The sequence below is a fragment of the Uranotaenia lowii genome, chromosome 3, assembly GCF_029784155.1.
Source record: "Uranotaenia lowii strain MFRU-FL chromosome 3, ASM2978415v1, whole genome shotgun sequence".
Lineage (NCBI taxonomy): Eukaryota > Metazoa > Arthropoda > Insecta > Diptera > Culicidae > Uranotaenia > Uranotaenia lowii.
In genome coordinates, this window is record NC_073693.1 from 79,230,106 (window position 1) to 79,338,984 (window position 108,879).

General features: G+C 35.2%; 4 protein-coding genes and 1 long non-coding RNA gene across 17 annotated transcripts; 4 read left to right on the forward strand and 1 right to left on the reverse strand.

The window, feature by feature from the left end:
* The first annotated feature begins 2,342 nt into the window (after positions 1 to 2,342).
* On the forward strand, positions 2,343 to 36,352 carry LOC129754661 (solute carrier organic anion transporter family member 74D). 5 transcript variants are annotated; one of them, XM_055750842.1, is made up of 8 exons: positions 2,343 to 2,404; positions 17,577 to 17,933; positions 27,579 to 28,144; positions 28,210 to 28,882; positions 28,942 to 29,083; positions 29,233 to 29,352; positions 35,661 to 35,980; positions 36,056 to 36,352. In XM_055750842.1, exons 2-8 carry the CDS (start codon positions 17,650 to 17,652, stop codon positions 36,222 to 36,224), a joined length of 2,274 nt encoding a protein of 757 aa, XP_055606817.1. In that variant the 5' UTR covers positions 2,343 to 2,404; positions 17,577 to 17,649; the 3' UTR covers positions 36,225 to 36,352. The 5 variants fall into 5 exon arrangements, with proteins under 5 accessions (XP_055606817.1, XP_055606814.1, XP_055606815.1 ...); XM_055750839.1 differs by having other exon boundaries at positions 2,344 to 2,404; positions 17,326 to 17,933; XM_055750840.1 differs by having other exon boundaries at positions 2,345 to 2,404; positions 17,556 to 17,933.
* A 7,396-nt stretch (positions 36,353 to 43,748) lies between these two features.
* On the forward strand, positions 43,749 to 53,238 carry LOC129756523 (solute carrier organic anion transporter family member 74D-like). The gene is made up of 5 exons (XM_055753438.1): positions 43,749 to 44,992; positions 52,031 to 52,228; positions 52,305 to 52,446; positions 52,503 to 52,583; positions 52,648 to 53,238. Exons 1-5 carry the CDS (start codon positions 43,854 to 43,856, stop codon positions 53,206 to 53,208), a joined length of 2,121 nt encoding a protein of 706 aa, XP_055609413.1. The 5' UTR covers positions 43,749 to 43,853; the 3' UTR covers positions 53,209 to 53,238.
* A 3,310-nt stretch (positions 53,239 to 56,548) lies between these two features.
* Positions 56,549 to 57,112, forward strand: LOC129751342 (uncharacterized). The gene is made up of 3 exons (XR_008738681.1): positions 56,549 to 56,692; positions 56,755 to 56,854; positions 57,038 to 57,112. It is a non-coding gene; the product is annotated as an uncharacterized LOC129751342 (long non-coding RNA).
* Positions 57,113 to 64,219: 7,107 nt separating this feature from the next.
* On the forward strand, positions 64,220 to 90,334 carry LOC129756168 (protein G12-like). Of its 9 annotated transcripts, none has more exons than XM_055752957.1 (5): positions 64,220 to 64,454; positions 77,343 to 77,953; positions 89,331 to 89,503; positions 89,568 to 89,650; positions 89,996 to 90,334. In XM_055752957.1, exons 2-5 carry the CDS (start codon positions 77,452 to 77,454, stop codon positions 90,171 to 90,173), a joined length of 936 nt encoding a protein of 311 aa, XP_055608932.1. In that variant the 5' UTR covers positions 64,220 to 64,454; positions 77,343 to 77,451; the 3' UTR covers positions 90,174 to 90,334. The 9 variants fall into 9 exon arrangements, with proteins under 9 accessions (XP_055608932.1, XP_055608931.1, XP_055608929.1 ...); XM_055752956.1 differs by having other exon boundaries at positions 64,220 to 64,380; XM_055752954.1 differs by having other exon boundaries at positions 64,221 to 64,472; positions 89,996 to 90,333.
* A 32-nt stretch (positions 90,335 to 90,366) lies between these two features.
* LOC129756170 (protein G12-like) lies at positions 90,367 to 91,132 on the reverse strand. The gene is made up of 2 exons (XM_055752964.1): positions 90,574 to 91,132; positions 90,367 to 90,502 (listed from the first exon to the last, which is right to left on the reverse strand). The coding sequence occupies exons 1-2, from the start codon at positions 91,114 to 91,116 to the stop codon at positions 90,398 to 90,400; spliced, it is 648 nt and encodes a 215-aa protein (XP_055608939.1). The 5' UTR covers positions 91,117 to 91,132; the 3' UTR covers positions 90,367 to 90,397.
* Between the last annotated feature and the right edge of the window lie 17,747 nt (positions 91,133 to 108,879).

A 108,879-nucleotide genomic window follows, 5' to 3' on the forward strand; every position in this document is an offset into this window, starting at 1 on the left:
ATTTTCATCACTGGGGACACAATGAATGGAAATGTTTACAAAGAAGAATGTCTCCAGAAGAGGGTTTTGCCATTCATTCGGTCCCACAAAGGTCCGGTGAAGTTCTGGCCATCATACAAAATGACATTTTTACTTTTGTTGTGCGTTATTACTTTGCGGAGAAATGGTATATTTTATCCGACCAGATTCTATGTGAAACAGACTTAATAGCCATAAAAGTAGTTGCGATATTACTACAAGGACAAGATTCCAACGATTCGATTTCTCCACAAAAAGAGAAATACCTATACGTTGTTACGTAATTCAAATAAAACAAAAAAAATCCTTGTCCGAGATTTGAACTCCAGTCCTTCGAATTCCCTGTCTGATATCTTACCACGATGCCTACTCATCAGTTGATATGATCCACAATATTTATAGCTCTATAGCTCAGATTTTCTTATTACGAATCGGTCAAAAGAAGAAAGGGAGAGACCGGATAGAGTGTCAATTGAAGGACTGCCCATTTATCGTAAATCAGTTCACTTTTAGATAGCTCAAATAGTTTATGTCTAATTAGCATATTCTATACTTTTTGTAGACATATTTACAAATTGACTAAACTGCTAAAGGGTGTCCACGATGGAATTACCACACCATGAAATAGCTCTAACTTTTTAACCGTTGCATTGGGTAGAATTTAATGAAAATTTGGGTGGATTTAGTTCGTAGTGCATTGTTTACATCCTGCAAGTTTTAAAGTCATGTGATAAAAACTCGCGGAAATGGAGTCGAAAGAACAGCTCGTGCGTGATAAAATCTTGCGCATTCATCACGAGAACAAGGATCACTCGTATCGTTCCATCGCTAAAATGTTGGGAATCGCGAATTCCACGGTGTCGCGAGTTATTAAGCGGTTCAAGAAACAATTGACCATCGCATCGGTCGAAAGCCCAGAAGTGAAGCCGCGTAGTTGGGGCCTTCAACCGAAACCTGAACGTCTACGTTCGGGATATGGCTAAGAAGCTGCACCTAAGCCGAAGTTTTGTACAGAAGGCCAAAACTAAGGCTGAGCTTCGAACGTTCAAGGTACGTTCCTGAAGGCCCACAACGTCCCAACAATCTTTAAAGACATACACCGTCTTAGCCGATTTAGGCTCTACAGACTGAATAAATGACGTGGACAACTTAAGATTAACATTTAACACCCAGTACCGAGATGGGAATCGAACCCATGCCATCAGTGGACCAGCGCTTACCGTGTAACCACGCTAACCACTCGACCACCGAGACGTAATCTTCTGGCCGGATTTGGCCTCATGCCACTACTACAAGGACGTGCTGAAGTGGTATGTGGACAATAAGGTCAATTCCGTGCTGAAAATGTTCAACACTCCGGAGTTCCGCCCAATCAAGAAGTACTGGGCGATTATGAAGCAGCACCTTCTAAAACGACCTAAGGTAGTGAAGACAGTCGAGGAACTGAAGAAAGTATAGGTTTACATGCAAAAAACGGTTGATTCACAGGTTGTGCAGAATCTTATGGCCAGGGTTAAGGCCAAGGTGCGGGCATTTGCGTATGGATTGTAAATGAAATTCGAGTAAAATGGTAAAATGAAGTTTAATAGTTAGTTGTAAATCCCTGAAAATTTTATGGCAATCGGATGAAAACTCGAATTTTGCGAATCAATTTTGTGTGTGGCAAATTCATCGTGGACACCCTATACCCGATTCAACTTCTTTCGGGCAAAGCTTGTCGTAAATGAATGATAGAAAACCACTCAGTATCAACGTGTTTACGATGGTTATTGAAATGTCTTAATAGTCAATTTGGATCATCATATCTACTACGATATCATGTAAGCTGGGTTGTTTGTAGCTTTTCAATCCCGCGAAAACTGCGATTTTCTGTTCATAGTAAAGGTAATCCTTTTTAATGACATCTTATACTTAACCTTTGAAATATCCATTCCTCAAATTTGAAAATAAAGAGATCATTCAAGACTTTCATTTCATTGATCCTTATCCTCTGGGACTCGATTCCGATTGAATTCCAGACCTCACCAAATAAATTTATTATTTTGTTTTGCAAATAAACGACTAAATTTAGAAACTACGCAAATCAAAAGCCGGGTGTACTATAACTTTCAGTACAATAAACAAAAATTCTCCAGAACCTACGAACCGGGCAATGCCAATCCTAAATTGAGGCTGATTGAATTAGGCAGATATATAGAGCGAGAGTAGTTTTGCAGGTTACACGATAAAGCGCTGATGATGACAACGATGACGAAGATGTCTCAGAATGAACAAGAAAGACGTTATCCGTATTCTTAGGTCTGGGATTATCTCAGATCATTTTCATCCCGGATCGCGTACGCATCACAGCAGGTTGCAATTGAACCGTTTCGTGGCGGCCTTGGAAGTCGGTATTTCTTGAATCAATTCCTACTTGTAATCAATCAAGTGAATAGTTCCCAACAGTGCTTCAGCGAAATAGTGAATCAATTGAGTGCTATTTGAATAGGCCCCAGCAAACTTAATGTTTTGCTAATATTTCCGAGAAAAACTTTAACAAATTACTTAAACGGCAAGTGAACAGGGAAAGGGAAACTGCAAGTTGTGCCCAGGTCTTAGCGCAGGATTTGTCTAGTCATGAAATCCTCACTCGACGTTTCTCCATTTGCTGTTTATCAAAAGCCACAAAGCTGCAGCAAATCATTCCTGGTGAAATTTATGATCCTGTGTGATAACGTCTTTGCGAACCGTGACAAACGCAAATAACAAATGCGGAGGGCTGGACGCTCTTCCAAAAGTTTCATACCTATGTTAATATGAAGAGAGATTGGAAAAAATAATACAAGTGTGACTGGTGGCCAAACGAAGAGAGAGGCGTCTGGGATGTGAAGATGCTGGCTGGATGGCTGGCTTGTGAATGTGGCGTTGTGATTTATGCAAATTCCTACCCAAAGAAAAGTACATCTCATAAGAAGATCTGTCGGATGAGAATGAATGTTTTTCTTCTTTCTGATAACGGGCGAATCAACAAAAGTTGCTAAAATTAAGGATCATTTCATGCACAGTTTGCTTGAAAAATAAAATTATCTTTGAACTTGATTGCGATGCTAATGTAAATGAACTAAAATCTCATGAATCCAACATTTTAATATTTTCATAATCTGGGGTGAATTTTCGAATTATTTTTTTTTTGTAGTTTCACAAAATTTCACTTTTTGTCAACCACTGTCGTAAAACATTATACAAAATAATTTTATTCCAACCTACAGAAGCTGTATCAACCAAAAGATTTGCTGGATAGCATTTATCTGCATATATTTTTTTTTATTTTGAGATAGAATGAATTCATGGTTGAGTATCTTGATAATCTGCTTAGGTAATAGTTATAAGCATCTCACATATCAACCGTGTCGCAAACTTGATTCAGCATAATTCCTGATTGTACAATATGAAATATTCAATTATTCAATAACCAACTAGTGATAAATAAAATCATCAAAATTGAGAAACCATTAAAAAATCACGGTACGATTTTTACAGCTCATCGCAAAAGTTCCTTTGGGCTCTTGCTATCGTAGCATTTATTTATAATGTTTAAATCAAACCAAAATTCAGGGTTGTTTTAAATATATATTTACTTCAAAAATCAAAAGAAAAGTTAATCGATGGAGCCATGAATGTAAAACTGAACGCATTTTCGCTTGATTTCCTCCATAAAAGTCTTCACAGTGTCATCCGGTACAAGTTTTTGTGTAGTTAAAATTTTATAAGTAATGATAAAAAATTTGACCTTTTAATTTATGCAGCATCATTGTCCATTTTTCGTTGATTGGCCTTAACACACGAACTGCCTTAGTTTATCAATTACTTGTATTTGTAAGTATTATGAAGGTGATTTGTACCCTTTATGATCTTATTTAATTTTTGGCATTTCGGCGAGTTGTGAAAATTCAAGGTAGAATATTTACCCTTTATGATCAGAAAAACTAGTTAAAACCGTCAAAACAGAGATTGAAACCCCAAAGCATCAAATTCTAAACAAGGACGAAATCGATTTTTAAATCAAATTTAAAGTAATCTTATAAATTTCTGCAACCATGTTTTACGTTTTTAGGAGTTCAGTACTGGTTTTATAAATATAAAACATGCCACATTCCCCTTAACAGAAAAAATAATCAAGAAATATTGAAAAAAAAGTGATCAATCTTACCCCGTTTAACGGTAAATTCTTTTGCTGTTTTTATATACGTTCCTTTTACATTATAAATTGATCGTATGAAAGTTGAAAAAACAGCATTTACCTACCAAGTAGAAGGCAAATATAAACCTGAATTCCGATTCTTTCAACAGCAATTTTCCCTGTTGGGGAGAGAGTCAACTGCGACCATTAAGTTAAGCTATTGTGGCATTACATATCTCGGTAGAACCTCCAAGTGCAATCTATGTTCCCTTGAAAAGATCTATCTACATGCATGTGCTGCATCATTGAGGCGTAAAATTCCAAGGTTTACACGGCTAGCATTTCACTAATTCTAAAACCGCCAACCTTCATCATACTATGTGTGCCAGGTTATGTCACGACCGGGATTCGGTCTCATGAACGTTGGCTTAGAAGACAAGGATGCTATCCTCTAGACCACGATCTGTTGACTGAAAAGCGATGAAAACTACACCAATTGGGCACAATCTGACACCTTATTCGTTCCTATAGAAAAGTTTGGGCTTAAACAGTTCCAAGAAATCATCAGTTTCTACTGACTTTTCAGCAACAATCAATCAGGTTTTAGAGCAAATCATAGAACTGAAACTATCATGATGAAAGTTCACAATGACATTGCCATCCCCTTTTAATAAAAAAGAATAAACCTTCCTGCTACTCATAGATTTAAAAAATGCTTTCGATAGGGTGTGCCATTAGAAGCTGATTGAAAAAATTATTTACAAATTTACTTTTCTGGTTATGCAGCTAAAATGATTATTCATACCTTCAAGGACGGGTCCAATAAGTATTAATAGATGGTTGTTTTTCGATATTCACTTTTATTGAGTCTGGCATACCTCAAGGATCGATTTTAGGACCAGTGCTGCTTTATCTTTTCATAAATGTTCTGCCATCTATTTCAAAACACTTTAGCGTTAAGATGTTTGCTGATGATGTAAAATTATATTTCTGTTCAGACAATGCACAGTGGTCCAGAAATGAAATTTAGCGGGAAACAATTATTTGCGCTCTTTCCTTAGGTTTAAGATATTTGGTGTGCAAGACAAAGTTGTACAACGTTACAAGGCGCTACTTTTGAATGAAACTTTTTCAGGGTGGTTCATAAAACTCCTTAGATACGAAAATTATTTTTTTACTGTAATGAGATAGTGCTATATTATGTTCAGCAATTATGTAGAACAACATAATTGATGAAAATTTGTACAAGACTTTGAATGTCTATCGATTAACGTTTAGGTTTTATGATGATTTTTCGTGTACAAGTTAGGGTGGTCCTACAGAAACAAGTTTTTTTTTATTATAACTTTGTTGAGTATCAACTTATCAAAATCATGTGTTCGGCAAGTAATTAGCAAATCATGATGCGCATCTTTTGTAGAAAACAAATTTCTAATATCTGCGTTTGATTCGCAGTTATCATGAATTTTGTGTTCAAAAATGGCCGTTTTGTATGAGCCGTAACTTCAAATGAAGCAAACCGAAAAATTCAAACTTTAATTTCGTTTGAAAGAACATGTTAAAATCTACATTATATCGAAAAACTGGAGAGGTGTTTTTTGTTTAAAGCTTTTTATTTTCATTTGAACTTGACCAAAATTGCCATTTTTCATATAACAAAATATATCACTTTTGCTCTGCGACATGGAAAATCAAATCAACACGTCATTAAGGCTTGTCATACTGCTGTGTTGCTGTGTGGTGGCGGCTTATAGAATACTACCACTGGGATACTGGTCCACGTCGTAAAAGTCGACTTATCCAGTACTTCCCATATGCGTTAGTCATTCTTCAAATGCGACTATCACATTGGGAGGGGGGAACCTTGGCTTGGTTACAAGCCAAGTTTCTTCAGGGAGGATTCACCAATTGTGCTTATTGCTATTAATGTGCATGCACGAGTTGTATTCTCCTAAATTTTGTAAACACCCGCTTCAAGGTGGTTCTGTGCCTGCGGGCCCCAAAGTGGGGGTAGGAGGGTGTATAATAATCCTATCTTAAGCAGAACGTTGTTAAGGTCTGCACTATAGCCAGGCACTGGTGCAAAGGGCCGTATTTTTCCTGGCAACTCGCGGGATTCAGATTATACACACGATTTTAAAATTTTCATCCTGTATGGGATACCCCGCTTCATGCTTCGATATGAAGGTGCAGGGGTTCTTGTGTGTGATGGGAATATGTGTGGAATTCTTTGATAGAAATGCTTTCTATTAAGGTTGCACAGATAAATCTGCAGCACAAAAGAACCGCTACACTGAACTTATGTCGTTTAATCCTTAATGGAACTGCATCAATCGCCTTGGTCCAAGAACCCTATTTCCGAAATGGAACATTTTACTTAGGGAATTTGCTCAAACCAAACTTTACTGTGTTCAGTGTAATTGGAATGACTAATGCTCGAATAATGCCTCGTGCATGTATATTGATAAACAATTCTTTAAATGCAACACTTATACCCAATCTAACAACAAGAGATACTTGCGTCGTTCAGGTTTCGCTGCCTGATAGAAAATACGTCTACTGTTCAGCATACTCACCATATGAACAATCATCCCCTACGGATGATTTAAAAAATGTCATTTCATTCTGTGAATCACAAAATATACCTCTTGTAATTGGCTGTGATGCCAATGCCCATCATTTTGTATGGGGTAGCTCAGATATCAATCTGAGAGGCTTAAATTTAATGGAATATTTAAGCAGCACTGATTTAGAAATTCTAAATGTAGGAAATAAACCAACTTTTGTTAGGTGTGACAGAGAAGAGGTGATTGACATCACACTTTGTTCTAGAACAATTTCTCAGGAAATTTCAAATTGGCATGTGCCTAACGAAGAATCGATTTCTGACCACAGGTTTATCTATTTTGAACACTCAGGTGAGTTTTTAGAAACAATTACATTCAGAAACCCAAGAACAACTAATTGGGATCTATATTTGGAGCATCTTGCTACTAAATTTCATGGATATACACCTGAAATTACTACTCCTCTTGAGTTGGATGAAGTGGTTGCAAAAACCACCGAAATTATTTTGAATTCTTATGAAGAAGCGTGTCCCTTACGAACGTTGAAATTCAACAAAAACAGTACACCATGGTGGAACTCAAATCTCAGTAAATTACGAAAAAACTGCAGACGCTCTTGGAACCGAAGGCGCACGGAAGGTTTTGATGCTTTCAAGTTGGCTCGCAGAGCTTACCGGAAAGCAACAAGAGCTGCCGAACGCTCAAGTTGGCAGAGCTACTGCACAAACATTTCAAGCTTGCACGAAGCAAGTAGGTTAAATAAAGTCTTAGCCAAATCAAAAGATTATCAGGTTTCATACCTTAAAACCCCTAGTGGTGATTATACATCAAACGACGAAGAAACATTAAGTTGTCTATTCAATACTCACTTTCCAGGATGTGTTGATCAAGATTCATCGATAGAGCCTGAGTTCTTTTCTGGAAGTCTAGATTCCTTGCATTTTGCTCGGAAAATAGTTACTACAGAATCGATCAAATGGGCAATCGATGGTTTTGCTCAATACAAATCTCCTGGAAGTGACGGTTTATTTCCAGTTTTGCTTCAAAAAGGTTTCGATCATTTCAAACACATATTAAGAAAAATAATGATAAGCAGTTTTGCTCATGGATATATTCCTAAACTTTGGCGGCAGATAGCCGTGAAATTCATCCCTAAAGGGGGACGATCATCATACGACGAAGCCAAAAGCTTTCGTCCTATAAGTCTAAGTTCATTTCTATTAAAAGCACTTGAACGTTTAATTGATCATCATATCAGGCAAGAATGCCTTGTCCAACATCCGCTTAATGCGACACAACATGCATACCAAACAGGAAAATCAACATTAACTCTTCTGCACAACGTAGTACATAATATTGAAAATAGTTTTTCACAGAAAGAATCATGTCTAGGAGCATTTCTAGACATAGAAGGAGCATTTGATAATGTCTCGTTTACATCAATAATGGATGCGGCACTACTTCATGGAGTGCCTAGTGTTATAAGTAACTGGATTAGCGCAATGCTAAGTAACAGGAATCTTCATTCGTCTTTAAGACAGGCTTCAATTACAAAAGTTAGCACATGTGGTTGCCCACAGGGAGGTGTACTATCACCTCTTTTGTGGAACCTAGTTGCAGACGGCTTGTTGAGAAAACTCAATGACCGTGGAATACCAACCTATGGATTCGCAGATGATTATCTTCTGCTGGTAAGAGGTTTGTGCATAAGCACATTATTTGATTTAATGCAACAAGCTCTGCGCTCTGTTGATCGATGGTGTTCTCATGTACAACTTTCAGTTAATCCTCTAAAAACTAATATTGTTTTATTTACTAAAAAACGTATCACCCGCGGGGTGCGCCCTCTGCTGTTTTATGGTTCCGAAATCACCGTGTCTAATCAAGTTAAATATTTGGGTGTCATTCTTGACTCCAAATTAAACTGGTCTGATCACATCGAATTCAGAATCAAAAAAGCATGCATGGCCTTCGGACAATGCCGACGTGCAATCGGAAAAAACTGGGGACTCAAACCCAAACATATTCACTGGATTTTCTCCACAATAGTAAGACCAATTCTGGCCTATGGGTGTCCAGTGTGGTGGCAGAAAGGAGAAGTTGCAACCGTTCGGACTAAACTAAATCACCTTCAAAGAATGTGTCTTTTGGGGATGTCCGGATCGTTCACTACAACTCCTACTGCAGCACTAGAGGCTCTGTTTTCTATCAAACCTCTACACTTGTTCCTAAAACAGGAAGCCTTCTCGTGTGCTTTTCGTCTACAGGCAGTTGGTCTCTGGCTGTCAGGAAATATCGAAAGATCATCGAGTCATACAAATGTGTGGCCTGAATTAGTTAGATTAAACAAGTTTAATCTAGCGCCAAACGATTTAACACTCTCGAGTAGTTTTCCCTACATGGGGTTTAAAGTCAAATTTCCTTCTCCTCAAGAATGGTTATCAGGTTTCGTAGAGGACCAAATGTCCTCTCATATTGTATTCTATACTGACGGTTCATTATCAAACGGCCGTGCAGGTGCAGGAATTTACTGTCACGAGTTGAACATAGAACATGCTCAACCTCTAGGAAAATATTGTACAGTCTTTCAGGCTGAGCTATATGCTATTATGTATGGAGTGCAAATTGCACTTCAAAAGAAGATTATGTTCAGAACAATTTATTTCTGTTCAGATAGCCAAGCAGCTATCAAATCACTCAGTGCTTCCAGTTCTAGATCAAAACTGGTAATCACATGCCGGAAAGCAATCGAAGAACTTGCTGAAGGCAATGGATTAAACCTTCTATGGGTACCCGGACATAAGGGAATTTTTGGAAACGAATGCGCCGACGAACTCGCTAGAGCTGGGTCGGAAAAGGAATTTTACGGACCAGAGCCGGCTGTCCCAATATCACCATGTTGGTTCAGAAACCAAATTCAAACTTGGTCCTCTAACCAGCATGAACGATACTGGGAAGAGTTGGACACTTGTCGTCAAACTAAATTATTTTTAGAAAAACCATCTCCAATCATATCGAGTTACTTATTAACTTTAAATAAATCTCATTGCAGCATCTTGATCAGAGCACTCTCCGGTCATTGTAAACTCAACTATCACATGCACAACATTCAGCGTGCTGAATCTCCAGTATGTGGTAGTTGTGAATCAGATGTGGAAGATCCCTTCCATCTTATATGTAACTGTCCCTCATTTGCCAGACTACGTTTTCGTACTCTGGGATCTTATGCTTTAAGCGAATCTGAGTTTAAGAAATTAAACTTAAAAAACATTCTATCATTCCTTACCGAATGTAGAAAAGAGCTTTAATGCTAATAATCCCTAGTGGAAAGGCTTTATGCCATCTTAAATAGATTGAATTTATTTCTTCCTTTTATAGGTTTTTCAGGTTTCTCAGGTAAATGATGAAATCTTGGATAAAAAAAAAGGCTAGGCACAATTTTCCCGTATGTTTGGATAACGTGCCGCTATTAAGCCTACCCCCATTCTGATACCTGATACCTGATAGTGCTATATTATGTTCAGCAATTATGTAGAACAACATAATTGATGAAAATTTGTACAAGACTTTGAATGTCTATCGATTAACGTTTAGGTTTTATGATGATTTTTCGTGTACAAGTTAGGGTGGTCCTACAGAAACAAGTTTTTTTTTATTATAACTTTGTTGAGTATCAACTTATCAAAATCATGTGTTCGGCAAGTAATTAGCAAATCATTATGCGCATCTTTTGTAGAAAACAGATTTCTAATATCTGCTTTTGATTCGCAGTTATCATGAATTTTGTGTTCAAAAATGGCCGTTTTGTATGAGCCGTAACTTCAAATGAAGCAAACCGAAAAATTCAAACTTTAATTTCGTTTGAAAGAACATGTTTAAATCTACATTATATCGAAAAACTGGAGAGGTGTTTTTTGTTTAAAGCTTTTTATTTTCATTTGAACTTGACCAAAATTGCCATTTTTCATATAACAAAATATATCACTTTTGCTCTGCGACATGGAAAATCAAATCAACACGTCATTAAGGCTTGTCATACGAGTATCCACGTATTGAGCTTAACTCAAATTGTTTCTACAGATGTAACCAATACCTTTTTCTTCAGACATTGGTGTAACATTTGATCTCCTGCGCTCGGTAGGTTAAGAAAACCATTAACTGGATTGCCGGAAATAGTTTCTACAGCTTGTCCTGCTAGGCGATGTCCTTCAGCCCTCATACATGATGCCGTAAGAAATCCCAGCTCTTCCGTCGTAAGGTTTGATTGCAACTCTCTAACTTTTTTCAGTTTAGTTTTTCGGCAGCTTTCGGAGAAGTTTTGCGATGTTCTTCCTTGTTTTGTAGCTAACGGAAAGTGTATCTGAGCAAGAAGCCAGTCCGCATTCAGCTTTTCAAATCGACTTCGGTTACGATTACTTTTCTCCCAGAGTTTCGAAAATTTCAACTTCTCAATACTTAATTTCTTTTTCAACGTTAATTTCGAAAGCTTCGGATCCATTTTTAACAGAACTTCAACCACATCTTTTTCACTAGACCCCTTCAGCCAGTGAACAACAATAACTTTCCTTTGAACGTTCATCGCGAATAATCGAAACTTTTGAAATGAAAACTGTGTGGTTTCCTTGGTTTTGATCAAAATGATCACCGGAGAAACCAAAACTGGCTTTCATAGTCAAAAGGACATAAGTGAATAATAACTTCTCCTTCTAAGTAAAATACAATTCAAGACTTCCTTGTTGGTTAGTTAGTAATTAATTTTTTTTTACAGTTTATGGTTTTATACATTAATAATTATTATAATCAATCCTGATTTTTTTTTCATTTGTGCCCCTCTGGCTATGTTAGTCTTTCCAATTTTTTACAAAAGGTTATGAATAGGAAACTCTGCTTTTGTAGTGCTAAAAAATTTAGAATTGTTGACTAAGGGTGCGAACGCAAAGAAGAATTCCATGTCGCAGAGCAAAAGTGATATATTTTGTTATATGAAAAATGGCAATTTTGGTCAAGTTCAAATGTAAATAAAAAGCTTTAAACAAAAAACACCTCTCCAGTTTTTCGATATAATGTAGATTTTAACATGTTCTTTCAAACGAAATTAAAGTTTGAATTTTTCGGTTGACTCCATTTGAAGTTACGGCTCATACAAAACGGCCACTTTTGAACACAAAATTCATGATAACTGCGAATCAAAAGCAGATACTAGAAATCTGTTTTCTACAAAAGATGCGCATAATGATTTGCTGAATACTTGCCAAACACATGATTTTGATAAGTTGATACCCAACAAAGTTATAACAAAAAAACTTGTTTTTGTAGGACCACCCAAACTTGTACACGAAAAATCATCATAAAACCTAAACGTTAATCGATAAACATTCAAAGTCTTGTACAAAGTTTCATCAATTATGTTGTTCTACATAATTGCTGAACATAATATAGCACTATCTCATTACAGTAAAAAAATAATTTTCGTATCTAAGGAGTTTTATGAACCACCCTGAAAAAGTTTCATTCAAAAGTAGCGCCTTGTAACGTTGTACAACTTTGTCTTGCACACCAAATGTCTTAAACCTAAGGCAAGAGCGCAAATAATTGTTTCCCGCTAAATTTCATTTCTGGACCACTGTGCAATGAAAGCTGTTGGCGACTTAGGAAAAACCAATCAATGGTCTGTTCAGAATTTTCTACCTGTTAACCTAGCTTAAACCAAGGCTCTATGTTTCAGTAGATCCAACAGAAAAATTTATATCCCTACGTTTTCTCTGGCAAATTCTGGGATATTTTTCGCCGATTACGCTGAAAATCTTGGCATCATTTTCGTCCGGGAATTATTATGGAACAGGCTAGTCAATAAACAGTGTGTAAAAATTTATGGATCTTTGAAACAGTTAAATCTCTCCTCGAGGAACTTGATGTTTAGACTATTTTAAAATTGTTCAAATGCTATGTTTATCCGCTACTCGTTGACCTGGGAAAAACTTCTATAATAAGATTTGCATCGATAAGACTGTAGCTAACGGAATGGCTGGCAACCCTTCCTCAGTCGAGCAGAAAGCGCCACAAGGGACAACCATCAGCGAATAAGATGGAAGATGAAAAAGCAACGTCACTCTTTCACTTCTTTCCTTAATCTGAGCGGATCACCACGTTTGTTTTTCAGTAAATTTGTTAACATTTCTAAAATCTGGAAGTATACGGTTATAATTTGTTAATATTTTATAAAGCCTTATATCTACCATATAATTCCAACGATTTCCTAAGTGAATTGGTTAGGACAGAATCGATATCGGTGAGATTTATTTGAAAATTGTTAAACCTACCTACACAGTAAACGAAAATTACCGAGTTCGGTAATTTTTTTACCGATATCCTAACATGTGTAAATCGATAAACTGTTCGGGAATATTTTCGGTTAAAAAATAAACTAACATCGGTAAATGAAGAATCTATTTACCGATGTTCGTTTATTTTTTACCGAAAAAATGACCTAACAGTTTAACGATTTACACACCCAAAATTCAGCCTCTGTGCCAATGGCGTGTAGTCAATTACATAGCATCATCGGTACAAGAAGATAACGCGACCGGTGCTGATTCGATTTGCTCCCACCGGCATTAACCTCCCAAGTTAACCGAATTGCGTATGTCTGAAAGAAACAAAATAAAAACGAATTCACGTCCCTCCCTATCGCATCACAAGACGAAGAAGGATAGAAATAAATACAGGCCAACACCAGGCAGCCAGCGAACCGAGCACTGTGCGTGTGTAGCAAAAGCAACAACAAACATATTCCTTCAATTTAATCTGCCGGCAAACGCGTGTGTAGCAAAAGCAACAACAAAAATATTCCTTCAATTCAATCCGCCGGCAAACAACCACGGCCAAGCTGTGCGTGTGTATGTAGCAAAAGCAACAACAAAAACATTCCTTCAATTCACCGGCAAACAATTACCGGCCAAGCTGCCCGGCTTTAGCAGCTGTGTATATGTAGCGTGTGTATGTAATAGCAGACAGTAAGCGAAGCACAGTTCTCATTCAATGGGTTTCCCGTTTCCCGTTCCCCTTCCCGTTTCCATCCAAAACAAAGGAATACCTTGAAAGGAGGCCAAACGCCGGGAAGCCTCCGTCGTGCGTTATTTTTTTGTGATTGATCGGTGGCAGAAAGCCTATGACAAATAGCCCTCATCTTGCATGAAGTTCAAATAGTACACTGGTTAAGATGTCGGACTGGCAAGACGATGTAAATCACGATATGAGTTCGAATCTCCCAACGGCGCTGTGGTTGTTATTTTTATTTTCTTGTTTCTGGGATGGATTATCCAATAGGAACGAAATCCCATTAAATGTTTTTCTTGTTTCGCTTGAATGTAGTGGTCATGAATAATTTTGGTTGGAAGCCGAGTCCTTATGCCAGTTACGGTTTTTCAAACATACCGTCTTCGGCACAGTGCACATTTCAGAGCATTATCGGCACAGAGATTTGCTAAAAAGGCATTGGATTTCTGCAACATCTTCTATGGGTGCACATGTAAGGATTTCGGTAAAAAAATAACCGAACTTGGTAATTTTCGTTTACTGTGTAAGTTCATTAGTTTGCTAAAATAATTGTCATTCTAATTCTCAATTATCTACAAATTGTTATCTTCCAATTCGTTACTCTACGATTGGATAACCCACAATCTAAACCGAAATTTGTTAGTAAACCGTTCCCAACTTCCAAAGAGAAGCCGGAACAACTCCTAACTCTTCCAGAGCCGGAATCAACAAAGATAGTCAACAGTTATTTTTATAGTAAGGTATAAAAGTTTGCCAGAAACGAAATATTTTTCAGTGTTTAAAATAACAAGAAAATAAACCCAATTTTAACAAATCAGAAAAAATGTACTCATCTTATGTTACATGAAGAAAACGAATAATCTTTATTTTTATTATTATTATCGGAAGAATGCTAGAGAGCGCAGAATTTTGCTTTAATTGCCTTCAAATCGTTGCAGTGCCAATATTTCCAGTTCTCACACTTGGTTACTATAACTCAGTTCCCATCTGATTTTAAGCCATCTGGATGCAGTGAAAAAATGACGGTGTTTTCCTCACTTGAACCCGCGCTGGAGCAAAATCATTTGAAAATTTACAAACATGGCGGACTTTCTATCATATCCGATTAAAATTGACTTCAGACGACATTTAATACGATCCAGAGTGACAGAGTGAGAGCCAGAGTGATAAAGGAATAAATTTATATTCGAAATCATTTAAAGTTTTTGTATTGGATTTTTTCAGCTGAAAAAAGTATATATTTGAAATAAATTTTTATAACTGATTTTCATCAAGAAATTACCAAAGGTAGATTTAGTGCAAGCTTAGCGATAAATTTAGACCAAAACTACTCGATATTTCATTCTAGTCACGCTAGTATTCCACATTGAGTTGAAAATCTTTAATCGCAATGACACAAAACTTTGACCAATTGAACGATTCAGACTACTTCATCGATGAACCAACAGATAACAAATTGAGGATATATCAACAGCTACTGCTGGCTTTTTTTCTAATCTAAGTAGAGAACAGTTTTTTAATAGTTATTCCAAACTTAGGTAGGTACGCCTTTTTCAATTTTTTTTATAAGAGCAGTGTTCTCTACCGCCCCCAAGTGGGCGTTGAGAGATCACAAGGAGAAGGTGGAAGGGCGCCGATCTACCAATTTTCGCTGTTTTTTCCGAAGAAATTTGATCCACGTTTGCAACTATTCATAAATTATCAAACAAACTGGATGGATCCGGAACAGAACCTACACTATTCTTCAATCGAAATTGCAACTTCTTCTTCAACGAACCGATAGATCGATAGTCTATAGGTACCTACTGGAAGACGAAAGACAACGATTATTGGGTCCTCCAGGGCAGATTAGTGAGCCTCTTCACTAACGGGGGTGTCTCTTATCAGTCATTGGACAACTTTCACAACGCCGGCCGTTTCGTCGCCGTATGATGGTTGTGGAATTTCAAAAGAATCTTCCACGTCTGGGCGCGAGTGACCATTATTTATAATCAGTAGATAGTGGGTAGTGCAGCAGAAAAGTTTGAGATGATAATAATGCCTACTATATGTAGATTCTGGCTCTTCATGGTGGGGCAATCTCTTCCTTGCTGAGATAATTTTGCTGCGGGCCAGTGACGCCGGGAGTTAAATTAAAATAAAGAAATATCTAAATTACCTCAGATCAATAATAAATAATCATTTATTAGTTTTGTACAAATTTATAAGTTCTAGGAAATTTTCCGTTGAACAACTTTGTCGAAGACTGTTATTTATTATCTGATTAGACAAAACAGTTATTTGCTATTGAATAGGGGTAGATATGTCTTTTGGCATTAAAAACAATTAATTCAACTGGCATCACTGCTGAGGCCTAACAAGGTTTTGAATAACGACTTTTCAAGCAACACTTCTATAGCCTCCAGCAGTGATGTCAGGAAAATTGATCGATTTTCAATGCCAAAAGACATATCAAAACCTATTCAACAGCTAATAACTTGTTTACATAATAAGATACGAAGTAACGGTCTTCGAAAAAGTTTTTTAGTGGAAAAGGTCTATTGGAGAATTCTATAAATCGGCACAAAAACCATTAGCAGACTCGATTCTACAGAAGATAAAAAAATGTTTGTCGATTGCTCAGAGCAATATATTCTCTTTTCCCGTACAAACATAAAAGTTCAAATTTACTCGTGAAAACGATTTTAAATAATCATGGATGAGTTATGAACCAAAAAAAGCTTTTAAGTACCCAAGGTTTGAGAAATTGAAAAATGACCCCAAATCGACTTAGTGTAACCACTCTTGGTACCTTATGAGTTTGTTTTAAGGTTCATTTTTTTTTTGAAAATCAGTATACGGTTGCTTACTGAACATACGAATTTTCATTTCATTTCAACCTTTTTTTTAAAACTAGTAAAAATGTTGGATCAGATTTTTTCTCATAGCCTCTAAGGTCATTAAACGTCCCCCAAAATCCAGAACGGCGCTCAATGCCCCTCTGGAAGCCTATTTTATGGTCCCTGAAGGCAATCTGGATCACTTTAAAAACCATAATAACTGGATAACAACTAGATTCTCTTGTGGTAGTTTCAAATATGGCATTTGACGTTAAAACATTGATAGAAAGTGTGAGATCATTTCCCACCAAGGTTCGATGATCTTTTTTACATGCTTAAACAATTTCATTATCTTTTCGAAAAATAAAAAAAAAACTACTGTAACGAAATCAGATTTTCAGATGGTGCCCCTCCCATAAGTGAGTCGCCCAAGCTTGGCAAGACGCTTCAAGATTTTCCAGATCCTCTACATAAGCCGTTAAAACAGCAGCTTGCATTCCCACCCATTCCCACCTCACTAATACTCGCGCCATCGCTCCTCACGGTTAATCAGTAATTAAATTATAAAAGAGACTACAAGCGTGAAAATTGCTGTCACATATGTCGGTGCTCGGGCCGCGATCATCACCAATCTTTTCCACTTGACGGAGTCCGTTTGGAATCAAGGAGCAAGAATAACACCCCATCCTTCTTACCGAATCGTCAGGGAAGGATTACGCTTTTTTCAGAAACTGAAGACAACGTCGACGTCGTGTGCCGAAATTGACATTTGCGGTGCGGTTTGCAAATGAACTGATGTGTGTCAAACATACTCCAGGGATGTTTTTAGCTAGAACGGTGGGGGAAACGGTTCAAATATGATGGTAGGCCCACGGTGAATGGCTGAGTGTGATTGTTGGCGCTTTTCGAAATTAAGCTTTTTTTTATTTTAATGAGTAAAAAAGTGTCTTAACACAGCGGGATAACAATTGTTGAAGATTTAACCCCTACATGTGTTTTGAAACGCTGCCTCGAAAGTGAACGCCAAAAAATGGGGTCGGAAAAAGAGTGTCCCGAGATGGGAAATCAGGAGAAAACGACAAACGGTTGTGGTGCAAATGTGCTGGAGAAAAATCTTCTGAATCAACAATACACAGAATGTCACGAAGAACGGAAGTATGATATTGTGTACACAAAAAGTGATGAGAAAGGCAAATATGAGCCCGAGTTTCAGAAAATGCTACCGGATGATATCGAGGAAATGTTCAAGGATATGCCGCTGACCAAGGACACCACCTGCGGATTTTGGATATTTCGAGGATCATTTTTTCAGAGGTAAGGTCAATAATCTATTAAACTTTAAAAAAAATCTTGTGAGAGTTCTTAAAAAGATTTTACCAATTAAAATTGTTCATTTATTCATAATCATAAAATGAACTTTGATTGTACTTCTTAGTTTTTATTCTAATATTACAGATCTCAAAATATTGCAGTTATTTTGATCAATTTAGGTGATGTGTTTCTTGAACAATTTCACTGATCTCTAATTAAGATAACAATGATCAGCTCAATATGAGATTTATAATTTATTACATATTAAGAAGTACTAAAAAATAGAAAACTTTATTTATGGCAAGCTAAGGGCTTTATGCTCCACTCCACTGCAAGCATATAAATGACATTTCTAAAGGGACATCTTATGAAGTAATAAGTAAAAAAGGTTTGGTTAAAATATCATACAGAAAAAAAAATCAGATTCGGACAAAAATGATCCAAAAAATAAAGCCAGGCACAATTTTAAATCAGATTTATCGGTTCAAAATCGATTTTTTTTTTCACATTCAAGATATCTCTCTTGAGATATCTCAAGATCTAAGCACTTAAAAATGCTTTCATTAAACTACCCATAATTGAATTGATTCAAAATTTTCAAAAGTTTCTAGTAACATACTGCTGTTATTGTTTTCTTTTTCAAACCATACAGAAAAGTTGAACCTTAACGCAATTTTCAGGATAAAAGCAACCCTCTGCTAAACTGAGCTTGTCAGATTGCCCAATTTGATCCGGATTTACCCGCATAATTGAAAAAAAATTTGGGAAAAGCCTGGCCCGGACCGGTCGCCCGAATTTTAATTAAAAATTGAATTAACATGAATTAACATCAGTCTTTGTAATCAATTTCGAATTTGTTAAAGAAAAAACCAAAAAACCTTGATTACGATGTTTTGCATACAAACATCCGTCCAAGAAAGAATGACATCGCCTGTTGGACAATAATGAACCTCATTTTCAAACCGGCACAATTTTTGATCACGTTGATCGATTTTGACGAAACTGAGCCAGACACTAGATCAAACATTTTTACATTTTTGGACCAAATTTCAAAAGTTTTCAATACAAATCACCAAAGATACAGCGAATTTAATGAAGCAATTCCAAATTTCCTTTATTTTTACGGCAACAGCTGTATCTGTGTTTTCAGTCATTGTTTAGACTTCAAATTTAGAAAAAGCGTAAGTTGCATTATTATTTGTCAAATCAAACAAAAAAACAGTAATTTTTTTATTTATGCATATAAAGCGAAATTTCTCGAACAAGTTTTATAAAAATAAACATGAATGCTTTTTGCAAGCCTATTATACTATTTCGAATCAAATTTGATGAAAAAAAATGTTTAAAGTTTTTTATTTCTCGATTTTTGTTGAGTAATTCCTGGGTTTGGGCCCGAATTTTGCCAACTTTTTAGATTTAATAGCCCAGATACATGCTTAAAAATTCTGGTAACCTTATGCTAAACACAAGTAAAAAAGTTTGTGAAAATAAAAGCAAAAAAGATTTAATCATTTGAAAACTTGCCGAAAAAAGTCGATTAATTAATTCACAAAAAATTAAGAACAAAATCTTTGAGAACCAGAAGAAGAAAAATTAAATATTTGTTTATAAACAGAGAACATGATCAAGCTCGAAAAAATTTATTATATTAGTGAAAGGATTAAATACGCATTTGTGAATTGCTTTTTATCATTACCAAACAAACAAATGAACAAACATACGGAAAAAAATATGTCATGGCTAGCAGAAATTTTAATTGACTTCAAGACAACTGAAAAATTTAAATCATATCTTTGGAAACCATTCTTTGAAGAAATGAAAATGACAAATGGTATAGTCGATAAGAAAATTTAGCCTTATATAAAAATAGTTGTTAGTCAGCATGTTAAAGCTGATTTCTTCAATTTCTGTATTTTTGAAAAAAAAACACACAAAATTAAAGCCTCCGACTCTAAATTAAATAAAACATGGTTAACTTAAAACACACATGAGGGTTCGAAGGCAGGAAAATAAATGTACTACACTTTATTGAAAAATAAAATTCTGACTCCGATTCTTATGTAAAATGAGTTAAGATTTGAACTACACAAATCAACAAAATTTTCATTTTTCCGAGGTGCAAAGAAACTTAGTTTTAGGCACTGATTCCAAATATTCATTAAGTTTTTTTTCTATCAGCTTTGGTTTCCAAAATTACTTTTGAAAAATTAACAAAACATGTTTGTGTTCTTTTTTGGCAAAGCTATGAACAACAATATTTTGAAAACAAAGATTTTAACTTAATGAGTGATTTTTACGTCTAGGAAAAAACTTGATTAAGACGTAGTTTTCCACATTGTGAAGGAGTTTTTAAAAGTTTTTGATTCTCATAAAAAAAATAAAAAATCGAGCAAAATGTAAATTTTTTTACATTTTTTGCTTCCGTAAAAAACTTTACCCAGTATGACGGATTGGCTTGATGATATCACCTACAATCTTTGTATTGCTTTCATTATCCTGAACCAACACTGTTGGTGTGAAATTATTTTTCCGATAATCACCCATTATTTTTTAAATAAATATTTTTAAAATTCAGTTACCTGTCTAGGGCAAAATGCAAAGCAGAACTAAACCTCATAAATCTCGTTGCCATATGCTGGGATATGATTTTTTTTCATTACGTGATTGTTAACATTAAAATTTCATGCATCCTAAGATTTATTTTCATGATTTCAGGTAATAGAATATTTTAAAGTATTTTTTACCCCTAAAGGTATGCAGCAAATTCACATTTTGTCCTTAAAAACAGTTATGACAGAAAAAATGTAAAATTGAATTTGAACAATACCAAATATTACTGCAAATGGTGCTTTATGCGTTGTTACATCACAAATATATCAAAAACTATAAAATTTTCAAAAATTTTCATTAGATTTTTCGTTAATAACAGATTTGTTGCAACTTACTCCTTTTACTTAGTAGGGTGAAATTAGCATGATTTTGAAAATTCAAAAATAACTGGTAAAACTAATAATTTCACTGACTACGCCAATTTGATGTCATATCAACCTTAAAACTTTTGATATTCAAGAGGTATGGATATCTGTGGGCATTGATATTTTAGAAGCCATTGAAGTTGAAAAGTGTTGCATGTTGCCCCAGTTGGCGGTATTGAAAAATAGGTATTAAAAATTATGCTACCCTGAGTTATTTAAACACATTTAAACATTGAAATCAAATCGGCTTTAAGTGCATTTCATTTCCAAAACCAAATTTGAAATCTGTAAATGATTATTAGGAATTTTCCAGCTAATCTTATTCCTATTTCTATTGATTTGGAGAATAAGGAAATTTCCATTTGCAGATTAAGAAAAGACATACACCGTCTTAGCCGATTTAGGCTTTACAGACTGAATAAATGACGTGGACAACTTAAGATTAACATTTAAAACCCAGTACCGAGATGGGAATCGAACCCATGCCATCAGCGGACCAGCGATTACCGTCTTACCACGCTAACAACTCGACCACCGAGACGTACAGTAGAAATTTTGCATCTTGATTAGAATTTCTGATTGTTGTATGGTAAATAAAATATCACACTGACTTTCATTTCAGTTAAACATTTGTTTCCTTTTAACACATCCAAAAATAAATAGGAAATCCAATTTCTAAAAAATTTAACTATGTATGTTGAAGCGAAAATTTTAAGAACATCCCTAAACCAATCTGCCGAAGTTATAATTTTAAAGTTTTCCTTATGTTTCTGAACTTCGATGGGATTCAAGGCCGGATTAAAGGGGGGACAAAAGGGGCAATTGCCCCGGGCCCCCCGGCTCAGGGGGGCCCCCCGAGGGAAAAAAAAGTTTTTACATTACTTTAATCATACTTCTACAAATCCATGAAAAGAAATCAAAACTAGAAAATCTGGATGAAAACTTGAAATATAAAAACTAAAGAGCCGCCGTGAAATAATATCTAGATCTTAAAAAGGTTAAGGAGGCCCTCTAGAGTAAGTAGTGAAGGAGCTCTCCCACATTTTACGAGTTGAGAATATCAAAATCTTCTGGACAAAACCGAATTCGAAAAAAAAATTAAGAAAAATATCCGGCAAAACACCTCCAATTTTCATTTTTAATCGAAACATATCAGTTACGATATTCTGGTAAAATAAAGAAAAATCATCTCCTCATTTTCATTACATTCAAATGTCTTGCACAACAATAATGCAGCTTATTTCGCTTTCTGAACAACATTTCAGAATTTTACCCGGGCAGTATCCGGGTTAATACCGCGTATTATAATAATTTTTCACCTTTCAATCATTATTATTGAAATTTTCATTTGTTTATAAATTCTAAACCCTTTTCCCTTTTCTTTTTCTTTTTTTCTCTCCCTATTTTTGAAAGTAAAATGTAAAAAAAACGGTAGTTGCTTAAATTGGACCAATCGGCAGTACAGGGGTTTTTTTTATTGAGTTTCCATCCCAGTTTCTGTTTTAGACTTTAAATTTGTATTGGAATATTTTCAAAAGATTAAACCAAAATGTTATCATCTATTGAAGCGAATATCCTGAGTTAAGTATATCACCTGCCAAATGATCATTCTCAAATTATCATAAACACGATCTGATAGTTGAGTTGATATTATCATTGAGTGATTTTCTTAATATGAATATTTCTATGATCTTAATCTTATCTTTTTCCAGATTCAATTTATAGGAACTTTCAAGTCTTGTGTTGTTTCTTCAGTTACTGAAGTTCAGTTTCATTAGTTTTCTGGATTTTGAAAATTCAGGATCTTTGTTTAAGATACTTAACTCATTTGGATTCATTATCTGATATTTTTTTCCATTGATAACTGATTCTGTGTTTTAAACATTTAATCTTGATTCTCAATTTTTTTCAACCGCTCATTTTTGCACTAATACCCTTTTGGCTTTGAGGGCATCAAATGAAACTTTCGTCACATTTAGAATAACAATTAAATTTAAAAAAAAATTATCTGATGAGAATCAAATTCAAAAACATCTCAGGAAAGGATTTTTTTTTGTGCTTCAAAGAAATAGAAAACATTTGGTGCAATTTCTGCTTTTGCTCTGATTGTGACTTTGTAACTTTTTTTTCCAATTTAATTCAAATTTTGTTTCTCAATATTTGATTTGAAATTATGATTTAGATTTGAAACACTGAATTTTGGTTCTGAGTAAAGCGTGATTTAAAGTTTTGAATTCTTAAACTCTTATATCTGTATCTCTATGGAATGTGGATTTAATATTTTTTTTTTTTAATTTTGTTTTCTATGTTTAAAATCTTCATGATACTTCCGAGGAGGAGTCCGGGCAACACTGCTAGAAGGCGGTCGGTTTTAATTGTGCTGCGTTAAAAGTGATAGTTTTTATGGGTTGAACAGTGGTTTAAGAATAAATTATGATGGATCATTACCGGAACGTAATTGTGATGGTGAAAAAATAGAGAAAAATCGGAATTTATCGACTGAAAGGAAGAAAAGAGGACTTTGAAAATCGGTTTAATATTTTCAACAATATGGCTGCCTAAGTGTGGTGTAAAGTGAAATGAGTGATACGCCGGTACAGGGAGAAAGCGGAAAATGAATTCTGGTCCCAAAATGAGGCAGACGGGAAGCAGCTATCAAAATTTTGGTGAGATCAATCTGATTTATACTTATAATAATCTTAAAAAGAACGGTCTCGTATGGTTCACATGTTTGCTTCATTTAATAGTGGTTGGTGTTTGATTTATAATAGCAGTTAAATGACTTAGTAGATGCCGGAAAGTGATTTTTTTTTGGTAGCGCCGATTTGATTTTTTCTCCCCAAATTAACGGGAGCTTCAGGTACTAGTTTCTTATATGGTGTGCGTGTGTTGATGAATGAAACCAGGAACGAGGTAAGATTATTGCAGCAAAAGTACAACCAAAGGAGCTTCTTTTTATTGCATCTTCAAGTTGAGTCGATTACGGGGGTGGCGAAATGAGGTGGGGTGATGTTTCCGATATTCGGGAGAGTACCAGCTAGTGAAAGAGAAAGTAGAACAGGAACGGAGAGTATTGGAACATATGGATTGTGGAACGTGTAAAACTGGGCCGAAATTTCAGCAATAAGTTGTTTTTGGAATTATGGTGTGTGAGTGAGTGATGCGTGGATGGGTGTTTTTTTATTCTGTCAGCATAGGTCAAAGCGAGAGAGAGTAGATAGTTCAAAACGCGCATACCCATGAAGTTTGTTTAGATTCGGGAGGGATAGGGTGTGCAAATTTTTCTCATCATTTAAATCTGATTCGAAAAGTGCGCTTATAGTTGATTTTAATTAAATAACTTTTGAGATAGAGCCTTAAGGTTATGGTAGAAATTTAGTTTTTTTTTTCATTCTGGTGGAAATTTAACCCGTTGTGTTGGGTTGAGGGGTTTGGCGATCGTTGATCTGAACCATTTTATTTTACTAAAAAAGAGAGAGGATGCGTTAAGAAAAAAAATACAGCATGTTGTACTTATAGATAGGTGATATAAACTTCTAATACTACGTTCAACTAAAACAAACGCCCCCATTCCTTTTCCTCTTTTTCGAAAATGTATGCTGAAATATGATGATTCTAAATCTGTTATCTATTATAAACATATGTAATTTATTGTGAACATGACTTAATCTTAAAATTGATTTCGATCTGTATATCACCAAATAGGTAATCATAAATAGTAATTTGACCAAATGAATTTTGACTATACTTTTGAGTTCACATTCGTGTGAAACAGCTCATAACTTTTCTTTATGGTATTCTTTTAACAGGGAGTTTAAGAAAGTACTTGAAGTTTTTGTAGTCCATTGCTATACCATTCGAAATCTGAAATTTTAAATTAAAGTAAATTTAATAGCCTGTTTAGTAATTTAATGGGAAAAATTGATACAAAAAATTTCAATAACAAGTAAAATTCGCAGGTTTACAATTAGACTGATTATAACTATTTGTCAAAGCTTTTAGACTTTACTACTCATCCTGAAGTCAATAATGTTTTATGACAATAGTTTAAATTTACCAATGTCAATTTCCCTCTTTTGTCCCCCGTTCTGTTTTTCATTTCCGGCTCGGACTAGGCCCATAAACAAAACAAAGTCTTGTAACATATGTTAAAAATAAATATTAATCCGCTACTTGAAAGCGAATATCTCACTTGTACATAAACTATGAATAACCAACTTTCTTGGTTGATTCGTTTTGTCCATGCAATCGCGAAATCAATATGAGGCAAAGAGTTGCATTGCACTGATGAGTTTCCAGAAACGACCTTATTCAGTTTTCACAAGCAATATGTATAACAAATAAACATTGAAAGGATCAAAAAGGAGAACCTTCACCCATTAACGAAACTTAAATATTTTAAATATCTCCTTATAAATATTCTTAGAAGTTTTATAGTAATTTGGTTACACTAAAGGTCGTTTTTGAAAATTCATTAGTGTATCAGGAAAAAGAATTAGGAAAACAAGTTAGTTTGAAGAAAATTTAAACACATATTGTCCTTACTACTAAAAACTTCTTATCCTTGCCTCAAAGATAGAAATAGGAGTTTCCTTAGGAAAAAACTAGGAGCATAGGAGGTGTAGGACTCGATCGCACCATTCACCAAGATGGCTCCTGATCTATAACCTTTCCCCTACTAACACAAACCTTTCCTTGGATATTTGAATATAGATTCGCAGACGTACAGACGGTTTCTATAGTTGGTGATATTGACTTACCTTTGTTCCTGAAATTTTCAAAATTAGTCTTTGGGATATATAGGGGCAAAAGGTTGTTGATTGATCCTAGAAAGTATCCTACTAACAATCCTTCCTTCATTCCTCATTGACTACTAGGACGTGGCCGGCGCCGTTATTGATCATTTTCAAAGGGAGAGCATGAGTTTTGTGCATTGTGAATGAACTGCTCATCCCAAGCATCATTCTTTTGGCCCTTGCACAAAACTGATGGCCTCGATCAATCACGGAGTAGCAACCATTGGCGAGGTAGAACTTGTTCTGCTTAGCCACGCCAGCGATCATGGAATTTGAAGTGCGTAAGTTGAGCGAAGCCTTATCAAATATGTTATCTAAAATTTTAAATGAATCATCATATACAAACACTTCAAGTTCAATGATTTAAGGTGGATATGAGTAGTCAACCAAGCTAAGCTAAGCTAAGCTTAAAATCTTCATGATACTTCCTAATTGTCACTAGGTAAATATTTCTCGAATAAGCACAAACCAAACGATCAATGATGATATGAAAATCATTTTGCATTTTGCAGCTTAAATCAGAGTTTTCATTTCTAAGAAATTTCTAAACTCTTCTCCAATGTTTGCACGTGATTGATTTCAAATTTTGATTTGAAGATACCAGAAACTATGTTCTACGCAGACAACATGGCTATTTGAAGATAGTATACTGCACTCATCTCTATTTTTTTCACGTTTGAAAGGTTTTGTATTTTCTGGATAGCATTTGAAAAAAAAAAACGAATTATAGGGGTCCCCCTAGAAAATTGCCCCGGGCCCCCCGATGGGTTTATCCGGCCCTGGTGGGATTGGTAAAAACTGGAAGCATTCAGTACTCACGAGGATGAGCAAATGACCGGTCCTCTTGCTAAACTCGAGCTTCTTAATGAAGATATAAGGGAGATAAGGGAAATGGCCACCTTAAGGAGGACGCTTATTTAACCATAGAAAACAGCTATAATATGTAAGTTACATTATTGTTTCAGATACTAGAAAAGTCACTTTCTCAACTGGCTGAAACTTGAAAAAGTTGATGAAAGCTTTTAAAAATGGATTTTGATTTTTTTGCTGAAAGCTGAAATCTGTCATTAAAGGGGCATAATGAGATCCCCACAGGTACAGTATAAGCACTGACTGGACCCTCGATTTCGTTTGTTGGATAATTTTTCCAACAGTACGCAATATCGATTCCAGAGTGCGCATCGATCGATTTGAAGAAATGCTATCCCAGTTAGAAAGTGCCACTCAACTTTCGAAAAAGACAGGCAATTCAGACGATAAAATCGGGCTAAACAGGTACATTTTTCCTATAGGGCATTTGTATAGGAAAAAGTGGTAGGTTCGCCACCTACCGTCGGTTTTGCGAACCTGCTAAATTTGACGAAAAAAATTTGCCAGAAAATGATCTAACTTTTGTTCTGAGTGTCCTGTCAGTATGATCAGTGGTATAAGCACCATTAGAAATCGGGGCACGATGAGCTTTTTCTGCCGTTGAATCTAGCAGCGAATTCAACTTGATGAAGTCAACTGAATTATAGAGCTACAGCTTCACTAATTTCATTTGACTATTAGGCCTATTGGTAAGATGTGGAAGAGATAATCAATGGACTTAAGTCCGATTCCTGGTCGTGGAAATTTCTTTTGTTCATTTACCATTCTTGATCGATTATTTTGATTGTTGCATTAAACGGATAGTAGCATCATCCGCCAAACAAAGTAGCAACAACATTATTTATTTACCTCTTCGAGTTGAATTCACTGCTAGATTCTACGGCAGGAAATGCTAATCGTGCCCCGATTAATGGTGCTTTTACTGCCCCAGTGGGGGTTCTCATTATGCCCGACCTGAATATGTTTTTATTTTATTTTAATTTTTTTTTATATCAAATTTCTTCCAGGTTCGCCAACAAAAAATCCTACGTCTTCATATACGGCGTCGTGGGTTGCATCTTTTCGGCCACCTACGCATACTTCAACGGTACAATCACTACGCTAGAGAAGCGATACAAAATCCCAAGTAAAAATACCGGCATAATTTCGGTGGGAAACGACATCAGTTCACTGTTCCTGTCGGCGATTCTCAGCTATTACGCCGGAAAGGGTAATCGTCCCCGGTGGATATCCTTCGGTCTGTTTACCATTGTGACGTTTTGCTGGTTGACGGCACTTCCGCATCTCCTGTATGGTCCAGGGGAAGCTGCGCTGTTTTTGACCACCGAATTTGGAGCAACCTACGATGAAAATCAAACCAAAGAAGTTTTCGAAGCACAGAAGGCCAAAACTCTCTGTCGTGCTAATGGAACGCGAGGAGCAGAATGTGAAACCGAGGAAGGAAATTTGGCCCCACAAGCTATTCTGTTTGTAGCGCAATTCATTTCCGGAATCGGAAGTTCTTTGTATTATACCTTGGGAGTTTCCTACATGGATGATAACATCAAAAAATCGAAAACGCCTGCCCTGGTTAGTGAGTATCTCGCATTTTGATGCGGTGTGATTTGTTGTAATGCAAACTTTCTACTCATTTTTTAGGTGTTTCGTATTTCCTGAGAATGTTGGGTCCAGCGATGGGTTATGCGCTGGCTTCCTACTGCTTGAAGCTGTACATTTCTCCTTCGATGACTCCAACCATCACGAACAAAGATCCTCGCTGGTTGGGAGCCTGGTGGATTGGATGGTTGATTTTGGGAGCCGTTCTTGCATTCGCTGCCATCTTTATGGCCATGTTCCCCAAACAGCTTCCTCGAGCTGCCATCAGAAAACGGATAGCAGCCGAGAAGCAAAAACTTGGAATGAAACTTAGCGAAGCTAAGAAGGAAGACGAACTACCGGCATCCTTCAAGGACATGATCAAAACCTTCAAACGACTTGTCAAAAACAAGATTCTTATGTTGAACAACATTGCATCGGTGTTCTACTTTTTCGGATTCATGCCATATTGGATCTTTACCCCGAAATACATCGAAACTCAGTACAAACAATCGGCGTCAACGTCCAGTTTAGTGACCGGAACGGTGGCGTTAGTATTTTCTGCCATTGGAGTGCTGCTTTCCGGGATTATAATCTCGAGATATAAACCACGAGCCCGGTACATGGCCGCCTGGAACGTTCTAGTGGGAGCACTTTCTGTGATAGGAATGGTAGTGTATGCATTTCTGGGCTGTGCCGCAAGCGAAAACTCAGTGATAGTAAATCATCCGTCCACGTGAGTTATGTCACCGTACTTCAAACGCTTAAAGAGCTAAAAATTTTTCCTACTTCCAGAACTGACCTAACGCCGACTTGTAACTCAGCCTGTCAGTGCGATTATGTCAAATACTCTCCAATTTGTGGCGAAGATGGAAATACATACATCTCGGCTTGTCATGCCGGGTGTAAACAGCAGTATCAGCATGGTGATCTTAAGGTTTGTACTCGGTTGGGATGTTTAACAAAAAAAAATATCGCAGCAGGTACCAGTCACATGACTAGTTTTTATCTTATCGAGATAAGGCCTTCAGATTTACAATCATCATTTTTCCCAACTTATTTACCTAATTTAAATTGTAATTTCAGCTGTACGATGAATGCTCCTGTATATCTCCGCAAAATTTTACCAACAGCCAAAACTTTGAACGCATGAGGGATCTCAACGAAACCATGGCTAGCCATTTCGATATGTCGTTTGATGATTCGGTAAGTGGTTTGTTTTTTTTATGATTATCTGATTCGGGGTTTTTATGTATGTATATAAAAATGAATTTCTGTCTGTCTGTCTGTCTCTCTACTGAACCAATTTGCGTGAAACTTGGCATATGAAGGTATTGGAGGCCGGGGAAGGTTTCTATTATAGTTTGGGACCCCTACCTCTTCCTGGAAGAGGGGAGCGGTCTTTCATATAAATTTAATTAGTCTTCATAGCTCGAGAACTGATCAAGTAAATCAAACCAAAATTGGCACGGCTGGGTATTCGGGTACGAGGAATGTTCCGAAAAATATTTGGTACTTCACCCTCCTTCCAGTGGGGAGATAGGAAGAAGAGAGGGGGCCTACCCTACAATTTTTTTCTTAACTGGAGTACTAATCAAGCTAATGGATCCAAATTTGGCATGGCAGGGTTGTGGAATACGAGTAATGGTTCTATGATTGTTTTAAACCCCTCCTCCTTCCATAGGAGGTACATGAAGGAAGGAGGGGGGCTTTCATACTCTTTTTTGCATAACTTGAAAACTATTCGTTCAAATGAATCCAAATTTGGCTTGGAAGGGTATTCGGGTACAATAAATTGTTCTATGAATATTTAGTACCTCTCCCTCCTTCCAATGAGGAGATAGAAAATGAGGAGTGTGCTCCTTTACAATTTTCAGCATTATTGGAAAACTTATCAAGCAAATGGATCCAAATTTGGTGTAGGAAGGTATTTGATTATGAGAAATGTTTCTATGACATTTTAGAACCATCCGTTCTTCCAATCGGATAATCTTAAGGAAAAAGGGGCTTCCATACAATTTTTTGCATCATTCGGAATCTTATCCAGCGAATTTAGCTTGGGAGGGAATTTGAGCATAAGGAATGTTCCTGTGAATATGTGGTACTACTGCCATCTTCCAGTGGGGTGATAGGAAGGAGAGAGGAGGGCTCCTGTACAATTTTTCACATAACTAGAGAACTAATCGAGCAAATGGAAACCACTTTGGCATGAGAAAGAATTTGGATACGTAAAATGGTTATTCGCTTATTTGAGACTTCTTGCTCCTTCATTTGGGAATACAGTTAGGGAAGACGGCAGCTCCCAAACAAATGTTTTGCATAAACCAAGAACTTTTCTTACAAATGGAACCAAAAATGACATAGAAACAATCATACAATCGAGCAAATAGAATAGAATTTGGCATGGGAGAGTATTTGAATACACGGAATGTTTGATCTTGATCCCCTCCTTCCAGGTAAGGGATACGTAGGAAGAGGGGCTTTGATACAAATTTTATAGCATAACTCGACAACTAATAAAGCAAACGAAACCAAATTTGGCATGAGAGGGTATTCGAACACTAGAACTGTTTTTCCGGTGGTTTAGCACCCCTACTCCATTCAGTGAAACGATAAAAAGGGGGTCACTCATACAATTTGATTCGATAACTAATCGAGAAAATTTAACCAATTTTACATGGGGGTATATTTGTGTACGATCAATATTTCTTCGATGGTTCAAACCGCCTTTTCTTTCCAAAGTGAAGATATAAAGTGGGGAGAGGGTCACCCATTTTTTGAATAACTCCAGAACTTATCAAGAATTGAGCCATATACGACATGAGATCGTATGTGTATACAAGAAGTGTTTTTCTTATGTAATGAGACCCCCCTTCCTTTTATTAGGGATATGTGAATGGGGGAGGGGGTCATTCTCACAATTTGATAATAATTCGAAAACGAAGAAGTAAAATAAGTGTCCCGTGACATTATTTTGTTCCTAAAAATGTTTCTGTGATAATTTGAGACTCTCTCCCCAATGAACAGCAAAGATTTTATGTATGTATGTATGTATGGTTCCCCCATCGGTAGCAAGGTCCTGCCTATGTCTGTGTGGCTTGGCCTTCGAATTTCTTCTAGGGCTTCCACGGTCCGATGGTTCGTCGAAGGAAGGCATCCAACCCTCAGAAACCTACAATGGCCGGCTACCCGTGCCGCTTGCAATGGCTTCTTATCCCCAAATGCATTCCTTCTAAAAATATATAATTCACATATAGTTTGATCTATTTTGCAAGGAATTTTGTGAAAATGTAAAATATGAGCATATAATGTGTTGTTACATGAAAGATGATAACAATTGTTATGATTTTTTTTTTAAAAGGATACAATTATGATTGATACAATAATGTTTTACGCAAGTAGCCCAGCAGAGTTAACTTGAACCATCAAAGAAGGATCAGCAGATATTTATAAAATAGTTGGAGAATACATTATTCGGCAACCCTAGCTGAAATGAACAGTTAAACTCAAAATAGTGCTTTTGATTCTCGCCACTGTAGATTTATAGTCGCTACTTGCAATTTTTTCAAGGAGTACAGAGAGAGAGAGAGAGAGAGAGCGAGAGAGAAGTGTAATGGAACGAACTCACCAAATTCCTTTCCAATATAGTACTGGATGGCCACAATCCATAACCTGCTTGGATCTCATTAAACTTGGGTTTTTTTGGATTCTGGAACAAACCGATCTCGCCAAAGATCATCTTCAGCCACAAAACTCGAGCACAAAAGAAATCACTTCATGTAAAAATCTCATTTTTTCCAATCACAAGCCCCCCCGACACAATGTTTTTTTCTTTCTTCGGAACACCTCTATAACGATCCTCTAAATCCTCTGATTTCACTTTTGCACAAACCATACATGCACATTTAAGCCAATCAACCAAGATTTAACGCAAAACAACACAAAATCTCTTCTACTTCTCGCTGACCGTTTCACGCATCCTGATCCAAGCAAGCGACGAAATTCGACCAACGCACGCCACTCCGCCATTTTCGCGATTTTCCCTCAAGCAGATCCGCCACTCAATTCGTATTCATTTTCGCACTAGAACGCAATGCACATCGGCACCTTGATCAAACTGTAAAGCCCCATAAATCGTTCAAAAACAACAGACTCTGCTAATTCCAGGCAAAGAACACTTTTAAGAAGCCATTTTTCTTTTTTTAAATGATTTCTATCGCAACTGTGAGAGAAGCAGCAGCAGTATGTAAGGCACGTGTGCTCAGGACGAGAGCGCGTGACGAACTCCCCAATGAACAGCAAAGATTTTATACATAAAAAATATTTTGGCTTGAGTTACAAAAACGGACTAAAAAATTTGGATTTCCAAATAAAAAAAGTAGTAATTTTATATTGAAGAAACATTTTAATAATTTGTTAATTTAATTTAAAATTTTCTGCAAACAAATGAAAAGTTACAGAACTAAGAACCACTAATTTTAATAATTTTTGGAAGGTGTAGCAAAGCACACCGGGTAAGCTACTGCCAGATAAATCTTTGACATTTTGTAATTAGGAAAAAAAATGCAAATAAAAAGGTGAGAATTTTCGATGAATTTTAAACTCATTTAACTGTAACTTTTTCCTCCACAGATCTAAAAAAAACTAAATAGAATCAATTTTAACGTCTTCTTCTTGTGTTTCAAACATTTTTGGAAAAAAATATTTACCACTACTAAGCGGTAAATTAAGTTTCAAAACCTAGTGTTTTTCTTGCCATAGAAAACACATCAAAGTTTTTTTATGGTTTTTGAATTCAAAAATTGATATTTTCACAAACACATACATTTAAAATTAACATTAAAGATTTTTGTAAGCTAAATTTTTTAATGTTCTGTTTTGAAAAGCCTTCTAACGAGGAAAAAACAATGGTTGATTTTTTTTTCCTGTTTTCTATTATCTAGTGTATCAAGTTAAAGATTTATCCCAGTGTCGTATTCCATTTATGAAAAATGCGCTTCTGAAAAGTCTGCTCTTATGTGAGAGCTGTTAGCACATTTTTCGTGAATTTTTGTAATAAATCAAATGTATCCACGTAAAACGAGAGAGCTCTCCTTTGAAGGTTTAATCTAATGTGTTATTTTGTATTGAAAACGAACAAACTTTGGATTTTTTTTATGTAGTGTTTGGCACAAAAGGGCTAATCCGCTAATCGCTAATTAGTCCGCTAACTATATACTAACGGTTTAATTTTGCCGCAGATTTTTTATTGAGCTAGTGAATTGAAAATTTGCCCTTTTTTTGGTTCCGCTAATTGAAGATCGCTAGCTCCCATATATTTGTATCAATCTCATGAATTATTACTTGAAGAAGTATACTTTTTGTCTAATATTATATTTACAAATATAGTAAACAAATATACCTCACTGTTAGCCTTCTCCTTACACCTCACCAAGGACACGTTAGCAGCACCACCTACTGGCGAAAGTTCCTACTAAAGTCTCGGTAATACAAAGGAATGCAACCTTATACAATCCGTGTGAAGAACATCTCTCAGATTTTAGCTTTTTGATTTTAGCGATTTTGATCAGATTTAAGCTCTATCTATCAAGGCAAAAAAGCTTAAAAAATTTGGATTCCCTTCAGCCGATTTCTTATGAATACGGTTTTCTGAAAGTCTGAATTATGACAAATATATCATCCGAACACTGTATTTCGATTATAGTCAAGTTAAAGAAGTTATATAGCTTAAAAAATGGGCTAACTTTTTCAAGGGTAGTATTCATCACTGTTAATAAGGTGTCAATATGTTCGACCACCCCGACTCATAAACATTGAAGAATACCGTTAACAATCAGCAGAAGCTGCCTGAAAATCTGCGCTTCCAAATCCATTCCGTCTTTTCCACCGGGAAGCCAAACGAAAACAAACAAACAGCAGCACCTGTCTTTAAAATCTGCGCTTCTTAAGTCATTCCGTCTTTTTTTCGCCGGAAAGCAAAATCATAACAAACAATCAGCAGCACCAGTCTTTAAAATCTGCGCTTCCAAAGCCATTCCGTCTTTTTCCGCCGGAAAGCAAAATCATAACAAACAATCAGTAGCAGCAGCCTTAGAAATCTGCTCTTCTTTAGCCTTTCCGTCATTTTCCACCGGAAAGCCAAACCAAACCAAACAATTAGCCACAGAAGCCTTAAAAATCTGCGCTTCCAAAGCAATTCCGTCTTTTTTTTCCAGCGGCCAAATCAGAAACAATTTTGTTCGTAGCTGCAGCTTTTAAAATATGTGCTCCCTGTGCCAATCCGTCTTTTTACCGGAGGCCGAATTAGAAGTTTATTTTTCGAAGGCAGCAGGCAGCAGAAGGCATTTAGAGATTCACTCAGACACATCTTTCACTCACAAGAATAGATCAATGACTTACTTTGTTTTGCTTGTTTTGCCTAGTGTTGTCAAAATAACAAACATGGCCATAGCCATTTATCTTTCTCTATTTATCTTCAGTGTTGCTGAATACAACTATTATTTTATTTTATTTTTAAATAAATTTAATTCATTTTCTGCTTATCTTTCATCTCATCCATTTTCGATTTTAATTTTCGGGCCACATGTGCGCCATGTGTAATGCATACGATTTCAACTAGTCTTTTTTAAATTAAGGCAATTTTTGATTACGTTTCCTTAAATTTTGCCTTTAAAAAAACTCAAAATATTGAATATAGTCGAAGTTATAAAAAATTTAGCCGCTTGTCCTCCTTCGGCACAAAAACATCATAACATAACATAACATAACCACCGTTTTTGCGTATTGTCACGATTACAATTGAAGTGGGACCAATTGAAGTGCTTTTCAGCGAAAACAGTCGCATTCGGGGGCATTCTTCTTTGTATTTTTAGCCATTCATCGTTATGAAAGACTGTGTAATTTGCAGTTTCCACAGATCGTTAGCCTCCTCAAGTACTAGACATTTTTTTTTCTCCTTGTTTATCTCCAAAAAATACAGACAAGGCTTGTTCACGAAAATTTTTTGGTTGAACTGTCCATTACGAAATTTTTCAAAATATCTTTCCTTAAGCCATGCAAATATTTTGCGCACGATTCGACCACCGTATGCTGTTTATTTTAACGATGGGTAGCTTTTCTTCTTTGTAGAAATGTAGGCAAGCCTTTTTGTAAGTCAGCTAGATGAACCAATCTGAAAAATTTGATTTTTTTTATCATTTTCTCTATTTATATTTTCGGATTGAGCTTCAAATAACCTCTTACATTCCTCGAACTTTATGCAATCAATCACCTTCACTTTTATTTAAATTTTAGTTCACTATTGGATCCGCCAGGACGTCTTAAATGATTTGCCATGTGAATTTTGGTCAAATGGTTGATTTCCAGGTATTTCTAGGTCTCCCACTGAAATTTTCCTGGATTTTTCTCGATCCTGCCTAAAAACATTTTCCAATGATTATCAGTATCGGACGCCATCTCAATTTTTATTTCCAAAATCTTATGTTACTATCCAAATCACTTTCCATACCTTCCAGCCCCATCCCGGAGGACGAGCGCTTGGAGGACCCTGCCCGCTGGACTGCAAACGCGAGTTCATAACCTTCCTGGTGGTTATGTGTTTCCTGAAGTTTTCCGGCGCAACCGGACGGGCCAGCAACTTCCTGGTGTCGGTGCGCTGCGTCGACGAGAAGGACAAAACCGTTTCGATGGGTTTCGGGATGATGATGCTGAGTCTGATGTCCTTCATCCCGAGTCCGATCTTCTTCGGACTGGTGCTGGACAAGACCTGTTTGGTTTGGGGCAAGACATGTTCCGGCAAGGGCAACTGCTGGCTGTATGATGGCGAATCGTTGAGGTAATTGATTGCCGGTTCGGAAATTGGCTCAAAATTTGCTGATGGTAATATTTGCTTATTTTTTTCGGTTTCCAGGTATCTCTTGAATTTCACTGCGGCGGCATTTGTCCTTGTGGGGACGCTCGTGGATTGTGGAGTTTGGTATTATGTCAAAGATCTGAAAATATTCGACGATGAAGTTAAGGATAAGGAAATCACAATTGCTGACAAGGAGGAAGAAGTAACGAAGGATAGGCCTACGTAGCACATTTTTGGGGCTAATGCCATTATTGCTTTCACGAGTGCTCTGAGTCGTTTTACAAAAGCTTAGATAATATTGTTGAAAAAAAGTTGTACCTTAATTTAGAGAAATATATTATAGACTAAACACAATCAGTTTCATGATTTATGTATTCTGAACTACCGAAAATTCTAGGCATTGGATAAGGAAAAAATTTTTTTCTTTGGAGTCTTTTTCGAATTGAAAGTTTAAAATGCCCACTTTTGAGTAAAGAAACATCAGCCAAACGAGGAGCAACAATTTAAGAACCATCATACCCCGCAGTTTGGCCACGAATCTTAATAACTTTTTCAAGTAATCTTATATTTCTCTATAGCCATATAAATTTGTTTTGTTAAACCCTACTATGCTTAAACCTCTCGTAAGCTTGAGATGCTCGTCATGCCCTTATTTTCCCTTCTGTCTTTTTCATTTAAAATTATAAATATAAAACGGGAATTTATCAACATTTATTGGAAGCAGTAACAATTGTCTGTGATATTGTTTTAGCATTCTGTGTATTTTTGATAAATTGTTATTTGTATTTTAAAAGTTTTGGTAAAAATTTGACTATCAGAAATAAAGCGCAATTTTGCAAATTAAGCTAGGTTTTTAATAAATTCGTTTTCCCCTTCACCGAATCTACACTCACGTTCTAAATTCTTTCAGTACTAATCGAGATATCCTTGAAAAAATATTTTAGATTTAGAACAGGGCTTTTCTTGTAAGCAGTCTTGCATACAAGCTTAGCAACATATGTGCTGCCACCTAGTTTCGAGTAATAATATTAGAACGTCGTTTTTCCGGTTTTCCTTGTCCCTTGGCCACTGGGAAATGAAATAAAAAGTTTGATACCGCCAAAAATGATTTTAAAGAAAAAGTATGAGGGTGCTGAAATCATTTAGAGATAAAAATTACCACAAAAAAATTCTTGTAGCTAAAATCATAAAAATTAATGTTTGGGTGGAAGAAATTTTTAAATTAACAAACGGTTGATGCAAGACAATCATATTCCATCATATGGAATCGAAATTTAAAAGGTGAATCTATGATTTGCAAATTGATTCATTTGAGCCCAGATTAGAAACTAAATTATAAAAATAAGTATTTGAAAAAAATTAGAGTAGAAGCCCGAAAAATATTTTTAAACCAACGGTAAAACGGTTGGTAATGGATATTAAAAGTAATGTAAAGATTGTCCTTACGTAGCCAATTCGTCATACTGGGTAATTTTTTTACGGCATTGAAAAATGTAAAAAATTGTACATCTATTGCTCGATTTATTAAATTTTCTATGAGAACCAAAAACTTTGGAAACTATCTCACGATGTGAGAAATTATGTCATGAATTTAAACGAGGAAATTAATTCGCTAACCGAAAGTTATCAGTGGATCATATGGATAATTATGGAAATATTATAAAAATGACATACAGATGTCACTAAATTTGATAGCTTGTGTGCAATATGGTTTGGGCGTATTGCACGCAACTAGCTACGAAGTATTGCTAGCCACATGTGTCTTGAGAAATGGCGCTAGCATACATAGCTTTGTGGCGGTACCTAGCGGGCGTTAGAAGAAGCATTCGGAATACAGGATTTCGCAAAACAGATACCTACCAGATATTAAGAAATATTTATAATGATTTTCTAGATCGTATCAACTTGTTTAAACATCATTAAAAGGTAACAAATTTTGCTTCTGAATTCAGTTGAACCTGAATGATGGTAGGTATTTTATTTTTTATCATCATTATGATGAATGTTTGAAGAAGTTATTACAAAACTGAGAAGACTGTTCAACACTAGCGTGTAGAAGCTGTGGAACCCCGAACGGCCTATTTACATTAAGAACTGTTGAAAATTAAAATAAAGAAGAAAGTTTAGCTCTTATTGAGTAGAAAAGAACATTAAAGTTATCACATTGCGCACCAAGTACGAGATATCTCATTTTTTCACTCGCCGCAATTTTTGTTGCACAATGCCCCTTTTCGTCCCCTTAAATTTCACTTAACATAATCAGATGTATTTCGATAAATATGAAATAAGAGAAAAATAATGAAAACGTTTAACAATTTTTTTCAATATTCATAGAACAACCAGCGAATCTATTATATTTGCTGCGAAAAAATGTTGATAAATAGAAAATTGTCGTAATTTGTATATCTGGTAGATTAGAATTGTCACTCTTAAAACTTTTTTTAGAATTTCTCGTTATAAATGTCATTTGTCACACGTTGTTGAGAGGTGAAAATGTAAAATAAAATTCTTAAAGTCATCTAAATTTTTTACCTGAATTTCTCAATATCAGTGCTAAACTCAACAAATATTTTTTTATGTTTTTAATTTTGCAACTAGACGTTTGAAATAGAATGCTTTTGAACCAAATATAAGATAATTATTGCTATCAATTTCAAACTGATTGACGGCGATTGATTTCTTCACTGGAGTATTTTACTGAATCGTGATTTGGAAATTTTGTATGATTATTTTCAATTTTGGCACACGATTCTATTTCTAAATTCTGGTTTTGTTTATCGAAATTCTCAATATAAAAAATCATCACTCTAATATTAATTTAGTTGAGATTTAGATTTTCAAAATCAGTTTCAGAAGTATAAAGCTTCTGGAGCCTAATTTCAATTGATTTGCTTTTAAATTTCAAGTAATCATACAAAATTTTCAATTTTAATTGTACTGAAACTAATGAAATAGTTATAAATTAGCAAGAAATAAATTATAGAGAAAGTGAAAAATCGTTTTTCCTTTTCTTCATGTAGGCCCGTACACAGAATTCCAAATTTTTGAAATGATTTTGAATCACAATAAAAAAAATTAGATGATGGGTTCATTCTGATAGTTAATACTATTCTTAAAGTGATAATAAGTTTCAATCGCCGATAAGTTTATTATTTTAATTATGTTCATTTACACGTGCGGCGAGAAGAAATGAGAAATGAGATGAAAGTAGTGAAGAGTCTTCATCCATTGCAATTTAAATTGTCAAACTTTCAGATGCAGAGTATCAAACTTTAAACTTGATTTTAATATTATTGTGTGGATGAGCTGGGTGAACTTTCGGCGATATATTTGCTGTAGATCTTGAAATCCAGCAGTGTAATTCAAAAATCACTAAAAAATCTTTCAAATGTTTAGCTTTGTAACCGAAAAATCAGTCGACTGATAGCGCGATAGATTTAGTTCTTAAGAAATAATATAAATCAGAGGCAATCTGATTCAGTTAAATTTTTGCGTCCTAAACTCGATTTTTTTGTCAAATTTTATCTGTCACTTCTATTTTTATGGTGTTTAGTAATTCTAAAACTAATCAGTTAAATCAATCAATGAAAACTGATGAAGTAACTAACCTACATGAACAACAAAAAAATATTTTGAATCTATCCATTATCCATTTCACATTCAACAATACAGATTTTAGGTAAGAATGCCACAAAATGGCAAATTCTCGGGGAAAAAACGATACATATTTTTTAAAGATAATTTTGTTCCGAAGAGTCAACGATTTAAAAATTATTCACACATTTTTTTCTGAAAATTGAATTTACAACACTATAACTATTGCTAAAATCACTAAAGGAAGATTTTTAATGTTAGAATTTGATATTGAAAATTTAGTACTATTTTACAACTTTGTTGGAGGCTGAAAAGCATTTTGACTTGTGCATTAAAAATATCAAAAATTGACTTTGGTTCAAAATATTTTCAAAATTCATGTATTCTACAAAACGAGGAAACATACTTTCTTCTAAAATTTTGTCGCCCAGAAGAAGTCACGAAAAATTAAGCACAATATTCAGGAAAATCGATCATTAATTAAAAAGTTGTTTTTTCAGCTTTTTGGTATTTTTTTACTTTTGCTAAAAAGTGCAATAATTTTTTCAATGAATTGTTACCATGTAGTATTTTCAAAAAATATAACGGAAGCGAGAGCTGAGAGTTGAAAGACAAATTCGCAATCAGTGCCCATAAGTAAGTTAAAATCAGTTCTCGAAGTCTTCACACCTCGGAAAATGTGAGTTTTTTTTAATTGTAAATGCAATTAAGTTGGCTGTTAAACTACTTTAATTACTTTTTATTTTAAATTTTTCTAGTTCATATTTAAATGATGGGAAATTGTAAGTGAAATAAATTCGTGCAAGAGAATCTATACTGTGATTCAGAACCTAATTTTTTTTTAAAATAATTATGAATTCCTTGTAAACACAAATGAAAATAGTACCGTATTAGACTTTGGAATGAGTTGAACTTTAAACATCTGATATAACATTAAAATGTTTAAAAATTCTCGATGAACAAACAAAAGAAATCTTACAGAACTTGAAATTAACATTTTATTCTAATTTTTTTACTTCGCTTCTGGATTCGGACCAGTTTGTTTAATTTTGGTAAAAAGCGTCTCAAACACTAAACTCACAAAAATTAGTACTTCTACAGCAATTTTTCCGGAAAAATGTACCTCTTTTAAGCATTGTCCGTTCTATCCGACCATTTCTGAAAATTGTAATCTACAAGCGTGTTTTAGATTGCTATAGAAACAGTCTTAATGGAGGAAATTGACTGATTCCAATAGTTAATGCGATAGCAAACAACCTTAACTGCCCATCTGCACGAAAACTGGGATGAGATAAGCAATATCTTATTTTCTATTGCGATTGTACCTTAGGGTGTCCGTCTTACCCGACTTTCTCCTAACTATGTTGAAAAGAATAATTAGAAAGTAAGACTGACTACAGTTTTACTGTCTTACTATAAAGACAATTTAACACTTGAAGTCCAAAGATCTTTTTTCACTTCTTAGAACGACCAAGATCTGTAAATCAATTAAACAGAAATTTCTGAAAATTATAGAAAACTGCAAATCATTGGATTCCGTACATTTATAGTTTAAGGATTTATTTTATCCTAGCAAATACAAATAAACCGCATGTTGAAGGCAATAAAAATATGACGTCTTCAGAAAAAAACTTCAAGTGTTTCAGTGTTACAACCATTTTCAAATTTGTCACTCTATTGAGTTTCAGAACCAAATGAAAAATTTAGAAGCTCAGAATTTGAAGCAACTGCAAAATTTATTACCATTTTACCATGTAAATCTAGGCATATTTAGGAAATTAGTGACAATTGAAATAAAGTTGTCCCTATATTTCATTACCTAGCTCAAATGTATAGTAGATAAATGGTTAGCAAATTCAAAGTCAACAATCTGAGTAACTTAACAAAAGTTATTTGATGTAACCCAGATAACCATTAATCGTAAAGTTGTGTTCATTGTAGATTGTATCAGCATCCAGTTTAGATTGGAATTATATAAACATCATGTTGTAGCTAAACCAAGTTATATTTTATCGTTTATGGTTTGTATAGTTCATTATATACGATAACATTTCGTTAATCGTATAGAAAGATCAATAAAGTTGTTTTGAATCGCAGTAGAATTGTATTAAGCTCAATATTTAATGCCACTGTACAACTAAGCAATCTTTCATGTTTGCGATCTGTAATGACATATTATTTCGATGAAAGGTCGTACAGTAATTGTGAGAACATCGTATAATGGAATTTAAACAATCTATTCGTTCTTGTCATTCAAAGTCGATTATTGAGATAAACTTATTCGGTAAATAATTGTTAATAATGCAATTCCTATGCTAAGTAAGATCGCACAGCGCTGAATACTATTATTGATTGTAATAGAATCGTCTATGAGATAGGTTAAAGTTGTTTATCAAAAACGGCATCTATAAATTGATTTGGAGTCCGAAATGATGCAGTCATTGGTATTTTATACGATCAACTGATTTTTGAACGGAACTCTCAACTGTACATGAACAAATTTGCTAGTTTGTATCAACATGAAATATCGCTGAGGAAGTATCGAAGAACAGGGATCGGAACGTTGTGAGTTCGAGACTGAGGGAAGATTGATCAACAACATATGCATTATTAAACCAACAGTTAAAGTTAAGGACGTTCACAAGATGACAATAAGCACACGCAGTATTTGGAAATAGACATCCATTTTTTTTTATAACAAGGTTTCATTAATTTATTCAAAGACACATAAAGTTGTATATAGTTCAATTTTATTCGCAGTACACATTAAATTCTATTGTATTTATGTTCACGGCGATTCATAGTAAAATCGTTATAAGGGAAAAATATAATTGCTTTGTGATACACTAACAATAAATTGTATTAACCTCCGGCTACATGCAAAAGGAAATTGTAATCAAATTGTAAGACAGGCAATAGAAAGTTGTAAATACAATCCTAAGATTTTGCGCAAAGCAAAGTTGCTATCAAATTGTTGAAAACGCAATACCAAGTTTTATATTTTCAAGGTCAGCAAAATTTGGTCCGTATATTGCCTTCACTTTGGTATGTACAGGCTCATATAGAATATTCCATACATTTTTTTCGGATTGTACAAAAGTCTCAGAAATAACTGACTATACACACCAAAATATTCACTGGGAATTAGTTCCAGGGAATTACGAGTTACAGCTGCTTGAGTTTGATGGACCGACTTTTTTCCATCTTGATTCTTTAAGTGATAAATAAACTTGTTTGTTAAACTTTAATCCCACGGAGTGGAAAATTTTAAAAATTTAATTGCACATCAACTAGGGAAAGTTCTATTTCTTTTTTTATAAATTCGAGCATTTGCGGGTATTTTGTAACGGTTTTTTGGCATTTAGGAGGGGGGGGGGCAGATCACCCCGATAACTCATCCCCCATGCCGCAAGTTTGTTACATTTAGAAGCATAACTGAAATGTTCTTTATGTTATCATTAAACTTTTTTCGCAAAAATTCAACACAACACTTGCTGTGACTCGCAGTAGCTAAATTTGTGAAATTTGGTTCAATTATTTCTGAGGTAGAGAGTGCCGAATTTCGGTGCTTTTCGGCTTAGATTTTTCGCGATCCATAATGTGTTAATTTTTGTAATATTATGTTATTCTAATTTGAAATAGAGTTCATTAGAATGTGGAATATTTCTATTGTAAGACACCCCAATGAAACGTGGCATGGCCTAACCGCACATGTGCAAGATAACAATTTATCCGTTTGCTGATTTAGTCTTTGAAAAAACAACAAGAAATAACCAACAAGCGTTTGAAAATATAGTTTTCGAAAATTATTTTTAATCAAAACGGGAACCCTTTACAGTTGACATCATCAGAAACTACTTACATCAGATAAATCTCGCTTTCGAATCTGTCCGGTATCTACACATCTGTCCATAGGATGGCGATTTGTGATGATGGAATGAGTAAGCCGTTTTTGAACGCTACTATCAAAGTTCAAACAAAACCGCTACCGCGCTTTTCTTCATCTTCTGAGATGTAGGCATATCTTATATTTTTGTCCAGGTTGTTGCTGCAAATTTATCCCGAAACCCAGCTTAAACTGGCTACTGTCGCAGATAACGCTGGCCACCGTCCGATGGGCTAATGATCCTTACCTGCCCGGGCGATGAGATGAGCAGTTTCAGTTCATCTCAAGACGATCCGCCGTTCGGAGGTTGACTCCTCGTACATAAACTTAGTTCCGGTACGGTGGTTTGATTAAATTAAATTGATTCCGCTAAACATGACCGGAAGTGCCAAACCACAGAATGGAGACAAATTGGAAGGGCCGCCGAAAAAGATCACTCTAGAACGTTCGGTGTCCGGCTACAGCGAAAAAGACGTTCAGTGCGGTTTTTGGGTTTGTAGAGGCAGGTTCTGGCAACGGTTGGCCAGCAAAAAGCTCTATGTGTTCCTGTTTGGATTGGTCGGTTGTCTTTTCGGATCAACGACTTCGTATTTCTATGGGACGTTGACAACGGTGGAGAAAAGTATTCAAATCTCGTCCAAAAATGCTGGAATCATTACGGCAGGATCGGATCTTTCCTTCGTCCTAGCATCGCTATTTTTGTCCTACTATGCGTCCAACAAACGAAAACCGCTATGGATTGCATTAGGAATCACCAGCATGGGACTATCTTGCTTTGTCAATGCGCTTCCGCATTTTCTATTCGGGCCCAATCTGGAAGATCTTATGCAAGACGTTGGAAATGCAACGGTATCAGATTCAAAGAAGCTCGACAGTCTGTGCAATCCAAATCGTGGTCCACCGGATTGTTCCACGGACATTGGAAACCTAAAACCTCAGCTACTGCTGTTCTTGGCTAGCTTTCTCTCAGGAATCGGAACCTCACTGTACTTTACCTTGGGCATAACATACATGGATGACAACGTGAGCAAAGCTAAAGTGCCTCTTCTGACCAGTTTTGCTGCCTTTGGCCGACGACTTGGTCCAATGTTGGGTTTCTCGATGGCATCACTGTGTCTGAAGTATTTTGTGTTTCCGGGAATCGACCCCGGCTATGGATCGTCGGACCCTCGATGGATTGGCGCCTGGTGGACGGGATGGCTTGTTTTGGGTAGCACACTGCTTTTGGTTGCACCAATATTTGCGGGATTTCCTAAGATCCTACCGAGAGCAGCGGAACGGAAATCGCTCAGCAGACAGGCTAGTCGAGCCAGTGGAGAGTACGTGGAGGAAGATGAAGATACGCAGGCATCGTTTGGAGACTTTATTGCAACCGTGAAACGGCTAGCCACAAACAAAGCCTACGTGTTTAACAATTCGGCCAGTATTTTCTACTTTTTTGGATACATGCCGTACTTCCTGTTCCAATCCAAATACATCGAGATTCAGTACCGGTTGACGCCCTCACAAGCTAAGTAAGTGCGATCAATTTTGTTACCTTGTGTCCAATTCCAATTCATTCAAAGCAACATTAAGTATTAAACTTCTACTTTGAATATAAACTCGAGATTAATGTTTAATGTTGGAATACATACTTTCATTCACAAACACATGTCTGTTTGAGTCCTCAACTTTATTTTATTTATCTCTAGCATACTTAGCTTAAGTGTTAAGCTTAAGCTTTCACACGTTACCAGTTTTAAGTTTAATCTACATTATAGGCTAACATTTTTTAAATATCTGAAGTTTGTCAATCTTGATATTCCTTATACGAAATGTGGCTGAAAATTAATCAATCTAGCGCTTCTCTGTTTTGAGAGCGCACTGGCAAGCAAGCATTCATAAACCACAAGCAAGCATTAAATATGATAATTTATAAATTTCAATATTTTTTCATTCTGTATAAAAAAATCAACCATTCAACCAACCAATCAATAACAAGAAACAAAAAATCTAAAATTAAATAACTGTAAAATTATTGGATTTCGATTCAGGCAAAAAAAAATTTCAAATCTGTATACGTGGTCATCCGAGGAGGGAGCTAGAGATTTGCCAAACGTTTACGCTCATTTACCGAGGAGAAGGGGTCAAATATCGTATTTTTCTATACATATACGTGGTATCCGCAAGGCCCCACAAAAATCTAACCGTGGCTCGCAACTTATAGTTTACTGGCAACTTCAATTTTACTGACAGTTAACCACAAGAATATTGAGCAGCAGTTTAATATTCGAATCAGTGTTGATCTACGAGTTTCGGTTCTTTTTAATATAATAGAGCCACGGCTTGTTGGTTATTGAAAAAAAACTGATACAAATAAGCATTTGGTTGCTCGCCAGCATGGCTGGATTGCAAACCCCTCAAATCCGTAAATTTGAAAAAAACTTGTTTTTTTATCGGCAGTTTAAATTTTCTTTATCCGGAAAATCCCTAAAAATTTTTCGATAATCCGCAGAAAATCCGTAGAAAATTATAAAAATCCGTAGATGTCAAGCACCGATCCTTAGATCCGTAGAAGTGCTCTAAATCCGTAAATCTACGGAGAAACCCGTAGATTTGGCCAACCTGCTGCTCGCCTAATAAATCGCAGGCAACATCAACTGAAGAGCGAAAAACAGCAGAAAGCCGTTTATTCATTCCACCTTCCACCTTCCACCACCAAAAGAACCGTGGTGGGTGGTAAGTATGTATGTATGTATGTTGATTATCCACCATGGGTGCACGGATTCACCCTAGTGTCTGCCTAAGTATGTGCACACTTGCACACGTGCATTTCTTAGATTAATTAGTTCGACAGATCTTCAATGTAGCGTACACCATACTCGGACCCTTTTGGCTTCGTATGAACTGTTTTGGAGTGAATGAATTGTGTCGGTGTAGGTATATTTTGGAAGAACAAGTCAATCAGGTGGGCTAGTTTACTTACAGGTATTCCGGCATCCGTGTATATACCTGTCATGCTGGCAAATTCTGGAAATTTTTCGCTGAACAACTTTGTCCAAGACTATAACTTCATATCATATTAGGTAAAAAAGTTATGAACGGTTTAACAGAGGTATCTTTGTCTTTTGGCATTGAAAATCTATAAATTCAATTGACATCACTGCTGGCGCCCAAAGTTGTTTAGCGAAAAATTTCCAATCCATTATTTATAAATTGGCACCAAAACCATTACTTGGCTCGTTTTCACAGGAGAAACAAAAATGATGTTTATATTTCAGTACAAAATATTAAAATTTCCCATACAAACAAAAAAGTTCAAATTAACTCATGTAAACGGTTATTAAAAGTTCTGCAAAAAATCATGGATGAGATTTGAACCAATACGAAGCTTTTTAGACCCCAGGGTTTGAGGAATTCAAATATGACCTTAAATCGACTCAGTCTAATGCTACGGTACGATTACGATTGATTACAGTGTCAAATGAACATAAATTTTGACACAAGTTTCAAAAAAATCAATTTGAAAATCCTGATCGGTTTGGTACCGATCATAGCTTCATGAGAAAAACTTGCAAAAAATATGGTTCAGGGATTTTTTAAAGAAATATTTTGTCTTAGATATTTTCAATTTTGAATTTAGCATCACCTCAAGAAAGTGGATTTTATATTTGATAAAACATTGAAATATATTTGAAAATGTTTTATATTACGCAAATCTGAGACTAGTAGTAGGCATTTAAAAAACTTCAGACAGAATGTCGAAAAAAAATTCATAAAAATATCTCACCAATCCCTTAAGCTTTCATTATGTCGTATGAAACATCTTAAGGATTCGCAGAAAGTGGCTGCAAAAGTTAGGAAACAACTTCAAAAATTTTACTTACATGTAGAATATGTTGTCTTGACAACAAATATTATAAATAAAAGATGAAAAGAAATTGCAACTAATTTTGTGAGTTTTTGTATTATTTTTGTATATTTTGTATTATGAGCTTTGAAAAAGAAAGCTTACGAGCTTTTCGTAACAAAAGCACTATAAAAATTAACTCAAAACATCAACCAATATACAAATTTCCATGACAATGTTTGTAGCCTACAAACTCAAGCTACTTTTTAGGAAGTTCATCTATTAAAAACTTATTTTTAAAACTTACAGAATTGAAGGAAGAAATTGAAGTTTTGCTATTGGAGTCTGTTTTGTATTCCATACTGTAACTTGGTTTACAAGTTATATGTTAGAAAAATAAATCAAGCAAAAATTAGAAGTTAAACTTGCATTTAAAATTTCAAAGATTTATGATAAAATTGGTTGTTTTGATATTGATGTTTTCTTTTTATCTCTAAACAAATCTATATTATATCGAATTTGCATTGTCATATTAGATCCTTATCGATGAATCTAATGTTTTTATATAAGGGAACATCCATAAATGACGTAGCATTTGTGCGGGAGGGGGGGAGTTTGACTTTATGTGACGATGTGTGTCGAGAGGGGGGGTAGGGGTTCAAGTAAAGCTACGTAGCTTTAATAAAAAAAAAAAAAAATTGAGCAAAATTATGCCTAATTCAATCCAGTATGAACATGTAGCTTTTGACTCCTACTGCCCGACTGTTTTCAAGCGTATCAAGGAGCGTACATGCAAGAAATGCAATTTATATTTTGCTTCAAATGTTCTCCAAAAGGAGCATAGCAAAATCCACAAGGCCCCAGCATCGAATAGAAAGATTCGTTCAAAGCGAATTGTAGGCAAAAGAGGACACGAAGTGCTGGTCATCACTCCGGAGGACGATAGAGAGTAGGTGGAGGCAGCTAACATCGCAGATGCAATTATTCCAGCCGAACAGACGATGGAGGAAAGCTGCCCAACGATATCATTGGAATCCAGAATGGAGATAATTTGGACCGACGCAACTGATTGAATACTTACTAGCTATCCTGTTTGTTGAAAGGTAGCTTGATTTTTTTGACTGATTGATATGCTGTTTTAAACTTCCATTTATAACTTCTTTCCCTTTTTTATAATTTTTTTGTACTATTCTTGCAAAATGCTGATAATAAAAGTAAAAATTAAAAATCGATGTTTAAAATGGGGGGGGGGGGGGGTATTAAAGCTACGTTATTATCTAGGGGGGGTATATGACTTTGTGACGAAATGCTACGAGGAGGGAGTGGGGGTATAAAAATTCACAAAAAAAAGCTACGTCATTTATGGATGTTCCCTAAGAGCATTTAAGGATTTGGAAAAAAACGGATAGAAGATTAAAACAAAATTACAAGTGTGGAAAATATGCTTTTAAGAGGCATCTTATGATACACTTAATTTTTGTTCTGTATGGACTGGTTAAGATAATTAATATCAGATGGAGTTAACCTGATTTTTATTTTACAAGGTATTTTTTTCGTATTTGCTACGCATTTTAATATGCGGTAGATACAACCCATCATACAAGCAACACTTACTAGATATACTTATCTAAAACAGTTACTCCATACTAGAGATGTACCGAATAGTGGTATTCGGCGAACGGCCGAATACCGAATATTGACCTTTTCAACTATTCGGCCAAACGAATATTCGGCCGAATATTCGGTCGAATATCCTGTTGAGTTTTGAATAGAAATACTTCTATTTCAATTTCTATTTCTATTTCTAATAGATATCTTCTATTTCTGCCACCTTAATGCTCCTCATGTGTTTCAGTCAATTATTTCCAACCAGATGTTTCAGATCTTTTTTAAGTAGAGGTCTTTTTGATTTTCAAAATGTCACCATTAGCTGAAAGGACATCAGATGACTTGTCGCTTCTAGGACGTTTATCACAAGAGTGATTGGATTCCAGTTAAATCTAGGACAAAACATGTCAAAACTGGTGCCAAGCTTTTTCGAATATATTTTTTATATCGCATTAGATGAATGTCTAATTTTTGCTAAATGTCATCAAAATGGTTGTCAAAACGTTCGATGATCTCTACCCTAAAGCATACAATACTTTCTACGACATGTATCTACACGGTCGAATCTGAACGATTTTTTGAAAAACTTGTAAAAAAGACAAAATTTGAACTAAAACTAGACCTTATTCTCAATCGAACAAGAGCAAAAAGAAATAAAATTACTTGAAACTTTTCATCGAATTACAACAGCAGTGTTCAAATCGTATCCAACGAATAAATTAACTGCTTTAAAAAATCGGTTTTGTAACACAAATGTCATTTGAAATGTCAAATGTCATTTGAAATTTTTCCCGGGTAAAATAGGGAAAGTTTTTAAAATATGTGGCTATCCCGGTCAGACTTACTTTTTTTCGAATTCCTTATTTTGTTTATGGGCATGCCTTGATAAATCAAGAAAATTAGGAATAAACGATAATCAAAGTATAAAGCGATCTACAGTGAAAAATACACGGATACATCCAAAATGTTTTACTGAAATCATAAGTTTTTGATGATTTTGAAGCTTTGTCAACATTTCTTTTGGATATTTTATAAATTATCCAACATCAGTTGAAAAAATTGACAAGTCTCTTCTTGTGTAAATTTAAAAAAATTAAATATTCGGCCTATTCGGCCTATTCGGCCGAATACCTAGCTCAACTATTCGGTGAGCCGAATATTCGGCTTAACGGTTTTTTGGCGGTATTCGGCGCCGAATATTCGGCCGACCGAATATTCGGTACATCTCTACTCCATACCGTCTGAAAGTGTTGCGATGATAAATCCTGATAAATTATTCTAAGCTTATCTTCAAAAGGCTTACATGTTCTTCTTATCTCCTAAACATCCATCTATAATTTTAAAATTGTAGAATATTCTAACTTTAAGAACAAAAAGTTCAACGATTCGGCCGTAGAAAGATAAAGGGTAATACGGTCAAAATTTGATCAAGTGAAAACACGTGTAAATCGGTGAAATCGTTTATTTAAAAAAATCAAATTAAATTTCTTTTTCAAGTTTAATTAGTATAAATTCAGGAAAAATATTCAGTTAGGCTTCCGCTTATCCAAATCTGAATTTCCGGGCCTTACGCTTAACCCCTGCCATCAGATTTTGTAAAGCCACCTTGTCCACCTTCTTCGCCGCAGAAAGCCAGTTTGCCTTGAACTGCTGCTCGTCCTTAGCAGTTTTTTTGGTCTTCTTTAGGTTCCGCTTGATAATAGCCCAGTATTTCTCAATTGGGCGAAGCTCTGGCTTGTTCGGAGGGTTCTTGTCCTTGGGAACCTCCTGCACGTTGTTGGCGGCGTACCACTCTATGGCCTTTTTACCGTAATGGAAAGATGCCAAATCCGGCCAAAACAGTACGGAACAGCCGTGTTTCTTCAGGAAAGGCAGCAGACGTTTATTCAAACACTCCTTCACGTAAATTTCTTGGTTGACAGTCCCGGAAGCTATGAAAATGCTGCTTTTCAAGCCACAGGCAAGGTTGCTGAAATCACAGAAAAATCTGTAATTTCACAGAATTTTGAGCAAATTTTCAACACAGAATCTGTGTCACAGAACACAGAATTTTGAAATATTCACAGAATTCACAGAATTTTTGAATTTTGATTGAATTTCCCAAATTTTAATTTTTTTGGCCAGTAAAAATTCATATTTCTTGCTTTTAAAAAGAAAGGTATGATAAGATTTCTAATATAAATTGATTCATCTTAACTCAAATTAAAAAAGACACAATTTGTCATGAATTTTCCATGAAAATAATTGAAATAGCATCACAGAAAACCGTCACCGAATTTTTGGCTAAAATCACAGAAATTCAGATTTTTTTTTCTCAAAAACACAGAATTTTTTCGGCAACCTTGGCCACAGGAACAGATGGCTTGCCAAACCAGATATTCTAAGCTAACTTTGACAGTTTCATGTGTTTGAAAATATCTGCTGCTTTTCTACTTCCTTTTGCCGAATAAAACTCTTATCCCGGAAGCTGCTTGTAATCGGCTTTGATGTAGGTTTCGTCGTCCATTACCACGCAGTCAAACTTCGTCAGCATCGTCGTGTACAGCCTCCGGGATCGATTTGGATTCACTACCTCCTTGTAAGTCGATAGTCCGGCTCGTTTTTTGGCTCGATGCACGGTTGTAGACGATACCTACACCCAGCTTATTTACGGCATCTCGGAGAGAGAGGTTAGGGTTTCGCTTGAAACTACCGGCAACTCTCTTTGTCGTCTCAGCAGCTTCCGGTTTTCGATTTCCCCCCGATCCAAACTTCCTGGCTGTCAACAAACGTTCCCCTAACACTTTGATTACATTTGTAACGGTTGATTTGGCAAGTTTTATCGATTTTGCCAGCCTTGCGTGCGAGTAGCTCGGGTTTTCGCGATGCGCGAGCAAAATTTTGATACGCTGCTCTTCTTCCTTGGACGGCATTTTGACAACTGAAGAGTGAATTCCAAAATCAAAATAGGAGCAACATTCTACACACACACCTTCAAAATGAGGGGTGTTCTGGTTTGCAAAATTGAAAGAAATACGTCAAGTTGATATTGACCAAATTTTGACCGTATCACCCTTTAGAGAATCAAAAAAAACCTAAGCTTTTGCCATTTTTTTCTGTACTCTTTCCATTGCAGCATGGTGACCGGATCGGCTTCCTTGGTATTTTCGGCCCTCGGAGTTCTGATTGCGGGAGCAGTGATCCAAAAGATCAAACCAAGCTCCCGACAGCTGGCCGGATGGAACATTACCACCAGTATTCTGTCGGCTGCCGGCATAGTTCTGTACGCCTGGCTCGGATGTAATGCCCTTAACAATTCGGCCATCGTCAGCAAGTAAATGTCGTTTGAAGTATAAAAGTTCCTACTTATGTATATTTCATATGAATTCCTTTTCAATTTTACTTTATAGTTCACAAGGAGCAGAATGCAGTGCAGGATGTAACTGCGATTACGTCAAATACGCTCCGATTTGTGGAAGTGACGGAAACACTTACCTTTCGCCATGTCATGCTGGTTGTACGGAACAGTTCAAGGAACCCGGGGGAGTTATTGTAAGATTAAACAATATTTGAACGTTCTTTTATGTTAACAGATAAAAATATTGTAGAAGTACAGTAGTTGTTCTTGCATCAACGGTAATTCGTCTTTCGTAGACAACTTTTTGAATTCGACCGAAGCAACATCACCGGTGAGTATTTTAAAATATTTCATTATCTATAACTTTTACGAAAGATGCCTTCAACTCGCTGTAGGTTCTGGGAACTGCTAAATCCGGAAGCTGTCAGGTGGATTGTTGGACCCCATTCTATCTTTTTCTGACAGTTATGTGCATTAACAAATTCATCGGAGGAACCGAATCGGCCGCCAATTTCTTGATCGGAATACGCTGTGTTGAGGAACGTGACAAGGCCATTTCGATGGGAGTTTCAATGGCCATCAATACGTTGTTCTCTTTCCTTCCAGCACCCATCATTTTCGGAATGATTATCGATAGAACTTGCGTCCTGTGGGGTAGAACCTGTTCTAAGCAAGGCAACTGTTGGCTGTACGATGGAGCTGCTCTGAGAACCTCGATGAACTACACCTCGGCGTTTTGTGTCATCATCGGAACTTGTCTGGATATGGGCACCTGGTGGTATTCTAAGAATTTCAAAATTTTTGACGACGAGGAAAAGCCGGTCGATGTGGATCAGGAAAAGCAGAAAATTGATGATAATGAAGCCGAAGAGAAGCAATTCACTAAACTTGAATTGGAACAAACAGAATTAGTTGAATTGATAAAGCATCCCAAAGAGCAGGAAGACCGAGAATAAAAGCTACCGTTGGGTACAATTTTGACTGAAGTTTATTCACCTCTTTTTCTTTTTTTTATTTGTATTTCAGATCAGAAGGTCTTGTTTGTGTATGTTTAAGATAACCTTTTTCGGAAAGACTTAAATTAGCACTCATCGTGAAGAGGTTCAGTAGGGTTGGATAAATATAAATATTTGCATAATTTCAATCTCAAACCACGTCCTTATCTTTCCTCATACATTAGGTTATCAAGCATTTTGATAACTCAAAGTCACACGCTTGTTAAAAAAATAGATTTAATCATGCTCCAAATTCAGAGATATTCGAAAACAAACTATCTGTGCTTTTAAGTATTTTCAGTTAAACTTAATAGAAACTCTTGTTTCAAAGTAAGAATAAATTTTCAGAGCTGCAAATATTTCGCTGCGGTTTCTTGGTTCATAGAGCGGTTCATAGTAGGAATCTTTTGTAAGAAATTTTGGGCCACCGAAACATATGTCAGATCATTTTCTCGGGTAGGGAAATTTAAGAAACAAACCTTGGTGAGAACAAAAAGAGCAGCAAAATTTCTATTGTATGAAATGTTTTGAGCAAGTTTTATAAAAATAATCATCAAAAGTTTTTTGGAAGCCTTAATTACGAATTTATGTCTGTCAATAAGTTTTGATGAATAAACAGTTTTTTAAATTTTTTCCGTGATTTCTGTTGTGTAATTTTTGGGCTTTGATAGAATTTGCTCAGATATTTCCGGGATTTTTTGTCGTCAATTTTGAAAGCAAAGGCTCGATTTTTTTTGGTTTTTATATAAAATTGCCTGGACAACCAAGATACGTGCTGAACAAATTCTGGCAACCTTATACATAATCGTACTTCAAGACAAAATAGTTTTAAAATGTTGCTAAATACTAGTTATTTAAGAAAAAAAACAATCGACAAAAACCTTCACCTGAAAAAAGTTTGAAGCACTAACTAACGAAAATCTTTCAAGTTAGAGAAAATAATCAAATAGAGACGAACTAACCAAAGGTTGAAAGTCTCTCTAATAAAAACAAAAAAAAATTTTTATAGCAAAACTGAAAATCTGCACAATTATTAATCTTTCATGAGTGTGGAAAGAATTGAACTTTATATAGGAAAGCCTCCAATCGCGCCAGATTGTAGTTTTTTTTTTTTTTTTTTTTTGAGCCTCTAAAATAAGTGAAAATGGGCAACAAAGGAAATCGAAGAAATCGAAATTCTAATGTTGATGCCAAATGACTTGAAAATACATAAAACTTCGAAATCTAGTGTTATCTAAAAAAAAATATGGTCGAAAATCGACTATAAAATTTTAAAAATTATCAAAAAGGGGCCAAAGAATATCCGGAAAATCGAAATATTAATTTTCATGCCAAATGATTTAGAAATGTCTGAAACGTCAAAATTTAATGTTCCCGATAGAAAAAAAAATTCGGGAAAGTCCCAGAAAGTCGATATTTGGTTAAATTTTTTTTTCGAGACAGCACCAGATCTCGATGTATCTTTTATTTTAATTCTTTTTTGACATCAAAATAGATTTTTTTTGTAGAGAAATGAATTCAACTGTAACTTAAAATTTCAGGGACTAGACAAGATGAAAATCAATGTAGAAAAACATGAGAAAAAAATTCGCCTTGTCTCCCGGTAGGACTTGAACCCACATCTTGCGCCTCTCCAGGGCCAATGTATTAACATTCTGCTACAGGAGACAACCTGACGTATGAAAGTTATACTGGTCGAGTGTCGATGTCGATGTAGTAGAATGTTAATACATGGGCCCCAGAGAGGCGCAAGATGTGGGTTCAAGTCCTACCGGGAGACAAGGCGATTTTTTTTCACATGTTTTTCTACATTAGTTTTCATCTTGTCTAGTCCGTGAAATTTCAAGTTACAGTTGAATTCATTTGTCTACAAAAAAAAAAAGTTTCGCTGACTGAATTTTTGAGTCAAGACCCATCTCTGGGTCACAGTTTAAAAATAATTTTAGATTTTCCGGAGTTCCTTTAGTCTCCCCAGGTGATTTTTAAATTTTCAAGTCGATTTTTGACGAAATTTGTTTTTCCGAGATAACACCAGATTTTGACGTTCTGCATTATTAAGTCATTCAACATCAAAATTAAAATTTCGATTTTTTCGATTTCTTTGGTGATTTTTGAGAGTGAAAAAATCGAAATTTGAGCACTTTGAGGAACCCCTAAGTCCGACTGAATTGAAATTTTGCACAGGTCTGTTTTTTGTGCAAATCTAAAAAATGTATACGGTCGGTATTTTATATTCGATCATGAAATTTTTCCCATACATCCATTGCCGCCCTTGTGTATATTTCAGGCAATATTACTGTTTTTTCCTATCTAAGCGTATAAAAAAGATATTGCATAATGACCTAGTTCACGTAAGTATTTGATTTATTCGAATAAAAATTGAAAATAAAGTGGAAAACTTAAGGGCCCAAAAGGCAAAGCTAATACAAAATTTATAACCAGTTGAACGTGATAAATTTAGCCATAAAAGGGCAAAGTTATCTCGACTTTTCAAAAAAAGCCTCTGCGCTCAAATTTCTCAAAAGTTTAGTATTTAAAACGTAGAAAAAAACCAAACTCAACACTATAAGTAACTCAACAAAAGTAATTTGCACAAATTTGACTCAGGAAATTGGAAGCTTCAGCTGTAAGAGTTTGACTTTTTTAAATTGTTTCTTCATATGTTAATATGACTTTTTTCCCTTAAAATTCAATTGATTGGAATGTTTATCCTAGCTTTGGCGTTCCAGCTAAAGCTCAACTAAAAATCACAATTGGTTTGAAGTTTCATAATTCATATTTCCAAAAAAAAAATCATATACCTACCTACTTTTCAGACAGATAGATGATGATGGATATTCTAGCATTAGAAAACAGTTTTTCCTGATCTATTTGAATAATATATTGAGAATTCAATAACACTAACGTTATCATGTCTATCTAATCCTTTTTATAATCGAGGCCCTCAGCATCAGAAGGGTACAAGTGTCAAAATTATCAAATTTGAGTAAAGTATACCTAACCAGTCTTCATGTTTACATGTACATCTGGTGAAAAATTAATATTTTTTATAACTTTGTTCAACACTGATTGAATTAAAACTGCTCGAATTTGAAAAAATATATGAAAAACCGAGCACCTTCACAACTTTGAAGCGCGTTTTCTCGAAACTATCATTTAGGTACTTGCATCCTCCTGATCCCAAGCGCCTCAATTTAAGTGACACTAATCTTTATTTACCTTCCTGTTATCTAGTTCACACATTTCTGAGGAATGGCTCAGAGTAGTGTGACCTAGTTTGAAATTCACAGGAGAAGGAATGCTTCCGGGAATCTGAAGCAACTATAAAAGCGACAGTTCGGAGGTATTCAAATCAGAAGAAATTAACTGTTGAAACTGAAAATGTTTGCAAAGATTATTTTATGCTTAGCCGTTCTTGCGGTGCTTGCAATTAGTGCAACCCCAAGTGAGTTTTTTTTATTGAAAGAAAATTGGAGTTTTTGTGATTTCATAATTGTTTTTTAATAGGCCCAGTTCAACCCGAAGAAGTGTCAATAAGAAAATTAGTGGTTTTGGACGATCAAGGGAAGATTGATAAGACCAGATCTTCACAAGATGAGAAAATAGTGTAAGTTTGTGTTCTCCTATTGGTTCATTCGAACTCGGCACTAAACACTGAACTGACTCCATTCTTTCGTTCTGAAATGATAGTTAAGAGTCAGTACTTCCATGGTTTATTTTCCTTTGAATTTTTTTTAATAACAAGTATAAATTATGTTCAGTAATTGTTTTTTTTTCTATTTTCTTGCAGGTGCGTCAAATCAATTTGTATCAATATAAATTCATTTTGTCCAAAATAACTAGAAATAAAATTATATTCTTGAAATCCCTGTGTGTTTATAAGTGTTCCGATCTTTCACTTCAGTTTTATATTAAACCGTAGATCACTGAGTGGATTTTGTGAAACGTGGATTTAGCTATGAGAGCCGGATAGAATAAAAAATAACAAAAATACTACTAGCTGAAATCATTAAAATGTAAAATAAGATCGATGAAATTTTGAAATTACAAAGCGTGATGCAAAACAATCATATTCCAGCATATGAAAACGAGATTTAAAAGGTTAATCTTTAATTTGCATTTCGGTTCATTTTCATCCAGGCTAGTAACTGAATTATAAAAATATTTATTTGAAAAAATTTAGTGATTGTCTGAAAAATATTTTTATACCAACATTGTTGACATAGAAAAATAAAACCAACAAAAAGTTTGTAGGTTATATCATTATGCCAATCCATCATACTGGAACATACTAGTCGCCGTCATACTAGAACTGATAAAGCGCGGTTAATCAAATTTGACATGCTAAGGTATATGGGCGAACGAAAAGTTCCCAAAATGATTCGATGCTCTTCCCACCTTTCATTGTAAAAACAGAAAGGTGAAGGGGCTCCCATACATTTTTTTTACATGACTGGTGAAATAATCGAGCAAATGGAACTAAAGACAGAAAAGACAGTTTTTTTTTAAGATTTCGATAGTTATTCAGTAGTAAGGCACCGAATTTGGTACGGAATTGTATTTTGATAAGAATAATATTTCTAAAATTATAAGGGACCTCCCTTCCATCCATTGAGTGAAATAGGAAGAAAGAAACCAACTTCAGTGGGAATGGGTTTTTAAAATGGAGAAATGTTTCTATGCTTATAAGGAACCCTCAAGTGGGGGGATAAATAGGGAAAAGGGAGGCTCTCCTAAATTTTCGCATAACTCGACAATATTTTTAGCTAATGTTGTCAAATTCGTCATAGGAGAGGTATACGGAAATATAAATTTAAGACTCCTCTTTTATTTTCAGTGGGGAGCTTGAAAAGGGAGGGGGTGCATCCTTATTTTTATTAATAACTCCAAAAACGATTGAACAAATTTTGCATAGTAAGATTGGGGTGCGAGAAATGTTTTCTTGATTATTTAACGGGGAGACTTTCACATGTTTTGAAAACAGAAAAGAAAGTTAAAGAAAACAAAAATTAATCTCTTTTGTTAAACTCCAATCAGAATCTTGATTTTGTAGAAATAAGGCCTGACGTCCTGTCGTCCTGACTCTAATTGCATCAGGAAAAACGCTGTTGAAAATAAAATAGAAAACCGATCCATTAATTATAATTTTAATATTTCAGACAATGAAATATAACGCATAAGTAAGCTTTTTGCATAATTATTTCATTCACATGAAAAACCATATATGTACAATCATATTTTCAGCGTTACACAATTCAATAAATTGTTTACAAAGTTTGGCTGCAGCTTTTTCTGTATCTACAGAAATCTACTTTTTCTTCATTTTTTCCTCAGAACTGAACTCCTTAGAATATTTTCATGATTTTAGCTTCAAAATAAAGCACTTTTTTCGATGGGTTTTGAGTTTCGGTGCATTAAGAATGGTTCATCTACTTGGGTTCAAAAGTGACCACGTTGGGTTAAGATATCTTCTAGGCATTATTTGAATAGTAGTTTATACAAGCTTGGTTGGCCATTCCAATCGACCCACAAATACAGAACCAGATTCGAAAAGCTTTAGCAGTAAATTTTTACGGATGTTTCAGTCTTTTTCTGAACAATGACTCATGTCAAAATTTTTTGTAATTATCGCTATTTTTCTGGTATTGGTTCTTATTTTCTGATCAAGGAAAAGATAAAATCACAGTTAAATGCAAGTTAAACCCTACATAGTGAGCTGATCGAAGAAAAAAAAATCATTTAAAACTGTCTCCGCAAGTTTGTGCTCATTATCACTAACTGAATAGGACAAACTTACCACTTTCTACGTCTGGAAAAGTAGCAGCGGGAGCCAAAACTGTAAATCGGTTATGTATTTGCATATTGATTGGTTTTGGTTACCAATTTTTCGCTATGATATTTTTGGTCAAACAATACATGAATAATACAAATAGTTTTTTTTCTTTACATATTACAACACTTTTTTTTAAACTTTTTTACATTAACCCTTTTTCGTATTGGATGAAAACTATCGAAAATGCATCCTTAAATATTTGAAATGGTTTAGGCAAGGATTCCTTTAGTAGCAAAATAGCTTACTTGAAATTTTCAAATTAGTTTGAATAAGAATTCTGCGATTTAAATCAAATTCTTGCAAACTTTTTTTTAATTTTTGATTGTAGTTTGTAATTTGTCTTTTGAAAATATTAACAATGTAACACAAAACAATAACAAAACACAAAACATATGGAATTCCTTTCAAATTATATTGCAGGAAAATTACAAACAAAATTTTTTAATAAAAATCAATCATTCAAACCTGGAGATGAATAAGAAAAATAAAAACATGTTTTTTTTTTAATTAAAAAGATGTAAAAATTCTCTCAAATTCTACTCTGAATTTTTAATTTTCAGATGAATTATGCACCGTGAAATTAGGTAAATAGGGACTTGGTGGAGAATCGGGACAAAAATGGGAAAAAAATTGTGATAGGATTATCAAGCATTCTACTTTTTATTTTTTTCTCTTTTCAGGACCAAAACGTTCCTTGATTAATGGCGTGAAAGCGAATATACAATCAGTTTATTTCATGTTGCTTGAATAATTTAAAAAAATTGATTTCTGAAGCATAATAAAATCGCCAAACTTCTTACTATGACAAGTGTTCATTGGCATCACTTCAAACAGTGATGTGACTTATCTAAAAGTTTGGTTCAAAGTGAAGAATTGATTCAACATGACATTGGCGAAAAAAGGAAGAAAATTAATTTCAAATGATTGGAACGGTGACACATTTTAACAGAACATTCTTTGGTCCACTTATCTTGGGGTTAATTGGGACATGCCCATAAAAAGTTTTGGAATCGCCAAAGATTGTGGAAAATAATATATTACTGAATAAAATTTACTTTAAAGATGATCTTAGAAGAATGGGGCTTGCAGCTTTCGCATGAAATCTAGAAATAGAAATCTAATTTTTTTAGTATTGTTTGCCCCTTGATTTAGGCACTACTATCAACATTTCTTCGAATATAAGTGTGGATTATAAAAACAAAGTTATTGATGAACGAATTTTCAATGTTGAGCAGTTAGTAAATACACTAGTTTCCCAATAAACAAGCAACTGTCACCTAACTTCAGGAGACTAAAAATAAATGTTCAAAAATTGATAGTGAAACCCCCTTTCAACTGTTTTTTTTTTTTTTTTGTTCAAGTTTGGTTCAGAGCAACAAAATACACCGTCTAAAACAAATCGGGATCTAAAAGAGCATAATTTGACAGACATATTTCGGAAATGTTTACAAATGCCAAAAAATTTGTAAAATGTCTCGGATGCAAGAATTTACGGAGTTCAAAAATTGTTCTGATTCACACCATTTACGATATTAAAAATTACTTGGTGGAGGAATTAATAATTTGAAATTGGACTAACCATTAAAATTATAAGTCCTATGCGATCACTTGCAATTTGAATTCCCAAACGACATAATCATCTTGATGATTATATCTTGACTTAGGAACTCATTTACTAGCTAAACCTGAATGTTTATTTTGAATACATATTCGATTTGAATTCAAATTGTGCACCCGAACTCAGAATTCGATTTCGAATCTGTTTCGATACAATTTCTGGAATATGCAAACACAACTATTCCTGAATGTAGATTCCAAATCAGCGTTTCCATCATGAGCCAAAAATATATATTTATTACAGACTCTCAACCATGAATCAAAATTATAACTCTGACATTTTGGGTTGAAATCTGAATTTATTAGTGTCATTATAAATTTTTATCCAACTTGCGAACTGAAATTAAAATGTGAATGAACTGAAAAAAATATGAACCTTATTCTGAATTTCAAATTCTTGATCACCAGCTTAATAATGTTCGAATTCTGCAAAAGAACTTATTTTAATCTTTTTTAAATGGAATTTTTAAAAATTGAAAAAAATGCTTAACCAAATAGGAAAGATTTTAAAACAGCTTTTCATTTCTTTTTTTTAATAACTATTCGAACCAATAATCTGTAACCAAACTGTATACCGATTCCAAGATATGAAAACATAAAAATAATTAAGATTTTGATAATATCGAACCAGCCCCTCTGGAATGGGTTCAATTTCCTTTTATATTTAATGTTCAGAAACTAGTTTCTATCAACAAGAAAGAAAGTTTAGAAAAACTGATGCATAATTCTGAACCTGTGATTAATTTTCAAGGTTTCTATCTCTGAATTAAAATTGCTAATCTTGAATAACTTTACACAATGATGAAAAAAGTAAAATACATCACTTGCTATTCTGGACCACCATGAGGGGGGCGGGGGGGGGGGGTTTGGTTTAACCTTCAAACCCCCTCCTCTCCGTTCTTACGGCCATAAATCACAGTTGAATGCTAGTTAAACGAGTTTCAAGTTCTCTGTGTTTCAAGTTTGAAAAATCATTTTCAAGTGTTATTTTATTATAAAAAATTAAATATAAGTCAACATTTAAAAAGCATGAAAAAACATTTTTGGTTTCTATTTTGAATAGAATCACTCCATACAGTGCCATGATTTCAATGAAAATTGTCTTCACAAATTGTATTCACACATTGTCTTCACACATACTAATTAACTAAACATCTTTTTTGGATCTGTTCATTCTTCATTTCAATGCTCAAAATTCCAAAAAGTGTTTGATAAAAAAAAACTTGCCATTGACTGCACCATTTTATGATGTTTTTCGACGTCCTCAAAAAAGTTAAGGATTTTTTCTGAATTCAGAGATGAACTTTCTGGATGAACACCTTTTTGAAAGAGGAGGTTTTGTTTTTCATAAGATAATCTTATGATTTGGTCAAAACATTTGAAATTTCATAAGAATGTTTTTAAAACAGGAAATGTCTCTAAAATATGGAATTTGACCAAGGATATTGATAATTTGAATACCTTATCTTGAGTTATATCACTTTTAATTGAAATTTTTTTTCGCAAGAATGACCATCAGCAGCAATTTCATTTCGGTTCAACTTGTACAAAAACAAAGTTAAAAAGTGGTTTGTTCGCGCTATCCTCGTTGTGGGACTTGAAATTCTCCCACAGAATCAGCAGACATGTAAGTTGATGGCGAATGTACGGGAAAACCTTGGGAAATTCCACTACCGGTTTCTGTCTCTGGGCTTTCGCTTATTGTCAGTCAGTAAGCTAAAGTGCGGACAAAAATTTCGAAAATTCAAAGTCCATGAATATTTACAACATATTTTTGACATTCACATAAATTATAGAATTTGTTAAATAAACTTACCATTGAGACGATCAATGTCACAAATACTTTAAATCTGTTATTTTTTCTTAACTTCTTCTGAAATTTGTTGGTTTTTTTTCCTGCCGCTTAGAATTAATGTGTTTACTTCATTTCCACACAGCAGTTTCTCCCGTTTTTTAATAAGAACTTCTTATGATAAGTACTTCTTAAGATAATTGAAGAAATTCATAAGACTCTCATGAAAAATGATTGTGGACACAAAAAAGCGGTTCATACGTGTCAGATGTGTCTTATGAAATTAATATTAAGATTTCCTCTGAGTGTATGTATGTATGAATGTTGGTTATCCACCATGGGTGCACGGATTTACCGCAGTTTTTGCCTAAGTTTGTTTTCACGTTCATTTTTTAAATTATTAAGTTCGACAAATCTCCAATGCAATGCGTACACCATATCCGGACCTCATAGCTTCGTATGAACTGTTATGGGGTGAATGTTTTAATGCGTGTATTAATGTAAGTTTATTTTGGAAGATCGAGTCAATCAGGTGGACTAGTTTACTTACAGGTATTCCGGCATCCGTGTATATACCTGGTCAGCTGGCAACTTATTGAACATTCTTAGTTCAGTTATAAGCTTATCTGTCGGCCTCTAATGGGATTCGAACCCAAAAGTTTTCTTGTCGATACCGGGAATCGAACCCAGTACGCCTGGCATACCAAAACCAGACTTGCGCCAGCTTATCCACTAGGGCTCTTCAAAAAATTGACAATTAAAAAAAATTGCCGCCGACCGTGGCCTAGAGGATAGCGTTCAAATCTTCCAAGCCAGAGGCCATGAAATCGAATCCCGGTCACGGCATACATAGTACACTTTCAGTGGGTCGGTGGTTTTAGTATTTGTAAGATGCTAGCCATCTTATACTTGAAAGATGTACGCCTTAGAGTTGAGTGAATTAGATCTCTTCAAAGAAACATTAAGTTTCACTGAGATCATATATGTGTGTGTTCGTTTAAAAAAAAACTGTGCCAAAAAAACATTTCAAACAAAGTATATGCAATTCATAGAAAAAAAATTAATGGGTTATTTTCTACAGTATTTTTTCCGTGATGCAATTTGAGTAGGAACCGCCTCAATGTATAATATTCATATTTTATGGAACTATTTTTATTTCTAAGTACATAGTGCATATAATATTATTTTCACCTGTAGATGCTTGATCTATTCCAAAAGTTGAATTTGTTTTCTTGAAAATATATCAAGTATTACGAAGACGACAATCTTTATTTTTATGCCGAAGACAATCTTTATTTTTATGCCGCTCAACAGCGGAAAGCAAATTCCCGCTATTTACATACACTTGGCGCGGCACACAAAACGGACCAACTATAGTTATACGTACTCCCCCAAATTGCTACCGTTCTCATCAATTGGATAATCAAATCATCACTCGCTTTCGGTGGATAAAGTTACGAGCACAACCAACTACTTTGCGCTGCTAGGACGTTTCTGCGTTTCTCGGACTCTTCACCGGCAGTTAGTTAAAGGCGGAATCGGCGAGAGGGAGGCCGGGTTGCTCTCATTCACCAGACCGAGCTCCAATCGAAAGTCGCTTTCAGTTACGACTTATTTACAAAGTTAAGCCCCATCTCTGGTCGTGGTACATTGGAACGGAATGGACTTAGTTTGTTCCCTTGGTTGGATCAGCTAATACCGTAGTTAGCAGATGGATGATGTCGTGGGCCACCGAATGTCTGTCGTCGTCGTCGTCGGGGGTCAATTTAAATTCAATCAACGACAACGCACTTCAGAGATGCTACAAAACAGAACGGAACTGGTCCCTTCCATTCTTGATTTGGCTTGCGTCGTCCTGACGGTCGTTTGAGAGGAGGCGGCTCCAGTTGTGGTAGTAGTTTCAAATTAGTTTTGGACCTTAGGGAGAATTTCAGTTCATTCATGATATCGCTCGCGGCAAGTAACGTGCGTTCCGGGGAATCGGTAATCTTGTTTCGCGGGTTACCGTTGGCGATTTTTGGGGGCATTTTTGGTTCCGTTTTGTGGGAGTGAGAAACAATCGATGCAATTGCCGAAATTGTTTGATGCCGAAGGGTGAATGAGACTAGAGATGGTGGAAGTTCGGAAAAGTGCCGCAATATTTTGTGGTGTGGCGATTGTGTTGATGGGAAAATGACTAGGTGGAAAACCTACATTTTCTGAAAAGTGAATTCAACATAGAATGATACAAGTGGACTCGATTAGAACATGGAAATAGAGTGAACAAAAAACAATTGATTTCAAAACAAAAATCTTGGAGGGGACAACTGTTCTTTAGCTTACCAGATGACATTATGCTTAAAATTTTTGTGTCGATCGTGAATTTTGCGATTCGATTATCAACGTACCAATAAAAAATATTTTCCTGTTTTATTTAACTCTGCCATATTTTGAAATGGGTTAATTCATCTGAGGTCAACGCACTTTGAGAGGCATTTCTTCAAAACTTTGGGAACCCATTTTTTTGAAGAGTTCATCAACCGTTAGTAATATTTGAGAATTTGTTAATCGGCATTATCAGTAAATTGAATCTTAAATTTCTTAGAATGTTTTGAATGAAAATTTGTTTTACCGAGTTTCGAGGTGTGGTATTTATTTACATCAATATCTGTACTTTAACTCAATCATTTGTGATGCTGCCTTCATGGAATAGGAAAAAAGTATACGGATAATTTCGGCGATAGGAAATGGATTGGATTTGGAAAGTGTAGAGATGAGATGATGAATAGGCAGAAGATAAATTAAATTCAATAAAAATAATAGTTGTATTCGGCATCAGTGAAGATATCTATAAAAATGAATTTCTGTCTGTCTGTACCCTATAGACTCGGAAACTACTGGACCGATTTGCGATAAACTTGGCAGAAGAGGTCTTTGGGGACCGAGGAAGGTTTCTATAATAGTATGAGACCCCTCCCACTCTCTGGAAGGGGGGAGGGGGTCTCTCAAACGAAAGAATCATGTCTGAATAACTCAAGAACCGATCAAGCAAATGGAACCAAATTTGGTATGGGAGTGTATTTGATTATAAAAAACTAGCTGATCCCATACGAACTCCGTTTCGCTTTTAACTTGGAATATGTCATAAACAGTTTGTATGAATACGCCAATTGTCAAGTATTTTCCAGATGCACTTCCAAATTCATTGTTTATTAATAATTGCAAAAATATTGGACGATCACTTTTTCTATCGTCTGCTACTAAATTTGAAATCAGGAAACTATTGAACGTGCCAAAAAACCCCCGTGTATAAATTTCGACTCGATCGTTGAATAACAACGCAATTATTCCCAAAAAGTTAAACCCCTTTTGGTGGCCTTATCTACCATCTTTGATATCGGAAATCGATTGCCCTTCTTTCAAAACTCCCGTGGGTAAATTTTCATCCTAATCCGATGTATGATAACGACGATATTGCAAAAATATTGAAAGGTTAATATGGACGATCCCCTTTGCCGGCCCCTTACACTGAATTAAATACCTGAAATCGATTGCCGTCCCTCAAAACTCTCGTGTATCAATTTTCATCTGAATCCGATGTATAATAACGAAAATATCGCATTAACAGTGAATAGTTAATATGGACGACCTCTTTGGCCGACCCCTGACTTTAATTTTGAGAAGTGAAATGAATTGTTTGTCCCTAATAACTCCTAAGTGCAAGTTTTCATCCCAATGTATGTATATGTATAAAAACGACAATATAACTAAGAAATTGAAAAGTTAATATGGACGACCCCTTTTGCCGGCCCCTTACACTAAATTTGATAACTCGAATCGATTGCACGTCACTCAAAACTATCGTATACCAATTTTCATCTGAATATGATGTATAATAATGTCAAAATCGCAAAAACAGCGAACAAATCATATGAACGTCCCCTTTGGCTGACCCCTTACACAAAATTTGACACCTGAAATCGATTGCTTGTCTTTCAAAACACTCATGAGCAAATTTTAAACACGATCCGACGAAAAATAACGTCAATATCGCGAAAACAATATTTGTCTTGTATGGGGTCATCCGAAAATCTGAAAACATTTTTCATCATTCCTGTTCCTAATGAGCATCCATGCCAAATTTCAGATCTCTAGCTCTTAAGACGACTGAGTCTATAGAGGACAAACAAACAAACAAACAAACAAACAAATATACATAAATTGCTTTTTATATGTATAGAAGATGTTCCTAGAACGGATTGGTGCCCTTCCTTTTCCCAATGGGGAATAGGAAGCGGGGCGGGGGGCTTCCATACAATTTTTCGCACAGTTCGAGAAATAATCAAGCAAATTGAACTAAAATTGGCATGCGAGAGTGTATGGGTAGGAAACATAGTTTGAGACAGTGTGGAGAGAGAAAAGGGGGAGGAACCTCCCATACCTTTTTTGTTGCAAAATTCGAGAACTTATCAAGCAAATGGAACCATATTTGAAATGGATGGCTATTTGGATACAAGAAACGTTTCTATGATTATTTGGGACTCCATCCTTTTCGATTGGAGAGATACAAAGGAGGGGGGGGGGGAAGGGGGTCTTACATACAATTTATTGCATTATTCGATAACTAGTCATTAAATGAATCTAAAATCGCTTATATTTAATTTAAGACCCCTCCCTCTCTTCAACGGGAAGAGGGGAAGGACGAGGGAGCTTTTTATACAATATTTTGGATCACTCGAGAATTTATTATTCATAGAAAATAGCAGCGGTAATTTGAGTAGATTTTTTTTCCTTTATTCTTAGAGGCTTCTTCCTCCTTTCGAAAGGAGGCAAGGGAGCTCCCATACAAGTTTTTTTTTCTTCAATAATCCGAGTGCTAATCTAGCAGATGGTAAAAAATTGGGAAAACTATTTAAATACTAGAAATACTTCTAAGATTGTTTGATTCCCCTCAAGTGATAAAAAAGAGAAGAGAGGTGTCATACGTTTGATTTGATAAATTCGAGAGCTCATCAAATAAATTTTACCAAAATTAACAGAAAAGAGTGGGGAATTAAAGAAAGGAAAAGGATTTTGGCACAGTTTTGTATAACTTGAGTACTTATTCAACGTATTTCAGTACGAAAAATATTTCTCTTTTTTTAAGAAGAGATTCCATACAATACAGAGACATTTTTCCAAGCAATTTTTTTTTTATAAAAATAATCATGAAAAGTTTATTAGAAGCCGAATGTAGATTTAAAATTAGTCGATAAGTTTGATGAATACATTTTTTCTAAGTTTAAGTTGAGTAGATTCTGAGTTTTAACTAAATTCGCCTGGATATTGCCCGGATTTTTGAAAACAATTTTGAGATAAAATGCAGATATTTATCAGGTTTTTTTAATTGCCTGGATTTGTCCGGCTCGGATTCTTGCTGGAAAAATTCTGACACCTTAACCCTTCATTTCATGATTTTTTTTAATTTTTCTTAAAAATGATTTTAAACAGTTGAAAATGATGAATATCAAGAAAAAAAATTAAAATACAACACGATTTTTCACTTATCCATACATTAATTGTTGCAAATTTATTACTTTATGAAACGAAGGGTTAACTATGATTATAGGAACTTTTTTTTTCCTCCCCACGAGATGTATCAGCTCCAAGTGCCAAAATAAAGAAATTAAATCGAAAACATTTTTTATATTAGTTTATGGATTTAATAAGACTGTTTGTTTATTTCCTTTCCTTTATTTGTTGAATTTCAGTAAACCGAAAACTTAAAAGACGCAGCAAGTTTTTTTGCTGACAATCAGCAAAATTTTGTTGGTTTTTGGTCCGCTGACTTTCCAGCCGAATTTGCAAAACAGCAAACGTAAATGTTGGTTTCCAGCTTTTAAAATTGCTGGAAATCACCAATCTAGATTGCTGGAAACCAGCTATTTCTTTTAAAAACAACCGGCTGTATTTAGTAAAAATTTATATTTCAATTCAAAATTAAATATTGAATACTGGCTGGAAGAACAAACAATATCCAATAAAAACAATTATTTTCTCCCATTTTTCAAGAAGGAATGTATTTATTTAAAAAAACACGATTTTTTTTTTTGCAATATTCCTACACCGGCTCTGAGCTGGCAGTTTTGTGCCTAAGTGTTGATCATATAACTTGAGAACTGATCCAACGTATTTGAGTACGAAAAAGTTTCTATTTTTTTAAAGGGAAGATTCCATACAGTACAGAGCCGGGAATTGGGGAGGTTTTATCGACTAGTTTTTAAAACTTTTCAAGCTAAAGAAACCATATTTTGCATGAAAGGATTATTTTATATATTCAAGAGAATCTAATCTTCTTATTATCAGTTTATTGATTTTTAGAAGGTGTAGCAAAGTACATCGGGTCAGCTAGTATAAAATAAAATTCGATAGCAACGTCTGTTATTTATGAAACGCTAGGCGAAACAAACAAAACAAAGTCAGTTATTAATTTACTCTTGTGAATGACAGTCGTGACTGATTGAATCTCTGAATTGAGATTCGTAAATTCACGACAACGTCAAATTTTTAAGGCTGCTGCTGCTGCTGATTGTATGTTTTGATTTGGCTGCCGGTGGAAAAAGACGGATTGAGATAGGCAGCGCTGATTTTAAGGCTGCTATTTACTGCTTAATGTTTTGATTTGTCCTTCCGGTGGGAGCGCAGATTTTACGGCTGTTGCTGCTGATTGTTTGTTTTGATTTAGCTTTCCGGTGAATATTCCGGTTTGGCTCACGGAGCGCAGATTTTAAGGCTGTTGCTGATGATTGTTTGTCTTGATGTAGCTTTCCGGTGAAAAAATCCGGATTGTCTTACGGAGCGCAGATTTTAAGAATGCTGCTGCTAATTGTTTGTTTTAATTTGGCCTTCCGGTGGAAAAAGATGGATTTGCTTAGGAAACGCAGTTTTTAAAGCTACTGTTGCTGCTAAGAGCAAATTCACTGGTGTTGGGAAAAAAGGTAGAAAATTTGTCACTTTTAGCACATTTTGAAAATTTTGCCATGCAAAAACATTTTCAAGATCAAGTTTTTTCAAGTTTTTTAACAACACTTGTTGTAGTTTCGCATGCTGTGATGCAAAAAAGCAAAATTTCTATCACATATGGCTGAAATAAAACAGTGCTGTAAATAAATACAACGCCCAAAGATCTTGAAAACATTTTTGCATGGTACAATTTTCAAAATTTCAAAATTTCTACCACTTTTTCCCAATACCAGTGAACTTGCTCTAATTGTTTGCTTTGATTGGTTGAATATCTTGGATCTGTTTGAGAAAGTTTTTGCTAAGAATACTTTCAGATTGTTCCGGCTCTGGTAAACAAAGACAGAGCGACCAGAAAAGCCCAGATTGGGAATGTCAAATTGAGATAAAGGAAATTTGAAAAATAAAATTTTGTTTTTATGTTTTCGCACTGCAAGTTTTCCTACTTGTGGGGCGAACCACGCTTGGCCTACTAATGTGTGGTGGTGGTACAATGTGGTGGAAAGAGAGGTGATGAGAAAGAAACGTTGCAAAAGTAAAAGTAAAGTTTTTTCTTCGTAAACATATTTACCATGACAGAAGTGACGTCACTACTGACCATTTTCGCGACGCATTTTGCCTAGGATAAATGAAGCTCCCTGACAACGACGCGTCGCGACTTAGGGCTTGTTTATGTTTATATTTCTTTTTTCTCTCTGACGTGCAATAGTGTGCGTTCCTTTGCGCCACCTTAGTAAAAGTGTACCTCATTGGTAGTGGTAGATGCAACTCTATCTGTATCTACCACTACATAGTAGTTTGCCCGTGCGGAACAAAAATTTGATGATAATGATAATGATATAATGATATAATGATGTCATAATAAAGCTTCTAAATAAGTTCTACCCACTCATTTTCACCATCATTCATTTCATCTAACCTTCTATTCATCTATTAAAAAAAATCATAATCTTTAGATGTCCCTTCTAAAAAGGACATCATTTTTCACCGATAAGCTTGAGCTTGAGCTTGCTATCAACTACGGTCCACCTACGGCCCCTCCTGGCCAATGGCATAATGGTTGCACTCCGTGATTGGTTCGAGATAATCAACATTGCACAATGAACCAAATGAAAGGTGCTGGGTACAAGCATCACAATCTCACTGTACAGTTTTGAGAATCTCACTATTCAATATGAACCAATAACGACGCCGGCCAAGTCCATGTAGTCGATAGAAGGAAGGGAAGTGCAGCACCTGTGATGATTTGTTTTGCGGAGACCGGCTGTACGCCATCCCTCCACAAATCTCACGCTGAGTGTTTGGGGGTCAAGGTAATGTGGCATGGACTGTCACCTTGGTAAGCGACGTGGCCACTACAGCCTATGCTCCTATTCTCCTAAAATTCCTAAGTTTCCTACTGAAACTCCTATTTTCTCCTGCTGAGGCCATTCCTGTAAACGATGAGATTTTTATTTTCAACAGGTATCAGCAATGTTTAACAAATTCTGAAATCTAACTATTGTTGTATTTTGTAACAACCTGCAATAGAGTTTCTTGTTCCCTACGCTGCATATTGAAACCGATTCCAAAAAGCGCTTATTTTTAAGAGCTTTCAAACTATCCGTTTTAAAAATCGTAATCGAAGCAAGCTTTCTAAGAGCAACGATTAGAGGGAAGAAAAAACCAATTTATAAATGTGATATCGTGGAAACAACATTTAAATTCAATTGATTTGATTCATTTATTTTGAAAAATCCTTGATGCTTTAATTTAAAATGTCAATCAACAAATCTTTCGTTGGAACAATTGCAGTATAATCCTTTTAATGAATCCTAATCCATTATAAAAATTAAAAAAACATATACAATATATTCAATAATACAAAAATCTTAATGAACAAAAACAATAGTCTGATGGTTCTGCCAAATAAATTGTAGTCCGACCTTTACAAATCAAGGGAAGAAATAGATATTTATTTTGAAAATTCACCTCACTCAGACAGAACCATCCCTGAATGTTAATTCATTCTTCATCCACCATGCTCATAATAATTCGTTAGTTTCATGATTTCTATATTGGAATTGGTTTGCCATATGCTAATCTCACTGATCTTGGCCTCGTTTTAAAGACATGGCTTTAAAATGTATTAAACATGTTTTTGATATTTTATTTAAAATGACTTCCCTACAAAGGACTGCAGAAGCTGTCTGAGGTTTCTTTTGCTTCTTTTGTAAATTCGACAAAATTAGATAACCTGTTAATGATTAAAACTGAAAAAAACCCTTGCAAACAAAAGCACAAATGAAATTAATCAAGAAAGTAACAAACGAGATTATAAGATTTGGAAAAAACGGTCCTAATCTTTTACGCATTTTCATTAAATTCTTAAATAAGTCTTCTTCCTAAAAAAAATTATGGTTCAATTAAAGGACTATTAGTGCCGTGTTTTTCAAAAGAGCAATTTAAGTATCAGAGTTGAATAAGTCTCTAGTAAATAAACTAGACGAAAAGGAAAGGCTACCGGTTATCAAGATCAATTAAAAACAGTCTTTTAAACGGTTGTGAGCTTGGTAAGATTTTAATGAAAGAAAAAAATTGGTGTAAGCCGCCTTATCTGAACACGAAATAACTTTAAAAATGTGTCACTACAAAAATCCTATACGATGTATTTTTATCAAATGATTACCAATAATTTTTCTTGAACAAAATTTCCGAAAAACCTCTTTAATTATCGAGTCGAATGGAGAAAACTGCATTTGATGGAAGCTTTTAACGATAAGCGTGGATTTTATGAAGTGTCATTGAAAATGAGGATTTCGATTCTGTTAAAATAACTTATGCCATATTCGTTTTCATCTGGTGGAAAGATGGTTGTGCACCAACTGCTGTCATCTTCATATAAAAACTACCGGTGCATCACCAGGATGAAAACGAATATGGCATTAGTATCTGGATAGGCGCTGGTTTTGAATGTTGCTTTTTCTTCCTCATTATTTTCTAGAGAACTATCCTACATCCTAAAAGTGTATTCCTGACAAAGTCTCAAACATCGTGAGTTTGGCCAACTCTGGCGCTAGACATCCCACGAGAAAGACAACTTGAAGGGGGAAAAATCTAAAACATTTCTTCTCACCCACATAGATGTGTCATATTCTTTACTCGTACCTAACAAACAGATTTACCTACTGATTATATATATCTCATGAACATATTATTTTAACATCATTTTTCACCGATAAGGCCGATAAATTAAATTAACATAAAGTTTGTTCTTGAGAAAAACATAAGTCGGTAAATTAAAGTTTCCATTGAGAATACAGGTGAGAAAAAATGAAGAGATGAGATGAAGGATAAGCAGAAAATAAATAAAATTTTATAGATTTAAAAAAAAGTCTTTGCTATGAATAGTTTGTATAGTAAAGTGAAACGATATTTGGCAAAATGAACAACAGCTTTTGCTTGCAATTGAATGGAGAATAAAGATGAATCAAGTTTGGCAAATAAAATCTTATTTAAAAAGAAACACAAGTCAATAAATAGAATGTTTATTTCAGAAAAGAAGTGGGAAGGGATGTACATATGGTATTTAGGGAAATCAGAAGATAAATACAATTTAACATAAATAATAGTTGCACTCGGCATCACTGAAGATATATAAAATTTAAATGAATTTCTAAGGCAACGTTTGTTATTTTGGCAACAATAGGCAACACAAACAACACAAAGCCATTCATTGATCTATTCTTTTGAGTGACGTCTGAATGACTCTGAATTGAGATAAGGAGATCACGACAGAAAGGATACTTTGAAAAAAGTCCCACACCTGGTTGCACACGGTTTCGAAAACGATTCCTTGTCGTCTACTTCCAAGAGCCCATAGTGATGCCGACAAGATGTACCGCTTTTGTCACGCTTTACTTCTGAAGACGTTAAGTTTCTTGAGATGTTCGTACAGTTTTATTATTAAAGTTTTGATTGAGGAAGCAAAGTAAAGCTTGCTTCAGATAGAATTTGGACAAAAATTTCAGTATTTCAGTTATTTATTATTGAATTCAAGATCTTTATCTTTACAAATGTAGCGTTTTCTTCATACTTTTAATAAAAAATACGGATAAAATTATTTGTTATGGTTTCGAAACCTTTATCTTTGTTTTGGGTTTCCTCTTCTTGATTGATCAGTGTTTCTTAATAGGGCATAACTGGGGGCAGTTTGGGTGGGTTAAGATTTTTGGAACAAACTGGAACAAACTCCTTTCTCTGCGTACCATTCTTGAACGATTTTGATGAAATGGTAGCTTGCCCAATCTGGCCAAAACACGTGGGCGCCAAGAACTTCCAAATCCGTCCACCAGAAGCGCCACAATTTGAGCAAAAGTTTGTTTCAATTCTAAATGAAGCAAGCTTTAGAATCACATCTCTCTTTTACATTATTTAGGTCCGGTATGGTTTCATAAGAGCCGGTGGACCATACTGTGCTGAATGACGTCAATGTTTTACTAGTTTTCTTTTGAAAATAAATACAATAATAACTTCCTCTTTAAAAGAGGAATGTAAGGTATGCTTTTATTTCTGTAAGTAACAAGTTGAATATACATATTCCCTTGTTTACAACGCAGTTTTCGTCAAAAGAAGTTTGCAACATTGAAACAAACATATAAATTGATCAAAACATCAACTTTTTATTTCAAATTCATTCAATTTCTCTTGAAAACACATTACTTTTTCAAAATTCACTGGTAAAATACGACTTGTTCGCTCTTGAGTTTAACCACTCGCCGCATACGGTTGAAGAATGCCTGCAGATGTTCTTGTGGTATTTTATCCCAGGCTACCACGAGATGTCGCTTCAGGACCTCCCACCTTCATGTTTCTTAGAGCAGACTTCGGCCTCCAACATACTCCAATCAGCGAAGTCCATACGGTTCAGATCTGTCGAACTCGCCGGCCACTTGGAGCTCTAAATGAACCCTGGAGAATGTTGCGCAATCCAAAGTTCGGGTTTCTTCGCTTTGTGAGCCGGCGCCGAATCCTGTTGGAAAACCCAATCCCTGGAACCCAAATGTCGACGTGCCCACGGTTTGACGACATTCTGTAGAACTAGTTCCCGATATGTATTTTGGTTGATCTTCACTCCTTCAGGAACAAAAACCAGCGGAGTCCGGCCATCACCGGTGATTCCGGCCCAAACCATCACCGATGCTGGTTCCTGTCGCCGGGTGGCCGTCAGCAAGTCGGCATGGCTTCGTGATTTGTCTGGCAACCAAAATCTGTCGTTCTATTTATTCACGAACTGCTGTACGGTGAAGAGTTTCTCGTCGGTGAACACGATATTCTCCAACCTTCCTTCCGCGGCCCTCTTCTGCAGCGCCTTTGCTATTCTACCCGTTTTTGTTTCTGCTTCACCGTAAGGTCTTGAATCTTTTGGATCTTGTAGGGCTTGGTCTGAAGTTTATCTTTCAGGATCTGACGGAGACTTCGATCCGATATGTTGAGATCCTCTGCCAATTTAATGGCACTATGACGAGGATTTCTCTCAAGGCACTTCTTGACGATCTTCGCCATGGCAGGTGTCAGCACAGTAGGTCGGCGTCCTCCACCATACCGCTTTTTGGCACTTCCGGTCTCCAGGAATCTTTTAACTGTCCGGTATACAAAACTTCTGCACACGAACTATGTCCTTCTGCCGTTTGCCAACTAGGAACAAGCGCTACGTTTCTGTTCGAGATCCTTTTTCCGGATAACACCTGATTATAAAAGTAACACTTACATCCAATGACAGCTAAGACTTAATGTAAACAAAGCGACGAGAGGTCGTTCAATACTGTTTCGTGTGCAACGAAATAATTACTGTTGCAGTTAGTGTAGCAGTTCAATTGCCGGACCTTGTATATACTTCTTCTGCAGGAATTATATTGAATGTATAAATAGTTTTATTTATATTTTGTCATATGTACATATATTAGAAAGTGTGCAATGATCACATCTGCGTGAATCTAATATATAAAGATGAGTTGGACTATATATGTTTGTTTGTATGCACCTTATACAAATCCACACCGCTTAACCGATCAGCCTGAAATTTGGTACAGTTATGTGTTTGGACCATGGTAAGGTTTTAGTAATAGTTTTGAGCCCCTCCCACCTAAGAAAAGGGACCCTCCCATACAACTTTCGTTTTTATTCACACGAATCAAAAGTCATGGCACCCATTTTGCCAACCGTTTTTCGTTTCCTTTGGCGGGGTTTTCACCATCACCATGGGCTGGGCATTAGAAACGACCATCCAGAGTTCACGTGTACTGGATAGCAAATCAAAGCCTGCTAGCGATTTAGATATTCATAGCGAAGTTTTTGGCGGATTTTTTTCCTTCTACTGTTCTACGCACGTGGTACTGGTACGAGGTATTTGATTGCAATAATGAGCCTTAATTATGGATTGAAAAATACAATTACCCTTTTAGGAATATATTGACTAGAATTTCAGTGCTTTTTAAGTGTTCCCTACCACCGCCCGGGGGCTTTGAGAGTCTACAAGGATACACAGTGAATTGAAAAGTGAACAGTGAATAAATATTTGGACTAGAGGCTGAAAAACTAATGAACAGCGTTTTCATAGATCCCAGCTTTTGAGAACCAACCATTTTCATATTTTTAGGATTCCTTAGAAAGAAAGAAAAATTAATAAGATTCAGAGTTATACGTTGAAGGCTGCAATTCCAATGCTTTGATAGCCGCTGGGAAATTTTAACGGGGGAGTAGAAATTTTATTAGATAATTAAATCTGAGGTTTTAAGATTTATACAATTCTATACAATTTTAACTTTTGATTTATTTTTGGCCATCAATGTGTTCAATTCTACCATCCAGTTTGGAAAAAAAAATCGTTTGGTAATGCGAGTTCAAACAAATGATATCAAAGAATTTTAACATTGATCACTCTTCAAAATAATTAATAGAATGATTGTGTCCGAGGATAAAAAAAAAACTTAAATAGAACTCAAATAAGACCATTTCCATAACATTTAAATGGTAATTTCGGTTCAGAGATGATTTATTTTTGATAACTTCAAGAAACTTTTAGTAAAACTTTCTACATTTAAGAAAAACTAATCATAAAACAGTGTTCAATTAAAAAGCGAAAAAAGCACACATACAATTAAAAACATGCAAAATGAGTCTTAAACATAGTTCAACAAGGTTCGGAAGTGTTTTCTGGAAATTTTGAAGTGAATAAAACTTTAATATACCATTGTACAAGTAGATCATCCATCTTGAAAAGTGGGTTAATCTCCAAAAGAGATTTTCATCGAATGGAGGATGGGAAAGATAGAAAATTATTTTATCATTTGCATTTAAAAAATTAAAGACCAAATCTATTCGAGCTACTTAGAAAAAAGGTGGGTTAAAAAAAAGTTTTTCGTGATAGGGAAAGGGAAAGAAAATTATTTTGAAATGCTATTGATAATCCTCAAAACTATATGTTTCTTCAAAAAAAAATCAATAAACGCAGTGAATAATCTCAATAAAAACTTTCAAAAGACTTACAAAACATACGTGGCCAAACCTGAGCCAAACTTCTTAAAATGATGAATATAAAGCTTCCAACATTTCGAAAAATCAAACGACTCATTTTGATTTATTTTTTTTGTGAACCCGAGCAAGGCCGGGTAAAATACGCTAGTAAATAATATTTAAAGCCTTAAAGTTTAAAAAGTTGAATGGTTGTCATGGTATTAACTGGTAGGCAATCGAATAATTTGGTCCATCTCTTAAAGTGTTATGACTTACTCTTAGTTTATTTAATGAGGTTTACATATAACTATTATATAGTTATACATATAACTGATCCTAAAATATTGAACCACAGTGCAATTTTTCAACTTTTTATCGTAGCTTCAATTTAATGCACCACCGAATCTCCGTACCTAATCCAGTTTCCATCGAGCAGCGGCAAAGGTGCAAGAAACAAAGTGTCTATGCAAATTAATTACCCGAACTAATCATGAAGAAAGGCACGTTCCGCCATTCGTTAGCGACAATCCAGCCAACGCGGCCAAAGATTCGAATGGGATTGCCCGCGACAACGACAACGCTCCTAGCTCTGTTCGGGACGATTCTTTCGATGTCGTCGCAAATATTTGCGGACCAGCTGCTGCCGCCGGGGGTAATTCCGTTTCCGGTGCAGCGGCACATCCAGGAACAGCCCTCGCATCAGCTGCAGCAGGACATAATGGACTTTATCGATCTGGTTCCGTTCGACGATGTGCACTCGCTGATGCAGTACTACTATCACTACGATCCTGAGGTGGAAAGTGCCTTCGATTACGTTAGCAGCGAAGACTATTCGCAAATAAAGGTGGAAATTATGAAGCTGAACGAGGTGCGAGATTTTCGGCGCTATCTGGACGGAATCGGGTTCAGCGTCGAGGTGGTCTGGAAGGAACTCACCGAGCGGTTTCAGGTTGATGACATCTTTGCGGAACCGGACGATTCCATTCGCAGCTGTGAGTATTTCGGGAATGGTTATAATGGGGGTTGAATGCTTTTGTCTGTAGAAGAGATAGAAGTTTTTCAATTTATAGTGAGTTTATGGAAAATCAATGACATATTTTGAACTATTACAGATGAAAATTGATTTTTGAAGATAAAAAACTAGATTTAAAGAAATTTTAAGTAATTTACGGAATAAACATCAGGTTAAAAATCGCAGATTTTTTCTATTAAAAATTTTATGGTACAAAAATATTTCTTGAACTATTTCTGATTTTTTAATGGCAGATTTAAGTAAAATATTCGATCATATTGATACAAATTTGGCATGATTATAAAAAATTGCATAGAAAATCATCCTTGAAAGTTTGGTTGTGATATGAAAGAAAATTGAGAAATTAAAACAATCGAAGCGTGGAAAATGTTTTGGCATTATTTTGAGGACTCATAGTCTTAAATTGAAAATTATTTGTAAAAGAAACTCATTAATTGATTTTTAAAGATGATGGTTTGATGCACAAAATTAAGTTGTTTTGCTGCCATTGAAAGTGTCCGTGATGATCCTTTGGTGTTATAACTAGTGCTGTACAGAATTTTTTTTCCCGTACAGCACATTTAATGAAGTAAATTTCAAACTCATATTCATTCAATCGTGCATTACCCAACTTTGCACGACAGATTTTATGCAATATCTAAAAACAGCTTCTTCTGTGCAGAAACCTGCTGTTTCGTCATTTTTCCTAAAAAAATTACATCTTGGAGATGCTCACGGAGTGACTGTTTGAAATAGAGGATTATTTTTCCAATGGTTGTTAGTGCCGTTGCGTTCCGATAATTTAAGTTCTGGGATACAAAAGTGACTTCTTTGGTGTTATATCACCATAGGAAACACATAAAATTCCTTTGAACAGTGAAACAAAGTTCACCTTACAACTTAGTTTGGCTTTGAGTGGCCAAAAATGGAATAACAGCTGCAAAGAGCTTTCTAAGCCATTTTTTTCAGTAAATCGGGTTACTGTTAAAAACTAACATTATTATCGGACAATTTTGTGTTAAGCATAAATTTGCCGATGCCACCAAAAGTATAGAGACTTGATAACAACAAACGTATACAAACTTGATAGCAACAGCTATTTAAACTTTTCAAAAATTATGATATTGATAGAAATCCGCTCAGTAGTTTGGCGAAGTGGGGTAAAAGTACGACCTTTAAACTTTTCATTTTTTTTTGAAAATTTCGCAGTTGTTTTCCAGAAAACCAAGAACAGCATTTTATTCTTTAGATTTTTGACTCCCTTCAAAAAAAAACTCGAAGATAATCGAATGACGAATTGATAGCAGTATAAAAATGCTCAAATGCTATCTAAGCGCAATTTGACCCCACATCTGGGAAGCTTTTATTCGTCACCGACGGTACAGCAGCGAACCGAGTGGAAAGGCAAACCGAGACAGTTTGTTCGGCGAAGAAAAAGCTGTCATCGCAATGCAGTACTTTTGGGAAGCCTGTCCCAGAAAAAAGATACTCTGCTCTTCTTATTTTGAACTCTGTTGAAACATTTTCTTTTCCGAAACCATGCACGAATGAAGTTTTTGTCAATAAACAACATTCTTTGTGATAAATTTTGATTTTGTTAAAAATAAAACCAAGAATACATGGATAACAATGTTTTCCATACAAACATCCGTGCAAAAAAATAATGAAATCGTCTGCTGGGCGATAATGAACCTGATTTTCAACCCGACACCATTATTTATCAGAGTGTTAGTTGGATAGTTGAACTAAATTGTGTGAAATTTTCATGAAAAAATATCAACCGAGAGAGAAATGGCAGCTCGTCCAAGTTGGAAGTGGGTGCGCTATTTTACGCGATTTCATTCTTTTTTGAATGCAACTGTATGTATTTGCTGATTGTTTTGTAAAACATATAATGATTTGCCAAGACTCTGCTCCTTCGGAAAAAACATGAATTTTCAAAACAAACATTGGTTCCGTGGTTTTCAAGAGCTTAAAAAAACTCTTGTATGTATATTTCGCAACGTACGATCTAAACTCACTGATTGTACATTAAGTTCCATCTCATGATGGTTTTGCTCCGTTATTGTCAGATTTTTTCAGCAGACATTTTAAATACTTAATCAAATTTTGATGAACGACTAAAGCGAATTAAAAAGAAAGAATCTCGACTCAGAACTTAGGCCCAAACTTCGAAATCTTAACACTGGTCCACAATTCTACAAAAAAATTTCATAAAATTTCTTGTTGGTTGATCGATATTAATAGACTGTGGTCAAAAATTGCTATCAATAGCTATTAACAAAAGAAGTTGTTGAATGAAATTTGGGTACAGTCCTTAGTCCCGAATATCGAATTTTCAAAAAGGTTACACTCGCTTAGGTTGCCAGATCACCCAGATTTTGTCCGAATGTTATTACTTCATTTGCAAAATCATTGAGAAATTCAAATTGCGTAATGTGAATTATGTATTTTGCGTCCAAAACAATTTTTTGAACGAAATTTTATCCAAATAAACTGGCTGATGTGTTTAAAAAAAAAATAGTATCAATTTTTCGAGTTTTTTTTCTTAAGATTTTGAATAATTCCGAAATCTGACTGGATATTACCTAGATTTTGGGTTGTAAATTTTGAAATCGAATGCCCGGGTTTTGCCAGGTTTAGATAAAATAGTCCAAATTTGCCCTGCCCGGATAAATGTGGAAAAATATCTGGTAAGCTTAGCTACATATCATTTCCCATATTCTGGTTCCAACTTTTTTCAGTAATAAAAACTTGTTGCCTGTGATAGGATTGTGAAATCTGTTACCAGTTTATTATTTTGGATTTTCAGTTCGGTTCATCATTGGGACATGATTTTGTGATTCGAATCTTGGTTTTGCATTTGAAACTAAAATTAATTTTTTTTTTCGTTTCTTTTTCGAAACTCATTATTCCGGAGTATTGAAAGAGAAAATTCAAAATTACAATTTACTGTTAAAATTTAAAATTGAAATTCTAACTCTTAACTTTTTTGCAAAATTGAAAATTGAAAATAGTTTCATAATGGTGAGACAGAATTGAAATTTCATCATACCGAATTTTCATTCGGATTCACTTGTTGAATTACGAGTAAATAATTGAAGGAAGAATTCATATAGAAGATCAAAGATTCAAATTCAAACAAATGATATCTTGGCTAAGGATTCTGTTATAAAATGCCCTTTTTGGTTCAAAATTATTGGGAATTTCTGTTTTTAATAAAGATTCAGAATTTTCATTCCGACTGAAAATATAGAGTTCAGAATTGGAATTAAAATTCAAAAATGTCCTAGAAAAAAACACAAAACAGGTGAAAACTACTATTAGAGAATAAAATCTGAATTTATTTTCAAGTTAACGTTGTTTTGTTGAATAACGATTGAAATATTTTTTAAAGGATTTTAATAATGAAATAAATTATTAATGATAATTTGTTGTTGATAAAATAACTAGAACCTACTCAATTTTCAGCTTTAAGAAAAATCAGCTTTAAATATATTTTATTGGTTTGTTGTTAAACGTCATTCATATTGTAGATACTTTTATACCGAAGATTTAAACTAAAACCTGAATATATCGAGTTTACAGGAGTTGAAAACAAATCTGTTTTGAGTCCCAAGCTTGTTCTTTCACTTTTATTCCTTAATATTTGATACATTTTCACAAATGTTTTTTTTAAATGAAACCTTCAAGATCCTTCATGATTTTTTTTAAAGCTTCAAAACAACTGGAAACTTAGTACTTAAGGATTTTAAATTTATAACAATAAATATTAAAAAAAAATTAACCTGAATTTTTTTTTACTGGAACACGGCCCTAATTCCAGTGAAAACGTTTTTTAGTGGCACAAAAAAAAAAATAAGTTTTGTTTTATCGAAACAGCTGAATCCACTAAATTGCCCTCGGTTTCTTTCAATAGAGAAGTATTGGGCCAAAATGTAGAGGAAGTATAAGGAGGAGGATGCAGCCACCCAAAATACAAATTTGTCGAAGTATAAATGGGAAAAACTGATCAATATCATGACTGAAGAAAGTGTGCGCCGGCCGATGGGAGATACCCAGGAAAAAATAGAAATATTTCTTAAAAAAAGGATAATTTTTTTTTCATGAACTAGCTGACCCGGTAAACTTCGTTTTACCTTTTAAAGTATAAATCGTAATAAATTTTTCATTTCATCTACACGTTCATAACTGCACCGTGCACGCGAATAGATTCTTATGAAAATCGTAACAAATAAAGTTAAATTTGTATTGGGACCACCTTCCATAAAAAGTGAGATTCTTGAAAATATTATACAAACCATCTCTGACCCAAAAAACCCTTGAATACCAAATTTCACTTCACTCCGACTGACCATTCATACGTGATGTTGTTACAAAGAAAAGGCCTCCATTTTTATATATTAGAAGATGTTAAGAAGAGATAACTTTGTATGGGGAACCCCCTTTCATCAAAAGTGAGATTCTTGAAACTATTATACAAACCATCTCTGACCCAAAAAACCCTCGAATACCAAATTTCATTTCATTCCGACCGACCATTCATAGGTGATGTTGTTACAAAGAAAATGCCTCCATTTTTATATATAAGATGTGAAGAGATAATTTTGTATGGGGACCCTCCTTTCATAAAATGTGAGATTCTTAAAACTATTATACAAACCATCTCTGACCCAAAAAACCCTCGAATACCAAATTTCACTTCATTCCGACCGACCATTCATAGGTGATGTTGTTACAAAGAAAATGCCTCCATTTTTATATATAAGATTATCGAAAGATGACCTTTATTTCCTTCATAGAAAGTATTTCGATCAAACGAATGGTTTTTTTAGATACCGCATTATTAACTGTCATTTCTAAATGAACTGAGCTTTATGTGCAAATGTTTCCAGTGCATTTGTAAAAAAGACAAAAAAACAGTCCGTTCAGATTTTCTTCGGTGGACTCTGTATTTCATTTGTACATTTGCCCCATTTGCGATTCGTACGTTTCCCTCATCAAAATTTCTAATGATTTTAAGTCTTTAATTATTCCCATTTAAAAAAATAATAATAAAAAAAAGTATTCCCATTTATCAAATTCTTTCATTGGCATTTGACAGTCGGTCAAACAACTGAATAAGAAGTGCATTCAAAAAAATGCAACTCAGTGTTTTGTGAATCACTTTTGGATGTACGGCTGGAATTTGATGAAACTTTTAGTAAAGCAGCTTAGTATTGTTAAGTATAAATGCACAAAATTTGGTGACAGTCTGTTAAATGCTTTCGGAAATAGCGTAAAATCCAGAAATTTATTTGGGCAGCATTGAATAAAATTGAAGAAAGTCCCAGTGGGAGACCCAAAAACAGCTTTAGATATAAACTATTCGATCAAATTTTATATGGTAAATCGTCAAAGGAGTCCTAACGGATCTAACAGTGAGCTTTAATTTGAATAAAAGTTAAGATGATTGATTCCATAAAGTATGAATTTAATTATGTAACTATGTGAGAGGTTTTATCAAGTAAAATCCAAAAAATTCAATGGGGTTATGAATAAAAGATGGTAAGTTATCTGATTTATTCATCGAGCTGACTAATAAACAGGCCTGACTTCTTTTCTAGAAGGTAGTTAAGCTGCCTACCGATAAAATAAATAAAAATGGACGGTCAAATCGTGCGCATAATTTTTGGACCTCTTTAGTGGAGATATATTTTCGGAAAAATCGTAATGAACAGCAAAGTAAATTTTTTAGCAGGCACCTGGCAGATTTCCAGCCAGAAATTTATCGTTGATAAGCCTTGCTCATAATTTTCCTAGTGAAATAAGGAGAAAAAATGAAAAAAAAAATGTTTAGTACTTGAAGAGGCTAACGATCTGTGGAAGTTGCAAATTAATCAATGTATCATAACGCTAAATAAAGAAAGAAGGTTGCCTCCAAATGCAAAAATTATCTCTGCATAACCCGTCAGTAGTTCGAGTAATCCGGGGTAAGATTGATCACTTTATTCATTATTTTTCGATTATTTTTTATGTTGAGGGGAATGTGGCATGTTACATATTTTTAAAACCAAAACTGGACGGGAAACAAACTATGAACGTGAAACATGGTTGCAGAAATTTATTAGACAACTTTTTATTTGGTTTAAAATCGATTTCGTCTTTGTTTAGAATTTTTTGGGATAACATTGATTAGTCTCTATTTGATGGATTAAGGGGGGAGGGGGGGGGGGGGTTGGGTCTAACGGGTATAAAAAAAAACAAAATTTTCACGATTTTTTTCTAGAGCTATCGTTCAAACAAATGTATTCAATTTTTTTGCATTATACAAAGCATTGTTAAAAGAACATTCAGTAATTTTTTCGTAGAAAAATATTGAAAAATGAGCCGGTGACGGAGCACTTTCGAGGATGCCTTTTAGAAAACAGGATTTGCGGTGGACACTGTATCTCAGCACAGAATCATCTGAAGTCAAAAAATCAGAGCAAAATATTTTTAATAGATGTTTTTCTGGACCCCAACGTTTTTATTTAACTTAAAAAAAATTTTATGAAATTTTTGTGGCTGTTTGAAGTAAAAACTACGATTATTCACGAAAAAATTTCCCCATTTTTCACCTGTAAAATCTCCCCAAAGTAAAAAAAACAAAAAAGAAAAACGTTGGGGTCTGGTATTTTATATGTAGAAAATATGTTCCAAATTTGAAAAGAATCGGATAAGTAGTTTTCAAATGACGATGTCCACGGACTTTAAAAATGTGCTTCCGAGAAAAACGCGTTTGAAGTTTCTGCTCTTGCTTTCTTGCAGTTTTAGATAGGAGGAGATAAAGGCCTATAATTTCTACAGTTTTGCTTCAATCGACTTGAAAATTTGACACAACATTCTTGCAATATTTTACAATAAGAAAATAAAAAAATTAAAAAAAATCGATTTTTTTTAAGTGTTTGAACCCTAAGCCCCCCCCCCCCCTCTTAAACGAGTTTATTTGATCATAAAAAAATGTTAAACTCCCACATAAATCAACTTGTTTGCTTCTAAACGTCAGTTGACGATCAGACTTCGTAGCAGACAGACGTGTTTAGATCAAGTGCTATAACCTCAAAATTTCAGCAGTGTAGTGTGCCATTTCCTACAATGGCCGACGAGATTGTGAAGAACACAATAGCATTTAAGTTTCCAGATGGTGCTCCGAGTCCATCTTTGTATGAAACTGCTATATTCGTGAAAAACTTCGATGCAGACAAGTCTTCAATGGAGTCATCTTACAAAGTTGCCGAAGAAAAATCGTTGTTTATAAAGTTCAAAACGCACGATGCCATGAAGGATGCGATTGCTCAGAACTCGGAGAACCTGCAGTTTCGTTATTCGAATGGGAATACGGTCAATATAACGATGGCCGTCGCAAGTTGTTACACTAGGTATGTCAGAATTTTTGATTTACCTCCAGAAATCACTGACGCAAACATTACGGCTGTTCTGAGCAAGTATGGTAACATAAAAAGAATGACTAAAGAAAAATTCCCAGCGGAACTAGAACTCGATCTTTTTACGGGTGTAAGAGGAGTATACATTGAAGTAAAAAGTGAGATCCCAGCTTTTTTGTTTTTTTCAAATCGCAAAGGGAGAATATACTACGAGGGAATTCGTCAAAAATGCTTTCTTTGTAAGCTTGAAGGTCACCTGAAAGCTTCTTGCCCACAAAACAGGAACCGAAAAACACAAACGAATGGAGATGTACACCAACTCGACGGCACGCGCGTGGCTCTCCCAGCTAGTTCTGCTAGCAGGGTAGAGCAACAAGCTACAGTCAGCTACTCTGGAGTGGTTCAAACTCCTGAGCGCAAAAGTACTCAACCGGAGGTGCAGAATAAAACGAAAAACTGGACATCAACATGAATGGACAGAGGGCCGACTGATGCAGAAGACGCAGGGAGCAGTTATACCAAGGTTATCAAGGGTTTTGCAGATCAGCAAAGAAATGAAGAAGAAGAAGATACGAAAAATCAGAATGCTATAAAACGGCATCGATCTCCTCATTCAGAAACCGCTACAGATGAAGATGGTTCTACGCAGCTAACGTCCCGGCGTACACGAAAGGCGAAAAAAGGAACATTAACCGTAACAGCAACAGTACCTAAAGTGACACCAGCTTATATTGGTCGTTCGCGAAGTAAATAATTTCAGTTATTGATGTGTTATGATAGTGAAAAAATATAAAAATTGTTGTGTAAATCTTTAAAATTGTTATTGACATTCAATGGTTATAGTTATTCCAAAACGGATTTGAAGAAGTGAAAATGTTTAGATAATTTAAGAAACCAATGTAATTTTTTTTATGAATAAAGGAAAAATAGAAAAAAAAAAAAAAAAAAAAAAAAAAAAAAAAAACGTTTTGAATTCATCAGGAAGGGTGTTTGTTTGCGAGCCTTTGAATAAATAGATATTTCAAGATTTAGAATTTACAATTTTAATTACATTTAAAATTTTCAATAAGAAACCAAGTTTTTCTCAATTAGAATAAAGTTTTGAGATATTTTATATATAGACTTAATTATTGATGATTATGTGGAAAAAGTTTATGTTGATCCAATTTACTACGGTGGTCAATGCTACTCCGGATTACGGTCCCACAAAGTTTATACTCTGTTTTGTTTGGATCTAGTATCATGTCATAACGCAAAAACTGTGATAAAAAGTAAATTATGTTGCTTTGGTGTCGAGGGAGGACACTCGGCTAAATTTGTCATAACTTTGACCAAATTCAAAATATTGAGTAATTTTGAATGCTAAGCTTCAGGAAATAGAAAACTTAATGAAAAATTGTCTTGATTTGCAAATGGAAAGTTCATTATATACCGTAAACTGGGGGAACTTTGATCACTTTTTTCATTCATTTTTGAATATTTTGGAAGGGGTTAGTTTTTTGTAATACCTAAAAGCTTTAAAACCCTTACTGAGGTGAGGTGTATTAAACATGATCATTGATTGCAGTAAATTCAAACGACATTCTTGGTTATAATTAAATGTTTGTTACAAAACCGGATTTCTAGTTTCGGGGTAACTTTGATAACAATGGTTTTTACGTATCTCAACATTTTCAAATTTATTGTATTGATGCCATTAAGCACAGATGGCTCAAAACATCGATAACAGTAATTTTTTGTTTGGACTCAATTGAATTTTTTAACGTTTTCCTTCAAAAAATAAATATACTCGAAAGATGGACAATGTTGCTGCATACATTTAGGGGCAAAAATTGTAAACATTTCTCAATATTGTTTGGCCTCAAAAACAAATAAAATTTTACCTTCATGCAATTCCTTAAGTCCTCGTACTGTTCCCATGTTCTTTTTTTCTTCAAACTTAACCATTTGATAGGGTTTTTAGCCATTTTTTTCTAAACAGGCTTTTTCATGGAAAATAACTGTTTTTTTTTCAATATCCAAATATTATCATCAAATGACCATAAAAATAACACTTAAACTTAACCTAAATCAAGAAAAAAGTTGAACTTTCACATTAAACAATCCATTTGCTTCTAAACGATTAAATTTGATCAGGAGAGATGTTTGTTTTTGAGCATTCAAAAGACCAGATATTTTAAGATTTTAAAATTATATTTTACCTAATATAAAAAATCTCCCAATAAAAACCAAACTTTGCTTATTTCAAACTCAATTTACAGGCTTTCAAACGTAGTAAACAGTTTTCTGATATTTTAACTTCATACTTAGTTAATAATGATTATGTGCAAAAATTTCATGTTGATCAAAGTTACCCCGCTGATCAAAGTTCCCCCAGTTTACGGTACATAATATATGTCGCGAGTAAATATGCATCATAAATGGTGCAAAATTAAAATCTTTAAAAAATGAGTTAATATTGTTTTACTCAAATTCAAAACTTTCATTGAAATATCAAATAAGAGAAGAATAGTATTATAAATTTTAAATTAAAAATTGAAAAATCAAATAACGTATTTTAAATCGATTTTTGAATGAGTAACTTATAAACACACACACTAGCTGATCCCATACGAACTCCGTTTCGCTTTCAACTTGGAATATGTCATGAACAGTTTGTAGGAAAGCCAATTGCCAAGCATTTTCTAGATTCATTGTTAAGTAATAATTGCAAAAATATTGGACGATCACTTCGTCTGTCGTCTGCTACTAAATTTTAAATCAGGAATCAAAAACCACGTGTATAAATTTCGACTAAATCATTGCATAACAACGCAATTATTGCCAAAAAGCTAAACCCCTTTCGGGGGCTCTTATATAAACTTCGATATCTGCAATCGATTGCCCTTCCCTCAAAACTCCCGTATGCAAATTTTCAAAGCAATCCATTGTATAATAACGTCAATTTTGCTAAAAATAGTGAAAAATTAATTTATATGGACAACCACTTTCGTCGACCCCTGGCAAAATATTTGACATCTAAGATCGATTGTCCGTCCCTGAAAACTACCGTGTGGAAATTTTCATCTCAATCCGATGTATAATAACGTCGATATTGCAAAAATATTGAAAGGTCGACCCCGTTTGCCGGCCCCTTAAACTGAATTGAGTACCTGAAAGCCATTGCTCATCTCTCAAAACCCTCGTGTACCAATTTTCGTCTGAATCCGATGTATAATAACGACAATATTGCATCAACAGTAAATAGTTAACATGGACGACCCCTTTGGCCGACCCCTGATTTTAGTTTGGATAAGTGAAATCAGTTGTTTGTCCCTAATAACTCATTTGTGCAAATTTTCATCCCAATCCGATGTATAAAAACATCAATATCACTAAGATACTGAAAATTTAATATGGACGACCCCTTTTGCCGGCCCCTTACACTGAATTTGATACGTCAAATTGATTGCACGTCACTCAAAACAATCGTGTACCAATTTTCATCTGAATACGATGTATAATAACGTAAATATAGCAAAAACAGCGAACAGTTAATATGGACGACCCCTTTGGCTGACCCCTTACACAAAATTTGACACCTGAAATCGATTGCTCGTCTTTCAAAACATTCATGTGCAAATTTTCAACATAATCCGACGAAAAGTAACGTCAGTATCGCGAAAACAATATTTGTGTTGTATGGACGACCCCCTTCAAAAGGGGTCATCCGAAAATCTGAAAACATTTTTCATCCTTCCTGGTCCTAATGAGCATCCATGCCAAATTTCAAACCTCTAGCTCTTAAGACGGCTGAGTCTATAGAGGACAAACAAACAAACAAACAAACATACAGAAATTGCTTTTTATATATATAGATGTGGAATCTTTGCATCAACCTCCAATAAAAAAAAATAGAAAAAAAAACTTTTACAACGATTTTTGATTGATTTCCTTTTTTTTTGTCCACAGTAAACCTAACAACTCACGGACTTAACGGAATGGTTGACGATATCCTGGCGCTGCTACCTCAGGATGAGATTATTCTGCTGTTTTTCGACAAGCTGGAGACGAGTAATGATTTTTCTTACTTTTTCGAACAGATTGGAAGTGGAGAATTTGAAAACGTTCTCAATATGCTTCAGGTGAGTTGTTCTCGAAAGATTTAGCTTAAGTTTTAAAATGAAATAGAAAAAAATCCTATTCCAGAGTTCCCAGCAGCTTAGGACTCTACTTTGGAGACTACAGAGACATGGTTTCGATATTCCCGGCTGGATACAACAAATTCAAAGGTACTTTAGCTTCAGTAGTTTTTGAGGGAATAAATGTTTCCATGAAATTGAGCGTGTGATTATTGATCCGATCATTTTCTTGTGAACGATACAATGTGTTTTCAAAAAATAGATTTAGTTAAGAAGTTGAATTTGTATTTTAGATGTTGGAAGTTGGATAAATCCTAGCAAAAAGTAAAAATTCGACTGAGAGTGAATTTAAAAACTCTTAAAAAATCAGTGAAAATTAAAAAGGTTCCGTTCAGCTATCGTCCAATTATTCTCCTTAGTGGTTTAACGGCAACGAATTATGTTTTGGTTTACTACAACTCTAATGTACTAATCAAAGTGTAAACTCATTGATAGCCTCTGGAATGTCAACGTCTTCACCGAATCACTAATAGGTTCATATGTTGTCGAGATTAATTGCGCGGATGTGGAAACGACAATTGTGGCTTCCCCAGCTGGACAAACAACCTTCCGATTGATGATGACAATTGTCAACAAATTGATTGCAGCCCGTAGGGTGATATTAAGATATTAAACGGTGACCACAATACGAACAGAAGTGTAATTGTCAAATTAATCAAGTGGGTTTAAATTGACAAACACTTTTAAGTGCTTAGCGTTGATTGCTCAATCAATATTAAATGTAAAAAGATTTGGTCTAAATCAAGATAAAAAATGACTTTTCTCAAAACCGTGATATTTAGAAAATAGAAAACTGAATTACGTTTTGCAGTGTTGATTAAATAGAAAATCTATTTTTTACATATTCCATCCGAAAAATCCTTTAATCAGTTCAATGATTTTGTCGACATCCACGCCATGCTCTCGTAGTTTTTGGAACAAGGACTGAAGTTTAGCAGAGTTCTGAAAAGATGATTAAAAAAAAATTAAAAAAAAAACAAACCAACAAATTCAAATTTGCTTCAAAAACTTACGTTGAAAAACTCAACCAAGTTCTTAAACTCGGTGCTTTGAATCTTTTCAAAGAACGCCTTGAACTCGGCACTGGTCTGCAGCTTCTGTTCAAACAAGGCCAGCAGCTCATCCTTAGGGAGCACCGACAAAACTTCATCAATCAAGGCGTTTAAACCTCGAGTAGAAACAGTTCGTGAAACTACACCCGGCCGGCTGGGCTCGACGTGATTAACGCCAATCAAATCGGCCAAATCATTAATAGCTCCGTAGGCATCGATTCCGGCATCCTGCAGATAGTCCAAAATGTCCAGCACTTCTCTGAGCGAAAAAACTTGATCCCAAATGGTGCCGAATTCCGGTCCAAGAATATACTCAACGGCAGCCTTCACTTCAGCATCGATCAGGAAATATTTCAAGGCAATGTTCACAATCTTTTCGAATGGAAGCAGTTGGACAAATTCGTCCAGATCGCTCTGCAGAGATCGGGAAGGTTGGGACTGCACCGATGATGAGGCAGCAACGACTGCCACCAGGACGAGGCCAAAAATCGATAGAATTTTCATTTTGCTTTGATGATTGACAAGGTACAACTGCCAATCACCGAAGCGCTTGACTTATTTATATCCCAATGAGGACAGTATGGATAAGGTTACTTATCAATAAACGATTATTAGATCATTTTCGTATTGACTAATATAGCTACTGAGCACTTGAAATAGATTTTGGTTTCGAGTACTTAAGAAGTTAGATAAGATTATATACAAGTACACAGTAACATTCTTCCTAACTCTATATTATTCGATGCAAATAATTTTTGTTTGAACAAAACTAACATCTTAATTCAAAATAGACTTATATTCAAAACATTGAAAAACGTGGACAAATATTAAGTTAAATTACTTGATTAGCGAAGATATACTCAATCGTAAAAAGGAGTTTCTATGTTTTGACAAGCAAGTAGAATAATATGTTTTGTTGTGCTAAGTAAAAGATAAATTGATATACAGTGAAACGCGACAAGTAGGTTCTTGTTATTCAAAAGACAAAATGTTTAAATTAGTCACCTTGATCTCGCTACATTGTTCAAACACATGTTAACAAACACTCATCAATCTGGTATGATTTGATTTGATACTATTTTCAAAACATTTTGTATAAGCCGGCTAAGTGAAGTGTTTTTTTTTTTAATCGAGTACTTGATTCTCAATGGAGTGCACCAATCATATAAGAAAAAACTCAGATCTGTTTGACAAACGAAGTGAAGAGTGAAAAAATCATTTCAGCGATAGTTTGTAGCTTCAAATAGGTACCGTCAACTGAGGCAACATACAACACTTTTCAACTTCAATGAACGGCTTCTTAAAAAGGTAATGTCCACAGATTATCAAACCGCTTGTACATCAAAAGTTTTAAGGTTCATGGATCAAATTGACGCAGTCAGGAAAGTTATTGGTTTCACCAGTTATTTTAAAGTTAACCAAAACATGCGATTTTCACCTTACTAAGAGAAAGGGGTAGGTTTCAACAAACTTTGTTAAAATGAAAAATCAATAAAAAAAAAAATAAATAAATACATAAACCACCAAATTGCAGTAATTTTTGGTTTTGTTCTAATTAAATTTTACATTTTTCTGTCATAAATGTTTTTCAAGGAAAGCAAGGGTGCTACATATATTTAGGGGTAAAAAATATTCCAAAAAATTCTTCTAGCTGAAATCATAAAAATTAATGTTTGGATGGATGATGTTTCGAAATTAACAAACGCGGGATGCAAAACAATCATATTCCAGCATAAGGTAACGAGATTTGAAAGGTGAATTTTTTATTTTAGTTTTGATGAAATTCGATGCAATTTGATGAAAATCCAGAAAGGATTTCTATCAGGATTGAATCCTCCCCGGAATTTAAGTGCTACAGATTTCTGAAGCAGAGCCGGTTATGCGTTGCCCTGAAAAAACCCGGAGATTGCGGGTTTAAATCCTGCACAATACAATCAGTAATTCAATCTTTATTAACGAATAAAAGTGTTTTTCTTTAATTTACTAAGAATCTGACCTTGAAATGACTCATTTTCGAAGGAAAATACAAGGACCTCAGAATAGACAGTTTTAAGTTGAAGTTCTTTTTTTTAACACTAGAACAATCTTAGAATAGGATGAATTACAAAAAAAAAGTTTTAGATGGATGCCTGGATATCCAAAAAGAGTACTATATGCAGTTTTGAACCTTTTCAAATAATTATGTCATTGGTCAAACAATCCCTGTTATAATTTTAGGGAAAATTTATAGATTATTTCTAAAATAGTTTTTTTATCTACACAGTCAAATTCGAATAATTTTCACCTTCTTGAAACAGCCATATTTTAACTTTTTTCTGCTAATTTGCTCTATGCAAGTTTGCACTTCATTTAAATTGGCGATAATAAACTTTTGAAGACTAAACAGCGGGAAAATTTGGACCTGAAACCAAGGTTGCCGAAAAAAAATTCTGTGTTTTTGAGAAAAATAATTCTGTTTTTTTTTTTTATTTTACCCAAAATTCTGTGATGGATTTCTGTGGAGCTATTTCTTTAAATTTCAAAGAAAATTCATGATAAATTGGTTCCTTTTCGCATTTTAGTTGGGCAAAATCAATTACTATTACTAATTTTATCATACTTTTCTAATTCAAAGTAAGAAATTGAAATTTGATACTGTCCAAAAAAATTATAATTTCGGATATCCATTCAAAATTTAAAAATTCTGTGAAATCTGTGAAAATTTCAAAATTTTATGGTCTGTTACACAGATTCTGTGATGAAAATTTCCTCAAAATTCTGTGAAATTACAGATTTTTCTGTGATTTTGGCAACCTTGCCTGAAACCCCAAAAAAGATGAAGCAGCAGTTTTTATGGCCTTAAGTACATGATACTCATCTTATCAGGAATCAGAGGTGCCAGGTCGTTTTGTCGAAAATCAGAACATCACGAAAAAAAAAATCAGGATTTTTCAGGACACCACTAAATTGGAGAAATTAACAGATTACATAACTTAAGGCTAAATATAGGTGCTGAAGACGCAATTATACAACAATAACCTTGGCTGGCCAGTAGTTAATATCGGAAAATATTATTTAAATATCATTTGAACCAAAGTTTATTATTGGTTAAACTGATTGAACCACTTTATTTAAGATTTGTTTGATGTTCTCATCATTTAACAACAGGACAAATCAGGACATTTATGGGCCATTTTTCAAAAATCAGGACAATTTAAACGTTTTTGAAAAATCACGACAAATCCTGAAAAATCAGGACACCTGACAGCCCTGTCAGGAATTCAAATCTGCTGTCAGATTTGTCCGGAAACATCTAAGTGATGTATTAGGGGTGATAAGGGCATAACGAGCACCCAGGGCATAATAAGCACTCCTTTTTTCTACAAAAGTACGTATTTTCTTAAACAAACTTTCAGAGGATTCGTTTCGTACTACCTAAAGTATTAATTTTCCTCCAAAAAAGAAATATTCTTTTCATCTTTACAGAAATATTAAATAATAACCAGCTAGGTTCTCAAGTTACGAAAATATAATAATTTTTGAGCACCATCAAATAAGCTTTTATGACCTCATCTTGATCTGAAAGGTACGCACTGAAACATGATTTACACATTGTTTCTCAATTTTCACCATAATTAATTTTTTGATTTTTTACTTTAATCAATTTTAAAACACGTTTTTACTTTAATTTGTTGACCTGTGGCGAATCAGGGCAAGATGAGCGTTTTCTGCCGTATAATCTAGCAGCGAATTCAACTCGATGAAGTCAACTCAACTGAATAATAGAGCTACAGCTTGACTTGTTTCATCTGGCGTTTTGGCCTATTAGTAAGGTGTCGGAGAGGTAATTAGTAGACTCGAGTTCGAAGCCTGTTCGAGGGGATTTTTTCACATACCATTCATGATTGATTTTTTTGATTGTAACATTATACGGCTAGTAGCATAATCCGATAAATGAAACACCAGAAACATAATGTATGAGCAAGTGTTAATTCTTTGAATTCTACAAACAGACCTAGATTATTTTGTTATTGCTTTGTTTGATGAATCTACGCCTCATCGTTTAGTGCAAAATGCACCGATCATGGATGATAAATGAAAATAAAAATCACCTTGACCAGGGAATCGAACTCGAGTCTACTAATTACCTCTCCGACACCTTACCAATAGGCCAAATCGACAGATGAAACAAGTCAAGCTGTAGCTCTATTATTCAGTTGACTTCATCGAGTCAAACTCGCTGCTAGATTCCCCGGCAGAAAACGCTCATCGTGCCCCGATTATAGGTGCTTATACTACCCCAGGGGGGTTCTCATTATCCCCCTACAGCTTTCGGCAAAAAAAATTTAAAATGCATTTTTATTCGATTTTATCTACTTTTTTAAGTTTCATCCAATTATACAATAGACAATTTGAGTGTCTGAACACGAAACAATGATGTAATTCACATATTATAGCTGTTCTTTATGGTTGAATAAGCGTTTTTCTTAAGGTTGCCATTATGCCCTTATCTCCCCTATTTTCCTTTTATTACCGAGAAGAAATAAAAAAAATCATATTCTCGTGATATACAAACCAATTTTTCATGAAATTACAAAATCTTCACCGGAGTAAAAGGGGGCAAACATGATCGCTTTTTTAAATCTTCTCATCCGTAAATGGTCTGTTGAAGTGATTTCAAGTATTTAAAAGCCTTTAATCTCGTTTTATGAAATTTCAATGATCTATAACCTTATAATGTTAACACATTGCGGGCCGTTTTTTTTCGTTTTTCGCTCGGCGCGAGTACGCTATACTTGGAAGCAGTGTTCCGAAAATCAATCAAAACATACACTCAGGATAAGTTTCTTATTTGAAACATTCTGATAGTATGCAAAATAGGAAAGCGCCTCTCGCAACTGCTTCGCTCGACTGGTATGCAATCTCGATCAGCGTTCCACTCAGCAAAGCCAACCGAGTCGCATCATTCAGAATCATCGGTTTTGCAAACATCGCATCTCGGAGATGAGTGAGATACAAACTGATCCATTCTGAATGTCACTCACTCAGTATCCGCCTAGCTTATTTGAAATTGAAAACACAGCGGAAGTGACCATCTTTATTCCCTCACAAACACAACTAAAATTGGATTTTATTCTTACTGATGCAAAAAAACGCTGTAAAATCAAATAATTTTTTTAATTGGCTATTTTTAAAATCAAACAACATATCCTAATGATGGGTTGCTTGAATCACTCACTCACTGCCTGAACCATTCACTCCTGATCTAGAACAACATGATTCGCCGAATGCATCGCTCATTGGTGAGATTCCAATTTGATGATGGTGCTGCTCTGTTTTGACAGAAAGCATCGTACGAAGTGATCTGTATTTTAGCGATGAATAGAACAAACGATGATCGGATAGGTCCAATAGCAATCAATAACAAAACCCGATCGCTATACGTTCAGTTGTGAAGTGCAATCAGGAACATTCATTGAAAATGAATGATTTTCGGAACACTGCTTGGAAGTATATCTAAATTTTTATAAATTAAATAATAAAACAGTGTTGGACAAAATTAAACACAACACTTTTGGGTAACTCAAAGACACTTAATTTGTAGAATTTGGTTCAATAGTTTGTGTTCTATAGATTGCCGAAGTCTCTGCTTAGATTTGATAATGATCCTTAAAGTGTTAAGACGTTTATGAAAAAATTGCATACTTCTGGGTAATAAAGGGCGAATATGTCTCCTGCCACATAAGATGAGTATTATTTCAGGTCTTCAAACCAGTAGCATTAAATATTTATGGGATTTTGGGTCAAATTTTTAAATTTTGGAATGGCTTATTTGGTTACTGAAAATATGTCTTTGGTTTTTATATAACTTTAAACATTTAAATCAAATTTTTGGATTATTTTCCAGATTTAGACAAGCCTTTCAATAAAAACCAACATTTGAATTCATTGTTTAAATTTTAAATTAGAGAGCAATAAGACTGGAGCAGGTATAGAATTCTTCTTCTGTCATCTCCCTTCGATTTATCCGAAATCTTGCACGGGGCAATAAAATAGAGTTAGATATATTTGATTGACAATTTGACTAATTCTCCGGAAATTCAAAAAGTTGAAAAGTGGAAGGAAAACTGTATAAAATGGGGTTTAGAAAGCCTTTTGTTTTCGAGATTTTCACTTTAAAGTTTTTATTACTCAATAACTCATTTTTTTTTTAAATTTTGTCCAATGTGCATTGTATGTAAATCTGTTGCAAACATGCTCTTGTCCAATTCGCTTCAATTTGGATTTTTTTTTTAAATTGGACTCTCACGGTATGTTTCAACTCCAAGTAACAAAAAAAAGATTTAAAATTTGTTCCGGCATAATCTGATTTCGATTAATGATCTCCAAAATAATGTTTTTTTTTGCTATCGATATTGTCGGATAGAAGATTTGAAGAAAATGAAAGTGCAACGAAATAAAACTAAGATTTTTTTAATTTTTGATAAAAATAATCTTTGAAAACTCTTTGTATTTTTTTACAATGCACTCTTGGAATCATTCTTTGGAACAAAAAAAGTTAAAAAATCATCTATGAATAAATCTATTGTTTAAAAAATTTAGATATTTTATAAGGGAAAAAAATTCTAAAAAGATGTGTCATATTTATTTGTGTTCATTCTTTTTTTTATTCCAATCAAACTATTAAGTTCATTATTACTGATATTCATCTCTTTTGAAAGCTTTAAATTTGAATTTTAGTAAGCAGAAATGTTATTCAATTTGGATTCTCTAATTTCACTTAGATACTTTCGATAATAAATTACAAAACCGCTACAATCTTGAAATCATACTGTGGAACCGCTTCCATTTTTCACCTAATTTTAATTTTATCTTTACACAAAATACCATTCAGAATGAAGAGTTGGTTGATTGGTTTGATGGTTTGATGGTTTGATTCATGAATTTAAAGCAGTTTTTTTATTCCAAAAGTTGTTTGACAAACTCTTTGCACCTTCGGAAACGCAAAGCAACATGATATCTCATAATAACAATCTTTAAAATCTCTATTCATTTTTCATCTTTCAATTCGAATGATGGACTTATTGCATTTGATTTTACTTATTATAATAATTTAATATTTGATTTTATTTTTTTTTAATTTAATATTTTTGAGTTAGTTAATCCCGTTTTTTACTATTTTGTGCCTTTTATGTGACTTAAGTCCCTTACAACGTACAAATTAATCACATTTGCAACTTTCAAGTTCATTAATGAGTACATAAAGTTCGCTCAAGGGAATTGGGCAGTTGATTCTCTTTGTCAGCCAATATGTAACTTTCAAAGCCTCCATTCAAGTAAATATGTGACTTTTGGTTGCTTGGGATCACCAAGAAACCCCAAAAAGCAAAACTGAAGATACAATATACAAGATTTGAATGAGCACTTTTTAGCATTTTATTCCCAACTTACTTTGAAACTGAATCTGTTTTTTAATTGAATGATTTGGCTCACTCTAAGAAACAATACAATTTGATAGGTCCGGTTGATTTGAGTTTTCAACGGATTTTTAATCCAACAGGAAAAGTCCCATATGCCGGCGAGCATCCAAATCCGTTTCTCATCAGATAAATTCCAGAAGAGAAATGAAAAATTTTCCACTTTTGTCACTTTCTACGACAATAGCCTCTCTTCTACGAAAGGGAAGCAAACACGGAAATGAATCTCGGAGAAGAAAAAAATCATCTAACTCAGGCAACTGAGACTTTGGTTCAGCGAAGGAAGGTGCCACATTTGCGCCAAATTATGCAAGCTCCGAAATTATGCGTTCAAACTTTTTTAATATAAATTTATTTTTCTTCCTGAGGGATAATAAGACCGTTTGCTCGCTAGCTGGAATCGCCGAAGCCGGAAGCAAATATTTTACATTCTCGGGTCCTGTTGGTGGTTTGGCACTTCTGCTCGATTTCCATCTGTGGGATCTGTAGATGTTTGTGATGATTGTTGGTTCACCTCTGCTGCCGGAAAACTGCTTTGCCACAATCTCGGAAAACTCTGTTCTTTCGTCCCGGGCGCCTTCTGTATCTCGGAAAACTAGACTGTGATTGCAACTTAAATCATAAATTGACGATTCAGTTGAAACTCAGGGGCACAGATGCAGTCAGCAATATTGAATGCATTTAGGAATTGCAAATCTGACTTGTTAGAATTTGAATAAGGTTTCTGTTGAATTTTGTAAAATTAAAAAAAGCCTGTTCTTAATTATGATTTCTATAAAAGGTGTGCTCTTAAAGTAAAATATCAACTATTTCCTAACCTAATCAAAGGATAAATAGGTTAAATTTTCTCATGGTTGTCATCAGTAAAGACAATTATTATCGTGCGGTTTTTATGCATTCCTTTCTATGATGGCATTGCTGTGGTTTGTTCATGTTTGTGGTGCCATATTTTATGGATGTGAGCTGGGCTAATTTTCAGCGAAAACCTCAACAACAAATCCACAAAACCGCGTGGTTTTCATTTGAAGACCCTTTAGTGTGAAGTGATTTTCGGCTGTATCCTCCGTTCGAAGGGTGAGTCAAGTTTTCTCTTTTGAAGCACGCTCACAACTTTCAGTTTTGACAAACATGATTCAGCTAGTTGGAAAATGCTTTTCATTCGACAAAACACCCACAGAGTGTTTTGGTAGATTTTCCGCTTTTCCACTGGACTAGGTTTTACTTGCAGGCAATTTGCATGATGATGTTGATGGTGAGCACATATTGCAATTATTGCTTAAACCCTAGCTGAGTAGGTTTGCTCATTTTCATTTCAAACAAAGGTCATCGAGCTGCTAATGAACATTTTGGTATCTATTATAGATGTTTAAAAATGTCTCTGTTAACGTATAATCTCTCGATGCACAAGATTGATATAATAAATGTTAAATGAAAAACAAATGAAAAAAAAGTATCAACTGTGTCCATTAGAAATGAAAAAGAATTATGTTTAAAGAGCTTAACATCCCCTTTCTTCAAAACAAGCATAATCGAATATCGTGTATGATTTTAATAGACGTGTTTTAGCTATTCCAAAATAAAGTTTTGACAATAATAATGAAAAGGTGAATAAATCGGTGAATGAATGAGTTTTTCAGCGATTCTGAGCTTAATTTGGGATCACAATTGTAAAATGCGTTTTCTGGCCTTAAGAAGCGTTTTTCGGCCATTCTGAGCTTAATTTGGGATCACAACTTTAAAATGCGTTTTCTGGCCTTTAGAAGCGTTTTTCAGCGATTCTGAGCTAAATTTAGGATCACAACTTTGAAATGCAAATTCTGGCCTTTAGAAACGTTTTTCGGCGATTCTGAGCTTAATTTTGGTTCATAACTTGGAAATTCTGAGCTTAATTTGGGATCACAACTTTAAAATGCGTTTTCTGGCCTTTAGAAGCGTTTTTCAGCGATTCTGATCTCAATTTGGGATCACAACTTTAAAATGCGTTTTCTGGCCTTTAGAAGCGTTTTTCAGCGATTCTGAGCTTATTTGGGATAACAACTTTAAAATGCGTTTTCTGGCCTTTAGAAGCGTTTTTCGGCCATTCTGAGCTTAATTTGGGATCACAACTTTAAAATGCGTTTTCTGGCCTTTAGAAGCGTTTTTCAGCGATTCTGAGCTTAATTTGGGATCACAACTTTAAAATGCGTTTTCTGGCCTTTAGAAGCGTTTTTCGGCCATTCTGAGCTTAATTTAGGATCACAACTTTAAAATGCGTTTTCTGGCCTTTAGAAGCGTTTTTCGGCCATTCTGAGCTTAATTTGGGATCACAACTTTAAAATGCGTTTTCTGGCCTTTAGAAGCGTTTTTCAGCGATTCTGAGCTTAATTTGGGATCACAACTTTAAAATGCGTTTTCTGGCCTTTAGAAGCGTTTTTCAGCGATTCTGAGCTTAATTTGGGATCACAACTTTAAAATGCGTTTTCTGGCCTTTAGAAGCGTTTTTCGGCCATTCTGAGCTTAATTTGGGATCACAAATTTAAAATGCGTTTTCTGGCCTTTAGAAGCGTTTTTCGGCCATTCTGAGCTTAATTTGGGATCACAACTTTAAAATGCGTTTTCTAGCCTTTAGATGCGTTTTTCGGCCATTCTGAGCTTAATTTGGGATCACAACTTTAAAATGCGTTTTCTGGCCTTTAGAAGCGTTTTTCGGCCATTCTGAGCTTAATTTGGGATCACAACTTTAAAATGCGTTTTCTGGCCTTTAGAAGCGTTTTTCAGCGATTCTGAGCTTAATTTGGGATCACAACTTTAAAATGCGTTTTCTGGCCTTTAGAAGCGTTTTTCAGCGATTCTGAGCTTAATTTGGGATCACAACTTTAAAATGCGTTTTCTGGCCTTTAGAAGCGTTTTTCGGCCATTCTGAGCTTAATTTGGGATCACAAATTTAAAATGCGTTTTCTGGCCTTTAGAAGCGTTTTTCGGCCATTCTGAGCTTAATTTGGGATCACAACTTTAAAATGCGTTTTCTAGCCTTTAGAAGCGTTTTTCGGCCATTCTGAGCTTTATTTGGGATCACAACTTTAAAATGCGTTTTCTGGCCTTTAGAAGCGTTTTTCGGCCATTCTGAGCTTAATTTGGGATCACAACTTTAAAATGCGTTTTCTGGCCTTTAGAAGCGTTTTTCAGCGATTCTGAGCTTAATTTGGGATCACAACTTTAAAATGCGTTTTCTGGCCTTTAGAAGCGTTTTTCGGCCATTCTGAGCTTAATTTGGGATCACAACTTTAAAATGCGTTTTCTGGCCTTTAGAAGCGTTTTTCGGCCATTCTGAGCTTAATTTGGGATCACAACTTTAAAATGCGTTTTCTGGCCTTTAGAAGCGTTTTTCAGCGATTCTGAGCTTAATTTGGGATCACAACTTTAAAATGCGTTTTCTGGCCTTTAGAAGCGTTTTTCAGCGATTCTGAGCTTAATTTGGGATCACAACTTTAAAATGCGTTTTCTGGCCTTTAGAGGCGTTTTTCGGCCATTCTGAGCTTAATTTGGGATCACAACTTTAAAATGCGTTTTCTGGCCTTTAGAAGCGTTTTTCAGCGATTCTGAGCTTAATTTGGGATCACAACTTTAAAATGCGTTTTCTGGCCTTTAGAAGCGTTTTTCAGCGATTCTGAGCTTAATTTGGGATCACAACTTTAAAATGCGTTTTCTGGCCTTTAGAGGCGTTTTTCGGCCATTCTGAGCTTAATTTGGGATCACAACTTTAAAATGCGTTTTCTGGCCTTTAGAAGCGTTTTTCGGCCATTCTGAGCTTAATTTGGGATCACAACTTTAAAATGCGTTTTCTGGCCTTTAGAAGCGTTTTTCGGCCATTCTGAGCTTAATTTGGGATCACAACTTTAAAATGCGTTTTCTGGCCTTTAGAAGCGTTTTTCGGCCATTCTGAGCTTAATTTGGGATCACAACTTTAAAATGCGTTTTCTGGCCTTTAGAAGCGTTTTTCGGCCATTCTGAGCTTAATTTGGGATCACAACTTTAAAATGCGTTTTCTGGCCTTTAGAAGCGTTTTTCAGCGATTCTGAGCTTAATTTGGGATCACAACTTTAAAATGCGTTTTCTGGCCTTTAGAGGCGTTTTTCGGCCATTCTGAGCTTAATTTGGGATCACAACTTTAAAATGCGTTTTCTGGCCTTTAGAAGCGTTTTTCGGCCATTCTGAGCTTAATTTGGGATCACAACTTTAAAATGCGTTTTCTGGCCTTTAGAAGCGTTTTTCGGCCATTCTGAGCTTAATTTGGGATCACAACTTTAAAATGCGTTTTCTGGCCTTTAGAAGCGTTTTTCGGCCATTCTGAGCTTAATTTGAGATCACAACTTTAAAATGCGTTTTCTGGCCTTTAGAAGCGTTTTTCAGCGATTCTGAGCTTAATTTGGGATCACAACTTTAAAATGCGTTTTCTGGCCTTTAGAAGCGTTTTTCAGCGATTCTGAGCTTAATTTGGGATCACAACTTTAAAATGCGTTTTCTGGCCTTTAGAGGCGTTTTTCGGCCATTCTGAGCTTAATTTGGGATCACAACTTTAAAATGCGTTTTCTGGCCTTTAGAGGCGTTTTTCGGCCATTCTGAGCTTAATTTGGGATCACAACTTTAAAATGCGTTTTCTGGCCTTTAGAGGCGTTTTTCGGCCATTCTGAGCTTAATTTGGGATCACAACTTTAAAATGCGTTTTCTGGCCTTTAGAGGCGTTTTTCGGCCATTCTGAGCTTAATTTGGGATCACAACTTTAAAATGCGTTTTCTGGCCTTTAGAAGCGTTTTTCGGCCATTCTGAGCTTAATTTGGGATCACAACTTTGAAATGCAAATTCTGGCCTTTAGAAACGTTTTTCGGCCATTCTGAGCTTAATTTGAGATCACAACTTTAAAATGCGTTTTCTGGCCTTTAGAAGCGTTTTTCAGCGATTCTGAGCTTAATTTGGGATCACAACTTTAAAATGCGTTTTCTGGCCTTTAGAAGCGTTTTTCGGCCATTCTGAGCTTAATTTGAGATCACAACTTTAAAATGCGTTTTCTGGCCTTTAGAAGCGTTTTTCAGCGATTCTGAGCTTAATTTGGGATCACAACTTTAAAATGCGTTTTCTGGCCTTTAGAAGCGTTTTTCGGCCATTCTGAGCTTAATTTGAGATCACAACTTTAAAATGCGTTTTCTGGCCTTTAGAAGCGTTTTTCGGCCATTCTGAGCTTAATTTGAGATCACAACTTTAAAATGCGTTTTCTGGCCTTTAGAAGCGTTTTTCGGCCATTCTGAGCTTAATTTGGGATCACAACTTTAAAATGCGTTTTCTGGCCTTTAGAAGCGTTTTTCGGCCATTCTGAGCTTAATTTGAGATCACAACTTTAAAATGCGTTTTCTGGCCTTTAGAAGCGTTTTTCAGCAATTCTGAGCTTAATTTGGGATCACAACTTTAAAATGCGTTTTCTGGCCTTTAGAAGCGTTTTTCGGCCATTCTGAGCTTAATTTGAGATCACAACTTTAAAATGCGTTTTCTGGCCTTTAGAAGCGTTTTTCGGCCATTCTGAGCTTAATTTGAGATCACAACTTTAAAATGCGTTTTCTGGCCTTTAGAAGCGTTTTTCAGCAATTCTGAGCTTAATTTGGGATCACAACTTTAAAATGCGTTTTCTGGCCTTTAGAAGCGTTTTTCGGCCATTCTGAGCTTAATTTGGGATCACAACTTTAAAATGCGTTTTCTGGCCTTTAGAAGCGTTTTTCGGCCATTCTGAGCTTAATTTGAGATCACAACTTTAAAATGCGTTTTCTGGCCTTTAGAAGCGTTTTTCAGCAATTCTGAGCTTAATTTGGGATCACAACTTTAAAATGCGTTTTCTGGCCTTTAGAAGCGTTTTTCGGCCATTCTGAGCTTAATTTGAGATCACAACTTTAAAATGCGTTTTCTGGCCTTTAGAAGCGTTTTTCGGCCATTCTGAGCTTAATTTGAGATCACAACTTTAAAATGCGTTTTCTGGCCTTTAGAAGCGTTTTTCAGCAATTCTGAGCTTAATTTGGGATCACAACTTTAAAATGCGTTTTCTGGCCTTTAGAAGCGTTTTTCGGCCATTCTGAGCTTAATTTGAGATCACAACTTTAAAATGCGTTTTCTGGCCTTTAGAAGCGTTTTTCGGCCATTCTGAGCTTAATTTGGGATCACAACTTTAAAATGCGTTTTCTGGCCTTTAGAAGCGTTTTTCGGCCATTCTGAGCTTAATTTGAGATCACAACTTTAAAATGCGTTTTCTGGCCTTTAGAAGCGTTTTTCGGCCATTCTGAGCTTAATTTGGGATCACAACTTTAAAATGCGTTTTCTGGCCTTTAGAAGCGTTTTTCGGCCATTCTGAGCTTAATTTGAGATCACAACTTTAAAATGCGTTTTCTGGCCTTTAGAAGCGTTTTTCAGCAATTCTGAGCTTAATTTGGGATCACAACTTTAAAATGCGTTTTCTGGCCTTTAGAAGCGTTTTTCGGCCATTCTGAGCTTAATTTGGGATCACAACTTTAAAATGCGTTTTCTGGCCTTTAGAAGCGTTTTTCGGCCATTCTGAGTTTAATTTGAGATCACAACTTTAAAATGCGTTTTCTGGCCTTTAGAAGCGTTTTTCAGCGATTCTGAGCTTAATTTGGGATCACAACTTTAAAATGCGTTTTCTGGCCTTTAGAAGCGTTTTTCGGCCATTCTGAGCTTAATTTGAGATCACAACTTTAAAATGCGTTTTCTGGCCTTTAGAAGCGTTTTTCAGCAATTCTGAGCTTAATTTGGGATCACAACTTTAAAATGCGTTTTCTGGCCTTTAGAAGCGTTTTTCGGCCATTCTGAGCTTAATTTGGGATCACAACTTTAAAATGCGTTTTCTGGCCTTTAGAAGCGTTTTTCGGCCATTCTGAGCTTAATTTGAGATCACAACTTTAAAATGCGTTTTCTGGCCTTTAGAAGCGTTTTTCGGCCATTCTGAGTTTAATTTGAGATCACAACTTTAAAATGCGTTTTCTGGCCTTTAGAAGCGTTTTTCAGCGATTCTGAGCTTAATTCGGGATCACAACTTTAAAATGCGTTTTCTGGCCTTTAGAAGCGTTTTTCGGCCATTCTGAGCTTAATTTGAGATCACAACTTTAAAATGCGTTTTCTGGCCTTTAGAAGCGTTTTTCGGCCATTCTGAGTTTAATTTGAGATCACAACTTTAAAATGCGTTTTCTGGCCTTTAGAAGCGTTTTTCAGCGATTCTGAGCTTAATTTGGGATCACAACTTTAAAATGCGTTTTCTGGCCTTTAGAAGCGTTTTTCGGCCATTCTGAGCTTAATTTGAGATCACAACTTTAAAATGCGTTTTCTGGCCTTTAGAAGCGTTTTTCAGCGATTCTGAGCTTAATTTGGGATCACAACTTTAAAATGCGTTTTCTGGCCTTTAGAAGCGTTTTTCGGCCATTCTGAGCTTAATTTGAGATCACAACTTTAAAATGCGTTTTCTGGCCTTTAGAAGCGTTTTTCAGCGATTCTGAGCTTAATTTGGGATCACAACTTTAAAATGCGTTTTCTGGCCTTTAGAAGCGTTTTTCGGCCATTCTGAGCTTAATTTGGGATCACAACTTTAAAATGCGTTTTCTGGCCTTTAGAAGCGTTTTTCGGCCATTCTGAGTTTAATTTGAGATCACAACTTTAAAATGCGTTTTCTGGCCTTTAGAAGCGTTTTTCAGCGGTTCTGAGCTTAATTTGGGATCACAACTTTAAAATGCGTTTTCTGGCCTTTAGAAGCGTTTTTCGGCCATTCTGAGCTTAATTTGAGATCACAACTTTAAAATGCGTTTTCTGGCCTTTAGAAGCGTTTTTCAGCGATTCTGAGCTTAATTTGGGATCACAACTTTAAAATGCGTTTTCTGGCCTTTAGAAGCGTTTTTCGGCCATTCTGAGCTTAATTTGAGATCACAACTTTAAAATGCGTTTTCTGGCCTTTAGAAGCGTTTTTCGGCCATTCTGAGCTTAATTTGGGATCACAACTTTAAAATGCGTTTTCTGGCCTTTAGAAGCGTTTTTCGGTCATTCTGAGCTTAATTTGAGATCACAACTTTAAAATGCGTTTTCTGGCCTTTAGAAGCGTTTTTCAGCGATTCTGAGCTTAATTTGGGATCACAACTTTAAAATGCATTTTCTGGCCTTTAGAAGCGTTTTTCGGCCATTCTGAGCTTAATTTGGGATCACAACTTTAAAATGCGTTTTCTGGCCTTTAGAAGCGTTTTTCGGCCATTCTGAGCTTAATTTGAGATCACAACTTTAAAATGCGTTTTCTGGCCTTTAGAAGCGTTTTTCAGCCATTCTGAGCTTAATTTGGGATCACAACTTTAAAATGCGTTTTCTGGCCTTTAGAAGCGTTTTTCAGCGATTCTGAGCTTAATTTGGGATCACAACTTTAAAATGCGTTTTCTGGCCTTTAGAAGCGTTTTTCGGCCATTCTGAGCTTAATTTGGGATCACAACTTTAAAATGCGTTTTCTGGCCTTTAGAAGCGTTTTTCGGCCATTCTGAGCTTAATTTGAGATCACAACTTTAAAATGCGTTTTCTGGCCTTTAGAAGCGTTTTTCGGCCATTCTGAGTTTAATTTGAGATCACAACTTTAAAATGCGTTTTCTGGCCTTTAGAAGCGTTTTTCAGCGACTCTGAGCTTAATTCGGGATCACAACTTTAAAATGCGTTTTCTGGCCTTTAGAAGCGTTTTTCGGCCATTCTGAGCTTAATTTGAGATCACAACTTTAAAATGCGTTTTCTGGCCTTTAGAAGCGTTTTTCGGCCATTCTGAGTTTAATTTGAGATCACAACTTTAAAATGCGTTTTCTGGCCTTTAGAAGCGTTTTTCAGCGATTCTGAGCTTAATTTGGGATCACAACTTTAAAATGCGTTTTCTGGCCTTTAGAAGCGTTTTTCGGCCATTCTGAGCTTAATTTGAGATCACAACTTTAAAATGCGTTTTCTGGCCTTTAGAAGCGTTTTTCAGCGATTCTGAGCTTAATTTGGGATCACAACTTTAAAATGCGTTTTCTGGCCTTTAGAAGCGTTTTTCGGCCATTCTGAGCTTAATTTGAGATCACAACTTTAAAATGCGTTTTCTGGCCTTTAGAAGCGTTTTTCAGCGATTCTGAGCTTAATTTGGGATCACAACTTTAAAATGCGTTTTCTGGCCTTTAGAAGCGTTTTTCGGCCATTCTGAGCTTAATTTGGGATCACAACTTTAAAATGCGTTTTCTGGCCTTTAGAAGCGTTTTTCGGCCATTCTGAGTTTAATTTGAGATCACAACTTTAAAATGCGTTTTCTGGCCTTTAGAAGCGTTTTTCAGCGGTTCTGAGCTTAATTTGGGATCACAACTTTAAAATGCGTTTTCTGGCCTTTAGAAGCGTTTTTCGGCCATTCTGAGCTTAATTTGAGATCACAACTTTAAAATGCGTTTTCTGGCCTTTAGAAGCGTTTTTCAGCGATTCTGAGCTTAATTTGGGATCACAACTTTAAAATGCGTTTTCTGGCCTTTAGAAGCGTTTTTCGGCCATTCTGAGCTTAATTTGAGATCACAACTTTAAAATGCGTTTTCTGGCCTTTAGAAGCGTTTTTCGGCCATTCTGAGCTTAATTTGGGATCACAACTTTAAAATGCGTTTTCTGGCCTTTAGAAGCGTTTTTCGGCCATTCTGAGCTTAATTTGAGATCACAACTTTAAAATGCGTTTTCTGGCCTTTAGAAGCGTTTTTCAGCGATTCTGAGCTTAATTTGGGATCACAACTTTAAAATGCGTTTTCTGGCCTTTAGAAGCGTTTTTCGGCCATTCTGAGCTTAATTTGGGATCACAACTTTAAAATGCGTTTTCTGGCCTTTAGAAGCGTTTTTCGGCCATTCTGAGCTTAATTTGAGATCACAACTTTAAAATGCGTTTTCTGGCCTTTAGAAGCGTTTTTCAGCCATTCTGAGCTTAATTTGGGATCACAACTTTAAAATGCGTTTTCTGGCCTTTAGAAGCGTTTTTCAGCGATTCTGAGCTTAATTTGGGATCACAACTTTAAAATGCGTTTTCTGGCCTTTAGAAGCGTTTTTCGGCCATTCTGAGCTTAATTTGAGATCACAACTTTAAAATGCGTTTTCTGGCCTTTAGAAGCGTTTTTCGGCCATTCTGAGCTTAATTTGAGATCACAACTTTAAAATGCGTTTTCTGGCCTTTAGAAGCGTTTTTCGGCCATTCTGAGCTTAATTTGGGATCACAACTTTAAAATGCGTTTTCTGGCCTTTAGAAGCGTTTTTCAGCAATTCTGAGCTTAATTTGGGATCACAACTTTAAAATGCGTTTTCTGGCCTTTAGAAGCGTTTTTCGGCCATTCTGAGCTTAATTTGAGATCACAACTTTAAAATGCGTTTTCTGGCCTTTAGAAGCGTTTTTCGGCCATTCTGAGCTTAATTTGGGATCACAACTTTAAAATGCGTTTTCTGGCCTTTAGAAGCGTTTTTCGGCCATTCTGAGCTTAATTTGGGATCACAACTTTAAAATGCGTTTTCTGGCCTTTAGAAGCGTTTTTCGGCCATTCTGAGCTTAATTTGAGATCACAACTTTAAAATGCGTTTTCTGGCCTTTAGAAGCGTTTTTCGGCCATTCTGAGCTTAATTTGAGATCACAACTTTAAAATGCGTTTTCTGGCCTTTAGAAGCGCTTTTCGGCCATTCTGAGCTTAATTTGGGATCACAACTTTAAAATGCGTTTTCTGGCCTTTAGAAGCGTTTTTCGGCCATTCTGAGCTTAATTTGAGATCACAAC

What these genes read in the sequence shown, in the direction of transcription:
- LOC129754661 (XM_055750842.1), top strand. Translation starts at nt 17,650, where the DNA reads ATGGGGTCGGAAAAAGAGTGTCCCGAGATGGGAAATCAGGAGAAAACG. An exon ending in ATAGTAAATCATCCGTCCAC is followed by an intron (nt 28,883 to 28,941) that starts GTGAGTTATGTC and finishes TCCTACTTCCAG; the next exon opens with AACTGACCTAACGCCGACTT. An exon ending in ATCAGCATGGTGATCTTAAG is followed by an intron (nt 29,084 to 29,232) that starts GTTTGTACTCGG and finishes TTGTAATTTCAG; the next exon opens with CTGTACGATGAATGCTCCTG.
- LOC129756168 (XM_055752957.1), top strand. Translation starts at nt 77,452, where the DNA reads ATGAAGAAAGGCACGTTCCGCCATTCGTTAGCGACAATCCAGCCAACG. An exon ending in ACGTTCTCAATATGCTTCAG is followed by an intron (nt 89,504 to 89,567) that starts GTGAGTTGTTCT and finishes ATCCTATTCCAG; the next exon opens with AGTTCCCAGCAGCTTAGGAC. An exon ending in TGGATACAACAAATTCAAAG is followed by an intron (nt 89,651 to 89,995) that starts GTACTTTAGCTT and finishes ACTCATTGATAG; the next exon opens with CCTCTGGAATGTCAACGTCT.
- LOC129756523 (XM_055753438.1), top strand. Translation starts at nt 43,854, where the DNA reads ATGACCGGAAGTGCCAAACCACAGAATGGAGACAAATTGGAAGGGCCG. An exon ending in TTGACGCCCTCACAAGCTAA is followed by an intron (nt 44,993 to 52,030) that starts GTAAGTGCGATC and finishes TTTCCATTGCAG; the next exon opens with CATGGTGACCGGATCGGCTT. An exon ending in CGACCGAAGCAACATCACCG is followed by an intron (nt 52,584 to 52,647) that starts GTGAGTATTTTA and finishes AACTCGCTGTAG; the next exon opens with GTTCTGGGAACTGCTAAATC.
- LOC129756170 (XM_055752964.1), bottom strand. Translation starts at nt 91,116, where the DNA reads ATGAAAATTCTATCGATTTTTGGCCTCGTCCTGGTGGCAGTCGTTGCT. An exon ending in ACTTGGTTGAGTTTTTCAAC is followed by an intron (nt 90,503 to 90,573) that starts GTAAGTTTTTGA and finishes TCATCTTTTCAG; the next exon opens with AACTCTGCTAAACTTCAGTC.